Source organism: Xyrauchen texanus, chromosome 20 (assembly GCF_025860055.1).
Source record: "Xyrauchen texanus isolate HMW12.3.18 chromosome 20, RBS_HiC_50CHRs, whole genome shotgun sequence".
Taxonomy (NCBI): Eukaryota; Metazoa; Chordata; class Actinopteri; order Cypriniformes; family Catostomidae; genus Xyrauchen; species Xyrauchen texanus.
Window position 1 is genome coordinate 42186162 of NC_068295.1, and position 144179 is coordinate 42330340.

A 144179-nucleotide genomic window follows, 5' to 3' on the forward strand; every position below is an offset into this window, starting at 1 on the left:
AGGAAATACCTGTAAAATAAAAATAAATCTCTGTAAAACCTTTAGTGACTTCACTTAACTGAAGGTGTTTGATCATAATAATTCAGGAAATAACTGTAAAATAACAGCGTTATTCTGTAAAACTTTTAGTAACTTCACTTAACTGAAGGTGTTTAATCATAATAATTCAGGAAATACCTGTAAAATTAAGTTTTTCTGTGTAAAACCTTTAGTGACTTCACTTAACTGAAGGTGTTTGATCATAATAATTCAGGAAATAACTGTAAAATAACAGTGTTATTCTGTAAAACTTTTAGTGACTTCACTTAACTGAAGCTGTTTAATAATAATAATTCAGGAAATACCTGTAAAATAATGGGCAGCCTCGAGTCGTAGCTGGGCGCTGCTGTGCATACATTCACAGAAAACAATTGTTTCTCATTTTAGAACGCGCCATGTCGTCCGCCAGATGCGTCCGGTGTGCCACCCCCCTTAATAGGGTTGCCAACCATCCTGTATACTACGGAATCGTCCAGTATTTAAAGGAATGTTCTGGATTCAATACAATTTTAAGTCATTCAACAGCATTTGTGGCATAATACTTATTACCACAAATATTCATTTTGACTTGCTTAATTTTTCTGTTGATTTAAAAAGAAGTAAAAATCTGTGTTCCAGTGAGGCACTTACAATGGAAGTGAACGGGGTTAAAATTATTGCCTCAAGACATGAATAATGTGTGTTAACGTGATTTTACTGTCATAAAATCAATTACTAACTGCATCTGAGTAAAATTAAAACATTGACGATTGTCAACAAACCCTAAAAAAAACTATTTACAATTTAAACAGCTCTACAGCTGAAACAATACGTGTGTTTTAACAGAAGAATTAATGTAAGTGTTTTATAAAATTAGAAGCTTCACTTCTGCCTTTTAAACCCTCCAAAAAATGGCCTGGATCCCAAGACACATCAAAGACAATCAGCACATATTTTTCATCATGTTTTCCATTAAAAACAGGAGAATGAAGGCGGGGTTGGGAGGGGTACTTTTGAAATGTATTCCCAAGAATTAATTTCTGTTCATCTGAATTTTAGAATATTGAATATTGAATTTGGTGATCTGAATTTGTTCTTCATCTTGAAAACTTGAAGCTGTATTTTTATAGTGTAAGAATTCAGAACCAAAACTTTGCTGTTTGAAAATACATATTTATAAAATTGTGCCATAAAACATTTTTTTTTTTCAATTTGGTTAAATATGAAATGTACAGGATTGGAGTTTATATAATTCAAATTCAAACCTATTTAAAATACAACGTAATATTAAATTTGGCAAAAATCACACTTATAATTCAAATTCAAAAGTCTATAATTTAAATTTACACAATTCAAATTAAAATTGTTTTGGCATATTTCTGGCTCCATAGTTATGTTTTGTAGTATTAATTGGTTTGTCTTAACTTTAAAACATTCCAACCTAATTGGGAAAATGACTTGAAACAGTATGATAATATATATATATATATATATATATATATATATATATATATATATATATATATATATATATATATATATATATTTAAAGTAATTAAATATAAATTAAATTTGATAAAGTTGACAACTTTATCTAAGCTCATGCTCAATCTCTTGTTGAGCAATGGTTAAGCCCTTTATTTCCATCCTTTAAGGCATCCTGTTAATTGTGTAGCTTTGATTAGATTCAGCTGTATTGTCATTGTACAAAGTATAGAGCATTGAAATAATTATTATGAAAAGTGCAAAAAAGAAGAATGGCAAATTATGTAAGAAAGGCAGTAGCATATAATAGGAGGTGTATATAGGAGGTATGTAGGTCTACCCAACAGACATGTCTGTCGTTTCTCATCTACCACTATTATTTTGTTGTTTTTGCATTATCATGATGTGTGAAATAGGCCTCAGATGGAACAATGTGACCTTATGCTTGCTTATTAGATTCCTCCGTAGGAGGGAATCTATTGTAATTGATGGTTTTATTATTAGATTCCTCCGTAGGAGGGAATCTATTGTAATTGATGGTTTTATTATTATTATTATTATTATTATTATTATTATTATTATTATTAGATTCCTCCGTAGGAGGGAATCTATTGTAATTGATGGTTTTATTATTATTATTATTATTATTATTATTAGATTCCTCCGTAAGGAGGGAATCTATTGTATTTGATGGTTTTATTATTATTATTATTATTATTATTATTAGATTCCTCCGTAGGAGGGAATCTATTGTAATTGATGGTTTTATTATTATTATTAGATTCCTCCGTAGGAGGGAATCTATTGTAATTGATGGTTTTATTATTATTATTAGATTCCTCCGTAGGAGGGAATCTATTGTAATTGATGGTTTTATTATTAGATTCCTCCGTAAGGAGGGAATCTATTGTATTTGACGGTTTTATTATTATTATTATTATTATTATTATTATTAGATTCCTCCGTAGGAGGGAATCTATTGTAATTGATGGTTTTATTAGATTCCTCCGTAGGAGGGAATCTATTGTAATTGATGGTTTTATTATTAGATTCCTCCGTAGGAGGGAATCTATTGTAATTGATGGTTTTATTATTAGATTCCTCCGTAGGAGGGAATCTATTGTAATTGATGGTTTATTATTATTATTATTATTAGATTCCTCCGTAAGGAGGGAATCTATTGTATTTGATGGTTTTATTATTATTATTATTAGATTCCTCCGTAGGAGGGAATCTATTGTAATTGATGGTTTTATTATTATTATTATTATTATTATTATTATTATTATTATTATTATTATTATTATTCTCCTTGAGCCCCAATAGCTCAAAAAGTCACTGGTCAAAAATTTTCTAAATTGGCACATTGATACTCCATGCCAACGGGTACCCCCAAACCAAGAATGGCCCACATTCGCCCATAGGTGGCGCTACAGGCCACGCCCAAAAAAACAAAATTCAAAGTGATACAATTTCCACGCCATTTGTCCAAATCTTCTGAAATTTGGTGTACATGCCTCATTCCTCATGGGGAACAAAAAAGCCTCAAGAACCCATAACTTCCGCCATGATGGATTTTCCCGTACGTTGAAAATTTGCGAAAACCTACAAAACTCTTCTTCTCCTGAACCGTAGCTCCAATTGACTTGAAATTTGGTACACATGTGTAGAATGGACATCCTTGAAAACGTTACTTAGGAAAAATGAATACGATACAAAATGGCTGAAAGGGGCGTGTTTATGTAAATGTCCAAATTTTAACAATATATACGTGTCAATAAATCAAATGTAATTTTGACTGATGGTTTTTCAAACCTAACATGCTTAAAGATGACATCACTCTGAAGTACTGTGCAAAGAATGGCCATGCCAAAATTCCCATTTTCTGGTCAAAAATGTTCTAATTTGGTAAATTAATAGTACAGGCCAACAGGAATCCACAAACCAAGAATGACCGACATACGCCACTAGGGGGCACTACAGGACAAGCCAAAATTCCCATTTTCTGGTCAAAAATGTTCTAATTCGGTACAAGAATAGTACAGGCCAACAGGAATCCACAAACCAAGAATGACCGACATTCGCCACTAGGGGGCACTACAGGACAAGCCAAAATTCCCATTTTCTGGTCAAAAATTTTCTAATTTGGTACTTTGATACTACAGGCCAACAGGAACCCACATACCAAGTGTGGCCCACATTCGCCCTTAGGGGGCGCTACAGGCTACTCCAAAATTTCGTTTTCTGGTCAAAAACGTTCTAATTTGGTACATTGATACTGCAGGTCAACAGGAACCCTCAAACCAAGAATGGCCAACATTCGCCCCTAGGGGGCACTACAGGCCATGCCGAAATTCCCATTTTCTGGTCAAAAATGTTCTAATTTGGTACATTAATAGTACAGGCCAAAAGGAATCCACAAACCAAGAATGACCGACATTCACCACTAGGTGGCGCTAGAGGCCAAGCCGAAATTCCCATTTTCTGGTCAAAAAAGTTATAATTTGGTACATTGATACTACAGGCCAACAGGAACCCACAAACCAAGTATGGCCCACATTCGCCATTAGGGGGCGCTACAGGCCACTCCCAAAATTTCGTTTTCTGGTCAAAAATTTTCTAATATGGTACATTGATACTACTGGCCAACAGGAACCCACAAACAAAGAATGGCCAACATTCGCCCCTAGGGGGCACTAGAGGCCACGCCGAAATTCCCATTTTATGGTCAAAAATGTTCTAATTTGGTACATTGATACTACAGGTCAACAGGAACCCTCAAACCAAGAATGGCCAACATTCACCCCTAGGGGGCGCTACAGGTAATTCCCAAAAGTCCCATTTTCTGGTCAAATATTTTCTAATTATGTACATTGATACTACAGGCCAACAGGAACCCACAAACCAAGAATGACCCACATTTGCCCATAGGAGGCGCTACAGGCCACGCCCCAAAAAATATTTTCAAAGTGATACCATTTCCACGCCATTTAACCAATTCTTTTGAATCTTGGTGTACATGCCTCATTTCTCATTGGGAACAAAAACGCCTCAAGGATCCATAAGGTATGATGGATTTTCCTGTAGACTGAAAATGTTTCGTTTAGGATTCAGACAGAAATACATGTTTTTTGGATTCATCCATTGAGAGGGTTTAACCCCAACCCTCTACTGATCAATTTGAAATGATTTGCCATTTTGAGGAGGAATCCGCATTGCTGCTTGCAGCTATATTTATTATTATTATTATTATTCTTCTCCTTGAGCCCAAATAGCTCAAAAAGTCACTGGTCAAAAGTTTTCTAAATTGGCACATTGATAGTCCATGCCAACGGGTACCCCCAAACCAAGAATGGTCAACATTCGCCCATAGGTGGCGCTACAGGCCACGCCCAAAAAAAATATTTTCAAAGTGATACCATTTCCACGCCATTTGTCCAAATCTCCTGAAACTTGGTGTACATGCCTCATTTCTCATGGGGAACAAAAAAGCCTCAAGAACCCATAACTTCCGCCATGATGGATTTTTCCGTACGTTGAAAATTTGCGAAAACCTACAAAACTCTTCTTCTCCTGAACCGTAGCTCCAATTGACTTGAAATTTGGTACACATGTGTAGAATTGAAGTCTTTGAAAACGTTACTTAGGAAAAATGAATACGATACAAAATGGCTGAAAGGGGCGTGTTTATGTAAATGTCCAAATTTTAACAATATATACGTGTCAATAAATCAAATGTAATTTTGACTGATGGTTTTTCAAACCTAACATGCTTCAAGATGACATCACTCTGAAGTACTGCGCAAAGAATGGCCAACATTCGCCCCTAGGGGGCGCTACAGGCCATGCCGAAATTCCCATTTTCTGGTCTAAAATGTTCTAATTTGGTACAATGGTACTACAGGCCAACAGGAACCCACAAACCAAGAATGGCCGACATTCGCCACTAGGGGGCGCTAAAGGCCACGCCAAAATTCCCGTTTTCTGGTCAAAAATGTTCTAATTTGGTACATTGATACTACAGGCCAACAGGAACCCACAAACCAAGAATGGCCAACATTCACCCCTAGGGGGCGCTACAGGCCATGCCGAAATTCCCATTTTCTGGTCTAAAATGTTCTAATTTGGTACAATGGTACTACAGGCCAACAGGAACCCACAAACCAAGAATGGCCAACATTCGCCATTAGGGGGCGCTACAGGTAATTCCCAAAAGTCCCATTTTCTGGTCAAACATTTTCTAATTTGGTACATTGATTCTACAGGCCAAAAGGAACCCACAAACCAAGAATGGCCCACATTCGCCCCTAGGGGGCGCTACAGGCCACTCCAAAATTCCCATTTTCTGGTCAAATATTTTCTAATTTTGTACATTGATACTACAGGCCAACAGGAACCCACAAACCAAGAATGGCCCACATTCGACCATAGGTGGTGCTACAGGCCACGCCCCAAAAAATATTTTCAAAGTGATACCATTTCCACGCCATTTGTCCAATTCTTCTGAAACTTGGTGTACATGCCTCATTTCTCATTGGGAACAAAAAAGCCTCAAGGATCCATAAGGTCCGGTATGGATTTTCCTGTACATTGAAAATGTTTCGTTTAGGATTCAGACAAAGACATGTTTTTTGAATTCCTTAATTGGGAGGGTTTATCCCCAACCATCTACTGATCAATTTTAAATGATTTGCCATTTTGAGGAGGAATCCGCATTGCTGCTTGCAGCTATATTTATTATTATTATTATTATTATTCTTCTCCTTGAGCCCCAATAGCTCAAAAAGTCACTGGTCAAAAATTTTCTAAATTGGCACATTGATACTCCATGCCAACGGGTACCCCCAAACCAAGAATGGCCCACATTCGCCCATAGGTGGCGCTACAGGCCACGCCCAAAAAAACAAAATTCAAAGTGATACAATTTCCACGCCATTTGTCCAAATCTTCTGAAATTTGGTGTACATGCCTCATTCCTCATGGGGAACAAAAAAGCCTCAAGAACCCATAACTTCCGCCATGATGGATTTTCCCGTACGTTGAAAATTTGCGAAAACCTACAAAACTCTTCTTCTCCTGAACCGTAGCTCCAATTGACTTGAAATTTGGTACACATGTGTAGAATGGACATCCTTGAAAACGTTACTTAGGAAAAATGAATACGATACAAAATGGCTGAAAGGGGCGTGTTTATGTAAATGTCCAAATTTTAACAATATATACGTGTCAATAAATCAAATGTAATTTTGACTGATGGTTTTTCAAACCTAACATGCTTCAAGATGACATCACTCTGAAGTACTGCGCAAAGAATGGCCAACATTCGCCCCTAGGGGGCGCTACAGGCCATGCCGAAATTCCCATTTTCTGGTCTAAAATGTTCTAATTTGGTACAATGGTACTACAGGCCAACAGGAACCCACAAACCAAGAATGGCCGACATTCGCCACTAGGGGGCGCTAAAGGCCATGCCAAAATTCCCGTTTTCTGGTCAAAAATGTTCTAATTTGGTACATTGATACTACAGGCCAACAGGAACCCACAAACCAAGAATGGCCAACATTCACCCCTAGGGGGCGCTACAGGCCATGCCGAAATTCCCATTTTCTGGTCTAAAATGTTCTAATTTTGGTACAATGGTACTACAGGCCAACAGGAACCCACAAACCAAGAATGGCCAACATTCGCCATTAGGGGCGCTACAGGTAATTCCCAAAAGTCCCATTTTCTGGTCAAACATTTTCTAATTTGGTACATTGATTCTACAGGCCAAAAGGAACCCACAAACCAAGAATGGCCCACATTCGCCCCTAGGGGCGCTACAGGCCACTCCAAAATTCCCATTTTCTGGTCAAATATTTTCTAATTTTGTACATTGATACTACAGGCCAACAGGAACCCACAAACCAAGAATGGCCCACATTTGCCCATAGGTGGCGCTACAGGCCACGCCCCAAAAAATATTTTCAAAGTGATACCATTTCCACGCCATTTGTCCAATTCTTCTGAAACTTGGTGTACATGCCTCATTTCTCATTGGGAACAAAAACGCCTCAAGGATCCATAAGGTCCGGTATGGATTTTCCTGTACACTGAAAATGTTTCGTTTAGGATTCAGACAGAAGTACATGTTTTTTGAATTCCTCCATTGGGAGGGTTTATCCCCAACCATCTACTGATCAATTTTAAATGATTTGCCATTTTGAGGAGGAATCCGCATTGCTGCTTGCAGCTATATTTATTATTATTATTATTCTTCTCCTTGAGCCCCAATAGCTCAAAAAGTCACTGGTCAAAAATTTTCTAAATTGGCACATTGATACTCCATGCCAACGGGTACCCCCAAACCAAGAATGGCCCACATTCGCCCATAGGTGGCGCTACAGGCCACGCCCAAAAAAACAAAATTCAAAGTGATACAATTTCCACGCCATTTGTCCAAATCTTCTGAAATTTGGTGTACATGCCTCATTCCTCATGGGGAACAAAAAAGCCTCAAGAACCCATAACTTCCGCCATGATGGATTTTCCCGTACGTTGAAAATTTGCGAAAACCTACAAAACTCTTCTTCTCCTGAACCGTAGCTCCAATTGACTTGAAATTTGGTACACATGTGTAGAATGGACAGTCCTTGAAAACGTTACTTAGGAAAAATGAATACGATACAAAATGGCTGAAAGGGGCGTGTTTATGTAAATGTCCAAATTTTAACAATATATACGTGTCAATAAATCAAATGTAATTTTGACTGATGGTTTTTCAAACCTAACATGCTTCAAGATGACATCACTCTGAAGTACTGCGCAAAGAATGGCCAACATTCAGCCCCTAGGGGGCGCTACAGGCCATGCCGAAATTCCCATTTTCTGGTCTAAAATGTTCTAATTTGGTACAATGGTACTACAGGCCAACAGGAACCCACAAACCAAGAATGGCCGACATTCGCCACTAGGGGGCGCTAAAGGCCACGCCAAAATTCCCGTTTTCTGGTCAAAAATGTTCTAATTTGGTACATTGATACTACAGGCCAACAGGAACCCACAAACCAAGAATGGCCAACATTCGCCCCTAGGGGGCGCTACAGGCCATGCCGAAATTCCCATTTTCTGGTCTAAAATGTTCTAATTTGGTACAATGGTACTACAGGCCAACAGGAACCCACAAACCAAGAATGGCCAACATTCGCCATTAGGGGCGCTACAGGTAATTCCCAAAAGTCCCATTTTCTGGTCAAACATTTTCTAATTTGGTACATTGATTCTACAGGCCAAAAGGAACCCACAAACCAAGAATGGCCCACATTCGCCCCTAGGGGGCGCTACAGGCCACTCCAAAATTCCCATTTTCTGGTCAAATATTTTCTAATTTTGTACATTGATACTACAGGCCAACAGGAACCCACAAACCAAGAATGGCCCACATTCGACCATAGGTGGTGCTACAGGCCACGCCCCAAAAAAATATTTTCAAAGTGATACCATTTCCACGCCATTTGTCCAATTCTTCTGAAACTTGGTGTACATGCCTCATTTCTCATTGGGAACAAAAAAGCCTCAAGGATCCATAAGGTCCGGTATGGATTTTCCTGTACATTGAAAATGTTTCGTTTAGGATTCAGACAAAGACATGTTTTTTGAATTCCTTAATTGGGAGGGTTTATCCCCAACCATCTACTGATCAATTTTAAATGATTTGCCATTTTGAGGAGGAATCCGCATTGCTGCTTGCAGCTATTATTATTATTATTATTATTATTCTTCTCCTTGAGCCCCAATAGCTCAAAAAGTCACTGGTCAAAAATTTTCTAAATTGGCACATTGATACTCCATGCCAACGGGTACCCCCAAACCAAGAATGGCCCACATTCGCCCATAGGTGGCGCTACAGGCCACGCCCAAAAAAACAAAATTCAAAGTGATACAATTTCCACGCCATTTGTCCAAATCTTCTGAAATTTGGTGTACATGCCTCATTCCTCATGGGGAACAAAAAAGCCTCAAGAACCCATAACTTCCGCCATGATGGATTTTCCCGTACGTTGAAAATTTGCGAAAACCTACAAAACTCTTCTTCTCCTGAACCGTAGCTCCAATTGACTTGAAATTTGGTACACATGTGTAGAATGGACATCCTTGAAAACGTTACTTAGGAAAAATGAATACGATACAAAATGGCTGAAAGGGGCGTGTTTATGTAAATGTCCAAATTTTAACAATATATACGTGTCAATAAATCAAATGTAATTTTGACTGATGGTTTTTCAAACCTAACATGCTTAAAGATGACATCACTCTGAAGTACTGTGCAAAGAATGGCCATGCCAAAATTCCCATTTTCTGGTCAAAAATGTTCTAATTTGGTAAATTAATAGTACAGGCCAACAGGAATCCACAAACCAAGAATGACCGACATACGCCACTAGGGGGCACTACAGGACAAGCCAAAATTCCCATTTTCTGGTCAAAAATGTTCTAATTCGGTACAAGAATAGTACAGGCCAACAGGAATCCACAAACCAAGAATGACCGACATTCGCCACTAGGGGGCACTACAGGACAAGCCAAAATTCCCATTTTCTGGTCAAAAATTTTCTAATTTGGTACTTTGATACTACAGGCCAACAGGAACCCACATACCAAGTGTGGCCCACATTCGCCCTTAGGGGGCGCTACAGGCTACTCCAAAATTTCGTTTTCTGGTCAAAAACGTTCTAATTTGGTACATTGATACTGCAGGTCAACAGGAACCCTCAAACCAAGAATGGCCAACATTCGCCCCTAGGGAGCACTACAGGCCATGCCGAAATTCCCATTTTCTGGTCAAAAATGTTCTAATTTGGTACATTAATAGTACAGGCCAAAAGGAATCCACAAACCAAGAATGACCGACATTCACCACTAGGTGGCGCTAGAGGCCAAGCCGAAATTCCCATTTTCTGGTCAAAAAAGTTATAATTTGGTACATTGATACTACAGGCCAACAGGAACCCACAAACCAAGTATGGCCCACATTCGCCATTAGGGGGCGCTACAGGCCACTCCCAAAATTTCGTTTTCTGGTCAAAAATTTTCTAATATGGTACATTGATACTACTGGCCAACAGGAACCCACAAACAAAGAATGGCCAACATTCGCCCCTAGGGGGCACTAGAGGCCACGCCGAAATTCCCATTTTATGGTCAAAAATGTTCTAATTTGGTACATTGATACTACAGGTCAACAGGAACCCTCAAACCAAGAATGGCCAACATTCACCCCTAGGGGGCGCTACAGGTAATTCCCAAAAGTCCCATTTTCTGGTCAAATATTTTCTAATTATGTACATTGATACTACAGGCCAACAGGAACCCACAAACCAAGAATGACCCACATTTGCCCATAGGAGGCGCTACAGGCCACGCCCCCAAAAAATATTTTCAAAGTGATACCATTTCCACGCCATTTAACCAATTCTTTTGAATCTTGGTGTACATGCCTCATTTCTCATTGGGAACAAAAACGCCTCAAGGATCCATAAGGTATGATGGATTTTCCTGTAGACTGAAAATGTTTCGTTTAGGATTCAGACAGAAATACATGTTTTTTGGATTCATCCATTGAGAGGGTTTAACCCCAACCCTCTACTGATCAATTTGAAATGATTTGCCATTTTGAGGAGGAATCCGCATTGCTGCTTTGCAGCTATATTTATTATTATTATTATTATTATTATTATTATTCTCCTTGAGCCCAAATAGCTCAAAAAGTCACTGGTCAAAAGTTTTCTAAATTGGCACATTGATAGTCCATGCCAACGGGTACCCCCAAACCAAGAATGGTCAACATTCGCCCATAGGTGGCGCTACAGGCCACGCCCAAAAAACAAAATTTCAAAGTGATACCATTTCCACGCCATTTGTCCAAATCTCCTGAAACTTGGTGTACATGCCTCATTTCTCATGGGGAACAAAAAAGCCTCAAGAACCCATAACTTCCGCCATGATGGATTTTTCCGTACGTTGAAAATTTGCGAAAACCTACAAAACTCTTCTTCTCCTGAACCGTAGCTCCAATTGACTTGAAATTTGGTACACATGTGTAGAATTGAAGTCTTTGAAAACGTTACTTAGGAAAAATGAATACGATACAAAATGGCTGAAAGGGGCGTGTTTATGTAAATGTCCAAATTTTAACAATATATACGTGTCAATAAATCAAATGTAATTTTGACTGATGGTTTTTCAAACCTAACATGCTTCAAGATGACATCACTCTGAAGTACTGCGCAAAGAATGGCCAACATTCGCCCCTAGGGGGCGCTACAGGCCATGCCGAAATTCCCATTTTCTGGTCTAAAATGTTCTAATTTGGTACAATGGTACTACAGGCCAACAGGAACCCACAAACCAAGAATGGCCGACATTCGCCACTAGGGGGCGCTAAAGGCCACGCCAAAATTCCCGTTTTCTGGTCAAAAATGTTCTAATTTGGTACATTGATACTACAGGCCAACAGGAACCCACAAACCAAGAATGGCCAACATTCACCCCTAGGGGGCGCTACAGGCCATGCCGAAATTCCCATTTTCTGGTCTAAAATGTTCTAATTTGGTACAATGGTACTACAGGCCAACAGGAACCCACAAACCAAGAATGGCCAACATTCGCCATTAGGGGGCGCTACAGGTAATTCCCAAAAGTCCCATTTTCTGGTCAAACATTTTCTAATTTGGTACATTGATTCTACAGGCCAAAAGGAACCCACAAACCAAGAATGGCCCACATTCGCCCCTAGGGGGCGCTACAGGCCACTCCAAAATTCCCATTTTCTGGTCAAATATTTTCTAATTTTGTACATTGATACTACAGGCCAACAGGAACCCACAAACCAAGAATGGCCCACATTCGACCATAGGTGGTGCTACAGGCCACGCCCCAAAAAAATATTTTCAAAGTGATACCATTTCCACGCCATTTGTCCAATTCTTCTGAAACTTGGTGTACATGCCTCATTTCTCATTGGGAACAAAAAAGCCTCAAGGATCCATAAGGTCCGGTATGGATTTTCCTGTACATTGAAAATGTTTCGTTTAGGATTCAGACAAAGACATGTTTTTTTGAATTCCTTAATTGGGAGGGTTTATCCCCAACCATCTACTGATCAATTTTAAATGATTTGCCATTTTGAGGAGGAATCCGCATTGCTGCTTGCAGCTATATTTATTATTATTATTATTATTATTATTCTCCTTGAGCCCAAATAGCTCAAAAAGTCACTGGTCAAAACTTTTCTAAATTGGCACATTGATAGTCCATGCCAATGGGTACCCCCAAACCAAGAATGGTCAACATTCGCCCATAGGTGGCGCTACAGGCCACGCCCAAAAAAAATATTTTCAAAGTGATACCATTTCCATGCCATTTGTCCAAATCTTCTGAAACTTGGTGTACATGCCTCATTTCTCATGGGGAACAAAAAAGCCTCAAGAACCCATAACTTCCGCCATGATGGATTTTCCCGTACGGTGAAAATTTGCGAAAACCTACAAAACTCTTCTTCTCCTGAACCGTAGCTCCAATTGACTTGAAATTTGGTACACATGTGTAGAATTAAAGTCTTTGAAAACGTTACTTAGGAAAAATGAATACGATACAAAATGGCTGAAAGGGGCGTGTTTATGTAAATGTCCAAATTTTAACAATATATACGTGTCAATAAATCAAATGTAATTTTGACTGATGGTTTTTCAAACCTAACATGCTTCAAGATGACATCACTCTGAAGTACTGCGCAAAGAATGGCCAACATTCGCCCCTAGGGGGCGCTACAGGCCATGCCGAAATTCCCATTTTCTGGTCTAAAATGTTCTAATTTGGTACAATGGTACTACAGGCCAACAGGAACCCACAAACCAAGAATGGATGACATTCGCCACTAGGGGGCGCTAAAGGCCACGCCAAAATTCCCGTTTTCTGGTCAAAAATGTTCTAATTTGGTACATTGCTACTACATGCCAACAGGAACCCACAAACCAAGAATGGCCAACATTCGCCCCTAGGGGGCGCTACAGGCCACTCCAAAATTCCCATTTTCTGGTCAAACATTTTCTAATTTTGTACATTGATACTACAGGCCAACAGGAACCCACAAACCAAGAATGGCCCACATTCGACCATAGGTGGCGCTACAGGCCACGCCCCAAAAAAATATTTTCAAAGTGATACCATTTCCACGCCATTTGTCCAATTCTTCTGAAACTTGGTGTACATGCCTCATTTCTCATTGGGAACAAAAAAGCCTCAAGGATCCATAAGGTCCGGTATGGATTTTCCTGTACATTGAAAATGTTTCGTTTAGGATTCAGACAAAGACATGTTTTTTTGAATTCCTTAATTGGGAGGGTTTATCCCCAACCATCTACTGATCAATTTTAAATGATTTGCCATTTTGAGGAGGAATCCGCATTGCTGCTTGCAGCTATATTTATTATTATTTTTGTCTGTCTCTATTGTTTTTCAAAGAGACATAAAACATATAATTCATACAAAAATCACTTGTATACACCTCTTCTATGATGGATTTATTTAATGGTGCACTTTTGTCTTTGTTTCATCTTGGACTTACACTGACACTTAGCGGTTTGGATGCTGCATAATTTAAAATCAACAGTTTTCAACAGTTTCAGATGTCATTGTAGACATAAAATTTTCAGTCAGTCATGATTACTTTAATCAATTAATGAAAGTGTCAAATAACAGGACTGTTACTGAGATTAAGTGAGTAGTGTTCAGCTGGTCATGTGATTCTAACAGGGCAGCCCCCATGTCTGGACCCTCTTCATGTAGAATAAAACAGCTTTTATAAGGTTACTGATATGACTGGTGTCTTCATTTTAATGTGATTGGTCATAATTTCCTACATATATTGCAAAATTATAATTTATGTCTTCAGGAGTTAAACCTTTTAGTTTAACTTTTTTTGAGTGCACCTTTAAAATTTGCCTACTTGGTTTTAATATTTTAATATTTAATTTATTTATTTATTGGTGGATCTTTCTCTGCTGGATCACGGGTAATATAGTTGGTTACCAGAAATTCCACTTTCGAAGAAGATTTTTAGTTGAAATAATACAGAATGATGACATTAACTGAAGCATATTCCATCGATGAACAACCTGAGTTTATGGTAGGTGTGTATTATTGTTGAAAATCAATTCGTCTATGGAAAAATTTTCTATGGGATTTTTACTTCTGGAACCAGAATGTTGGGCTCTGTTCATAAAACAGTAAGCGAGAAATTCCCAGATGACCTACTAATCCCAGCGAGTTTATGAAGTACGGAACGACTGGACACCTTACTATCCCATAATCTCCCAGGAGCTGCATATGTCACAATCAAAACGTTGGATTTAAAAGAACGTTGTTGAACCACGAGCTGGACGCCTATTTTCAACTGTAAGTGATATATAGTATACAAACAGTTGTTCCTTGTGTTGTGGCAATGTGTTTCACTGTACCCTTCTGCACATCGTGGCACCGTTTTGTGGCCCCTATCAGTTTATCGCGGCCCCCTTCATCATATCGTGGCTAGGGCTGAAACAATTAGTCGACATTATCGACAACGTCTACAATCAAAAATTGACCAATTTTTTTTGTCGTCGAATAATCGTCTGATTTCATGCCACTCAACATGAAGTCTTTTGAAAGCTAATGATGACGTGGGAGAGCAGCACTTCAGCTTGCACTTGATTGAGGAGAGGAAGGAAAACAGCTCACAGTCCAGACGCACTCCAAACTTTCCAAACAGATTAATACAACGCAAAACATTTTTTGCCTCACGTTGCGAGTAACGCGAACCCGCGAGTATTCCCCCTTCTCTTCCAGAAAATGACAGGAGGAGGGGCTTCTATGACAACTTATCTTTCTGCCATCAACCATGGCCGATATCACAACGATTGCTGCTTTGTATCTGTTGTGGAAGTCCCAGATACGTTAACGTTGTGTCATACAATTCCGGGTGCCCACACACCGCTACAACCATTTTCTCACCCATTTTTCCTGATATCTTCTGCTACTCTGTCAGTACGTCTGTGACATCCGGACAAGTTCAGTGCTGATAGGCTTTTGCGACAACGCGTAATGAAGATATTTAACTCGTGCGAACACGCAAATGAATACATTTTGCGTTTTCGCTTCGCGCCATTTCTCTTCGTTCGTGCCGCCTGCCGCGAATTCGCGTCTTTGCATTGACTTTGTGTGTAATCGAGCCACTCGAAATGCCCGATGCGCATTGTATGTGAACGCACCATAAGGTGATGTAGATCGCAGAGTATTATATTACAAAAATACTTAAGTAAATGCTGAATCAGTGTCGTCGTGAAATAAAGTGGTGCCGTAACTGTTCCGCTTGAGCAAAACTTGCCTGTCAGAGCATCTGAAATGGAAACACTGCGCCGTTATATACTGTATTTAATGCATCCTTTATTGAAGTTCAAATAATAAAGCGGGCTGTATAAATAAGCACAGACTCCGAAAATGGCATTTGTCTGTACGGTCAGAGCCTCTTATGAGTCGCGTGAAAAACAGCGTGAGTGAGTTTGAAACTTCTCTGTTTTAAAGGCATTTCAATGCCATTAATCCGTGCACGTTATTGAAGCTTGCGCACAGTAGTTAATTGAATTGAATTGTAATCTCAGTCTTTGTTTTTTAAGTCTTTCAGGTATGACTGCCTTTCTGTTGATGTTCATACAAGATAAAAAAAAAAATTATAATAAAAAAAAAAAATTGTCTTCCGGAAAAGGGTAAGTAACCAATGACATTTTAGTTTACAATCAAAAGAGCAAATCCCACCCCACGACTGCCAAAAATAAGTGTTTGAGTGAGCAAATTAAGCAGCAGATGAGATTAGACGGAGCGGGAGACTTTGGGGAATTGTCTTCTGCGTGCTGTCAGGCACGTCCTCGCGTGCGAGATCTTGTACTGAGCTTGCAGGAGATGTCATGCGCGAGAGGGTTTAAACGCGCATGCTAGTATTTCATTTTTCCTTGCGTGGCTTTAATCTATCGCGCGTGCGAGCGTCAATAAAGCGTGCGGATTAATGCCGTTGAAATGCCATCATACTTCTCCCGGCTGATACACTTTCTCGCGCAGAGACGCTCATCACTGGCGCATGCTTGCTGCAGCTAGATTTTGTTAATAGTGATTGCTCGCGACATAGTGAATTATAATATGAGTGTCACGGTGTGTATCTTTATAGTGAAGAAAATCAGAGACATGCAGCTCTATAAAGAAGAAAAAGTTTGTTTTTGTAAGTTAAAGATGGATCGAAATCAAGTGAACAAAAAGGTGAGAGGGTGTAGTATTAGCCCATTATACAATGCAATATATTTTGGTTTGTTTTCTAATATAAATATCTAAAACTCCTTATGTAGCCTACATTTACATTAGTAGCTATACTGGAGAAGAAAAAATTGTTATTGGAGAATTTTAAATAGAATTTTTAATTAATTTTAATATTTAAATATTTAAAGATACATTTACCTGAGAAGCAACATATAAGATATTTAGATGTGCTTTTAGAGAACAGTTCTTGAATATGAGTATATTTTTTCTTTACTTCACTGGCAGAAGTATGAACAAGTGAAAAAAATGCACTTATATTTAAGATACATTCTCTTAAAGCAATTCTAAATATCTTCTATGTTGCTTCTCAAGTAAATGTATCTTGTTTTAAGGATTTTTAGACCTTTTAAAATGAAAACAAGAAAAAACACTTGATAACAAGCGGATTTTTTGCAGTGAAATTTTAAATTAATTAAACCAGAGGCGGCGGCAGCCGATTTTGCCGGGGCTTCAGCCCCGAATGTTTTGAGTGTAGCCCTGAATGTATTTTGAAAAGTTGACTGACAAATATGAAACCGGACAAAAGCCTATGTAAAGCCCCGAAATCATAAATTACCTTATTTCATTGTGCTTTGGCTTTGCACATACTGCATACAGCCTGTAAAAATAGACATAGGCATAATCTAGCCTATAGAATAAGTTCCTTTGCTGTCGGTAGCCTATGGGCGACTCCGTTTCTTCCTCTCTGTTGAATATGCAGCAGGTAGGGGAGGAGCTTGCACAGTTGTTGACATCATCTAACGTTACTTAGTGGCGAGTTAGCAGGAAAGACAGCAAAAATGAAGCAAATGAGGCTTTGGGGATTTCTCCGAAAGAAGTCAGTGGGTAAGAATTCACATTTGTTTTTGTCCTTAAAGTCTAAAGATCATCATCTAGCTGGCTTTCACCCACAGTAAGCTAAACCTCAAGAGGTCCACTACGACTGTCTTTACATGTTGTAGCCTCTAGCCTCGTGTTTAGCGCATCTGCCTCTCTCGCTGGGCTCTGTTGACAATTCAAGAATCATGATAGATCTTAGGGCAATCCCACTGATCTGCTCTTCCCAATACATTTACTTCAGTGGTATTGGTGTACAATTTGACATATGTAGCACTTGATGAATTAGTTGTTTGAAGCTGATTTGCAATAAGTTATATGCTGTATCTGTTCTTTTGCATCACAGATGATTCAGGGAGGAGAGAGGATGAGTTAGTCGAGGATAGTACTAGAGTGGAAGATTTAGGAACTGTAGAAACAGGCCCAGCCAGAGCAAAACTCAAAGAATACCCTCTCACCAGCTTTGGACTACAGAGAAGTGGTTGCTAGTGTGAAAATAAAATTGTCTGGGCTGAGCCTCGGATGTTCTTCAATGCTGGAAACGCCTCTGAATTAAACAATAAAAATCCAAGTAGTTTTCCCCCTTTAATTCAGTGAATGCCATTTAGAGGTATTTAAAAAAATATATTTTGTCCTCTTTATTGTTAGTAAGCATGTTAAATCCAACCTTTGAATGTGCTTCTGGGCACAATCTGAATAATCAGTTAAGAGCTAATGATTAATCGTTGCAATAATCGGCAAATAGTTGAATAATCATTCTAATAATCGTTAGATTAGTCGATTATACAAATAATCGATAGTTGCAGCCCTAATCGTGGCCCACTTTGGCATATACCACCAGGAAAAGTCCCAGTTCTTCCGATGCCTAGTCCACCTCTGTCCCCAAATGAAGTGTGTCTGAAATCTATTCATGCAACTTTCATGCATATTTAAAGAATGTTCTGTTTTACTGGCCGAGAAGTGGGTCCATCATCAAATACAGTACATACTCTGACAGTATGTGATTTTGGATGCTGTGTGTTTGAAGTTTTAAAAAATATGTCACATCACGTTTTTTTATATATTTTTGTGAAATGGCATTTTTGTTCAGGTCATTTGGAGTAACCATGAGAAAACATCTTAATATTCTTCACTCAAAAATGTATCATATTTAAAAAAAAAAATGTTTTTTTTTACCTTGAAATATATATTGGAAAACTTTTTAAACGTTGGTTATGTTGTGTACAATCTTATGTATTCAAGGAAAGTGGAAGGAAATTATGTTAACACTTTACTTGCTGGTTACACCACATGACGTTTTAATGTCATTAACCTTCCTATGCTATTGAAAAATGGTATCTTCCTCTGGGATTCGTGATCATTTTTGACCACAAGGTTTCGATGTGTAACATATTTTCAGTTTTTTCTTCGCTGAAGTAAGAGCAATGAAATTATGTATTTATTTTGGGATTTTATGCTATTTTTATCTTATTTACATATACGTTTCTAAATTTTACCATTTAATTTGCATATACAAACAAGCACAGTTTTGGAAAAAAAAAAATCAGAATCTACAATTCTATAAATTGAAACTTGAAGAAAATTGGAGGCAGATTGCTGCCATATGGTCAACAAAATATAAACATGACTTGAAAACCATGTCATTCCAGTAACAGCCTGTAGAATACTGTGTAGTCTGATTGCTTATTGTAATCTAATTTTATATTTTATCACAAGAAATGCATTTGGATATAGATTTTGATATAATTAAACTATTATTTGTCGAAGTTTAGGAATTTAAAATTTATTTGAAGTGTCAGTTCTTCCAGTTTGTCATTATGCTTGTCATCAAACCTGACCATAGTGTTACAAATTGAAGACACTGGCATTTTTCTACCAATAATTTATTTCAAACATAAAAATGTAATAACTCAAAGTAAATGCCTGGACTCAGCCACAATGGAGGATGGTATGTTATGTTAACTCTATACTCTGCTTGAAAGCTTCACTTTATTTAGTTGACCAGCTACTGGAAGCTTGTTTCTAATACAACCAGGCCAATTTAACTGTTACACTTGTGTAAAATCACCATGCAACAATTTTTTGTTGCTGCTTTATGCAGCACAATAAGCTAGTAGCTAACAGCTAGCGGTTGTGTTATTGTTTTGGTCAGTTTATGTCAAGTTTAAAATGATGTCACGGAAGTAGAGGCGGCGCAACTATGACGATCAGCCTATAATCCCACCCACGTTAATGTGGTAGTAAACTGCAGTGGAAATGCAAGCTCAGAAAAGTAAAGCGAGTAGAGTTGAGTCGAACAAGTAACGTGCAGTGAAAAAGTGCCATAAGGTGGCTGCTGGAAGAGGTATTAGGGAGGGAAGCAAGGGGTGCTCACCCTGTGGTCTGTGTGGGTCCTAATGCCCCAGTATAGTGATGGGGATACTATACTATGAAAAAATAAATAAAAAAGGCACTGCCCGTATGAGACTTTCAACTGAGTTTCTGACTCTCTGTGGTCATTAAAAATCTCAGAGCACTTCTCGTAAAGAGTGTCTTGGCCAAATAACTGTCATTGGTCCTTATCTGTCATGGCCTCCTAATAAACTCCATCCTTGAATTGGCTACATCACTGTACTTTCCTCTCATCAATAGCTGGTACGTGGTGAGTGCACTAGCACACTATTGCCGCTGTTGCATCATCCAGTTGAATGCTGCACACTGGTGGTGGTTGAGGAGATTCCCCATATACTATGTAAAGCGCTTTGAGTGCCTAGAAAAGTGCTATTTAAATGTATGGAATTATTATTATTATTATTATTATTATTATTATTATTATTAATGCCAAAAATGACCAAAAAATTGATGTAGAGCTTGCAAGAAATTCAGAAATGCAGACTAGGAGGCTCGGGTATGTCTTCAGCAGAATTCTTTGAGAACGTGCTGTGTGGCGCTGCAGTCATCAAGTCCAAATAACTTTGACTTACATTGTAGTTTTATAGACATTTTGGTGGGCAGTCCTTCATGTGAAGACAAAGTACTCAGTTGATGACCGTTAACAAAGTATGCAAAGGAAGTAAACTGTTGTAAAAACCCACCCCAGACCTTGGAGTGTCACCAGCCCTTAATCCAATCAGCATAACTATATCACTTAGACCACTTCATTATTATAGACCTAAAGCAAAGCTCACACCTAAAGTATTCTTTACATTTGAATCAAACATTAACCATGGTCATTAATTCAGGGATTGAGATGGAGACATCAAGGGCCATAAAAGGTGACAGCCTCTGTCAATTTTCAATTTAAAGTACTTTATTGGCATGATTGTGTTTAAATACACAATTTTCGAATTTGTCTCCGCTCTTATATAATGGGTGTATTAAGCCCATACTCCAGGTGTCAGGGAAATAGCCAGACTGCAGAACCAGATTGAAGAGTTTTAATAAGGCCTCTTGCTGTACTGCTGGACTGTGCTTCAGCATTTCTGTTCTAATCTGCCAATTCTTCTCTGCTAATCTGATAGTCTAAAGGGTTTTGGTTATTTTTTATTGTAGATTCCAGTTGACTTTTATTTTGCATGCTTTTCTGGTCAGGTGTGAGATTTTCTGGAGAAATTTCTTTGAATACGTTTTTAAAATAGTCTTTCCATAATTCTCCGTTTTGTATGGCTATGTCCGGACTGTGTTTTTTATTCAGACTGTCTCATTAAGAGTGTGGTTTAGGTGTTGTTGCTTTTTGTGGCGTATTGTATTTTTATAATCCCTGAGTGCTTCAAAATAGTTTTGTCTGGTTTCAGATTTGGGTGGCTCTGTGTTTTTGGTTAGAGATCTGGTTAGAGTAGTTTTCTTTTAATTTTACATTCTTTATCAAACCAAATTTCATCCCCGGTTTTAAGTTTAGTTTTCTTGTTTGTACGGAGTAAATTTTCTTTGATTGAGCACCTTTGATAAATGTCATTTATTTGTTGTACTTCGGAATTTACGTTGATCTTGTTAGCCATAAACCGTGTTGTTTGAAGTCTATTGATTAGGTTGGACATTTCTTTGGAGCTAATTGCACTAAGGAATTCGGACTCATATTTTGGGGACCATTTGTATGTTGGGTTTAGTTGGAACAGGTTGCTGGGCTCTTGGTCTGTTCTATGGTGTTGGATTGACTTTAGGAACACATTAATTTGACAGTGATCTGATAAGGTAGACTGTGGTATGACAGTGAATGCACATATGTAGGAGGGGTCCATGTCTGTAATGGCATAGTCGACTCACTAGCCCCAAGAGCTGAGCAGTATGTGAATCGACCTAAAGAGTCCCCTCGGATCCTACCATTAAGCATATACAGACCCAGGCCTCGACAGAGACACAATAACTCCTTAACGTTTTTGTTGACTGTACTGTCCGGATTGTTCCGTGTTGTAGTGGTGGGGGTTAGATGTGCGTTGGCTTTCAGTATGTGGTTATTCCCGAGGGTATCTATAGTGTCCGGTTCTGAACCTGTCCTTGCATTTAGATCCCCACAAAACATCACATTCCCCTGAGTCTGGAATTGGCTGGTTTCCATCTGAAGCTGATCAAAACGATTGTCCTTGTAGTACGGAGACTCTGATAGAGGTATGTTGGCTGCACAGATGTAAAGGTCCTTATCACAGTCTATGATGCCTTTTTTAAGTTTAAGCCAAACATGTGATGAGTTTTTTTTCATGATTGATAGACTGCTTTTTAAAGTCTCTTTGTACCAAATGATGACCCCACCAGAGTCTCTTCCACATTTCACGTTACAGTTTTTAAGTGATGGCAATAATATTTCCTTGTATCCTAAAGGGCAGTGTCCACATCTGATCTGCACCATGTTTCTTGCGGAATAATGATGTCCTGATTATAAATGGTTTTCAGGAACTCAGTTTTTAAAGTCTTGGCCCCTAAGATTGTGGAGTAGAGGCCTTGAATATTCCTGGAGCTTATAGTCACCAATGCCTATTTGACTCAAAATGAGGTAAATAGGAGCTGGCAGAGACCTCCACTTAGCAACTCTGTTGAACAGTATAATGCAGCTGATGCTGTTGCTTCTCTCTACTCTATCCAATCATAGTCATTTTAAATGTATGTACAAACATTGACAAATAGCTAATTGAGTCTATAATAACCCTTATAAAAAGGGCATCAGATAATAAGGAACTCTTCTATTCTTGTAACGTTTCTTGCAAATACACTTCTGCAGCTCTGATGGCAACTACAGTATGACACTCGACAGACTTCTTTAATAAACATCACTAGTGTGAGGCCTCCTCAAATGTCTCATTACAATCTAATATTCTCAGTGGTTATGAATTCCAGTCATTTGAAAGAGGGTTTCTGGATTAGGGATCTTTCTAAGAACACTATTTGACCTTTCCTGAGCTACAAGTGAGCAATAAAGATAATTTGACATGATGGATGGTAGTCATTGCTATATGTGACCTATTATTGCTGTAATCAATAACTGTTCTAGAAGGATTAATAAGGTCATATTCTATTGCCGTTTAAGACAGATATATTCTTCAGGGACTTTCACAGATAGCTTGAATGTAAATGAGCACTCACTCCAGTGAAAAATCTAATTTTCATATGATTTCTCTCAAAGGTTGGAGATGGAGACCTTTAATTACAGAGTTAACACTTATATTGACTCATGGATGGGACCCAGGGGTAAGACCAGCACTCCTTGACTTTTAACAAGCTTTTAATAGTCTTTCCTGCTGCCCTAGCTAAACTTTTTTGATCGAGCACTGCAGATTTAGCTGAAGCAACTTTAAGATTTCAAGATTTATTATAGCAAACACAATATTAATTCCCCATTATGACAAAATCACTTACTAATATAGTAGTAAATATATATTCAATATTATATCTTTGTAAACCCTATAAGCCATTTTGTACAATGCTCCTGTAATGCACAAAATTGATACATTTTATGGCATCCACAAAAAGTCTACAGTCAGGCTTATTAACTATATTATTTGGTGAAAGGATCGGTTATACTAATTATTATTATTATTATAATTTCATCATACTGGCTGTTGTGTGAAATGTGATGATGATTCTTCTCCATCATTTGCAGATATACGGGTTCGAGGATGGCTGCTATTGGACGACTACATTCCTACTCTTACCTTTACTATTATATATCTTCTGATTGTGTGGATTGGACCAAAATACATGAAGAACAGACAGCCGCATTCGTGCAGAGCTCTGCTAGTGCCGTATAACCTCGGCCTGACGCTTCTATCTCTCTACATGTTCTGTGAGGTAGGAATTCCTCAAGACAGTGCTAAAGTTGCATGCAGGGTCTCACTCTTGTGAATGGCTTTAGTACATATATTTAACCCTTAAGTAAATTAAGTCTTTCACCAAAAATTATTACATGCATTGGGTCGTAGTAATCAGGCACATATGTCTATCACAAATGGATCTACATAAAGGACGTAAAAGAATTTCAAAGCATTTTCAAGACTATTAGCCTCTTGGGATGCTATGTCACAAAAACAGTTTATGCTTAAAATGTTCAAGTCCATGGAAACAGAAGTCATTTAAATTGTTACATAAAAGAACAAAATAAGGCCTGAAAACATCGGCATTGCAAACAAGCACCATCTAGAGGATATGTGGTTGAAATATTACAATTAATATAGAAGTCTTTCAAATAGCACATAAAAAAACAAATCATATATCAAATGAAAGCTTAAAAACATCGACGATCACTGCTGCTGTAAACCCCAAATAGCTAAAAACGTTTTATCTGCTCTTACTTTAGGCAGTTTTCTACAAAGTGAGCCATTTTTTACTTGACTGTGAGATTGCTTGTCTGCTTATCTTAGATGTTCAGAACAAATAAATGCGGTCCAGCATTCTCGAAAAATTTAGATTGAGCTTCTAGTCCACTTGGAAGCCAAGTTTTTTTTATATTTGATGAAACAATGGGTGAGGGTGGTACATGGACTGAAAATTAGAATGAATGTTTATAGAGGAGCACATCTGTGAGGGCTAAAATGTGTTAGAGCGCCACCTACATTTCAGATTGGCATATTGTGAAGGAAAGTGATAGAGGAATAATTATTTTTTCAAGGACTTGCTGCCATCAATTGGAATAAAATTGGTGGGAGATAAAGTGAACACAACCAGAATTACATGCTTACAAATGTTTTATTCAGTTCATCATAAGATTGTATACATATATACAATATCATGTATGAATCTTTTTGTTTGGGAGGCTCTCTGAATAATGAGACTGTTTGTGAATGGTGAGCTTTTAAATTTGAGTGTGAAAAATTGCAGGCGCCACAGCAGCCCAGAAATGCTCCAGAGTTGAAGAGGTTAGAAAATAATAGAAAAATTACATTTAATGCTTTATTTTTCATATATCAAAATGATAATGAAACAAATGATAGAACAGGATTCATTACTTCCATATAGAAATTTTATGCGACACAGCTGACTGTCAAATGCATATTGAACATAATACATAAGCTACACATAAATTACACATATGTATTTTCTCAGGCAATTAATAATCTAGATAGAAGTGCAACTTGCAGAATTTCAGCAGTACACCGGAATGGCAAAAAGCAGTAATTTTCACGTGTTATACTTTCTATAATTTACTTCCACATTGCAAATAGCAATGTCAAATGTATATGACTGGTGCCCTGTTGCCCTAACTCTCATCATCAGCAAGCGCTTTGAAAAGCTTATCAGAGACCACATCTGCTCTGTGCTGCCTGCCTCTCTGGATCCACTACAGTTTGCTTACAGAAGCAACCGCTCCACTGATGATGCCGCCATTGCAGTTACAATACACACTGCTCTTTCTAACTTGGAAAAAGGCACACATATGTGAGAATGCAGTTTGTAGACTACAGCTCCGCATTCAACACCATAGTGCCTTCCAAACTTTACATGAAACTCCGGGCTCTGGGCTTAAACAGCTCACTGTGCAGCTGGATCCTGGACTTCCAGTCAGGCAGATGCCAGGTGGTTAGAATGGGCAGCAACATCTCCTCATCACTGACCCTCAACACTGGAGCCCCGCAGGGCTGTGTTCTCAGCCCACTCCTGTATTCCCTATACACACATGACTGTGTGGCAACACATAGCTCCAATACCATCATTAAGTTTGCTGATGAAACAGCCTACAGAGAGGAGGTGCACACTCTGACACGCTGGTGTCAGGAGCACAACCTCTCCCTCAATGTCAGTAAGTCCAAGGAGCTTGTAGTGGACTTCAGGAGAAAAGACAGAGAACACAGCCCCATCACCATTAATGGAGCACAGGTGGATAGAGTCAGCAGCTTCAAGTTCCTCTGTGTCCACATTACTGAGGAACTCACATGGTCCGTCCACACTGAGGCCATTGTGAAGAAGGCTCACCAGCGCCTCTTCTTCTTGAGATGACTGTGGAAGTTTTGAATGAACCACCACATCCTCACACGGTTCTACACCAGAACTTTAGAGAGCATCCTGACTGGCTGCATCACCACCTGGTACGGCAACAGCGCTGCCCTCAAACGTAAAGCCTGCAAAGGGTGGTGCAAACTGCCAGACACATCATCGGAGGTGAGCTTCCGTCCCTCCAGGACATCTATACTAGACGGTGTGTAAAAAACCTCGGAGGATCATCAGACACTCCAACTACCCCAAGCCATGAGCTGCTCTCACTGCTACCATCAGGCAGGCGGGACCCGAACCAGCCGACTTCATGACAGCTTCTTCCCCCAAACAATCAGACTTTTTAACTCTTGATCGCTCATGATCAACATGCCTGATGGGTAATGGGGCGGCTGTGGCTCAGGTGGTAGATTGGGTTGGCCGCTAATCGCAGGGTTGGCTGTTCGATTCCCGGCCCACATGACTCCATATGCCGAAGTGTCCTAGGGCAAGACACTGAACCCCAAGTTGCTCCCAATGGCAGGTTTGCGCCTTGCATGTCAGCTCTGCTGCCACTGGTGTGTGTATGAGTGTGAATGTGTGTGAATGGGTGAATGGTAACCTCTAAGGTTAAAAATAGGCGCTATATAAGTGCAGACCATTTTTACCATTTAACATATATCAGCACTGAACATTATTATTCTCACACTGGACTGTCATAATTATATTTCTCTTAACAACATACTGGCAACTGACTAGGAGTCGACAACCTGAATGTCAATACAACACTATACAAACTGCTCATTTATATATATTATTTTTATTGTATACTGTGTATTCTATATTGTGCGACTTGTATTCTGTACATTGTATATTATTCTTTGTATATTTTGTTTAGTAATTATGCATATATTAGTTTTGTGAATTGTGTTGTGTATATCTGATGTTTATTGTAGATTGTTATGTCTCATCTCTGTCATGACTGCTATATTGCTTTGAACTGCACCCAAAACTTTCACATTGTGTATATGGTTGAGTGACAAAGTGAATTGATTTAGATTTGTTTTATTTTGATCAAGTCAGTCACTGAAACAACAGTACCACCTTGTGGAACAAATATCATGTTTAATGATAATTTACCATCATTGCACAAATTAATTTGTGTGAATATAGTACTTATTTGTCTTGTAATAAACAAAGTCATAGATATCCTGTGATAGGCAACATTCCATTAGCTGTGGATTAGACCTGCAAAATGTTCAGAAGGAATTTTAGACCCTTCATCCAAACAGAACTGCTTCAGCTCAGACATATTCTTAGGATGTTAGAAGGCTCTCTTGAGTTCATTCCACAGTATCTCTATTGGGTCTTAGCTCTAAATAGGATACTCTAAAGGTGGATTTTCTTTTTTGGAAGCAACTCTGTAGTGGATTTACTTCAGTGTTTAGGGATATTGTCCTGCTGCATCACTCAACTTCTTCTGAGCAGCCCCAAATCAAGATGCTCCCTCCACCATTGGGATGATGTTTTCATGTTGGTATATGTTTAAGACATACATAGTACTGCGTGTTCTTCCCAAACATTTAACCTTAATTTCATCAGTCCAAAAAACATTTTACCAGTAGCATTGTGGAGTGTCAAGGTAGTCTTTGGCAAATTTCAAATCATGCAGCAATGTTTTGGTTGAAAAGAAGTGGCTTCCTTTGTGGTGTTCTACCATGGACACCATGGCTGTATATAAGTGAATGAATGAATGTTATGTTTATGTAGCACTTTTCTTACACTCAAAGTACTAAACATACTGAATAGGTGACCCTTCTCACCCACCACCAGTTTAATTTGTAATGTTTTCCATATAATTGACTCATGAACCGATATGTTATCGAGCTTCAATGATTCCTTCAAGTCTTTAGCTGTCACTCTGGGGTTATTTTTGACCTCATTGAGCATTCTGCAGTGTGTCCTTTGAGTGATCTTGGCTGGATGACCACTTCTAGGGAGAGTAGCCACAGTTCTAAATCGTCTCCATATATAGACAGTTTGTCTTACTGTGGACAGATGAATATCTATGCTGTTCTAGATACATTTGTAACCCTTTCAGGCTTTATGCAAAGCAACCATTCTTGATTCGTAGGTCTTCTTGAGATCCCTTTTTTGCGAGGCATGGTCCACATCAGCAGAAGCTTTTTGTTAATAGCAAAGTCAAAATGTTTGAGTGATTTTTAGAAGTCAAAGTAGCTCTAACCCACACCTCCAATTTCGTTTCATTAATTGGATGCCAGGTTTATGACTTTAGAGAGAGGCAGTGGTGCATTGTCTCTCGAACAATAAAATCAGACTACTGACCCTGGGCAGCTCCACCAGGCCAAAGCAATTATGGCTGTACCGAGACAGTCAAACAGTCCTGAATGTCCTTTTTGAAGAGGTAATTTAAAGATTTAAAGAGAGTTCACCCAAAAAGAAAAATTATGTTATAATTTTTGTACCCACAATTTTTTCAGAAATGTTGTTGTGGAGTAACTAACTAAATTTATCAATGCTACTAATTAATTGCATTTTTCAGTAGTGTGACTAGGGCTGTCGATGTATCGCAGTTAATTAATTCATCCATCTATCCATCTTCTAAAGCCACATGTCCTATATAGGGTCGCGGGTAGTGCTGGAGCCTATCCCAGCTGTCACTGGCCGAAGGTAGGGAAGCACCCTGGGCAGGTAGACAGATCATCACAGGGCTAACACACACAGACATACATATTCACATTCTCAATCTACCTACGGGCAATTTAGAATTCAATTCACTTAACCTGCATGTTTTGGACTGTGGGGGAAACTAGAGCACCCAGAGTAAACCCAAGCAAACACGCAACTCCACACAGAAAGGCCCTGGGTGAGCCGGGACTTGAACCGGGGACCTTCTTGCTGTGAGGTGAAAGTGCTAACCACTGATTAATCCTGTCACTGTACCATAATACGAAGATTCTTGAGCAATTCAAGCTTGCAGTACCACCTGTTTTCTCCAGGGGGCAGTAAGAGAAACTTCAGCTGTCTAGGCAACACGCAGCTTATACACAGAACAAACCAACCTTTCAGCAGACAGCGCAACACATTCTTTCATGTTATGAGGACACGTGCTTTCTTAAAGGAGTGCAGGATCTTGATGATCTAAAGCCATGTTTTAAACAAAAATATTAAACTATTGTGACAATTTAAAAGGAATACTTGTATTTTTACTTAAGTACATTAAGTAATTTTTACTCTTTACTCTTTACAATTTCATTGAAACTTAAAGTACTCATATTTTCACTGATAATTTTATTTCATCTTACTGGCCTTTTCACTGTATTTGACAAATGACAGATTGACAAACAACAGTGTCTAATGGTGGTTCCAACCATCTGCAGTGGCGCAATTTCATATATATATACTCAATACTATATTCAATACTCAAACCAACCCATCTGGCACCAAAATTCATGCCACATTCCAAGTCACTGAGATCAAAAATTTTCCCCATTCTGATGGTTGATGTGAACATTAACCGAAGCTCCTGACCCGTATCTGGATGATTTTATGCACTGCACTTCTGTCACACGATTGGCTGATTAGATAATGGCATGGATGATTGTTGGTGCCAGACGGGCTGGTTCGAGTATTTCTGTAACTGCTGATCTCCTGGGATTTTCACGCACAAGAATCTCTAGAATTTACTCAGAATGGTGCTAAAAACAAAAAACATCTAGTGAGCGGCAGTTGTGTCTGGTTGATGAGAGAGATCAACAGAGAATGACCAGACTGGTTTGAACTGACCAAGTCTTTAACTCAGATAACCGCTCTGTACAATTGTGGTGAGAAGAATATCATCTCAGAATGCTGGCACGAGGGGGATCTACACAATATTTGGTAGGTGGTTTTAATGTTGTGGCTGATTGGTGTATATACACTTGCCTAAAGTTGAAGTCAGAAGTTTACATAAATTTTAGCCAAATACATTAAACTCAGTTTTTCATAATTCCTGACATTTAATCGTAGACATTATTCCCTGTCTTAGGTCAGTTAGGATCACTATTTTATTTTAAGAATGTGAAATATCAAAATAATAGTAAAGCTAATTATTTATTTCGGCTTGTATTTCTTTCATCACATTCCCAGTGGGTCAGAAGTTTACATACACTTTGTTAATATTTGGTAGCATTGCCTTTCAATTGTTTAACTTGGGTCAAACATTTTGGGCAGCCTTCCACAAGCTTCTCACAATAAGCTGCTGGAATTTTGATCCATTCCTCCAGACAGAACTGGTGTAACTGAGACCGGTTTGTACATTGCTGCACACACTTTTTCAGTTCTGTCCACAAATTTTCTATCAGATTGAGGTCAGGGCTTTGTGATAGCCACTCCAATACCTTGACTTTGTTGTCCTCAAGGCATCTTGCCACAGCTTTGAAGGTACTGTTTTGTGAAGTGCATCAGTCCCTCCTGCAGCAAAGCATCCCCACAACATGATACTGACACCCCCATGCTGGAATGGTGTTCTTTGGCTTGCAAGATTCACTCTGTTTTAAGATTTCCTCCAAACATAACGATGGTCATTATGGCCGGACAGTTACATTTTTGTTTCATTAGTCCAGAGGAGATTTCTCCAAAAAGTAAGATCTTTGTCCCCATGTACATTTGTAAACTGTAGTCTGTCTTTTTTATGGCATTTTTGGAGCATTGGCTTCTTCTTGCTGAGCAGCCTTTCAGGTTAATTCAATATAAGACACATTTTACTGTGGATATAGATACTTGTCTACCTGTTTTCTCCATCATCTTCACAAGGTTCTTTGCTGTTGTTCTGGGATTGATTTGCACTTTTCACACTAAACTATGTTCATTTCTAGGAGACTGAATGTGTCTCCTACCTGAACGGTATGATGGCTGTGTGGTCCCATGGTGTTTATACTTGCATACTATTGTTTGTTCATCTGAACATGGTACCATCAGGCATTTGGAAATTGCTCCCAAGGATGAACCAGATTTGTGGAGGTCCACAATTTTTTTTCTGAGGTCTTTGCTGATTTCTTTTCATTTTCCCATGATGTCAAGCAAAGAGTCACAGAGTTTGAAGGTTGGCCTTAAAATACATCAACAGGTGCACATCCAATTCAGTACACCTCTTATCAGAAGCTAATTGGTTAATTGTCTAAAGGCTTGTCATCATTTTCTGAAATTTTCCAAGTTTCTTAATGGCACAGTTAACTTAATGTATGTAAACTTCTGAACCACTGGAATTGTGATATATTTTCAATTAAAAGTGAAACAATCTGTCTGTAAACAATTGTTGGAAAAATTACTCATGCACAAAGTAGATGTCTTAAGTGTATGACTTCAACTGTACATATTTAAATCATATCTATACATTTCTACTCCCTATTCAACTTGTTGTTATTAGGCTACTATTAATTATAGTGAATTATAAAACCAGCAATGAGTAAATATGAATTATGATATTTTATTGAATTCATCCATCTGCTCAACAGAAAGGTTTGGAAGCAAACCTCAGAAAACAATTCACAAAACCAACAACATTACTAACTTTCTTCAAAGCTTATTTAGATTTTTTTTTTTATCTTTGTCCATGTCTCAAGGAGTTGAGCGCTCTGACATCGCAATTTGTGAGTGCAACAAATATTGCGTGACTATGGCAACGTTTTTGCAAATTAAAATGATGTGGTTCATTACGAATCTCAGGGCAGTTCCGAAGTGAAATTTCCAATGTGTGGCGCTAAAATTTTTTATTTAGATTTAAATCTACAAAACTGACCTCCTAAACCTAACTGGTAGTGTAAAAAAACAAATGTGTGATGAAAAACACATCATTTTGTGGTGCTTTTATGACACTTTTCGGCTCACGTGTTGTATGTTCTACTCGTACCCCTTTGTATCGCATATGCAACTCTATCAGTTGAGCTACTGCACGTTTTTTTGAACATGCTTGTAAATTTAGGTGATTATGCAATGCAAATGTAAGATGTACCTTACAAGTCATGCGCTATAGTAAAGGTGTTTATATGTCATAAGATCGCATTGTGTGAGGAACAGAGTGGAAAGTATGTGTTTATGAACTGATAATCTGCTGTTTTACTTTATATGAATGTGAATAGAAGTCATTGTTGTTTTACAGCCTTTAGTGTTCATTCTACCAGGAAATTGCAATCTTACGGACAACATGCCACATAAAAATAATTTAGCAAAATTTAGATTTTATGACCAGTTTGTAAATGCCACTGGGGTAGAAATATGAAAGCCGTCAGAGACCGTAAAAAAGGCAACTTAATAAACCAATCGAATTGAACAACATCCTCTCAACACAATCTCCTCTCTGGATTTCATTCTAGCTAGGAAAAAAGTTACTTTTTATACTTCAGTACAGTTTTATGTGAATACTATTTACTTTCACTCAAGTATGTTTTTGACTAGATACTTGGACTTCTAATTGAGTAACATTTTCTCTCAGTATCTCACTTAAGTATAATTTCTGAGTAATTTTACACCCCTAGACACAACCAAAGTGGGACAGTCCAAAAGCAGCCGTTTGACGCAAGTGTACATTGATGTGCCCTCATAATAAATGTCTGATTGACAAATTCTATTTCAAAATTGATTGCTGTGAACTGTAGGCCAATGATTGGCTTAAGTTCAGTAATATGCAAATAAACAAAACACTGGATTCTAACGCCGCTTTTTGTATTGTCTCCTCTGCCACAATAATGTAATGCATTTTAGATTTAAAAAAAAAAATGTACAAATAAAAAATAATAATATATATATATATATATATATATATATATATATATATATATATATATATATATATATATATATATATATATATATATTATTGCATTTATAATGTTAGTGCAAGCAGACAAGTGTGAGAGCGCAAAAATTTCACGGAGCAAACAAAGTCGTCTAACCGAGCACTCAGAGACGAGCGAGCGTGATTTATATATAGCTTCCAAAGACATGCGAGTGCACAAGAATGTGCAGACACCAATGGCACTTTTCCACTGCACGTTACCGTTCGACTCGCCTCAACTCTACTCACTTCACTTTTCAGAGCTTGCATTTCCACTGCAGTTTAGTGCCCCTCAACGTGGGTGGGATTATATGCTGATCATCATAGTTGCGCCGCCTCTACTTCCGTGACATCATCTTAAACATGACACAAACTGACCAAAACAATAGCACAACCGCTAGCTGTTAGCTACTAGCTCATTGTGCTGCATAAAGCAGTTGTTGCATGGTGATTTTACACAAGTGTAACAGTTAAATTGGCCTGTTTGTTTTAGAAACAAGCTTCCAGTAGCTGGTCAACTAAATAAAGTGAAGCTTTCAAGCAGAATACAGAGTTAACATAACAAACATACCATCCTCCATTGTGGCTGAGTTCAGGCACCCCCCCACCCATTGCTCGCAGGTTAAGATAGCGTCCATTTAGTTGAACCACTTCCACTTTTCCTTGATGGTTCTGTAGACACTTAAGTTTTTTAGTTTTCCCTACACTGTTGGTAGGTCCGGTGGTAGCCATGTGGGGCCAACAGCAGAGACACTTCCTGAGATACTTTATCGTTTCGCTCATCGCTAACGAGTGGACCGTCTGCAACTCGTTTGTTGACCATGGCTTGGTTTTGCGCACAGCCATTTCTTTTTTCACAATTTGAAAGGTGCTTGAACAAATGATAATGCTATTGCTGTTACTAAGTATAAAGTCGCAAATCCAGTGACGCTGGTAGTGACGATTCTCCCAGACCAATCAGTGATCTGCAGGATTTTGACGTTACATTTAGTATCGGCTCGGCTCGCTTGGAACCTCGGCCTAGGTGGTACTAAAAAAAGTATCAGGTACCAGGTACTAGGTACTATCCACAGTGGAAAACCCCCAAAAAGCGAGCAGAGTAGAGTTGATTCGAGGTGAAACTGTGCAGTGGAACAGCCCCATAAGTGCGCTCTCCTAGATCTGTTCTTGCTCTTTTCCAAGTGTCTTAGCAACAGTAATTACCAATGTGTGGAAAATAGCAGGGAGATAAAATCCACTTCATGAATTTCGGAGTCGGATTGCACATCTTGCACAACATTTTAAGTATCTGCTATTTTATTTCTGTGTGTTGTGTATCAGTCAGTGTTGGTCTTGTTTGGGTTGTCTAATTTCATGTTTATATCCACATTCCTTATTCACAGATTAGGCCTAATGACTGCCTGCGGTATGTTACGTGTCACAACTGGTTTAGTAGCAAGTCTCCTATTTCAAGGTTTCAGCCAATAATCAAATCTTTAATTATTCAGTGAATAATCTTTGATCCTGGTTGTGAAAAAACTACACATGGGCAAAAGTTGACAGAATGACTAAACGGTTGTATGAAAACCCTTCGCCTAAAAACTCATGTGTAAATGGCAAGACGGCTGAGGTTAATGTGATGAATTAATGAATTAATAACTGTAAAGCGCTTATATGCGGTTACATAAGGCATAAATCCTATCTTGTAAATTATATACGTGATACAATTTTGGGGGGAATAATACATCTTAAAAACGTTCATAATATACAGGATATTAAATATATTTAACATCGGACGCATTTTTTTAAAGCCATGATGGTAAAAACAGCTATTTTTTATTTTTGTGTTGGGGCCAGTGAAAATTTTGGCAGGGCAAGAAAAATCTGAAGAAGTGACCTGACCGGACCTTAGCGGTGTGCCCTGTATATTCTGTATATAATGTGTATCCATCCATCCATCCATCCATCCATGGATGGATGGATGGATGGAATAATGTGTAATTATTAAAAACTATTTAGAATGATTTCCTCATTATACATATATTGAATTATTGTTATTTTAGGGGCTTTCTCAACAAATATTTATATATGCAATTAATTGCGATTAATTTGATTAATTAATCGTCACACCATGTAAATAATTCGATTAAAATGTTTAATCAAGTGACAGCCCTAAGCGTGTTTTTTTACTATAGTGTAGCTTTTCCAGTAATAAGCAAAATTTTCCAACTAATGAAGTATCATCACAAAATGCTACAATTGCCACATTGTATTGTGAATGCCTCAATGGAGCCATTAAATGGGTCATGATATGAAGAATCAAATTTGCCTTGATCTTTTGACATATTAGAAGGTCATTGCACCATAAAAACATCATTTTCAGAATTTTAAATATTTGTTGAAACCAAGCTGTCAAAATGACTCACCATGGTAGACATTTGCATCTGACCGCCTCCACAAGAACACGTCAACAGCTTATTTACTTTATCATGTCCATAGCCCGCCCAGCAGCGGTGAGCAGTGAGATGGCAAATAGAGAGAGCAGTCAGTCAAGAGCAACATCATAAGAGTGGATATTTACTGTCAAGTCTTAAAGGAGAAGCAGCACAAAAACTGCTTCTGACAGAGAATCAGAGTGAGGGTGGAAAATGCTCATGTTTTACAAATATACGACTAATAATATTCACTAATATTATGAGTGAACCTCAAGGAACGTGTTAAAATATAAAAGGCATTTCATAACCCCTTCAAAGGTATACGTTCCATTTATTGTTGTCACCCTAAATGCAACCCTAATTATGATAACTATCATGTGATATTATTTGATTAAATAATAATATACACAATATCAAAAGAACAATAAAATCACTTCGCGCTCATATCACGTGAACCACTCAACTTGGGCCTTTCTGTGTGGAGTTTGCATGTTCTCCCTGTGTTTTCGTGGGTTTGCTCCAGGTGCTACGGTTTCCCCCACAAGTCCAAAAAACATGCAGTTTAAGTGAATTGGAGACTCTAAATCGCCTGTATGTGTGTGAGTGGGAGTCCACCAGTCACTGGGGATTGTGTCTGGAAGGGCATCCGGTGTAAAACTTGTGCCAAATCAAATATATATGCGGACTACCACAAAGCGGACCCTGCAACTACGCGGGACAAACGTTAGGAAAGAGAGAGAGTAAAATAAAGTCTGTGGTAAACATTACTTGACGATACGTGAACGTTTTGTTCTACAACCTAAATCGCACAGTCATTCCTCAAACATGAATTTTGAAGCCGCTGTGTGTTAAAAAGTATGCAATACAATACGGCTTCAAAATTCACTTTTGATGTATGACTGTGCGATTTAGGTTGTAGAACAAAACGTTCACGTATCGTCAAGTAATGTTTATCACAGTAATGTTTACACATAAGTTTTAAAACCCATTATAAAAACCCACAGGAAAATCCACTTTGGATTACAAGTTGATCAGCTCACTTTAAGATTTTCATTGAATAACTTAAATTTCAGTTTGTTTTTCTCACAAAGCTAGCGTATTGACTCAGATGACTTTCAATATCACGCACATTTGAAATGGACTATTTTTATGCTTTAATTTTCATTTTTGTGAGTATCCTTTCAAATGGACACATTTATCATTTTATGGTCTTCCAAAGGATATCATGTAAATTGTAAATTGCTTACATTTTTTATTCATGTCGAACTGCCTCAACTCTAACTGAACGCTTAAAATGACTGCAGCGGTCCTGTGGCCAATCACATGTTTTGCTACTGTATTGTGTGCACAGTGATTCTACACAGCCATAGTTCTCAAGTCTTAATATTAGAGATTTTCAGCTAGTTTTTTTCATAAAGTCGCTTATAAATATGGGCTAAATTTTATTTTTTACTTATTTCCAGAATAGTTATTTTTTGAGGGTTTGCTGGTGTATGTCCACCATAGCAAAACAACACAGTCAAGAATGAAATGAAATTAAATTAAAATGATCTGTACAGTATATTTATGTAGCCTTAGGTGTTGATTCATGTAAATTAACTAGTTCACATAAAAGATTCACTGGTTCTCTTGAGCCCCGTGCAGCCTTAAACGGACATTGCTTTCTTTATTTTAATGTATTTGTAAAGCAGTGGGAATTAAAATCCACTGTGAGATGTGGAACATTTTTTGTGATCTTGAAAAAAATGGCCCAACTCACAATAGCACTCTGGTGAGAGGTGTTTTTTATTTACAGGTGCAATGCGTTACAAAAATCCAGTGAAGTGTGAAGTATGTACAGGTATGTACAGTGTATATTAATATCAATCCAAAGTAACAAAAGAACAAACATTTAAAGGGCACCTATTATGGAATTTTGAAAATTACCTTTCATGTAATGTGTAACAGATTTAAGTGAACAAAAACATCCTGCAAAGTTGGAATGGAAGTTCACCGTAAAAAAAAGTTATTGTCTCTCAAGAGTAGGAGTCGACTCTGAGTCAATGTAATGTTGATGTTTGTTATCAAATGGATTCTTGCATCTGTGCTACAGGATTTTATTATCCATGGTACATTAAGATTTAACAACAACAACAACAACAAATTTGTCCTGCATAAGGTGATTTTAAGTCCAATCAGGCCCTCAACTTAAAATTATTTTTAAACCCCTACTCTATGTAATCTGTCATTATTTTGCGCCCTAGATTAGACAGGATGTGTTCCTGTCTTTCCCAGCCCCTACCCCAATGATTCTCAATAAGTGTGATCTATTCATTGACCTAAGATTGACTGTTTTATATGTGAAATATTTAAATGATTAAAGAGAGATTATTTTGATATAGGGAGGTAAGGGCTAATTGTCACATGGGGAAGTTGTCACAAAGGCTTTATTTCAGAAACAGAATCAGTTTTATTATTAAGCCAACTATGCTTACACATACAAGGAATTTGTCTCGGTGACAGGAGCTTACAGTGCACAACAATATAAAAAACAATCCAAAAACAGCAGCAAGACCTAGATAATAATAAAAAAACAATAATAAATAATTATACACATACGTACATACACACGCAGACACATACATAATGCAATTCTAATACAAATATGTTATATGTTATGTACAGTGCAATTATTTTTTCTTTTTTTCCTTTATGTAATGGCAGAAGAGGATATGATGGATAAATATAAAAAAGGCTAAACGGTGTATTGCATATAATTATTGCTCAATGGGGCAGTTTTAACTGTTCATAAGATGGATAGCCTGAGGGAAAAACTGTTCCTGACGGTTCTGGTGCTCCGAGCTCTGTAGCGTCAGCCAGAAGACAACAGTTCAAAAAGGTAGTGGGCAGGGTGAGTGGGGTCCAGAGTGATTTTTACAGCCTTTTTCTTCACTCTGGAAGTGTATAGTTCTTGAAGGGGGGGGCAGGGGGCAACCAATAATCCTCTCAGCAGACCGAACTGTCCTTTGTAGTCTTCTGATGTCTGATTTCGTAGCTGAACCAAACCAGACAGTTATTGAAGTGCAGAGGACAGACTCAAAGACTGCTGAGTAGAACTGTTTCAGCAGCACCTGTAGCAGGTTGAACTTCCTCAACTGGTGAAGGAAGTACAGCCTCTGATGGGCCATTTTCAGAATATAGTCAATGTGTGTCTCCCAATTCTGTTCCTGTGAGATGGTAGTGCCCAGGAACCTGAATGACTCTACTGCTGCTGTTTAGAATGGTGAGGGGGTCAGTGTTTGTGTGTTCCTCCTAAAGTTCACAATCATCTCCACCATTTTGAGCATGTTCAGCTCCAGATTGTTATGATTGCACCAGACAGCCAGCTGTTCAACCTCCTTTCTGTATAGAGACTCATCGTCATCTCGGATGAGGCCAATGACAGTAGTGTCGTCTGCAAAATTCAGGAGCTTAACAGTGGGGTCCTTGGCAATTTAGTCATTAGTGTAGTTACGTTAAAAAATTGTAATTGCTTTTTTGCAGCCAAGACTTCAATGTGTATGTTGTTATAAAGATATGACTTTCAAAAATAGACCAACCACCTACTCTGAGAAACCTTTACTGGAGTAAAATGTGTCAACTAGCATAGGTCTTGCTTTGGTGTTGCCACCCCTCATAGTCCTCATGCCACTCCCTTGCCACCCCAGAATTCATTTTTTTAAATCCGCTCCTTCTTGCACAAGGCCTTTATTAAAAACAAGACAATGAACAATGACAGATGAGAGGCTCATTGATATTTAACTGTACTGTGCGATCAGAGAACACAATATTATTGAGGACAGTTAAAATGTATTAAAAGTAAAACAAATTAGGCACTTTTGTCCAGTTTCTGTAGAACTCAGCAGTTTAATATGTCCGTGGTACACCTGATCTAGGCCTATGCTAGGCCTATGCAGCTGCTCGTATTGTACAAAGCATTAGTTATCAGGAGAGAATACTGTAGTTCATACCTTTAGAAAAAAGCTGGTGACACACAGCTCAACTATAAGAATGGCCTACTGGCCTGGGTCAGTGTTAACAAGTTTCAGGCCAGGTATTGGAACTGCTACTTGCCCTATCAGGCCAATGCAGCATTTTCACTACATCTTACATTTGATGATCATGTGTTTTAAGCCTTACAAGCTTAAACATTTGTTTTTGTGTGATGTATTGAACACTGTGTTTGTGAATTCTGCCCATTTAATCCATTAAACTCAACCGCATACTTTGATGGCCGCCTTAAAATTTAAACATACAGTGCTCACATACAGTGGACTTATTGTAAAATACTGGTCTAATTTGACATAAAACCCCCCAAATAAATGAATTCTAATAATCCATAAATAATATTGTATACATTTACAATCCTTTTTTTTATAATAATTTTTATCATGTCTTTGAAAGCCTGTGATTCAGGCTCTGTTTGCTCTATGTCCCTACTAAAAGTGTTTGTTCATTCCACCAAATGGCAGCAAGTTCTTGGAATTAATATTTTTTTTCTATCGCTGTACATAAATCAGAATGTTTTTTTTTTGGTCACACATTATACATACATTTTTGCATATATTTCGTGAAATGTATTTGTTTTCACATATCCCAGCTGCAAAGGTTTTCAGGTGTTGTTTTATGTAACATAAATGCAAAAGTGATTGAGTTCAAATGATACCACGTATGACTATTTATGTATCCATGGAATTTTACATTTTAAGCATAAACTAATTGATTCTTTGCTAAGCCCCGCCATTTCTCTGACAAGCGTTTTCCAATGAGAGTCTATGGGAGTAATGTGTGTTTGAGTAGTTTTGTCTATGGGAGTAATGTGTGTTTGTGTTTTTTTAAGCAGAATTTTATTGAGATGATCCAAACATTTTAAAAAACATTGTTGCTGGGTCACTTGAAATGTGACACAAGGTGCGTTGAGAGGATACACGCAGTTAATTTTTTATTAAAGCGATAGTAAATAAATAGTAAAAGCTAAGTTGTCTGGCTGGCAAACAGATGAGGATTTGTTGATATTGCAATGACTATAACCATCCAGAAAATCAAGCATGTTTTGCACTCTTTACCATAATTTTCCAGCAAATGTGTGTCAATTCATGACTTGGTACTTACATTATAGCTGTATAATTTCCAGCAAATGCAAATTAAAACCTTAAAATTAGCTAATACAAATTTCAGTTAATTTTTTTTTCTTTTTTCTTTTTTTCTAACACATTAAATATAAATGTATAATTTTTAGTGGTAAAGTGTGGTACTCAATATACCATTAACTATATTCATATACTGTAGTTTTTACATAACGGTTCAGTACATGTCCAAAAAAACATGGCAATACCATGGTACTTTTTGTTAATGTAAACTGATCCTCTTTGCTTCACAGGCAGTAGAGTTTGACCATTTCCAGGGAAGGATGGTTACAACTTTGTTGGTGAGAGAGCAGTGTTGAAAGAATAATCATGTTGTCTGTTTTACTCTTCTGCATCTACAGCTTGTGATGTCTGTGTATAAAGGTGGATACAACTTCTTCTGCCAAAATACCCACAGTGGAGAAGCCAACAACAGGGTAAAACATCCGTCTATAAAATTCAAAGCTATATTCTTTTATCAAAATCATACAGAGCAAAATTCGCTTTCCTGTGTTGATGTATTTCCAATTGAAACTGGAAGTTCCAGTATTTTAGGTCATTTCTACTATACCATAGATTGTTACCCTCATTCTGCAAAATGTCCAGCAAGATTTACATGAGATATTCATAGCAGTGTTTGGGTAGCGACGCTACTGACTTAACTAAATTTGTATAGTAGCACGACAGTAGTAGTAGTAGTAGTTTAGCTATTTTCAGAATAGTGTAGCTTTTCCATTAATGAGCTAAATTTTTTAACAAGTAGTGCTGTAGCTTTTCAAAACGCTTGATTTGTCACATTGTATTGTGAACCCACGGGACCCAACACAAATCTCGTGGGAGCAGCTGGTTTTAACTTTGCTGCTGGTGGTAGTGGGTGGTCAGAAAATATACAGCGGATCCCGGGATTTCGCTAGCGCTAACAAGGATGGAGTCAACAAATGAAGTTGAAAAATAGATTAAAGCGGGTTTTTTACTATACAAAACCAAAGCAAGCCATGTCTGATATTTTGACAAAATTCTCAGTTGTGACCTATTCACAGATAGGGAAGACAGTGCGTCCTGCATTTTAGCGCCAAAGCCTGTCGATGCTGAAATAGCGGAATATCTCCGCACCTGACTCTCGGACAACCCAGATCCAGACAGTTTGCTTGAATGGTGGAAGTTCAACAGCAACCAAGAGTAGGTTAACCCATGTGACTCTACCCTCCCTAGCAACTGGGCCAATTTGGTTGCTTAGGAGACCTGGCTGGAGTCACTCAGCACACCCTTGGATTCAAACTCACAACTCCAGGGGTGGTAGGTTTTTGTTTTATTTAAGAAAATACCTTAAGGCATCTGTCTATACAGCTAATATTTTTAAGCTGCTGTTATTCGTTTTATTTTATTATATTGTGATATTTGCAAATATGGTGAGGTTTTAGGTAGGTTTTAGCCTAACATTTGTGATGTTTTCTATTAAAAGCTGAGAGATTTTTATTTATTTCCTATTTATACATTTTTTTATTTGGCAATTACTTGGTCATCTGGCATTTTAGAGACCTTAATTTGAGTTTTAATTCAATTATAGGTGTGAGTTACAGTTGTGATGTTTTGTAGCCAATCAAAGATCTAGATTGGACCTCTAGTTCGTTTAAGTGAGTCGGTTCATTCGGACGATTCATGTAAATTAACTAGTTCACATAAACGATTCACTGGTTCTCTTGAGCCCCGTGCAGCCTTAAAGGGACATTGCTTTCTTTACTTTAGTGTATTTGTAAAGCAGTGGGAATTAAAATCCACTGTGAGATGTGGAACATTTTTTGTGGTCTTGAAAAAAATGGCCCAACTCACAATAGCACTCTGGTGAGAGGTGTTTTTTATTTACAGGTGCAATGCGTTACAAAAATCCAGTGAAGTGCGAAGTATGTACAGGTATGTACAGTGTATATTCCTATCAATCCAAAGTAACAAAAGAACAAACATTTAAAGGGCACCTATTATGGAATTTTGAAAATTACCTTTCATGTAATGTGTAACAGATTTAAATGAACAAAAACATCCTGCAAAGTTTTATATATGAAAGTTCACCGTAAAAAAAGTTATTGTCTCTCAAGAGTAGGAGTCGACTCTGAGTCAATGTAATGAATCGTTTTTCCAATGAGTCATTTTCCTTTTCGTTGTGACGTCAAGACGAAAAATTATCAAATTGGTGTCATTGCGCACGCAGACACCAGGGAAAACTTGAAAACATCATGTCGACAGCAAGACGCTGTGTTCTGAAGTGCATATCAAAAGCAACCTTTTTTTCACTGCCCAGGGACGAGCATGTGAAGAATCAGTGGCTAGAGTTTATATTTACAACTATACCACACAAGTATAGCCCGAACCTTGTGCTGTGTTCGCGTCATTTTAATGACGATTGCTTTATGAACATGAATGCTTTCAAGTGTGGATTCATGAGCGGTTGATACTGAAGGAAGGTTCAGTACCAAGTTTATTTGGATCAGCTTCCTCCTCCGAATCACAACCTGTAAGTATTATTAATAATTGTTGCTTTTAAGTGTTTTTTAGCATGCTTAATAAGTATTTGTGTGTGTTGTGTACGTTACGCTCAGCGCAGCTTCTAGGTCTCCAATGTCAATTTTTTTGAAATATGTGAAATGTTTGTCGATGTTATTGGAGTTGTCATAAATAATAGAGCAATAACTTGTAGTAATGCAGTGCTTTACCAATATGTTTATGCGTTGGGATAACGCAAACAATAACTGATTGGGTGTTTACCACCGAACTTTGGGCTATGATCGCTAACATAAATCAACTCTAATTCCTTCTCTGATTTAGATTTTTTTACTACAAAGCGGTGATGGGCGTTCCGTTTCCGACAATCTCTGCACAGAGTATACCAATCACAACTGACTGGGTCATCTGACCAATCACCGCAGATTAGCGTCACGCAAAGGAGGGGTTTGGAAAAATTAGTCGTTGAACGAATCATTTGGGAGTCGGTGAGCAAATCAGGTAAACATAAATGCATATTATAAGACAACAAAAGTGTTTTTTGTCATTGCATGCATGTAAAACTGTTGTTGGGGACTCCCAAAACAATATTAGGAACATTTTAAATGCCATAATAGGTGCCCTTTAAAAAAAATTTTTATATATATATATATATATATAGAAGATTATACACACTATACTTTAAAGAGCCCATATTATGCTAATATACAGTTTCATAATTTTATTTTGGGGGTTACTAGAATAGGTTTACATGCTTTAATGTTCAAAAAACACGTAATTTTTCTCATATAGTACATTACTGCTCTACTCTTTTCATCCTCTGTCTGAAACGCTGTGATTTAGCTCCTGTCTCTTTAAAGCACCCCTTTGCAAAAAGCCCAGTCTGCTCTGATTGGTCAGCTGGCCTAGTCTGTTGTGATTGGTCAACTGCATAGAGTGCGTGTCGGAAATGTAATGTCCCTTACCATAACAGAGTTGCAGCTCCTAAGTCTTCCTGAGCAGTTCTGTAAACACTATTGTAACTAAGCCAACAGTGGTGTCGGTTTTTGCCGTACCAGCATGAGTCTGATAATGAAAGTTTGGAAGAATATGCTGATCTACCCTAACCACATTCACAAGCATGACTTGAGCAGGACGTTTCACAGTGTTAAGTTTTTATTTTGTAGCTTTCTTATAAGTACACTGTTGATTATTGTGAACCTAACAAAGCTTTAAGTAAAAGACACATAGTGCATCTAAGTTAGTCTTCTTTTGCTGGAATAGGTGTAGCCAAACTTTTGTTGCCAGAGCTATGAATGGAGAACAGAGGCTTACTCCTGGTTGGACATTACCGGCAATACTAGTACAGTATAAAATACAGCAAGACATAGATAATAATACAATTTATTACTAAATAAAATAAATATAATTTTAATTAAAAAAGAAAATTGAATAGAAAATAAAGTATATATAGAATACACAATAAGACAAAACACACACACACACACACACACACACATATATATATATAAACTCATATATATATATTGCACTGTATATAACAGATTTGTATATATATATATATATATATATATATATATATATATATATATATATATATATATATATACACACAATAAACTCATTTTCAACTGCTTTTAATTTCAGCAAATTTAACATGTGTAAATACTTGTATGAACATAAGAAGATTCAACAACTAAGACATAAACTGAACAAGTTTCACAGACATGTGACTAACAGAAATGGAATAATGTGTCCCTGAACAAAGGGGGGGTCAAAATCAAAAGTAACAGTCAGTATCTGGTGTGGCCTCCAGCTGCATTAAGTACTGCAGTGCATCTCCTCCTCATGGACTGTACCAGATTTGCCAGTTCTTGCTGTGAGATGTTACCTCACTCTTCCACCAAGGCACTTGCAAGTTCCCAGACATTTCTGGGTTAATGACCCTAGCACTCACCCTCCTATCCAACAGATCCCAGATGTGCTCAATGGGATTGAGATCCGGTCTCTTCACTGGCCATGGCAGAACACTTGAGGAAATCATGCACAGAACGAACAGTATGGCTGGTGGCATTGTCATGCTGGAGGGTCATGTCAAGATGAGCCTGCAGGGAGGGTACCACACGAGGGAGGAGGATGTCTTCCCTGTAATGCACAGCATTGAGATTGCCTGCAAATATAACAAGCTTTGTCCGATGATGCTGTGACACACTGTACCGGACCATGACGGACCCTCCACCTCCAAATCGATCCTGGTCCAGAGTACAGGCCTCAGTGTAACGCTCATTCCTTCAACGATAAACACAAGTCTGACCATAAACCCCTGGTGAGACAAAACCATGACTCATCAGTGAAGAGCATTTTTTGCCAGTCCTGTCTGGTCCAGCGAAGGTGGGTTTGTGCCCATAGGCGACACTGTTGCCGGTGATGTCTGGTAAGGACCTGCCCTCAGTCCAGCCTCTCTCAGCCTATTGCGGACAGTCTGAGCACTGATGGAGGGATTGTGCGTTCCTAGTATAACTCGGGCAGTTGTTGTTGCCATCCTGTACTTGTCTCGCAGGTGTAATATTCGGATGTACAGATCCTGTGCGGGTGTTGTTTCATGTGGTCTGCCACTGAGAGGACAATCAGCTGTCCTTCCTGTCTCCCTGTAGTGCTGTCTTAGGCATCTCACAGTACGGACATTGCAATTTATAATATCATAGCAGGGACCCTTGGAATCTTTTTTTGGTGTTTTTCAGAGTCAGTAGAAAGGTCTCTTTAGTGTCCTCTAAGTTTTTATAACTGTGGCCTTAATTGTCTACCGTCTGTAAGCTGTTAGAGTCTTAACGACCGTTCCACAGGTGCAATTTTTTTGGATTTTTCCAAAATATCTTTAAAATGCAGTGTCCTGAAAAAGGGCTGTATATATTGATATGCATATATGTATATGTGTGTGTGTGTGTGTGTATACAGGTGCTGGTCATATAATTAGAATATCATCAAAAAGTTGATTTATTTCAGTAATTCCATTCAAAAAGTGAAACTTGGATAATGTATACATTCATTCCACACAGACTGATACATTTCAAGTGTTCATTCCTTTTCATTTTGATGATTATAACTGACAACTAATGAAAACCCCCAAAATCAGTATCTCAGAAAATTAGAATATTGTGAAAAGGCACCGGGTGCCACACTCTAATCAGCTAATTAACTCAAAACACCTGCAAATGCCTTTAAATGGTTTCTCAGTCTAGTTCTGTAGGCTACACAGTCATGGGGAAGACTGCTGACTTGACAGCTGTCCAAAAGACGACCATTGACACCTTGCACAAGGAGGGCAAGACACAAATGGTAATTGCTAAAGAGGCTGGCTGTTCACAGAGCTCTGTGTCCAAGCACATTAATAGAGAGGTGAAGGGAAGGAAAAGATGTGGTAGAAAAAAAGTGTACAAGCAATAGGGATAACTGCACCATGGAGACCCATTCAAAACTGTGGGGGAGATTCACAAAGAGTGGACTGCAGCTGGAGTCAATGCTTCAAGAACCACCACGCACAGACGTATGCAAGACATGGGTTTCAGCTGTCGCATTCCTTGTGTCAAGCCACTCTTGAACCAGACACAGCATCAGAAGCATCTCGCCTGGGCTAAAGACAAAAAGACTGGACTGCTGCTGAGTGGTCTAAAGTTATGTTCTCTGATGAAAGCAAATTTTGCATTTCCTTTGGAAATCAAGGTCCCAGAGTGTGGAGGAAGAGAGGAGAGGCACAGAATCCACGTTGCTTGAAGTCCAGTGTAAAGTTTCCACAGTCAATGATGGTTTGGGGTGCCATGTCATCTGCTGGTGTTGGTCCACTGTGTTTTCTGAGGTCCAAGGTCAACGCAGCGTCTACCAGGAAGTTTTAGAGCACTTCCTGCTGCTGACCAACTTTATGGAGATTTCATTTTCCAACAGGACTTGGCACCTGCACACAGTGCCAAAGCTACCAGTACCTGGTTTAAGGACCATGGTATCCCTGTTCTTAATTGGCCGGCAAACTCGCCTTAACCCTTAACCCTATAGAAAATCTATGGGGTATTGTGAAGAGGAAGATGCGATACGCCAGACCCAACAAGGCAGAAGAGCTGAAGGCCACTATCAGAGCTACCTGGGCTCTCATAACACCCGAGCAGTGCCACAGACTAATCGACTCCATGCCACGTCACATTGCTGCAGTAATTCAGGCAAAAGGAGCCCCAACTAAGTATTGAGTGCTGTACACGCTCATACTTTTCAGTTGGCCAACATTTCTAAAAATCCTTTTTTTTGTATTGGTCTTAAGTAATATTCTAATTTTCGGAGATACTGAATTTGGGATTTTCATTAGTTGTCAATTTCAATCATCACAATTAAATGAAATAAACATTTGAAATATGTCAGTCTGTGTGTAATGAATGAATATAATATCCAAGTTTCACTTTTTGAATGGAATTACTGAAATAAATCAACTTTTTGGTGATATACTAATTATATGACCAGCACCTGTGTGTGTGTGTGTGTGTGTGTGTGTGTGTGTGTGTGTGTGTGTGTGTGTGTGTGTGTGTGTATATGTGTGTGCAGTGCAAATGGATAGCCTGAAGGCAACAGTTCAAAAAGGTAGTGGGCAGGGTGAGTGGGGTCCAGAGTGATTATTCCAGCCTTTTTCCTCACTCTGGAAGAGTATAGTTCTTGATGGGAGGGCAGGGGGCATCCAGTAATCCTCTCAGCTGTCCGAATTGTTCTTTGTAGTCTTCTGATATGTGATTTCATAGAGGTACCAAACCAGATAGTTACTGAAGTGCAGAGGACTGACTCAATGACTGCTGAGTAGAAATGTAACAGTGTGGGTCTCCCAATTAAGATCCTGTGTGATGGTAGTGCCCAGGATCCTGAATGACTCCACTGCTGCCACAGTGCTGTTTAGAATGATGAGGGGGGTCAGTGTTGTGGTGTTTCTTCTAAAGTCCACAATCATCGCCACTATTTTGAGTGTGTTCAGTTCCAGGTTGTTTTGACTACACCAGTGACCCAGCCATTCAACCTCCCTTTCTGCCTGTCCATCAGAAAGCTAGTGATCCACTGACCGATAGATGTGGGAATAGAGAGTTGGTGTAATTTAATCTGGAGAATAGCTGGGGGTGTTAAAATCTGAACTGAAGTCCACAAATAGGATCCTTGCATATGTCCCTGGTCTGTCCAGATGTTGCAGGATATGATGCAATCCCATGTTGACTGCATCCTCCACAGACCTATTTGCTCAATAGACAAACTGAAGGGGATCTAGAAAGTGTCAAGTAATATCCTTCAGCTGGGCCAACACCAGTCTCTCAAATGGTCGTGACGATGGGTCTGTTGTCATTAAGTCTTGTGATTTTGGGTTTCTTTGTGACAGGAATGATGATTGAGCTTGTAAAGCAGCATGGGAATTCACAATGCTCCAGTGATCTATTGAAAATCAGTGTGAAGATGGGGGCAGGCTGGTTAGCACAGGATTTAAGACAAGCGGTTGAAACACCATCTGGGCCCTGAGCTTTCCTTGTCTTTTGTTTTCAGAAGACACACCTCACTTCACAGATATTAAGTGCAGGTTGAGTAGCAGGAGGTGTTGGTGTTTGTGTGAAGTTTAGGTCAGAGTGGGTGTGGGGTGTGTGATTGGGCCTTTCAAATCTGCAGTAGAGTTCATTGAAGTCATCAGCCAGTTGTTGGTTCCCTACAGTGTTGGGGACAGGAGTCCTGTAGTTCTTAAGTTGTTTTAGGCCACTCCACACTGAGGCAGGGTCATTAGCTTAAAACGTGTTTTTCAGCTTATCAGAATAGTTTATTTTAGCCTCTCTGCTTCCCTTATTCAGTGTGTTCCTGGCCTGTTTTTCAGCTTATCAGAATAGTTTCTTTTAGCCTCTCTGCTTTCCTTATTCAGTGTGTTCCTGGCCTGATTGTACAAGACCTTATCCCCACCTTTGTAAGCAACCTCTTTGTCCTGACAAAGCTGCCTGAGTTCTGCTGTAAACCATGGTTTGTCATTGTTGTATGTTAAGCAAGTTGTAGTACTTTACAGTCCTTACTACAGGTTTAGCAGGTTTTAGTTTCTGTCTGTAGGTTGGAAGAAGATGAACCAGACAGTGATCAGAGAGTCCCAAATCTGCTCTAGGGACAGAGCGATATGCATCCTTTATTGTTGTGCAGCAATGATCCAGTATGTTCCTTTCTCTGGTTGGGCATGTAATGTGCTGTTTGTATTTGGGAAGTTCATGTGTGAGGTTTACTTTGTTAAAATCCCCAATAATAATAATAATAACAATAACTGAGTCTGGGTATTGTTGTTCAGTGTCTGTGATTTGATCAGCCAGCTGTTGCAGCACGGCACTCATGCATGCATGTGGTGGGATATAAACACAGAAAAACTCCTGCAGTGAGTAGAAAGGCTTACAGTTAAGAGCAGCAGATAAATCGGTAGCAGATAAATCCTCAAATAATCAAGCATACTTAAAGGTTGTGATCCTGAAGCGCCAGATTGTCCCAACAAAGGGAACTGCATTGAAAATCCAGCAATGGTTGTTGTTGTACTGCTGAGGAATAGTGGAAAAAAAATGTAACCACTGATTCTTCAATTCGTTTCCCTTAAGATGTCCAAACAAAAAGGTTCCCTATCGAGAGGTCTCTCCTATTGCGTAAGTAACTTACACTATGGGAAAACTCCGTTTCTCGAGAAATATTGAAGTCTTTATGTAAAACGCATTGCAGCTGCACAGCAGACAGTAATGAGCGAGGCAGCTCGGTCATTGGCTGTGCTGCGGCAACTGCTCGAACCAATGACGGGGCGACTCTGAACGCGCAACCAATGGGCGCACGCCTCGCGTTCGTGCGCTCAGAGCCCGCCGAAATTAGCATAGCCAGGATATGTAATGGGCACCCCGTCATACGAGTTCCTTTAGATTTAATCTCCTTCAGCGAAGCCCTCCTATTCGCTGGATCCTCCGGATTGTTGGAGTCTTTCGCCCGCCGTTGACAAACCTACAGCAGGACTGCTAAGAGGACGCCGGCTCCTTCAGCCGCCTTCGAAGCCTTCTGCTATGCCATCCGGCGCGCATCACTATATCCTTTTTACTAAGCTACTTTGTAAGTGTTCGCCTTTGCGACACTTTTTGTAATTAGTAAAAGAGCAAATTCGAGGCGTTGTTCCAAATGCCTTCGACCTGCGCCTCGTGCAGAGACCTTCTTCCTGACAGGGACCGTCACATTATCTGCACTCGCTGCCTGGGACCTGACCACGCAGAAGCTGCTTTCACTCGAGGCGGATGCCCCGAATGTGACTCCCTGGGCCTCAACGAGCCGCGCGCTCGCTTCGCCGCCTTCGCCGTGAACGAGCCTGCTACCACCGTGCTGCCGTCCCCTCTGTTCGAGCCGCGCAAGAAAAAGCGCCGCTCACGGAGGCTTCACCACCACCCGAGAACTCCCCGCCGCCAGTCCAATTCACGCAGACGGACCAGCACCCCTCCAACAGAGCGATGGGTCTCATCTCGTTCGGCGCACCAGGGGACGACGGTGAAAAGGATGACAGCCTTTCCAATTGCCGCTACATCCGACGACTGGCCGGTCTCGGCCTTCGACCCCGCGCCGTCGACATTAGCTGACACGAGCACGGGCACCAGCACGGTAAGAGAGTTCGCTGAACGCTTCAATGCAGCGAGCAAAACGTGTAAAACATTACCCAGTCCCCTTACAGGCGGCTGGAAATGTCTGTACAGCAGTCAATGGGCCAGTCACAGAACTCGCTCACCTGCAATCAAACGCCGTTTTCACGGCAACACACAGAAATCACAAAAAGAGTCATTTTCTGCCTGTGTCACTAAGGGGTCACGTGTCCACACTAAAGTGCGCACTCCCACATATCAATACTGTCCAAACAGTGCCGAATACTTTCCCAACTCGAGCTGGACGCCCTATAAATGTAGATTGTGTGCCTATTGTCATGTATGCACCACTACACACAAGCACTGTTCCCACAGTTATAAACACTTCCCCAGTAAAAGCGGGAAATACTATAAATGTAGCGCGCGTGCCTGCTGTCCTGCACGCACCCCTACACACAAACACTGTATGCATGGCCAAAAACCCCGCCGCTAGCGGGAGGCTTTATGAAAGTGGCGCGCGTGCCTACCACAGTAGATGTACCCCCACCCATAAGCGCTGCCCCTACAGTTCCAAACAGATCTCTGGTGATGCTCGCGATGCGCGAGCCAAGAAACTCCCCGCTAAGAGCGGGAAGCTTTATGGAAGTGGCGCGCATGCCTATTACAATGTATGCACCCCCACCCGTAAACACTGTCGTTTCAAACATTTCTCCGGCTCTTGCTGCGAGCATTACGGAGATAGCGCGCGTGCCTGTAATCTCACACGCACCCCTGCACTCAACAAATCTGCTCAGCGCGCGCCCGCGCCTCAGAGCTGTAAGCTCAGTGTTAGCACATTTTATGCCTGTGTCACTAAGGGGTCACGTGTCCACACTAAAGTGAGCACTCCCACAGTTACAAACACTGTATGCATGACCAAAAACACCCCGCCGCGAGCGGGAGGCTTTATGTAAGTGGCGCGCGTGCCTACTACAGTATATGCACCCCCACCCATAAGCGCTGCCCAGACGTGCCCAGACAGATGCGACGTGCGAGCCAAGAAACTCCCCACTAAGAGCGGGAAGCTTTATGAAAGTGGCGCGCGTGCCTATTACAATGTATGCACCCCCACCTGTAAACACTGTCTATACAGTTTCAAACATTTCTCCAGCTCACGATGCGAGCATTACGGAGATAGCGTGCGTGCCTGTAAGCTCACACGCACCCCTGCACTCGGCACTCAACACTGCTGCTCAGCGCACACCTGCGCCTCTGGGAGCTGTAAACTCAGTGTTAGCACAAGGCAATTTGCCGGTGGGGCCCATACGTCACTGCGACACGCCCCAGCCAACATTCAGTCCATATCTGTGCGAGCAAAAGCCTGGGAAAAAATCCCCGACATGCCAAAATGGGTTTTGAACATAATAAAACACGGTTACTCCAATTCGCTCGCAGACCACCCCGCTTTTCAGTGGTGGTCGAGACGAAAGTGAGGAAAGATGTGTCACATGTTCTACGCACCGAGGTGCTCAAACCGATAGAGAAGGGCGCTATAGAAACTGTTCCTCCCTCTATGAGCGAGGCGGGTTTTTACAGCCGCTATTTTCTCGTCCCGGAAAAGGACGGTGGCCTCCGCCCCATCCTAGATCTCAGACATCTGAACAAAGCTTTAATGATTCGCTCGTTCAGAATGTTAACAACCAAACATATCCTCGCGCAAGTTCAGCCCGGGATTGGTTTCTATCAATGGATTTGAAAGACGCTTACTTTCACATTCCGATAGCGCCTCATCACAGGCCTTTTCTGAGATTCGCTTTTGAGGGACAGTCATACCAGTACACAGTACTACCATTCGACCTATCATTGGCCCCCGTACATTCCACGAAATGTATGGACGTGGCACTTTTCCCCTGAGACAGCGGGAGTGCGAATACTGAATTACCTCGACGATTGGCTAATCATAGCACAATCAGAGGGTCAGTTAACGACGCACAGATCTTGGATTATCAGCCATCTAGAATGCCTGGGTCTGAGAATCAATTTTGCAAAGAGCGTGCTATCCCCCAGCCAGAATATCTCTTTTCTGGGAATAGTGCTAGACTCAGTGCAGATGACAGCGCGCCTCTCATCAGAGCGCGCGCTCTCTATTCGACGCCTTGCAACATCATTCAGAACGGGCGCACACACCCCCGTCAAACGATTTCAAAGAATGCTCGGTCTCATGGCCTCGGCATCAGCGGTACTCCAGCTAGGATTGTTGCACATGTGTCCTCTCCAACGCTGGCTCAAGAGCCGTGTCCCCATTCACGCGTGGCACTCAGGCCACTTTTTGATCAGAGCGAATCACGGCTGTATAAAAGCCCTGACGCCCTGGAAAGCCGTCAACTGGTATCAAACCGGCATGAGACTGGGCGTAAATACGCGGAGAAAAATGATCACGACAGATGCCTCCAAAATAGGATGGGGGGCCCTTTACGAGGGCAGGCCTGTATCCGGCTTTTGGTCAAACCCGGAAAAGCGCCTACATATAAACTGTCTGGAAATGAAAGCGGTCGCCTTGGCTCTCAGAGCCCTGCTTCCGTACCTGAAAAACGAACACGTCCTGGTCCGAACGGACAACATGACTGTAGTTTCGTATATAAATTGCCAGGGTGGACTCAGGTCGAGTTCCCTGCACTCTATGGCCAGGGAGCTCATCTTATGGTCACAACACCACCTGCGCTCGCTGAACCAGGGAGCAGACATGCTGTCCAGAGACAAGGTTCTCCCAGGAGAATGGTCTCTCCACCCCCTGACGGTCGACCTCTTCGCCTCCAGGGAAAACGCGCAATGCCCCCTTTTCTTCTCAAAGAGCATGGACGCGCTCGGCCAAGTCTGGCCGAGCCGCCTCTTGTATGCTTTTCCCCCGATCACGATGCTACCTCACGTCATCAGTCGGATCAGGGAAGTGAGATGTGCAGTGCTCCTGGTAGCCCCACTCTGGAACAACCAAACGTGGTTTCCAGAACTGATGCAGATGATGCAATCTGCCCCATGGCCGATTCCGTTGAGGCTAGACCTCCTCAGGAAGGCCAACGGGATGATTCTTCATCCCCGCCCCGATCTGTGGGCCCTCCATGCATGGCCCCTCAACGGGTTCCCGAGAACCTCCCCAGTGGAGTTTTGAGAACCATCACTGAGGCGCGAGCACCCTCTGCGAGGCGCTTATATGCCAAAAAGTGGAAAGTGTTCAGTGACTGGTGTGATACCAAGAGCTTGAACCCCAAATCATTCGAGATACCAAGTGTACTCGCCTTTTTGCAAGAGCTGCTGGAGGCGGGCCGCACACCCTCCATGCTCAAAGTCTATGTGGCTGCCATAGCGGCGTCACACAATCCTGATAAAGGACGTTCATTAGGGAAAAACGACCTAATCATTCGTTTCCTAAGAGGCGCTAGGAGGATGAACCCTCCTCACCCCCCCCTCGGTGCCGATCTGGGACCTGGCCACGGTCCTGGACGCACTCAAGAGTGCCCCGTTCGAACCTCTCCGAACCGTGCACCTTAAACGGCTCAAAACTGTGCTCTTGCTGGCGCTCGCCTCAGTCAAGAGATTGGGCGACCTGCACACGCTGTCATCAAGCGCTGCTTGCCTGGAATTTGGACCTAACGACTGCAGAGTTGTCCTTAGGCCAAAGCACGGGTATATTCCTAAAGTGCTCTCCACACCCTTCAGAGCACAGGTGATATCTCTGGCAGCGCTATCGTCCCCAGCAGATGAAAGCGACGCTAATTTACTCTTCCCGGTCAGGGCGCTCAGAGTATATTTGGAACGTTCTGCCCTGTTCAGACAGACGGAACAATTATTCGTATGCTTTGGCGGCCGCACTAAAGGTCTCGCAATCTCAAAGCAAAGAATATCGAGCTGGATAGTGGATGCTATAGCGCTAGCTTATGAAGCCAAGGGCCTTCAATGCCCCTTAGGCGTCAGAGCTCACTCTACGAGGAGCATGGCCTCCTCGTGGGCTTGGTCGAGTGGGATACCCATTGAAGATATTTGTGCGGCGGCGGGCTGGGCCTCGCCTTCGAGATTTATCAGGTTTTATAACCTACAGGTCCCCTCATTGCATTCCAACATTCTATCAGCCTGACTGTAGAATGGACTGGAGTATGTATATGCTGAGCATTATCTCCTCCCTTATAAGGTCCGTCTCTGACCGACTTAGAGGATTTTTTATGCATATCAGTACATAGAAAGATGCAATCCAACATTCTATCAGCCTGACTGTAGAATGGACTGGAGAATGTATATGCTGAGCATTATATCCTCCCTTATAAGGTCCGTCTCTGACTGACTTAAAGGATTTTTTATGCATATCAGTACATAGAAAGCTCAGTACATAAGATACGTGCTTGTGTTTGTACTATGAGCGCCCCACCATGGACCACCTTGGAAGGGCACTCTATACTATCCCATTATGTAGCTCGCCGTTGGCCGGCTCGTGGAATAATCACTTTGCTTTAAGGTTCAGGCATCTGCCTCTGGCTTTATAGAGCGAAGTCAGCACGCACGGCGTTTTACATGGTGTTCCCATAGCGTAAGCTACTTACGCAATAGGAGAGACCTCTCGATAGGGAACGACTCGGTTACTAACGTAACCTCGGTTCCCTGAGAGGAGGGAACGAGTATTGCGTAAGCTGCCGTGCTTGTGCTTGGTCAGTTCGCTTCAGTCGATTGAACCTAAAGGAACTCGTATGACGGGGTGCCCATTATATAGCCTGGCTATGCTAATTTCGGCGGGCTCTGAGCACGCGAACGCGAGGCGCGCGACCAATCAGAGTCGCCCCGTCATTGGTTCGAGCAGTTGCCGCAGCACAGCCAATGACCGAGCTGCCTCGCTCATTACTGTCTGCTGTGCAGCTGCAATGCGTTTTACATAAAGACTTCAATATTTCTCGAGAAACTGAGTTTTCCCATAGCGTAAGCTACTTACGCAATACTCGTTCCCTCCTCTCAGGGAACCGAGGTTACGTCGGTAACCGAGTCATTTTGGTTTCACAACGAAGAACACAGCATCTTTTCAACATGGCGACAACACTAACCCAACTCATCCTTGCCTCGGCTATAACTACCATTGTTTGAGGGCAGGCCAAATTAGCCCTTAGGCAGGCATTATACTAATGGATTACATAGTGACATAGATACTTTTGGAAGAAATGGCTAGACTACAAACCAACCGTTATGTGTGGTTCTTGACCAGTGTTGCCTTGGGAGAGAATAACTCTCTTTTGTATGGACTTTGTGCTTTGTAACTTTGCAGACCTTTTACATGCACAAAGAGCTAGGTTACACACTAAACCATACCCATACCAAACCAACTTTATTTGTTAAGCACTTTACAACAACCAAAGTTGACCAAAGTGCTGTACAGAAAAATATACATAAACATATGTACAATTAATAACCATACAATAAAAACAAAGTAACAAATACAATCAAGTAAATAAAATCGACCTCTTACTAGGTGTCAAAAGCCACAGAGAAAAGATGGGTTTTAAGAAGGGTTTTAAAAACAGATAAAGAAGAGGCCTGCTTTACATGCAAAGGCAGATCATTCCATAGTCTAGGGGCAGACACAGCAAAGGCATGGTCCCCTCTGAGCTTACACTTAGTTTTAGGCACAGTCAGGAGCAGCTGATCATCTGACCTGAGAGCGTGGACGGGTTTATAAGAGTGTAGAAGCTCAGAGAGGTATGGCGGGGCAAGACCATTTAAAGATTTAAAAGCAAATAACAGAATTTTAAAATGGATCCTAAATTGAATAGGCAGCCAATGTAATGAAGCTAAAATAGGGAAATGTGCTCATGTTTACGTGTGCCTGTTAAAAGACGTGCTGCTGCATTTTGTACCATCTGGAGACGGGTGATGGAGGACCCACTAACCCCCACATATAGGGAATTACAATAGTCCAGCCGTGTAGTTACAAAGGCGTGGATTGCAGTTTCAAAATGTTGTCTTGACAGAATTGGCTTTATTTTGGCCAGCTGCCTCAAATGAAAGAAGCTTGATTTGACAACAGCTTTGACGTGACTGTCAAATTTAAGCTCAGGGTCCACTTTAACTCCTAGATTTGTAATGTTAGATTTAATATAGGGTGACAAGGAGCCCAGATCTACAGGCGGGGTCCCAGTGGTGCCTCCAAAAACCATAACTTCTGTTTTTTTATCATTAAAATTTAAAAAGTTCAGAGCCATCCAGGCCTTTATGTCATCGAGACAATTGAGTAGTTGTCCAACAGAGTTATCATTTTTCTTTTTAAGAGGTACATAAATCTGACTGTCATCTGCATAACAGTGGAATGAAATGCCGTACTTTCTAAGTATGGAACCAAGTGGAAGCAAATACAAAGAGAAAAGTAGAGGGCCGAGGACTGAGCCCTGTGGGACCCCACACTAGAGAGGAGCAGTGGAGGATACAAATTCACCTATGCTGACACAAAAAGTTCGATCCGCTAAATATGACCTAAACCACTCCAGTGCCATGCCACTGATGCCCACCCACTGCCTTAAACGTGAAATCAATATCTCATGATCCACTGTGTCAAATGCAGCAGTTAGGTCCAAAAGCACAAGGATAACACAGTCGCCAGAGTCAGTCGCTAAAAAGACATCATTAAAAACTCTTAAAAGAGCGGTTTCGGTGCTGTGCAAGGTTTTAAAGCCGGACTGGAAAACCTCTAGTATATTATGTTCTTCCAAAAAGACCAATAATTGACTGTGCACAATCTTCTCCAGGATTTTTGAAAGGAAGGGCAATTTGGAAATAGGCCTGAAATTAGCAAGAACTGACGGATCCTGAGCAGGTTTTTTAATCAGAGGTTGAACCACTGCATGTTTCAAAATTTCAGGGACCACACCCAAGGTCAGACTACTGTTTATAACTGCAACAACAGATGGTCCTACAGTGGGGAAAACCTCCTTAAATAGTCGAGGGGGAACAGCATCATTTGGAGAACCCGAGGGCTTCAAGTGACCAACTACCTCCTCTAAAAAAGAAAAAGTCACCGGCTCAAAATGATCAAAAACAACCGAGCAAGGGACAGAGATTGAAGGGTCTGAAGCTGAAGGCGCAATTTGAGACCTAATAGAAGTGACCTTATCAATAAAAAAGCAAAGGAAATTTTCACACATAGCAGGGGATGCCTCCATACAAGCATTCTGTGGTGCATTTAAAAGTGAGTCAATGGTGTTAAACAAAACACGAGGCTTGCGACTATTTGCCAGAATAATATCTGTGAAATGTTTTCTTTTGGCATCTTTCACAGTTTCCTGGAAATGACGCCAGCAATCCCTTAACATTTGAAGAGACACCTGCAGTTTGTCCTTCTTCCACTTGCGCTCAGCTCTACGGCACTCACGTCTGGCAGCATGAGTTATGTCATTTAACCAGGGCTCAGATTTAGTTTTTGGCTGCCTGGATTTTAATGGAGCCACAGTGTCTAAAACAGTTTGGCAGGTGGAGTGAAACCATGAGCTAAGCTCTTCTGTGTGCAATACAGACTCAGGGGTGATGGTGTTCTGACTGAAAGCAGCCAAGAACTGAGCAGCAGTGGAAGGGTTAATCATGCGGCAGCGCCTTGCAGCAGCTGAGGTTTAAATGTATGACAGGCAAGAGCAGTCTCAAATAATACCGGCATATGGTCAGAAAACACTGCGTCACATATCTCTAGATTAAGAACAGGCAAACCATGTGATAAAACAAGATCAAGTGTGTGTCCATGTTCTTGTGTGGGTCCAGACACAGATTGCACAAGATTAAAAGAATCAATGAGGTTTAGAAAACCCTTTGTCATTGGCTTATCAGGACAACACACATGAACATTAAAATCCCCAACAATAAGATCACGATCATATTTAGGCATGATTTCAGCCAGAAAATCAGAAAAATCATTTAAAAAGTCCTTATTGTACTTGGGGGGCCGATAGACCACAACACACAACACTGTGTGAGAGCGACCAATCTCAAATAAACTCAGCTCAAAGCTGCTGAAAGCGGATGACAGCAATATCTGTTTACATTTATAATGACTCTTATATACAGTCACTATTCCTCCTCCTCGGCCAGATTTTCGCGGGGAGTTAAGGTAGCAGCAATCATGGTGTAAAAATTTTGTGAAAGCGCTGGACTCACCATCACTCAGCCATGTCTCAGTAACACAGAGGAAATCCAGTCCTCGGGATGTCAAAAAATCCTTTAAGACAAAAGTCTTATTTGCTAGAGATCTAGCATTTACCAGCCCAAACCTAGCAGGAACCGGCGGATCCGCGGCGCTGGATGTTCGTGAAACCCGACACAGAGACCGCAAGTTGCTGTGATTGACTCCGCGCCAGCGGGGACGAGGAGAGCAGGGGCCGCGGGGCTGGAACACCTCTTCCGGGCCGACGACAGGTATCAGCCAGGCGCCGACAGGGTCCAGCGAGCGTCGAGGAATAACGAGGCTAGTCACGACTCCAAACTCAGTCCAAAAAGGCCTAGAACACCATGCAAGACGGGCCTTCAACCTCACCAGCCGGCCACTATGATTTCCCCGTGCCAAAGGTGAGCCAGGAACCTCGCCAGGAGCGGGGGCAAGGTTTCACGTCCACTATCATCCAATTTTACTACATTTTCAGCAGAAAATCGCAAATCCAGTAGTGTTTGGCGATCGTACACCAGCAGGGAATCGACATCCCGAGCAAAAAGCAAGACAAACAGCAAAAACACACACAGCAATGACAGTGACAGACGGCAAGCCACACACAATGGTGCCATCTTTGCATGTTTTTGGAAAGGAAAGGTAAAATCCCAAAAAGAATAATTGGGCCTTTTTAAAAATGGGTTTATTTGTTCACAGCACCATTATTTGCACGCTCATTCCTCAGGCCTACCAAGGGACCTCGAAGTGGTGTTCTGGGCTCCCTTTTATAGCCCAGGACTCCTCACCTTTAGAGTCTACCACTCACCGGTAAATATATAACCATGTACCACAAATACATTCTATATACATATATACAACAAAAAATACATACATGTCACCATTTCAAAGACATTACACATAAAAATTAACAACTAAAGTTAATTCCCTCTTATATAAAAGGTAAGTATCACTATCTCCCCTATAGAACACATACATGGTTTAAATGCCTGTCAGCTTCCAGTGGCACTGTGTTGACACAACACAGTTCTGACGTCATAAATGTCAGCTGCTGGCGAGCGCTCGGGTCAGACACAAATGCAGGACTGAATAGCCAAGAGAGATCTTATACTGGAACGGTTGGAGTGCCAGGTACCATCGGGTCATCTGGGCATTGTGGTTCATGGAGTTGATCCATGTGATTCTCTATGGTCCGTCTTGAGATCAAACTCCTTCAACAGGTAGTACCACAGGCTGTTGAGGGACCACTTCTTTGCGAGACATTCTTTATCCATCGTTAAGTAACGGGTCTAACTGGGCATCAGCTTTTGACTCAGGAACACCACTGGCTTCTCTTTCCCAGCAGTTCCTTGAGCCAGGACAGCTCCAGTTCCTGTTGCTGAAGCATCCATCTGGACCAAGAACCACTGGTTGAAGTCATGACTTTGTAGAACTGGACTGGAGCAGATTCTTTTCTTTAGGTCCTTGAACGCTGCCTTACAGTCCTCAGTCCAGCTACTGCACGGTCACTCCTCAGGCCTAACAAGAGACCTCGAAGTGGTGTTTTGGGCTCCTTTTTATAGCCCATGACTCCTCACCTTTGGAGTCTAATACTCACTGGTAAGTATACACAGTATATATAACCATGTACCAGAAATACATTCTATATCAGAGGTTGTCAATCCAGCCCCTGGGGACCCACAGCAATGCACATTTTGAGAGTCGCCCTAATTTAACTCACCTGATTGAAATAATCAGCTCATTAGTAGAGGCTCTATGACCTGAAACAGGTGTGCCAGATTAGGGAGATATAAAAAATTTGTAGAGCAGTGGGTCCCCAGGAACATAATTGGAAAAACCCTGTTGTATATACATATATACAACAACAAAAGACATAAATGTGACAAAATGTGACTACTTGCCAAATAAATAAGTAAATGGACATGAAATATTGATTTGTGTTGAAATTATGTTATTATGTGAGAAGAAATAAATGGCTGAACAGCTGATTTGCACCTCTGGATTGCATCTGTGTTCTGTTGGTGTTTATTTTGCGAAAATGACTGTCCGGATGCTCGTTATCCAGCTTTTTACAAGACTTGCCAAATAAATAAATAAATGGGCATTAAACATTGCAATACCTGGATGACAAGTCTGATATGTATGTCTCAAGGCTAAAATATACTTCTGTTGTATGTACAGAATGCTTGGCACAAAATTCGTCATCAGCATATTCAGTAGCAACTGTTTGTGTGCGGCCGAGAATTTCTTGATACGCGAACAGTCCTCGTCTGTGTGGTCTTCAGTGCATTCTTCTGTCGTTGACTGTAAAAGAGTATCACAAAGCAGTCGTAGTGTGCATATGCTCAACACGTTCATTTTCGTTCACAGTCAAAATAGTATACTTTGAAAGGCAATCCGATCCGGGACGCAGGGAAATGTATAATACCCGTGCCTTAAATCCTGGATGTGCAGTTGTTACTCAGAAATATCTGACTGTTAGATGGCGCCATTGACCTATCAGAATTAAGTATTCCAGAGACCTGTGTAATACATTTACATATATGCCTATGAGTGCAAGTTTTATTCAATTTAATGAATTTTTCATTTGTTTATCTGCTGAAAGTTTCTTTTGCCAACTTTGAGGAGTAAAATAATTTGCATATAGATGACCTTAAAAGTTTAACAGACATAGACTATAAACAACAAAACTCTAGTCTTTAAGGTCTGAGTAGCTAGCATTGTTACATACTTGGGTCTTTGTATACAGGCTAGTTTATGTCAACCTGTTCCTGGAAACCACTTGGCTGCTACATTCATGAGCTGCTGTCTCATCAGGTTTGACTAGTTTACTAACAGCAGGCCTCCTTAAATGCCTATTTTTATAGATTGGGTCATCAAGGTAATGACTTTGGTACCATTTTACATTTGAATAGTTTATTTTTCCTGGTGAAAGTAGTCTTTGTCATCCCCTCACAGGTGATGAATATCTTCTGGTGGTATTACCTCTCCAAACTCATTTATGGACACTTTCTGGAGTTTATGGACACTTTCTTCTTCATCCTGAGGAAAAACAACCACCAGATCACGTTCCTGCACGTGTACCACCATGCTGAACATCTGGTGGTTTGTCATGAACTGGGTGCCATGTGGCCACTGTAAGTTCCTCACAAGAAACTTGCCTCATTTTGCTGCAAAAAAGAGCCTATGCTGCATTTAATATGCTGAATTATTCAGATACAAAGAGGGTAGAAAAGGATGTCCAGATGGTATTTAAATAACTTTTTGCTTCATGTAGCATGGAATTGTGTTGTATCGGACTCAGATCCATTTACTTCTTAGAATAGATTGTGGTTATTGATCGGGAAAGATTGTGTATGGTGCTGGGCTATTAATAAAACAACATATGTGTTGGATCTATTAAAATCACAGTCAGAATAAAATTTGGATAAACTTGTATAATAGGGATGTTGGTATATCACAACCCAGAAATCAAATTCTTTCAATATTTACTCACCTTCATGTCATTGTGCTTTTCTTTCTTAGGTAAATATCTTGGCTGCTCCTTTTCACATCATTTAAGTAATGGGAGACTGGGGCTGTGAAGCTCCAAAATGACCAAAAACATGTAATTAAGTAGTCCATATAACTTGTGTGATACACAAATGAGCCATAACATTATGACCACTCACAGGTGACGCAAATAACAATGATCATCTCCAAACAAAGCTACATGTCAAGGTCTGGATAGATTAGAGGCCTGGGTAGCAGCAGTGGTGAGTACCTACCGACAGTGATCCTAGGAGGAACAAACCACAAACCGGGTGTTTGGCACCCAAGGCTCAACGATGCATGACAGCAATGAAGGCTATCCTGTCTGGTCTGAACCGACAGAAGGTCGACTGTGACACAAGTCACAGAAAAATTTAATGATTGTTATGGGAGGAATGTGTCACAACACACAGTGCATCGCACCCTGCTATGTATGGGGCTGTTTAGCTGCAGACCGGTCAGAGTGTCCATGATGTCCATCGTGGAAAGCACCTACAATTGGCACACTGGAATCTGAACTGGACCTTGTAGCAGTGGAAGAAGGTCGTCTGGTCTAATAATTCCTGTTTTCTTTTACATCACGTGGACGACTGTGTTCGTGAGCGCCGTTTACCTGGGGAAGTGTTGGTACCAGGATGCACTGTGGGAAGACGACAAGCCGGTGGAGGGAGTGTGATGCTCTGGGCAATGTTCTGCAGGGAAACCGTGGGTCCAGCCATTCATGTGGACATGTGCCACTTACATAAACATCGTTACAGCGAAGGTACACCCCTTCATGGCAATGGTATTCCATGATAGCAGTGGCCTCTTTCAGCAGGATAATGTGCCACTGCACACATTGGGCCTCATTCATGAAAATTTTGTAAATATACGAAACAATTGGGAGTAATTCCCACATAAAATGTAGCTTCCTGAAAACTTTCCACTGGATTCACGAATGCTTCATACTCTCCAAATTTGTTAGCACAACTTGTGAATTCCAGATGTTTGTAAATAGAGTGCACCTGCACAATTATAATAATCCGCGGCCTTGAAACGCCATATTAGAAAGACTTCAGACTCGCTAGTAAATGACAATAGGAAGCATTTAACATGCATAGAAACAGTTAAAAAAAAGTTTTTTTTTTTTTTTTTTTTTTTATGGAGTGCATTGTTTACACACCTGCTCACGATGTGTTTATTTATGGTTTTACCGCTGACCATACGTCAACTGAACGTGATTTACGAAATTATACGAATTATGAAATCGAAACAATAGAGCTTGTATAAAAAAAATCTATATCTATCCTGTCACGTTACAGGGCATTATTTTTCTCTCTCTCTCTCTCTCTCTCTCTCTCGCTCTCTCGAGACAATTAAAAGCAAAACCATGTCGAGAACTTCTGCTGGAATCTGCAGTTATGAAAAAATTATACTTTGAGAAAATAATGCAAGCAGCAAAGAAACGTTTCTTTTTTCTTTTCTTATTATTTATCTTATTTTAAAAGGTTAATTTCACTCATTTAATTATTAATAATTTTTGGCATTACTTATTTAATTTTACTTCCATCAAACTGTCATGGTAGTTTGTCTGAAAGACCACAGCATGTTTAGATGTCTTGCGCACAATTTACACATGGTCAGTAGCAGGTGTAAAGTTTGTTTGTACCAACTAACATTTTTGAATATGAAAACTTTCATAAATCCAAAAATTAACATCAGACCAGCTTTATGAACAATTGACACAAAACTTTGTTGTACTCGTGTTTCATGAATGAGGCCCATTGTTTTGGGAATGGTTTGAGGAACATGATGAACAGTTCAAGGTGTTACCCTGGCCTCCAAATTTTCCAGCTCTCTATCTATTTAAGCATCTGTGGGATAAGTTGGACCAACAAGTCAGATCCATGGAAGATCAACCTCGCAACTTACAGGACTTAAAGGATTTGCTGCTTATGTCTTGGTGACAGATACAACAGGACACCTTCAGGGGTCTTTTAAAATCCATGCCTTGACGGGTCGGTGCTGTTTTGGCGGCACACGGAGGAACAGCAGCATATTAGGCTTGTGATCATAATGTTTTGGCTCATCAGTGTATGCTGTATTCCAAGTTATATGAAGCTTTATGTTAGAAACCGACTGAAATTTAAATTGTTATTCACTGATAATTTGACCCTCCATGGATGCTCTGAAATTGACAACAACATTTCTGTCAACACCATTTGACGGCATTGGTTCTCTTATGTCTTGTGACCTAACATCATTGATGTCAGTGGCACCATATTTGATTGGAGAACTGCAGCGGAGGGAAAGATTTTTGATGTGATGACATGATGGTGAATATCGCTAATGCAGTTACTAATACTGATATTTCTACTTTTCTCATCAGCATATTTTGGTACCATGTTTAACAGCTTCATCCATGTGTTGATGTATTCATATTACGGCCTCTCTGCTGTTCCAGCCTTTAGACCGTATCTGTGGTGGAAAAAATACATCACTCAGGGGCAGCTGGTAAGTGTCATGGATTGAGAGCGATTGAGAGTTATAAAAACAGATTATTTAATAATATAACAAATACGACAAAAACATAGCAAAACTCCCACAAGGGGGGAAACAACATAAACAACACCGTAGGGAAAAACAAATAAACCAGCACACAAAGCGAACTGCACAGCACACACGAGGAGACTAAAATAGTGAAGGAAATCAAACCGGGCACGGAGCGCAATGCTCGTGCGCAGTCGCAAGAGACAGCTATAGATTATTGACGTGAGTGCATGCCATGACAAGACCAATACACTCACGCCAGTACAGGAAAAGACATGGAACATGAGTGTCTGGATCCCGACACCATAACCGAAACTGAACCAGACAGAAGGGTGAGGATCCAGACACCATGCAGACATGAAACAAGACTGACCGAAAACACAAGACAGACATGAGATGATAATGTAACGGTCCTGTCAGACAAGAACCCAGAGTGACCGTGTGACAGGGCCGTGACTTTTTGTGATTCTCATGAAAACTGTCGAGGTTTTATTTGACTCCGAAATCAAAAGAAACACATAAGAAATTATATTTAGCATTTTTAAAATGAAGTCTTTTTATGGCTATCAAGGTGTTACCCACAAATCTCATAACTGGTGCTTTACAATTTTTTTAAATTGTAAAGTATTTATGCATTATAGTAGTACTCCTTTGTTTTTTTGCCTTTCATTTTCAATCATTTTAATAAGAAAATAACATTTTTAAACAACTGAATCTATTTTGGAGTGTGTACTCCGGGTAGGGAAGGAGATATTGCCCAAAGTGAAGGAGTTCATGTACCTCGGGTCTTGTTCACGAGTGAGGGGTCGTGAGTACAAGAGGCCTATTACGATCCGTCTAGGCTAAATCGTAACAAAAAAAAAAGAACATGACTCCCACGCCCAGTCGTCAGACCAAAAGAAAAACCAATGAGCCCAAAATTCAGGAAAAAACGATAAACGTATTTATTAAGATAAAGAAAATAAACAGATGTAAAATGTACGTATTTCCAGAGTAACATAAACCAGTGGGTGTATAGTCTTCAGGAAGACCCAAGGCCCAAAATAACAAACAAAACAGAAACAATATCAAACTAACTTCCCTCAAAGTATCCAAATCAAAATCCATAAAATTACCCTAAGTACACTAACAATACAGAACGAACGTGATGTCAAAGAAAAGGGCAGGTCAACCCTACAAGACACCATCACTGAGAACTAAAACAAAAAAACATAACAATCTAAATCAGGTACAACTAATGATCTGACGGCTGGAGAGGAGACAGGAGAAGTGCGGCCGGACCAGAATCGCAACAGCTCGACTTCAAAGGGCGGAAGCTGGAGTTTTAAACCCACGCCAATTAAAGGGGTGGAGCCATCCCACAGCTGATCCTGCTTAGAGCAAACAGAAATAACAGACAACAAGAAACACACAGAAATAACAAGGAATACATAATTCCGTAACACCCCCTCCACTAAGAATTAACATCATTCCTATACAGAGCGTGACAACGCATCTGCTAACACGTTCTCTTTTCCCTTCTTATAAAAAATTTCAATATTAAACTCTTGTACAATCAATGCCCACCGCATAATGCGTTGATTAGAGTTCCGCATTTTTGCGAGAAAGGTTAGTGGATTATGATCAGTATAAACTTTAACTGGCAAGGAACTAGAACCCACATACACTTCAAAGTGTTGAAGAGACAGTAATAGCGCTAAAGCTTCTTTTTCAACAGTGCTATAATGCAATTGATGTTTTAAAAACTTCTTCGAGAAGTAGCACACGGGATGATCCATGCCGTGATCATCTTCTTGTAGGAGCGCTGCACCAGCTCCGTTAGCACTGGCATCCACTTCAATTTTAAAAGGCAATGAGAAGTTCGGAGCTTTTAACACAGGGGTGCTACATAACAAAATTTTAACTGAATCAAAAGCTGTTTGACAAAAATCAGACCAAACAAAATCTCGAGATTGACTGAGCAAATTCGTAAGAGGCAAAACAATATCTGAAAAATTTCTGCAGAAGCCACGATAATAACCCACCATGCCTAAGAACCGTCTCAGTTCTTTTTTAGTTCTTGGCATAGGGAATTCTAGGATAGCTTGCACTTTAGCAGAAACTGGACAAACTTGTCCCTGACCCACCTGCTTTCCTAGGTAAGTTACAGTAGCTTTACCGAACTCTCATTTTGCGAGATTAACGGTAAGCGAAGCCTCTTGAAAGCGATTGAAGACATTGCGAAGGGTTTTCAAATGATCATCCCAAGTAGAGGAATAAATCACAATGTCATCTAGGTATGCCTAACAATTAGAAACACCAGCTAATACAGAATTCATAAGGCGCTGGAATGTGTCCGGAGCATTTCGGAGGCCGAAAGCCATCACGGTGTATTCTAGTAGGTTGTCAGGGGACCTCGGACAGTGTGCCCAAAAACCAAGTCTGCCGGACTGAAACCCAAAGATTCTTGTGTGGTTTCACGTATAGCAAATAACAATAGTGGTAAGCCTTCGTCCCATTCTTTCGCGGAATCCGCACAATAAGTACGGAGCATACACTTCAAAGTCTGATGAAATCTTTCCAAAACGCCTTGCGACTCTGGATGATAGGCGCTAGCCACATGATGCTTTATGTTCAGTTGAGTCAGAACTTGTTTAAACACCCTGGACATAAAATTAGATCCTTGATCGGTCTGTACGATTTTTGGTAATCCAAAAGTAGAAAAAAATGTAATCAAAGATCGCAAAACAACCTTAGTACTCAGAGAACGTAATGGTACAGCTTCTGGGAAGCGAGTAGCCGGACACATCATCGTGAGTAAATATTTGTGCCCAGTTTTCATTTTCGCCAACGGACCAACGCAATCTAGTATGAGGTGTTCAAACGGTTCCCCCACAACAGGTATAGGACACAGGGGAGCAGGAGGAATCGTCTGGTTTGGCTTTCCAACGAGCTGACAGACATGACAGAATCGACAGTATTTCGTTACATCTGATTTCAAACCAGGCCAGAAAAAATGTCTTAAAATGCGTTTATACATCTTCGTAATGCCCAAATGGCCCGAAAAATTATGGTCATGAGCCAAATTCAAAACGTGAGAACGCGAGTTTACAGGTACCACGATCTAATAAACTGAGTTGCATTCAAATTCACAAACAACTGATGACCACTTACGCATTAATAATCCCTCATCCCAGAAATAAGCAATAGGTCTTTGATCTAAATCATTTTTCTCCACCGCTGACATTCGGCAACGAGAAAGAGAAACATCCTGTTGTTGTTCAGTGATTAATGTTGCTCTGTCAATAAAAAATGACAGGTCAACTTCAGCACTCGAGTGCATGGACAGCGACTTAGAGGGCGGCTTAGAGGGCGTTAACACATGAACATCAGAAGAATTAGATTCATCAACAGGTTCAGTCAGATTTAAGAAACTATCAGAAAGGCCTGCTACATCTCCGAACCTATGAGCTTGCGCTCGCGTAACTGCGCACACAGGAAACACAGAAGGAAATTCAAAAGCCAAATCTTTTGAATTTTGAAGCTCATAAATCGGATCATCAATCACTTCCGGTAGTGGCAAAACTTTTTCTCCGGCAAGATCATTGCCGAGGATCAGATCAATTCCTCTAATAGGCAACTGCGGACGTACAGCAATTTTAATAGGACCAGAAACTAGATCAGACTTGATATGCACATAATGCAAAGGTACTTCAAGTATTCCAAGTTCAATGCCTTGAACTAAGACATTTGAATTGCAGGACGAATCTTTTGAAAATGTTAACACACTATCAAGTATAAATGATTGAGCTGCTCCGGTGTCACGGAGAATCCGAATTGATTTAATTTACAGTAGGTGACACATGAGAATCAACATTAGCAGTAGGCCTATCAGATGACACAGGAACTTTAAAAGTACTCACCGGCAAATGACGCGCGCCTCTGCTTTCCAGATCGTACTGCTTCATCTTCAAAAGCTGTGTGTTATGCTCCTGCCGTTTAACTTCTAAATCAAGTTCCTTAAGTCTAACTGCCAATTTAAGATCCCCTGTGTTCAAACCTACGAATGGATTAGCAACAGCGTTTCCATCAACAGATTCCCTAAAAGTAGCTTCCGCATCCTGTACACCGGCTCCGGCATCTCTTAACTGTGGACTGGATTCATCACATTCCAAAACCCCAATCCCCACTAATTTATCACGCAACGCTTCTCGAATTACCTGCTTTGTCCCAGCTTTTGGAACAGGTATATCATAAAAATCAGCTACCAAAAACAAGTCAGATTTCCGACATTTCTCTAATGCTTGCAAAGTAGGTGAAAGTCTAAAGGCTTCAATGCTAAACTCCATTATATAACTACTTCCAACTCCTTCACACAAGTAAAACTGCCAATCAGAAACAACAATAAATACATTTAGCAAATAGTGTAAGCCTACTCACCAGCAAGATACGAGCGAACAAAAATATGGCCTTACGAACAAAATAAATCAAAAGCAGCGGACGAGCCCCCATTTATTACGATCCGTCTAAGCTAAATCGTAACAAAAAAAAAAGAACATGACTCCCACGCCCAGTTGTCAGACCAAAAGAAAAACCAATGAGCCCAAAATTCAGGAAAAAACGATAAACGTATTTATTAAGATAAAGAAAATAAACAGATGTAAAATGTACGTATTTCCAGAGTAACATAAACCAGTGGGTGTGTAATCTTCAGGAAGACCCAAGACCCAAAATAACAAACAAAACAGATCATAAACAATATCAAACTAACTTCCCTCAAAGTATCCAAATCAAAATCCAGAAAATTACCCTAAGTACACTAACAAAACAGAACGAACGTGATGTCAAAGAAAAGGGCAGGTCAACCCTACAAGACACCATCACTGAGAACTAAAACAAAAAAACATAAGTCTAAATCAGGTACAACTAATTATCTGACAGCTGGAGAGGAGACAGGAGAAGTGCGACCGGACCGGAATCGCAACAGCTCGACTTCAAAGGGCGGAAGCTGGAGTTTTAAACCCACGCCAATTAAAGGGGTGGAGCCATCCCACAGCTGATCCTGCTTAGAGCAAACAGAAATAACAGACAACAAGAAACACACAGAAATAACAAGGAATACATAATTCCGTAACAAGGCCAAAATGGGTTTCCTCAGAAAGGTGGCGGGATTCTCCCTTAGAGATAGGGTGAGGAGCTCAGCCATCTGTGAGTAGCTCGGAGTTGAACCGCTGCTTCTTTGCGTCGAAAGGAGCCAATTGAGGTGGTTTGGGCATCTGGTAAGGATGCCACCTGGGTGCCTCCCTAGTGAGGTGTTTCAGGCACGTCCAGCTGGGAGGAGGCCTCGGGGAAGACCCAGGACTAGGTGGAGAGATTACATCCCACACTGGCCTGGGAACGCCTCGGGGTCCCCCAGTCAGAGCTGGTTAATGTGGCTCGGGATAGGGAATTTTGGGGCCCTCTGCTGGAGCTGCTGCTCCCGTGACCCAACTTCGGATAAGCGGTTGAGGATGGATGGACGGATGGATCTATTTTACTGTTATACAGAAAATGTCAGTGAATCATCATAGAAAACAATGGGAATAGTAGTAGTAAACATTTTGGACAGGTCACATTAATGAGAATCTTTTTTTTATTATTATTGATTGATTTGGGTTAAATATGACCAGGACATTTTCTTGACAGCTTTCATGAGAATCACCCTTTTACTTTAAACTTAAATACAGAAATGTAAAGCTTTCTTTTAAAGCTCTATTCTTTCACAATAATAAAGTGCCTATGATGATCTTAGAGGGGGGACTCAAATCTAAACATTCTTCTTTTAAAGGAAAGATTATAAAAGCTTGAAACATTTCTTGTCTGTTTCATTAAATTTTATTTAATATTGAAGTGTTCATATGTGAAATTTACCAATGTCCAAATTTACAAGTTATGCATAGCCTATAGTGAAGCCAAAACGTAATGTCCACGCATATGTACGCAGGGTCTTGGGAGGTTAAAGCTGGATTTTCAAACATGTTTTTCATTTAAACTGCTCAAATAAGACATATGCAGTAACAGAAAATGATTCTGTAACTGCATAATGTTCTGTAAAGTTGACTTGATGGCTCTTTCCTCTCACAGATCCAGTTTGTTCTAACTATGTTCCAAACATCTTGTGCTGTGGTTTGGCCGTGTGGTTTTCCAATGGGCTGGCTGTATTTCCAGATCATTTATATGATCACTCTCATTTTACTGTTCTCAAACTTCTACTTACAGGTAAATTAATTTGAATTATTTGTGTTCGGAATATCATCCTGCTTGTGATGTCAAACAAATGTTCTCGTTCTTTTCTCCACAGACCTATAAGAGACACGGCAGCTCTCAAAAGGCAGATTACTCTAATGGATCAATAAATGGCCACTCTAATGGGGTGACGGCCAGCGAGAAGGTGAAATACAGGAAACCACACGCAGACTGAAGACAACTTCTCTGTATTCATGTAACATAGCGATTAACAGTAGTAGAGGAGATATGTACAATATATCCACTTACCAAGCTAAAGTCATTTACTCTTTTAAGAGATTCCAACATTTTTGTTGTTATTCATATTGAATCACAAAAATATGGGAACTAGACAACAATTAGGGTTCAAATGACCACATTTCTCAGGCTTCTAGAGCATTCTTCTTCTATTAAATTATAAAGAGGCTAACCATATTAATGTACTAATCTGCACTGGTGTCTTAAATAAGATTGTTGTTTGTAGTCGTAAAGGACAAGAGAATGTATGGGAGGAACTGAACAATACTGGACAGTATGCCACACTTATAGAGCAGTATTATACACATCAGTTACATACTATACAGCATTTCTTTACACTGAGCAGTTTGTCTTAGAGTCATTAGAAGATTCTGAGAAATATATAACAATTTATATTTCTAACTATTTTGGCTTTAATACACTGAGGCTAAAAAACATGGGAGCTAATTATAAAACCTGTTTTAGTCGCTTTTATTGACAATTAATTGCTTCGATTTACAGTAGAGTAAGCAATTTTTTTTCTTGTCCCCCACGTCCCCCTAAATGCTAGAGTACAACACTCTAGCATTATTAATTTTGTATTCATTTCATTAAAGTTTTAATTATGAAGTCAGTGTTAGTTATAGCGGTGTAGTGTGTCAGTGAACGTCACAAAATATATCCAGGTCATTATTTCACACAAAATTAAAAGAAAAAAGAATAAAAAATGTACAGTTTGCATAAATTAAATGAAGGTTTTCTTGGGACTAGAGAGATTTTTTTTTTTTTCAAAGTAACAATATTTTCATAAAATTAACCACATTACCTTCATAAATTCTTATTATCGTCATACATTTAGACCTTTTTTGGTAATTCTCATGTTCTCTATGATGTTCAGTGAAATGTAATTTTTTTTATTTCTTTTGATTTTGAGGTGAGATTTACCCATGTAGCCATGTGTATGCTTTGGAGAATGAATAAAAAAGACAACACTCAAATTACAAATATAGGATTATTTGTTGCATATGATGATGCATAGACTATATTGGAAATATTTCTTGCATGTTTTGTGATGTATGACATCAGTGTTTGGATCAAACCTCGACTAAAGCATCTTTATCTCCACCACCATTTCAGTCACATGTTGGGCTTTTGTCTGCTTTTTAATGACCTACTGTAGTGTCATATAAACATCTATTGCAGCATATATAAAGTCATATATACAGAACTCCAGTGTTAAAGTGAATGATCTAATGTAACAACATCTGTGAGCTCAGTAACCTGTGAATACAGTAGCTTTTGTGCTTATTTCCTGGTGTCAGAATGTTGTAAAGAATCATCACTTTAGTAGGTCACTTTAACTTGTATCTTCTCCCAGACACCGAAAAAGAAAATAAATGCTGATGCTGAAATGACAAAGAATTTTATGAACAATGTTACTTTCCTTTTACTTCCTTAAAGCCACTGTAAGGGGTGCCTGAGAAATTGTGTCACTCAAGAAAACGGTCACCTATGTTGGGGGTAACAGTTGGGTCCCCAATATGAATATTGAGGTATAAAAACTCAGACTCAGTTTGCAGTCAATTAAGAGAGTTTACTGATTGTTCTCTGCAGTTCCAATTTGACATCAGATGTCAATGATCCAGTAGTTCAGTAATACAGAAGAAAAAGAAGAAGCCTACTTTCAAAAACTTTCACAAGCAATTATAGTCATATGCAAATTGATTAGAGGTGTCACAGTACAACACTTACTGAGATTCTGAACATCTTAGCACTTAACAAATATGTCTGTTTCCACCTTCGGCAAACAATCATTAGTCATAACATTGATCAGTTCCCATCATTGTTTTTTACAGAACTTATGACAGATGTCACAGGTTATAGCAATATGTTATGACTACTACTATTTATGAAGAAAGTACCAAGTAGGACAACTCAAATCCTTGAGGTTTTTGACTCTGGCAGTCATGTGTCACAGGGCACCATAAACAATTCAAACACTGAATGATTTAGACACTGCAACATGTAGATGCTATCTCCCTATGAAGGGAGTCTTTCTCCCTAATCTTTGATGGAATGCAGGGCCTCGCCATCTGTGGAAAATTAGGATAGAGCGAGGAGAAAAACATGCACACTTAGTCACTTAATATGACAATATAACCATATCATAACAAAAATTTCTCTCTCGTACAATTACTAATGATTGAATTAAAATAGAATAGCTGATTAATTATGTAATAATTAGGGCTGTTGATTTAACACGTTAATTCAGTGCGATTAATTTTATAAAAATAACACGTTAAAAAGATTTACGCAATTAATCGCGATGTAATAAGGAAGATTCCTGAGAAATGCAAGCTTGTAGTTCCACCTGTTTACTCTAGAGGGCAGTAAGTGAAACTTCAGCTGTATGAGCAACGTGCAGTTTATACAGTGAAGAAAACAACCATCCGGAAGACAACACAGACATGCGTTACGTTCTTGCGTTCAAAACACTTGATGGCGCGCAAATCCGAACTAATGGATATCAAGATGTGTTCTAAGTATTAAACTATATTTAACTTGACACAGTGACTTAAAAATGTATGTTTATGACGCAACGCACCCGGGATGCTACACAAGCATGTCTGACGCAGGTGTACATCGACGGGTCCTTAAACAAGCCCTCATAATAAATCTCCAACTGATTGACAAATTCACTTGTGAATGGACTTATGATCAGTAATATGGTAGTAAACAATACATTGTATTCTAAAGCTGCTTTTTGTATTGTCTTATTAATGATCAATTCTTCTAGCACAAGAATGTAATTCATTTTAATTATCTGAATATATATATATATATATATATATATATATATATATATATATATATATATATATATTTAAAGATAATTATTTCATCATTATATTTTTAATTATTGTTATATGAGGGGCTTTCTCAGTAAATATTTGTATATGCGATTAATTGTGATTAATTAACCCTCTGGGGGGGTTAATTAGCCGGCGCCTCCTGCTGGATATTTTCTTCATTACAGCAGAAACAATTTAAAATACTCCGTCATTTTTGGGTATACAGATAAGTGTAAGACTTCATTAGAGACTATAAAGGTTCTTCTTTTATTTGTGTACACTCAATATTAGGGTTGTGCCGATGGACGATATCATGGCTGACCAACATCACGATGTAGAGCCACCATCGTGATGCCACGCCCCCTTTTGCGAGTCTTGCTAGTGTGACTCACTAATCCTAGTCTCTTCTATAGTTAACCTAAAAACTTTGCAGGGATTGCTCTGTAAATTAAATTGAGAATATAACTAATGCATATATGCTATTTTAAATACTGTAGTATACGCCAGAGACGTGACGTGTTAGTCTGTGAAAATACCGTGTCAGGTAGGCTACACAAATATTGATTGTTAGCTTCTTGTCTTTTTTTTACATGTCTTACACTGTACATTTAGATTAAAAAATTTTATGTTGTAGGCTACAAGAAAATAGCCTTTATTAATTAATTATTAGTAGGCCTAGTTGTAGTGTCTCAGAAAATCTTGCTCATTGTCACATAGCTCTTGTATACACTGAAGCGGCAGTGATAATTAAAATTAATTAAATTAAAAGATAAACCCAGACCAGCGAACGTCAAATAACTTTTGTCTGGTTAATACTTTTAAAGAAAAATTTCCTTGGCCATAAATCCATAATGTCAAATCAAATGAAAGAAACAAGGTGAATATGAATAACACACATTTATTAAAACATAGAAGAACAACAAATAAAACAAGAAAATGGGTACAACACTCAGACCGAAACTCGGCATTAACATTTCACTTATAATTAGCAGCACAATTAACTTCAGCACAGGCTACAAAATAAATTATGTTATTGAAATATTGTAAAGTGGTCATACTTTTTCGATGTTTCTGGCCAGAAATACCAACATATTCACTTAATCTGGTTTTAATAAGCTACGGATTGGAGTAACTACACTACCCGCTGTGCTGAAGACCCGCTCTGATGGAGTACTGGTAGCACATACGCACAGATATTTCCGTGCTAATCTTGCCATGAACGGAAACCTTTTGTCGTTCGTTTTCCACCAAGTCAGCGGGTCCTCTTCCCCATCAATGGCCATTTCCTGCAGGTACATGGTCATTTCTGCCTCGACCTTTTGCTCATCAGTGAGCGTGGCTGTGGCTGCTCTCTTCGCAAGAAGGCTGCCCAAAGACGACTTTTTTTTCTTAGGCGCAATATATTAAAAAGCCCGGATGAGTAGGCTACTAATTAGTTGGGCTAGTAAAATAACGAAATTATAGTTTTTCAGTAGAAAAAAAAATCTATGTAAAGAGATATCTTAAAATAAAAAGTGCTTAAAAGTGCACAACTCTTCTTAAGTGGAAGAAATATTTTTCTCCCTTACGTGCAACCTATTGGAAAGCGCAGATGAGTCAGTTGGGATAGTAAAATAACGAAATTGTAGTTTTTAAGTGGAAAATAGTATTTATGTAAAGAGATTAAAATAAAAAGTGCACAACTCTTCTTAAGTGAAAGCTAAAAAAAAAAATGCTTCACGTGTCGTGCAACCTACTGATAAAGTGCCGACGAGTCATTAGTTGGGTTAGTAAAATAACGAAATTATAATTTGTCATAAAATTTTTGAAAATTATATGAAATTATATTACGCCCCACCCCACCGACGATATCATCGTCCATCGCGATGTTTTACTGTCAACATCGTCAACTGCCAATTTAGGGGACATCGCCCAACCCTACTCAATATACAACAAAACCTTGTGCTTTTGTAAAATAAAGAAAATAAAAAGGGTGAGCTTTCAGCTGTCTCTGTGTTCACGAGCATATTTCAGAAACACGTCACAAAAATGAATCGAATACTTATCACATAAACATGAAACATATGTCTAAAGAAAGCTTAAAATGTCTACTTTTAAATAAAACAATTCAAATTTTAAACAGATATTCTCCTGCAATGTAATCTGTATGAAACAAAGCGATGTACAGTTTTTACCGGTCCATCTCATTATCTCTAATGTGATCACACCCACCAGCAGAGCGCGCCATTCATACGCTAATGTGCTGAGACGATCAACGTAAATGTACACGCCCCCGATGGTAAGGTTTAATGTAAACACAACACAACTCAACTTTGCTGCGTGTTTGTAACGATACACAGGCGATGAAACTCCTGGATATTAAGGAAGAGTTAACATTTTCCTCAGAAGAAGAGCGGGACTCCGATGAACGTTTGTATTTTGAAGAGAGACTTGATCCAGCCGAGGATACCATTTCGTATGAGTAAGTCATTTAGTTTTCTTTAGTTGACATGCTGATTTATATAAACATGTATATATTTTACTAGTGGGACTGTTTCCAGACTTGCCAGACAAGATTCGGAGTATTGAAATATGTCCTAATAAGCAAGTTTTAGTTACATTTAAATGCTGTTTTGGCTAAACAGGTATTTAAATTGTATGCTGTATAATATAAATATGGTATGTAATATGATATAAAAATAATATGAATGTTTAGATTATATTTTATCTAGTGTTTATAATGCCTCATTATCATCAACAAAGCTTATGCTTGCAAATATGTGTTCAAGTTAAATGATTAAAATGCACTTTAAATATGCCCATATTTCAAAATCAGCATCTCTTAATGATGTCTGAAGGATCATGTGACACTGAAGACTGCAGTAATGATGCTGAAAATTCAGCTTTGATCACAAATTGCCTTTTACAATATATTTAAATAGAAAACGGTTCTTTTAAATTGTAAAAAGAGTTCAGAATATCAATGTTGTTTCTGTATTTTGGATCAAATAAATGCAGCCTTGGTGAGAGACTTCTTTTAAATGGTAGTGTAGGTCTAAAATTAAGTCTTTATTTAAATAAAATGTATAGTCAGATTACTTCTTTTAACTTAAAGGGTAACTAAACCCTAAACCAACTTTTTTTAGTTAATGATCTGTAAGAATGGGACTTTATTAGTACTGGTCATTGATTCAAGTAATTTTTTTGACATTTGTGTATAAAGTGTTTTAATTCTACAATATATGGTGTAAAAACGTCTGAGTGCTGCCCTTCTCAGGTTGAACGGTGGCTACTGCAGTTGAATTTTCCTATTGGCTGTTTCGGTACTTTGTGACGTAAGCGGTGACAGCTGACGTAAGCAGGATCCAGCTCACCATGCCCTTGGTACGAGCTACCACGCCCATGGCAGTATATAAACCATCTTGTTTCGTCAAAACCACTGTAGCGAGTCAGGAGTTGGAATTGCGAGTATTGAAAACGATCAGGATAGAGTATTTTAGCATCTATTTAGCATAGCATTTATATAGTTATTTAGATTATTTTGTGTAGCCTAGGTAGTTAATTAGCATATTTGTTAGTGTAGTATTGTTAGAAGCATAGTTAGTTAGTAGCATAGTATAGCGTCAGTTAGGATAGCTTCAAGTTAGCGTAGATTATCTGTATTTAGAACAGTGGTCAGGATGGTACGTAGTTGTAGTGTTGCTGGTTGCAACAGCACTGCTGGACTGTATAGCTTTCCAGCAGACTTGGAAATTAGGCACCAGTGGTTGCATGTCCTTGGGCTGGAAGACCGCGAGTTCCCGCCTAGAGCTGTAGGAGTGTGCAAACTGCATTTTACGCGGGATTGCTTCTCCAACGCAATGGAGGTGGAAAAGTATGGAACGCCAGGCAGTTCAAATATACGCGAATTTTAACACGTAGACAACGCGTAGACAACACGTTGTATGCACGTTGTTAACGTGTTGTCTACGCGTTGTCTACGTGTTAAAATTCGCGTATATTTGAACTGCCTGGCGTTCCATAGTCCATAGTAATGGGCTTCTCCAAAAAGCTCGCGCTGAAAAGCGACGCAGTGCCAAACGCTCCTCCTGCATGGACTCCACCACCGCAGCGGCGTCTTGAGGTGAGTGATCATATATATTTGAATCACAATTTATGGTTAGGCTAAAGTTAATCCTCTGGGGTCGACAAACGCAAGGCAAAATATGAATATGCCTACAGAGCGGCAAAATATGAATATGCCTACAGAGCGCGCGCTATTGACATCAACTTGATAAAATTCATCATATTCATGTACATGTCGTCTTGCGACCGTGTGAGGAATAATAATAACACAATAGTAACACTCCTGGAGAAAATTACCTCAGAAGTTTGTGAGTTAATTAACGTTAACTAAATAGTATTTATAAACATTTTAAAATCTCTAAAATTACTGAATATAAGACCGTAATTGTAAAACCATAACACATTTTTTTTTTTTTAGCCTACTATGACCAGAGACATTGGGTGCCAGACTGAACCAGTCTGGTCCAGATCTGCAGGTATGCAGGCTAACATGAAGCCAATGAGGAGAAGCAAAGGTGATTTTGAATACTATGGAGCTTTTGAATGTTTTTCATCATATAGTTAAGATTATATAATTTTGTTTTTTACTTTCGCTGATTATTGATAAAAAATCTATTATTAATCTGTGCAGCCACCCAGGCCAGAATGCCTAACAGGAGTGTGTCGTGTGACACAGGCACACTGATGGAGCCTTTCACAGACTGTCCCGGGGCAACCTCTACACCAATAAAGAGGAAAAGATGTGAGGTGTCCACTGATGACTCCAGCTACCATCAAGATGGAAGTGAGAGCACCATGAACAGTACAAGGTAATGCATTTAGTCCCGTTAGGTTTTTCAGTTAGGCTATATTTGAATGTTCTAATTTAGCAATTAACGTTACTTGTTTTTAAATACTTTTGATTTGTTGTCATTAAGTTATTTCTGATACATACACATTACATAACCAAATTATGATTATTTATGCTTTTATTTAAATTTGTTTTCTTTTTTTCCTTTTACATAGTCTTTAATGAAGTATTACCCCACAAAGTGACTAAGTACATTGTTTATGAAGATAAACTGCTGGAGCTTTTTAGAAGATGCCCTGTCTGCACCCGGAGTTTGGTTGTTTCACAAACAACCATTGGGACACTTCTCCGTGTCAAACAGCAGTGTGCTTTCTGCGAGTACTCCAGTGATTGGTCGAGCCAGCCAATGGTAAACAATATACCAGCGGGAAACCTACAGCTCTGTGCAGCTGTTCTGTTCACTGGCTCATCGTTTTGCCAGATATCGAAGGTGAGAGATAATAACATAGCGCTGTCATATTTGCACATCACCCCTCAGGATATTATATGAAGATGTATTTTTTCTCTTTTAGTTCTTGGGTGCCTTCAAAATCCAGGGGATCTCTGAGCCATGCTTCCACAAGCATCAGGCTAAGCTCCTTATCCCAACCATAAACTGGCAGTGGAAGATCGAGCAGGATAAAGCTATTGAAAATGCCATTTCTGATGGGGCTGTGACTCTTGGTGGGGACATGAGAGCTGATTCACCTGGTAATAAATAACTCATTAATTATATGTATGTGTATGTATATAGAGTCCAACGAACGGTTCAATACGAATACATGTATCGTTACACCCCTAAGATATATATATATTAGACTGCTGTCAGGCTTTGTTGACGTTGGCTTTGTGCAAATAACACAATTGTAGGACATTCAGCAAAATATGGCAGCTACACCATGATGGACCTCAAAGCCAATAGGGTCATAGACATCCAACTAGTCCAGGTAAACAACTACACAATGAAAATATTTTGTTATGTGAATTACTATATACTGTGCATTGATCTAAGTATTTGTGTTTGCAGAGCAATGAAGTTGTAAACAGCCAAAGAATGGAGAAGGAGGGATTTGAAAGAAGCCTGTCTCTTCTTGAGGAAAGAGGTGTTGTGGTCCAGTCTTTGGTGACTGATCGTCACACAGGGGTACAGAAGTTTATGAGGGAGCAAAAAAAAGGGCATTAGACACTTCTTCGACCCTTGGCATATGGGAAAAGGTTAGTATTTTGAATAGAACGAAAACAGTACCAGTATTTCTAACGGAACATTTTTCAGTTAAAGTGGTAGACAATTATATGGGAAGATTGCACAAAGTGAACCTTTTAAGATGCCACAAAAAGGTTAATATATATCACAACTTATTTTTATCATATAGCCTATACTGAATGTTAGTCCACCACCTTGGTCTATAAAGTGCAGTGGGAAACGCTGATTACAGTAATTGTTTTTATTATTCTTTGTGTTCAGGGCTTGGCAAAAAAATGGATGCCCTTAGTAAGGGTAAGGGACTGCAGGACGTGGGGCTGTGGAGAAAGAGTGTGGTCAATCACCTTTATTGGTCTGCGACCACATCAACATCTGGGGAGGAGGTAGTGGCCAAGTGGAGCTCTGTAGCAAACCATATTCAGAACATCCACTGCCACGAAAACACCCTGTTTCCTTCTTGTCTTCACAAGCCACTGGTTGGTGATCAGACAAGACACTGGCTCAAACCAAGTAAGTACAGATAAGCTGTAACGCTAATGTATTTTATTTTGTAGTTGCGTCACTCTCTAGATTTATATTGAACTATCTTCATTACATCAAGTCAAAGTTAATCCAAATTATAAAACACTGTGATTAACTGTTGTATTAAGAACTTTAAATCTTTTGTTTAGGCACAGCAGCATGTGAAAAATTCACAGCAATTTTGTTGTCACCACGTCTTAAAGACATGCTCAAAATTAGTCCAGAATACCACACCTCTGGAATCGAGTGTTTCTACAGCCTCATTCTGAAGTTCTCAGCCAAAAATGTGGTGTTCTCCTTCAGAGGAATGTTGTGCAGGTAAACAAGCTAATGGATTACACATTTAGTGCTGCTTACTAAATACACTACAATTTTGTAACCTGTAAAAACAAATTTGTAACTTATTATAGTTATCTTAAGTCATGTTAGAGATCGTTTCATTATAATATTGATTCATGTATTTTTCCCTTTCAGACTACAGCTTGCTGCGATGCATTATAATGAAAATGCAGGCAGATCACAGGCATCCACTGCAGCTGGTGATCTGCGATACTCAATAGTTTTCCCAAAATTCAAGCATGGAGAATTTACAGTGAGAGCTCTGAAGAGCAATCCTACCACAGGTAACTTATACTTGTCTGAGTTATCTCAGAAAAAAATATAATATATATTATAATAATTCTCTTTCTGAAGGCTACATTGACAAATTAATGGAGCTGCTGTTCCACCATGTGGTTGAAGACCCTCAGCCGTACCTGGACTTCTCTGGACAAATGGCTGTACCAGAAAAACTGTGTGCTCAGTTTATTCGGCCCGACAAGGAGGAGGCAGTGAGCAGACACAGGTCAAGGTTCTTTAAAAACACATGAGGTTATACCCACTCTGACAGCTTGGACACATCTGTCTGTCATCTACAACATTCCAGAAAAAGCACTCTGAGATTTTACTTTGTTATAGAAGTTACCAGTGTGATTACTGACATGTTCTTTTCATGTATTCTTTAATGTCGGTGTGTGTGTTAGTCTGGTTACAGGTAGGACTGGGCGATAAAATGATAACGATAACGATAATTATCGCAATATAATTTTTACTAGTGATCTAAATGCATGATACTGGATGACCAATGGTTAATTTTAATAAAACTTTAAGTCAGAATATTACATTTTACCAAATAAAATTGAAGTTGTTAATTTTTTTTTTAACCGATGTTACTGTTTTTGTTAATGAACATAAATTTAACTTAGTAAATCTGCATCCTAACTCAAGCTAATACTACTGTCAACTCACTGTGAAATATGCGTTTCGAGACAAAACACGTAATATTATTATTGCAGCCTGCACTGCAAACTGTGCTGAAGATACGTGCCATCACAGTCAGGCAACACAAACCTGTTTCAAGACTTGAAACAATATCCCCCATTAGCACACGCAGAAACTAAGAAATATATTTTTCTATTAAGATATTTATTTTGTTAAGTAAAAATGACAAATGTATTAATGTTCTACCTGAGATTTGTGAAATGTTCTGACAATAAAGAGTAGTTTAAAACCGCAATTAACGCTCTTGTTTCTACAACTTTCACTTAGGGGCAAACATCTGCCTTAAAACTTGAAAGAAATAAAAATCTGACATTTATTGTGATTAATTATCGATATCGACTGATATAAAAAAAATTATTGTGATAATTTTTTGACCATATCGCCCAGCCCTAGTTACAGGTTAAGGAACCACTGGCATTATTGGAGATTGACTGAGTTGTCCGTCTATCTATATATGTGTGGAAAATTACTGTTTATCTATTTCTTAGCCAATGAGAATCATTCAACCTGTAAGCAATGACCAAGCTTAGACCTTGGAGATGGTATAACTGCTGTAATCTTTGTAACTGTAAGGGGGCGGCCTACGAACTCCTGTGTGAGTCTTGAAGCTGACTTCTGCTGATGAAACTGCAAACTATCTTCAGTAAAACTTTTCTTAATTAATTATAATTCTGACTCCGGGTCTTCATTCTTCATATCTGGTTCTGGGTCTTTGACTGTATACCCCTTACAGTACATATTCATTTTGAGTTTTGTAGCTGATTTTCTTTTTTTTTTTTTTTTTTATTTGTGTAGTGTGTAACTCCAGTTAAAAATGCTTCTTTATAATTCATTTTTATTTTATTTTTATATTATTAAAAAAATATTCAATTCAGTGGGGGAAGGAAACCTCTGTATGGTCCTTCTTCAGGAAACTCTTCCCTGATCCGTGTCACAATGCAAGAAGGTATGACCACCCGAACGTGTTGGCCAAGGTACCCCCAACACCACCTAACGACATTACGATACGCAAGGTGTCTATAAGCGCTGAAAGACAGGTAGTGCACATGTATGTTGAAGTGGAGGATACATTGATTTTTAATCAATTATTAGGGCCCAAGCACAAAGTGCGTAGGACCCTATTGTTTTCGTTAGGATTATTATTATTATTATTTTTTTTTTTTTTACGACTATTGGGGCACTTTTGGGGCTCTTAACGTGCTCAAAAACTCTTGAAACTTTGCACACGGGTCAGAACCCGCGGCTGTCAGGGCCGGGCTGAAGCTGGTACCCGGGCGTGGCAGGGGGGGGCTCGACAGCGCCCCCTGGAACAGGGTCCGAAAACTTGGTCTATAACTCAAACACGCTTGCATGTAATAATATGAAACTCGATGCACGTATAGATCTCATCGTTTCATATATCCTTCATACTTTTACTTTTTACCCCAGACCAACAGGAAACTGTCTATTTAGGGTTGTTTGAAAAACGCACGCAATGGAATTTGGAATACTCCTCCCAGAGAATTCCACCAATCGCCACCAAACTCGGTCAGCATGATGTCAAGACATTGAGCATGAAAAATTGCCGGCAGATTTTTGATATCTCTAACGGTTTGGCCGTGGCGAGGAAACGAAATGATGGCGCGAAAAGAGAAACAGGAAGTGTGTTATAACTTCTGCATACATTAATTGATCTCCATGAAACCGCAGCAGCGTGATCGCTGGAAGAAGCCGATCGCATGGATGTGACTATTGTCAGTCAAAGTTATAGCGCCACCAACTGGCAGAAGGAAGTGTGTCACTTTTAAAATGCTTTGAAATCACCCACTTATTTTTACCCGATTTACTTAAAACTTTAGGTGTATAATGTAAACACACGGCAGATGTAGACACGTGAAAGGATTATTGATATCTTCGATACTGTCGCCGCGGCAACGCTTCAAACTCGAATATTCTTTTTTGATGCTTTTGAGACTCTTAGCATACTTGAAATTGCATGAAACTCGACAGACTCATCACATTTATTAGCCAGTACACATGTGCAAAGTTTCAGAAACGGGCGTGGTGCAGGGGCTCAGTAGCGCCACCTTTTGACAAAAGTGGGGGGGTTGCTTTACACTTTGACCCACAGTCACAAAACTCAGGAATTATATTGTTCTCATCGAGCCGGACAACTTTCTAATTTACAGTCATTAGCTCAGACCAACAGAAAGTCAGATATCGTGGTTTGAATGTGGATGTTTTGGAGAATTTTCTCTCCCTCTCTCACTGACCCTACGTCTCTCTGTGTCTGGGGGAGGGTGCTGATTTTGCTGAGGAGTGAAAATGCTTTTATTTTTGTTTTTCAAGGTTTTGGGGCCCTTAACGTGCTCGAAAACTCTTGAAACTTTGCACACGGGTCGGAACCCGCGGCCATCAGGGTCGGACCGAAGATGGTACCCGGGCGTGGCAGGGGGCTCGACAGCGCCCCTGGAATGGGATTCGAACACTTGTCCATATATCAAACATGCTTGCATGTAATGATATGAAACTCGGTACACTTGTAGGTCTCGTCGGGCCGAACAACTTTCGTGCTCTAAGTTTTACGCCAGCCCAACAGGAAGTCGGCTATTATGGGTTGTTTGGAAACACGTGCTCTGGAATTATATATATTCCTCCTAGAGAATGAATCCAATCGCCACCAAACTCGGTCGGCATGAAGTCAAGACATTGAGGATGCTACATTCCGGACGGATTTTTGATATCTCGAACGGTTTGGCCGTGGCGAGGAAATTGATTTATGACTAAAAATGGACACATGAAGTGTGTTATAACTTAGTTAGTTCTATCTACAGTTACAAAACTCGGCGTGTATATTGTTCTCGTCGAGCCGAACAACTTTCTAATTTACAGTCATTAGCTCCGACCAACAGAAAGTCAGATATTGTGGTTTGAATGTGGATTTCTTAAAATTTTTCTCTTTCTGAGTGACCCCTCCTCCTTTCTGTATTTTTTCTCTCAGTGTCTCTCTGTCTGACAGACAGAATGGGCCTGCCAAATTTTTTTTTGTGTGTGTGTGTGTGTGTGGGGAGGGAGGGGGGTTCTCTGTTGGGTTTACATTTGCTTTTTGATTGTTTGATTGTTTTTCAAGGTTTCTGGGACTTTTGGGGCCCTTAACATGCTCGAAAACTCTTGAAACTTTGCACACAGGTCAGAACCCGCGGCCATCAGGGCCGGGCTGAATCTGGTACCCGGGCGTGGCAGGGGCTCGACAGCGACACCTGGAATGGGATTCAAACACTTGTCCATATATCAAACATGCTTGCATGTAATAATATGAAACTCGGAACACTTCTAGATCTCGTCGGGCCGAACAACTTTCTAATTTACAGTCATTAGCTCAGACCAACAGAAAGTCAGATATTTTGGTTTGAATGTGGAACACATTTCAAATTAACTTTGAAGCTCCAAAAGCACATCAAAAGTAACATAAAAGAAGGGAGTGTGTTATAACTTCTGCATACATTAACTGATCTCGATGAAACTTCAGCAGTGTGTTTGTGGGAAGAGGCCGGTCGCATGGATGTGACTACTGTGAGTCAAAGTTATAGCGCCACCAACTGGCAGAAGGAAGTGTGTCACTTTCAAAATGCTTTGAAATCACCCTCTTATGTCTCAAGTGAACAAACAGACCAACAGAAAATCAGATATTTTGGTTTGAATGTGGAACACATTTCAAATGAACTTTGAAGCTCCAAAAAGCACATCAAAAGTAACCTAAAAGAAGGGAGTGTGTTATAACTTCTGCATACATTAACTGATCTCGATGAAACTTCAGCAGTGTGTTTGCGGGAAGAGGCCGGTCGTATGGATGTGACTACTGTGAGTCAAAGTTATAGCGCCACCAACTGGCAGAAGGAAGTGTGTCACTTTCAAAATGCTTTGAAATCACCCTCTTATGTCTCAAGTGAACAAACAGACCAACAGAAAATCAGATATTTTGGTTTGAATGTGGAACACATTGCAAATGAACTTTGAAGCTCCAAAAAGCACATAAAGGCAGCATAAAAGCAAGGAAGTGTGTTATAACTTCTGCATACATTAACTGATCTCGATGAAACTTCAGCAGTGTGTCACATGGATGTGACTATTGTGAGACAAAGTTATAGCGCCACCAACTGGCAGAAGGGAGTGTGTCACTTTCAAAATGCTTTTAAATCACCCTCTTATGTCTCAAGTGAACAAACAGACCAACAGAAAGTCAGATATTTTGGTTTGAATGTGGAACACATTGCAAATGAACTTTGAAGCTCCAAAAAGCACATAAAGGCAGCTTAAAAGCAAGGAAGTGTGTTATAACTTCTGCATACATTAACTGATCTCGATGAAACTTCAGCAGTGCGTAAATTATAATTACATTAATAAACCTGAACAGAGACCTCCGGATAAATACTGGCCTTCTGGATTAACACGTTTAAGTGCTGCAAAAGATATTGACCTATGACATCAAAAATTAATCTACATTTGAATTACCTCATAGATGTGACTATTGTGGTTCACGGTCCTAGGCACTGTCCCTGTCTCAAATGGCACACTTCATATGAATTTTCAGTCTTGTGTACTTATTTCGTGTGTCCATTAACTCCATGAGACCGTAGGGTGTCTCATTTTTCATTTTAGGTATCGGAAGGGTGCTCACGCATACTTTGTGGTTGATATGTGCCCTCCATGCGAACTTTTGCAGAGCCCACGCTGATGCGAGCTCTACAGCACACGTCTTCTCGACGGTCAAAGCGAGGTTACGTTATTGCCCATCGTGCACAGCGACCCTAAAGGCACGGGGGTGGCGGTGCCACCGGCTTGGGCCCGCCATCGCTGCTCGCAGCTATATTTCCATTTTTTTTTTATATACATTTATTTTTTTTATATAAAATGTAACCTTTCTTCCTGGAACTAACCTGTTTGTAACTGTCTCTTCCATCTCACCATATAACTGTACATAAGTGCCATAGACAGCTTGTAACACATATGGGTTTAGTGCTACAGGCTCAAAGCCTGGATGTGCCGTTACACAGCCCACTCCACCAATCTGGTCACACCTGTGTACTACCTACAACATGAGAATTGTTTATTACTACTTTGTTAAGATGATTTATTTAATATTTGGTATGTGGAGGTTGTGTTTTTTCAGGGTTCGTACAAGGTGTGAATGCTTGAACTTGAATTTGACTTGAAATTTATGAAATGGAACTTCAAATATTGAAAGACAATATGTGAAATTAGTGTTTCATTTTATTGATAAAGCAATCTTTTCACACAAAATTATATCTTTATCAGATAGGCTGAAGCTTTAGAACCATTTTGCATGGCTATGAGTATGATATTGTTCATAAATATCCAAGTATATGATACAGCTTTCATTTTTCAGGTCAACAATATTCATGAGGTGGAAATCTGTTTGAATGCGATATCTTTGTCATAGTAACCTTTCAATTGTTAAAGTTTCCACAGTCATTGCAACTGCTACACTTTATTTTGTACCTTTATTTTATTTTGTTTATTTCTGTTTACCTATTTATCTGTATGAACCCTGGTTTTGTGTATAGTACTTATTAACTGGATTTAACACTCTGGTCTTGTCATATTTCATAGCTATACCTTGGGTATCTCCCTACAACAGACATTCTCTACCAGGGAAAGTGAGCTGCAGTGCCCACAGGTGCACCTGTTGAGACAGAATCATTTGTAATTGTAGAGGGACACTTGAAATAAATGGTTTTGATTAATTATTAACACAACATCATACCAAAATTAACCTAAATGCATGGGTTTTAATTTTTTGATAGTTCCGTTAGCATTTGCTATAAGCATTAGCCTAATATAGCCATAATATAGCCATAATGCTAATGTTTTACCATTCAGACACTGGCCCCATTCTCCCTTGCGCGGCTGCTTCGCTAGCATCGTCGGATGCTGATCGCGATGCGGGAGTTAAAACCGCAGTTTGAGCCAGCGGCTCGAATTGATATGGCTCCGGCCCTGTGTCCACAGACAATTCACCCTCCTCCACTTCAGGTGAAGGTGGGGGAGAAAAGTCCTCAACTTCAAAAGACCGCTCCGTGGCATAGCTACTTGCGTCACTCCAGTCACTCTCCATTTTAGAGTCTGACAGCAGCTGTCAATTAATCCGTCACTACGGGTCTCAGGTGCCCGCTCAGCCTCGCCCTCGGTTCGTCCCCTCTATCGCCGCTGGGGTCTGCCCACTTTTCTGGCATTTTTCAAATATTGCTAGAGGGTGGAGTCAGACTCTGAGCAGGGGTTTAGTTACCCTTTAAAACTTGATTTTGATCATTAAGTCTCCTCACATTCATTCTCTATCCCTCATTGATAGGCCCAGGGGAGGCGTCTTTTGTCTCTCAGGTGTGAATTACAATCCATATTCATGATAGTTCACGCCTCCTCGCATATTACCTTTCAACACTAAAAGTGTCTTACAAAAGTTCAATTACTATAATATAGACCACAGAGGGTTAATCGGGACACCATGTAATTAATTTGATTAAAAAATGGAATCGATTGACAGCCCTTGTAATAATTATAACAGATATATATTTTTGTGAATAAATGTGAAACAATATAAATGCTAAATGAATGATCACTGTTATTGCATTCCTGATATAAATCAGACCGTCAGTCACCCCACAGATGACAAACATGTTACTTGCATCTCACTGTAAAAGGAAAATAAAAAATTATAAATATAATGAGTATAAATGAGGATGATAAATGATGAGCTATAACTTGTAAGAGTAAAAGGATGTTCAAATGTTAACCCCTTCACTCCCCCCTTTTGCCTAAATGACAACTCTATTGTGGTCTAGGCAAAATCTCTTAATATCAATTCTAAACACCAATTCTATGGTAAAAGCAAGCAATACTCATGAACATATCTGTAAAACAAAAAAAATGTACACTTGTTATCACCTTCTCAATTCTTCAACAAATAGGTGGAAGACTACATTGGTCTAGACATTTATTTATTTATTAGTCAGTTTCACCTTTTTACTAATTTCTCTTTCCCATTTCTCAAATAATTATATTTAAATTGTTATTAACTGTAAACCAGTCTTTAAAAACAAACAAACAAGACAAGCAATCTTAATCTTTAATCACCACCATTTTTTCACTCACGCCTGAGTCTTACCCATCATTGGGTTATCACATCTTGCCACTGGTTAACGCTTTGTTCCCTCTGACAATCTCTGATAATTTAGTTTCAGTAAACAGATATCCTGTTTTGTTTCGGGGAGTATCATTTGAGAACCGTCACAGACAATGGAACCATCTACAAATGCTTAAATATGGAGAGGTTAAATTCAAAAGCATTATTAAAAATTCATCAATCTATTAAAATTGTCCAAATTAAAAGTACAAAATGCTAAAATTGAACTCATTTACAGATCACTAATTTCCATTCAGGTTGTATTTCTGCTACTTTTGTTCGTCTTTGACAAGGTTAAATAATGTCCAAAACATACTCGTAGTTTGTGGTTTAAAATGTATGTGTTAAGGATGAAAATGAAAACACCCCCACTTGCAAATGGTGTCATCCTCTTCTCTTCTTCTACTTCTCCTCTGTACCTGCACCGCTCAGCACGACCGTCATCCAGCGCGAAACACGCAGAGTGAGAACCCGTTATGTAGTGTTGTGAATCAACTAAGTTACTCCAAAGCTGTGTCTCACACTTCTTTCCTTTTACCTAGAGTTGTTCCGATTCCGAAACCATAAACAGCAGCGCAACAAATAAACTGCGTACTTGTGTAGTGCGTACGTGTGTCTCTGTTGTTAAAGTTTATCGTTAATTTGATACTCATTTTAACAATCGGGAGTCATGTAAACATGACATCACGTGCGTCTTTTCTGGTCAGTCGTCATGGAAACATGAAGCCCTGGCGTTTGGACCAGAGTAAAACAAACATATCACTGTATACCACCAGTATGTGTGAAAACACTCACTGTGGCTTTTTAAATGAATTGTTATTCATTCCTAGATTTGTGGCTGACTATCAAACTAGACAATAAAAGAAAGTTTAATGTTTTTCTTTTGTTGTATTTATTCATTCCTCACACACAGAGGATTTAACCTGAACCAGGCTTAACTCCTGAACTCCTAGCATTACTCTCTCTCTCTCTCTCTCTCTCTCTCTCTCTGTGTGTGTGTGTGTGTGTGTGTGTGTGTGTGTGTGTGTGGCCTGCCAGTGAGCAATGGACATACGACAGTTCTTTAAAAGAAAAAAGACAGATTCAGGTGAGAGACTAGGGACAGTCCATAATGACCTCCGTCTTGTTTTTTTTTTTTTGTTGTTTGTTTTTTGTTCTTCTGAAAAGTGTTAAGCTAAAGTAACTGATAATGCAAACCAGCTATCTATCAAAATACTTATCCAGGCACTTTTCCTGCTTTTATTTATTTTATTTATTTCAGACCCACAATGGAGAATACAGCTTCTCTTGTGAAAGGAATTTGTGATTTAAAAAAGTTTCTAAGCCCAATAATAATAATAATAAAGACATTTAAAATAACACGCCTCTGTGTGCCTTTTGATCATATCCTTAGAATCTGTAAATGGTCTCCATAACTTTTTTGTGACATGACAAACTGACCTCAACTCTCCTGCCTACAATATATTTGTGTATGATTGTCAGTGCCAAGGGAAAGAGATGGAGAAGGGGAAAGGGAGAGCATGCAGGAAAAACCAGGTGAGGAAACAACAACAATAAATTTACATATAGTGAATAGTGGCAAGCAAAACAGTAACTACTCATACTCCTATACTAACTTATAGGCATTAAGTAGCCTATATTAAATTTACTTTTTGTAACATTATTTTACACCACATTTTTTCATAATAAAGGAGGAGGAAAACAACAGGGAGAGTCCATAAGGGATGAGAGGGAATTGACTAGTGAAAGAAATGAAGAGACAGAGGGAGTGCAACATAGAGACCACCAAGCCAAAGCAGCAGAGACAGAAGAGAGCTGTTCAGACTTAGGGGATAAGGACACTGGTCCTAAACAGTTAAAGCTGTCTCAATACCCTCATACTCAGTTTGGCACACAAAAAGAGCCTTTCAAGAACCATTTTTTGTAAATAATTTACAGAAGATGAATTACATTTTGTTGTCCAAGTACCTGTTACTTTGTTCAATGACAATAAAGTTGAATCTAATCTAACCAATCTGATGACTGTTGATACAAAAGGAGGCACATGGAGTTAACGGTCAGGAAAACCAGCTGAGTAAAGAAGGTTTTGTGTTTGTTACAGGGGGCTGTCTGTGTGAACTCTCACAATTAAGCTGGTGCTCTGAAAAGGTCTAAAAAAAAAAAAAAAAAAATCTGGATTTTGGAGTTAGTTGAACCAATGTTAAAATGAAAAACTTATTTTTCAATAGACATATTTTTTGTTTTTGTGTGAAAAGAGGGTGGGTGGTGGCAGTGGGGCTCATTGGGTGCTCAGCACCCCTAAAGCTCTGACCCTAGAATCGCCCCTGGTCTCTAGTTTGTTTTGAACCTACATTAAGTGCTTCAGATCAACTTTGAACTGAATCTCTTGTCTTTAGTATAAACCCTTAACTTCAGATTGCCCTCTGAATATATCAAATCTTTAATCATGATCAGGAAAACTGCCAAGTCACATCATTTTCTATATATAAAAAATAAAGAAATAAAATAAAATACAGAAATAAAACTACTTCTTTTCAAGCAGAGCTTTAAACTCATTCCTATCTTTTAGCCTGCGTCATCTTATTGTTAACATATTACCAATCTTTATTTTTATATATTATTTATTATTAATTTATTATTAAATCTCTTAGTGCTCCTTTCAACATTTCTTGTTCTTTCTCAGAAGGAACTTCCATTCTATCAGAAAAATAACATAAATCACCTTTTTAAACTAACAGAAAAATAGTTCAAAGTTTAAACAGAATAAAATAGTAAAGAGACACAATGGAAATTCAAAAAATCTATTTTCTTGTGTTTTGAAATAACTGATCAGTAAAATACACTTACGCTTTTATTTTTTAAATAAGTGAGGGTACTCAATGGAAAATTTTGGGGGAGTAACTAATCCAATAGGTAACTAACTTTGCCATCAAGTCTGTAATATTTATTTCTTCAAATCAATAAATCAGTGGTTAGATGCTGGATTTAAATTGAGACCTGGTATTGAACCCATGGGTGGCAGTCTGGAAAATCATATACCCAATTGGTTGTATAAATTTGAAATCAACTTATCTAGATACATTTTAATCCACATTAGAAATGGCAAATCAGTAATGATTTCCAGCGGTAATGAGATAATGAGGTAATGACCAATCGAATAATAGCCCACATCATTTTCATTCTTCTTTTTCTCCGGATTTCCTCTTGCAGTATTAGCAGCTTCAATAAAACATCTGGCCCAGCCATCTGCAATGGTGAGAGACTGGTTCCAGAATGGTAGTGAAACAACATACACATAATGATGACAAAAGAAAAGGTCAAACATAGTTAGTATCAAAGACACTCAGAATAGATGTATGAATATGAAGTTATTAACATTCATAGTTGAGAAAGATAAAATGTTCAATTTAATCTTAATGTTTATCCATGGGTTTCACCTGTTACCAATGACCAATTTTTCCTCAGCATTATTAGAAATTCCAAAAGAGAAAAAACTTATATTTTATTAGATATCAGAGAATCTGAGGAAAACTGTTTACAATGTTTGTTTAGTTCTGCTTCTTTATTGGAGGTTGGGACTTTATTTTCCATTTTATCTGGCATGATTGTTCACAGATCAAACCCAAGGAAAAAGCATCACAATATTGGCAAGACTGCCACATATAAAAATCAGGAGAACAGGTATTAAGACGGCAACTTCAGCTAATTGAAAAAGCAGAGAACATAAATGATCCAATTCATTCTTAAATTTCTTTTCCTTTCATTTTAGGTAGACACACACAAATAATAAAACAAAATAAGAATAATCACAGATCCAGCAATATCTGATATCTGCCTTATTTCTCCACAAACAAGTTCAATTTCCCCAGTCTTCTAAATGATCCTTCTTCCAAGGCCGCCACCCTCCTCATCTCTGAGCACCACTTCTGAAATGAGGCCATTCCAGCCGACCTCCATCCCCTTAAATCTGTCTGGTGATCATGACACTGATTAGGACGCAACTCTTTATGTGTCTATTCTCAATATCGATGACTGCCCCATGCCCAAAATACAGAGTCTGGGGCATAATGAGTTCCCAATACATCACACACAAAACACCCCCAAAAACACGAGTTGTGTCTTTATTTACTGATTGGCATCGCCAGCAGGTGAGTGTATTTTTAAGACCAAGCCTATACATTCTAGAGGGGGTCTAATAGAATCTATGTAAAATCTTGAATTGCATTATGTTCACCCTTGTATCTATAGATGCAGACTTGACATTTTTAAGAATCCTAGCCCACACTCCTTCCTCCAATACCAAGTTGAAATATTTCTCCCATAATCTCTTCATAGAAGTTAAAGCTCCATCCCCCAAACTCTGAATTACCAGGGAGTAATACACTGATGCCTCATGACCTTTTTCAAAAGCAGTAATCACCTCTCCCAGAGTACCTGCTGCTTTAGGGGGGGTGGTTATACCAAAAGTAATACAGAGCAGGTGGCGCAGCTGTAAATACCTATAAAACTGAGATCTGGAAAAATTCTCAAAAGATCTCAACACTCCACTCTCAAACAGGTCACCGAGTGTAGTAACCCCCCTCACAATCCACTCTGACCTGCAGGAAGAGGACTCATTAATACATTATTTAGGTTCAGCCATACGCTTGAGGCAACATTTAAATCAATGTCCGAATTAAACACTATGGGCACTTTTGTCCAAACCATATGCATACTTTTTGCCTCAAAACAAAGTTTGTGATGTTGTGATTCATCTCGGAGCTGGTTGATTTGGTTCATGAAGGATTTTATGAAAAGGGAAAATACTTTCGGAACTTAAGTGGGATGAAAAATTGGCCGTTCGCTGTTGCACTCTATTGGTAAAGGACAATTTTTTTATCCTTCTTTGGAATGAATAATAAATGAAATTCTGTAGATTTGTTGTAGAGATGTATGTTTTGTACCTCCTAATAATTATTTAGGTGAAAAAATAAAACAAGAGAATCTTTCATGCCCCGTACCCAATAATCTGATTGAAAAAAAAAATTACATTTCAGGTTTTATATTGATTTTTTTTTAATAAATAACATTAAAATATTAACTGCATTTCCTTTTAAACTTCATGTTAAAACACATTTGATTAAACTCGCAGTTCATTGAAAAAAGAAATCTGAATTGACTTTTTTTCTCTAGGCTTACTGTTAAATTATGTTCACTATGTCCTCAGTTGTATATTGTGTAGTATAATGCTGTACTGTTCTGTGTTGTGCATATGTTTATGTCACAAGAGGGCACCACGTTGACATCGCTTCTGAAGGCAAACGATGAAAGTGTAATGGACTATATTATCAGAGTAGAAACCGCCATCACAGCACTGCGGAACTCGGGTGAAATGTTAAGAGACGGACTGCTAGTGGCTATGGTCTTAAAGGGATTGCCTGAGAGTTTTAAGCTATTTGCAATACATGTGGCTCACACAGACGATAAAATCACATTTGCAGAATTCAAGACTAAGCTCCGTAATTTTGAAGAGACAGAGAAGATAAAAGCAGCTGAGTCGAGCGACAGTGTGATGAAAACTCAAGGGAAAGCCGGACAGCGGCCCGCCAAGACGAACGCACGTGGCTGGACCAAGAATGACACAGAGATGGTGTGTTTCAAGTGTGGCACCAAAGGCCACAGAGCGAAAGGATGTCGACAGAAAACATGGTGTAGTCACTGCAGAAATGACACAAACAAAGACGCCACTTGTAGGCGTAAGGACAAAAAGGATGGTGCGAGTAAAGCCTCAGAAGAAGCAGAGGATTACGTGTTCAAGATGAGAGACGGAGGAACCAGTATCCAGCGGCAGTCGACATGTAGCATCCAGGAGAGGGGTCTGATGGTGGACACGGGGGCTACCTCTCATATCATCACGGACATAACCATGTTCAAGAGCTTCGACTGTGCGTTCAGGCCAGAAACACACAGTGTTGAGCTGGCAGACGGCACCCGATGCAGCGGGATCGCTCAGCGAAGGGGAAATGCTGAGGTTTCCCTCATCGACAGCAGAGGACAGCGACGCAAGGCGGTGCTGAAAGACGCTTTGTTCGTACCGTCGTACCCCCAGAGCATCTTCTCAGTGAAGGCAGCCACCACAAGTGGGGCTACGGTTGTCTTTAAAGAAGATAAAGACTCCCTGATAACCAGAGACGGTACCAGATGTAACATTCATGTATATGGTAGGCTATGATCAGTGTAATGCATGTCACGACATACAAACATGGCACAAGATATTAGTCCACTGTAACTATGACGATGTTCTTAAGTTGCAAAATGTTGTCGAAGGTATGCAAATCAAGGACAAACAGGCCGACCCGAACAAGAGTGTGAGGTATGTATTCAGGGAAAGTTTGCCCAAACCAGAAATAGGGACCCTGATATCAGAGCAAAAGCTTCCTTACAGATGGTACACACAGACCTCGCAGGTCCAATAGCCACAGAGTCGATAGATGGGTACAAATATGTGCAGTCATTTACTGACGATTACTCAAGCGCAGTGTTTGTATATTTTCTAAAGAAGAAAAGTGATACAGTACAGGCTACGGAAAAGTTCCTAGCAGATGTATCCCCTGTGGTGTATCAGATCTGACAACGGAACAGAGTTTACGTGCGGTGATTTCGAAGCACTGTTGAGGAAAAACAAGATTAGGCATGAAACGTCAGCTCCGTATTCGCCACATCAGAACGGAACTGCAGAGAGGGGTTGGCGTACTCTTTTTGAGATGGGTAGATGCATGATAATTGAAAGTGTACTACCAAAGCAGCTATGGAACTACGCAGTACAAACAGCAGCAATGGTACGCAACAGGTGTTTTAACAGGCGTACAGGGCGGACTCCTTATGAGTTGCTAACCGACAAGAAGCCTAATGTATCTAAGATGCACAAGTTTGGGTCTGTGCTACACGTACAAACAGGACAAGGGAAAACTTGATTCCAGATGTGACCAGGGGCGTTTTGTAGGTTATGACAAGAACAGCCCGGCGTATTTGGTGTATCATCCAGATACGAATAAAGTACAGAAACACAGGCTAGTGAAGTTTGTGAGCAAGGCAGCTGTGGAAAAACAGACACAGACAGGTGAGCCAGATCTAAGCAATGACTATGACAGTGTGCGACCCAGGACTAGTGAGATCACAGAGAGTAGGTGTACAGAAAATGCTTCAGAGCAAAGTGTGCGGAGTAGAAGTGTACATAGTGATAGTCCAAGTGCAGTAACGAGGTTTAGTGATCATAATCAAACACAACCGAGTGTGACGTGGTGAACCGGAGATTAAGAGGTATCCGACTAGAGAAAGAAAAACACCGAGCTACTTGTATGACTTCGTAACTGAAGATAGTGATAGTGATGAGGTTCATATCACGGTAGACTACTGCTGCAGAGCGGTGTGTGGCATTCCACAGACTTTTGAGGGAGCAATGGAGTCAGCTAACTCAAAAGAATGGATAAAAGCCATGGATGAGGAAATTCAGTCCTTGAATGAGAACAAAACCTTTACCCCGACAACACTGCCAATAGGCAAGGAAACAGTGGGGGGTAGATGGGTTTATTCTATCAAGACGGAAAGATGGAAAAGACAAATACTAAGCACGATTTGTGGCTAAGGGTTACAGCCAGAGAAAGGGAGTAGACTATGAGGAGACGTTTTCACCCACGGCAGATTTGACAAGTGTAAGGGTGGTGTTACAGAAAGCAGTACAGGAGAATTTACTCCTGCACCAAATGGACGTGAAAACAGCGTATTTGCACGCGCCCATAGACTGTGAGATCTACCTCAATCCACCAGAGGGTTATCAAGAGAGAGAGGGTATAGTTTATAAGCTAGAGAAATCACTCTATGGCCATAAACAATCCGGGCGAAATTGGAATAGAGTTTTGCACGATAGTCTAACTGAGGACGGGTTTACACAAAACCAAGCCGATCACTGTGTTTATGCCAAAGAGTCAAAAGAAGGGAAGGTGATCATAATCATATGAGTCGATGACTTGATCATTGCAGCAAGCAGTAAAGAGAGATTGAAAAAGGTGAAAGAGATGCTTGCAGAAAAGTTTAAAATGAAAGATCTGGGCAAACTCAAGCATTTTCTGGGTATCGATTTCAGTCAGTCAGATGGATGTGTAAAGATGTCACAGGAAAGGTACACTAACAAGATACTACAGCGTTTTAATATGCAAGACTGTAGGACCAGAGAAACACCCTGTGAGCAAAAGTTAGAGTATACTGAGGATGCAGTAAAGATGGAAGATGTCAGGGTGTATAGGGAGGCTGTGGGAAGTCTTATATACCTGGCTACTTGCACCAGACCAGATTTAAGCTTTGTAGTGAGCAGGTTATCACAGTATTTTGCTGAGCCTACAGAGGAGCAGTGGGTCACTGTGAAGCACGTACTTCGGTATCTCAAAGGTACAGAAGAGAAAGGGTTAAGTTTTAGGAGAAACAACAATGAAAAGCTAGGCATACAGGCCTACAGTGATGCCGACTGGGCGGCTGATACCGGTGACAGACGCAGTACCACGGGATACTGTGTGAGCCTTAGTCAGGACAGCTCCCTGGTCTCGTGGAAGACTAGGAAGCAGCCTACTGTTGCGTTGTCAACATGCAAGGCAGAATATATAGCACTGGCTTCAACCATACAGGAGTGTCTATACCTAGAGCAGTTACTGGGAGGTATAGATAACTACAAGTACACACAAACTATAGTACATGAGGACAATCAGGGAACAATCGCTCTCGCCAAAAACCCTATAAACTGACGGAGATGTAAGCATATCGACATAAAGTACCACTTTATCAGGTCTGCTGTGAATGAGGGAAGAGTGACTTTGATGTATTGTTCTACTGATAACATGATTGCTGATGTAATGACCAAACCTGTGAATAAGTTGAAACTGAAGAGATTTGCAGGTGCTCTTTTTGGAGATTGATATGTGTATGACAAAGGTCCACATTCATTCTGTTTTTTTTTTTGTTTTTTTGCTTAAAGTATAGCAACCTGAGTACAAGTGGGGGTGTTAAAGTATGTTCACTATGTCCTCAGTTGTACATTGTGTAGTGTAGTGCTGTACTGTTCTGTGTTGTGCATATGTTTATGCCACAAGAGGGCACTAAAGTGCAAGATATGGAGGACGCGTTTGCATCATTATGTTTGTCCAAGTTGATTTACCGTAGTTAAAAAATATATATTATTCTATGCTGTTCGACCATGAGAATGATGTGTCTGCAGTTGAAAATAAATATGCCAAGAACGGCTAAAGATGACTCATCTCTATCGTCCACTCTTTTCCTCTGAATGCAACGCTAGCTGAACCATAACTCAACACTTACATTGTTCTTTTATTTTCTGTTTTTTTATCTTTGTTACATAAATACATAAAACATTTTAATTATGCCTGTATTTTTTAAAAGACATCCAAATGTCATCCAAATCCTAAAAAGTGATGTTGCAGGAACAATGTTAATATATAATATCTCACACACAAAAAAACAATAATAATTAATTCTGCCATGATTTACTGACCGCAGCACTGCTGCTTCTGCCATCCTGTGCATCTACATGGCGCAAAAGAACAAAGTAGCATGTGACCCACACCTCTAAAATGATTTTAGTTTTTTTACTGAAGAGCATCTGATTATGGAACGGTGGGTTCTTTTTTTCTCCAACACTTACACTTTTGCCTTAAATACAGAAATAAAATGAACTATAACTAATGCTAAAGTACATTACGATTCTTAAGACTGGATGTGAAGTATTTGTCCAAGGAATATGATTTTGTAAGGCAAAGATGGCATTGCTTGCTCAGTTATTTTCACCAGTGTCCATTTAAAAGTTGCATTATTTCTGTATGTGGCCAAATGAGAAACAATGTATGGAGTGTTACCCGGCTGGAAAATTATGCAATCTAAATTGGTAATAAAACAATGGAATCACGTAATCCATAAAAAGTAATTCAGATAACAACTGTAATCTGATTACACTTTTTGTATATATATATATATATATATATATATATATATATATATATATATATTTATCTGATTACATAATTGTATCTGTTACTACCCAACATTTCTACATTAATAAGCAAAGAGAATTTCATTTGTAATAAATGCATTCGGCATCAGTGTTTGTTTACTTGTCTTTTTGATTTCAGGTATTCATAACTTACCATATGAAGAAATTTAGCATATTAAAAGGTTTTTCAGTAACACTTTACATTAAGGATCCATTTGTTAACATGAGTTCAAATGAACTAACTGTAGGAGTCAGGGCTGTGGCAAGTTAATCTGGGCCCCTTTCCTATTAAAAAAATACAGTTTAGAATTTGTTGTGGGGCCCCCTGGACCACTAGAATCATTACATTTCACCCCACTAGCTCCAGCCCTGGAAGGAGCCATATAATTGCCTGCACCTTTCGCCTTAGCCACTAGATGGCGATGCACACTTTGTGGTGGAGGGCAGGTTTCGCAGTCACCTGTTCATGTCGTGATATATTCAGTACTCAGGTAGAATCAGAAAGGTAAGGGTAATCAGGGCCGTTCCTAAGCATCACATAGGGCCCACCTGCTGAGAGGGTGCCAAAGAGGAGGGCACTGCCAATGGCCAATGAATTTCCATGAATATTCCAGTCATTCACGATTACTGAATGATGAGAGCAATTTCTAGCCCAATAAAATACTTCTGATTATTTACATTTATATTCACTGTAGAAATGTGATTTTCATGACATTTCCATGATATTTAGTTTTAGATTTCCATGAATTTTCCAGGTCTTGAAATCTAATCCATGATATTTGCTTTCCCGTGACCCTGAGAACCCTGAATCCTTTTTGTCAGTGTCACATAAGAAATAATATTATTTTACTTCATAATCCCTTTTTAAATTTTATGTGACAGATAAAAAAAATCCCAAATCTCTGAGCATGTTACAGTTGGATAATATCTGTCCTCTTCAAATGCTGGACCTGATTTCATTGTGCATCATGCAGAACTGAATTCTGTCCACGTACTACAGCTTCTGCACTTTTAAGTCAACATGAAATGTTTTCAATTTGCAATGTTTCCTAATCTGGCATATTTCAGGGGGAAACAGGATATTCAATGAGAAGAAATAAGGTATCCTTTGAGAATTGTTTGGATACTGAAAAGAGTGAGTTACATACCAGAATGCACCCAGAACTGGAAAAAGGGCTTGGTGACATCAGCTGAAAAGTAAAGCCATTTCACAGACAGCGAACGTTTTACATTTTTATTAAAAGATTATGAAAAAACATTTCCCCCCTCTTTGGAATAAGGTGCAGTTATGAATTGTGCACAATCAAACTAGGAATGTTTATTAAGAATGCAAATAGGGACAATTTTGATGACAATGTATCAGGCAACATTTGACTTGGGAACTGATTCTTCCATTTTTATTTTTCCAATGCCAGAAACAATAATTTTTGTGACTTTTGGTTCCATTAACGGTTCTCAAATGTGCATTGTTTGTGCGATGCGGATGGGACACCATACTAAAAAACATTGACAGTGTTTCCAGCGTCACTGTAACACCACTAGTAAATGAGAAGCGTGAAACATACAACACAACCAGTGTAGCCCAATTCCCGAACAAGTGAATCAAATGAGCCGGTTCTTTTGAATCTACAGCATGAACCATACAGCCCGATTCCCAAACAAATGACTCTTTTTGAGTCAGCTCTTTTAAATCTACACCGCAAAATATACAGCACTACTTTCTGGGAAAACAAACTTTTATTAATCAGTTCTTTTGTATCTACACTGCAAAACATCCCATGCTAACCCCCAAATAAATGACTCTTATCAGCTAGTGAATCAAAAACTTACTGAAACCGCAAGTCATTCGTTTCGTTATTTATTTAGTTTGACTTGAAATTAACCAATAAATTTTTGTGTTATGTTTAGACTTGTGAGACATAAATCAGAGTCATTTAAGATACACATTTTAAGTTTTGGTGTTTTAAATTTAAATTAACGAATGAATGATCTTAATTAACAGGTCCATGTAAAAACACCTTTTGTAAGAATCTGTTCTGTGAAAATATAAAATGATCTCACTGTTTGGAAACAGACTGCTGAGGGCAGTAAATCAGTAAAAGAATTTCCTCAAAAGTACTAAAACAATTGTTAGTGCAACAGTTAAGGAACAGTTAGTATCTTTGTTTTTAACATGCTATTTCTGAAAACCAAATGCAATGCTTGTAGCTGCAGTTAAGATTGTAGGATTCTAAAAATGTCACAGCACTCTTGTACATTCATAAGAAACAGTGCGGAGCTGGAAGCAGTAAGGAGAGCACACGGACGTGGCAGTGAGGTGAAAACCTTGAGGGTCCAGGTTCTGCATGCATCGCTCGGGTCATCCTACAGTGGGCGCTCGGAAAAGGCAGTGTAGCTCTTCACTCGTGCAAAAAACAGAGGCGTGTACATTTTGTCCACTTCAAATGCGGTTACAATGGTCTCTCCAGTTGATCTGGGTGAGGAGAAGGAAATGAAAGTGAAGTGGAGACCACAGTATGTTCATCACACAAAGCTATTGTATGGCTTTAGAAGACTCGTAATATAGCTCACAAGTTATAATGATAACTTTAATAATTCAGTATAATTCAAACGCATTAAATCTAGTGTGAAATGTAGATGGGTGAGATACCTGTAGGTGATATGGCAGGAATGGTGGATCCACACCAGCTTGTTAAAGCGCTGACGCCCTCCAGAGGACAACTGAAGTCCTACATGGAAGGAGTGATCCACGTCAGGTGCCGGGGTCCGCCTGCAGAACCGGCTCCTCTGGTATTCTGCCACCTTCTGTTCAAAGATCACAATCACATCATTTACTGCAAATGAAAGAGTAAACTACTAAAGCGCCACAGTCAGGGGCACCGTATGGGGGGAAAAGTTAGGACCATTCCTAACTTTTTTAGCTAGCTAGTGAAATAAACTAGCTAGCTAAAAAAAAATAATAATAAGTTAGCTAGCTGCAGGTGTTAGCCTACATTTCATCAACATTTAATCAGTGCAGGGAAACCTTTAGCAAGATATTCATATTAAATCATTGTCCATGCCCCTTTTAGCAGACTTAACAACAGATGAGTCAGCAGCACCCCAGTTTCCCCATAACTGCACCCCTCCCTGTCCCTGTGAAGAAGGTGAGCAACATCGTGTAAATTACTTAGCATCATTCCAGGGAGTCTGTGTGGGGTTCTCTGTCTCTCTTGCTCTTTTTACCATAACAAAAAAAGAAAATGAAATATTTATTAATGACAAATAATTTTCTCACATAATGACCATTATGACATAAATAAAAAAAAACAACCTCCTGTCTGTACTGGATGCAGTTAGAAACAATGAGTAGCTTACCTCAACCTGCATGTAGTACTAGTATTGAACTACAAGAAACAAGACAGTTGCAAGCCTTTGATTAGAGTTACGTAAAGCTTTTGATGGCAAAGTTAGGCCCTAGAGATGTGGTGACAACAGCTGCGCAGAAGGGGCCCGATTCGATTTTTTTGTCATGGGGCCCAAAATTCCTGGCGGCACCCCTGGCCACAGTAGAGGTCTGCATGTGAGTTAGGTTGAAGACCCAACCTGAACGTGAAGTTGAACTTCTTTAGAATGTTGAATCTTTGTGACATCTGTGCTTAATATTTTTTTTTATTATTATTACATTTATTTTTTTATTAATATGGTCTAAAAATGCCGTGGTCCTGTATGAGACTCGACGCAATGGTCAAAGACATCCGTCCAGCATGTGTTTACATTTGAAAAAATGTAAAAACATTGCAGGCGCATGCAAAAACAAGTTCGGTGTAAACAGACCCTATCTCGTACAGTGGCAAGAAAAAGTATGTGAACCTTTTTAAATTAGCTGATTTTCTACATTAATTGGTTGTAAAATGTGATCTCATCTTCATCAAAATCACAAGTATACAGAAACACAATGTCTTTATTGAACACATTCCATTAAACATTAACAGAGCTGTGGAAAAAGTAAGTGAACCCTTGGATTCAATAACAGGTCAATCCTCCTTTGGCAGCAATTTCCAGTAGCTGTGGATTAGACCTGCACAATGATCAGAAGAAATTTAGGAAAATTCTTCCTTACAGAACTGCTTCAGCTCAGCCATACTCTTAGGATGTTGGGTGTCAATGGCTCTCTTGAGTTCATTCCACATCATTTCTATTGGGTTAAGATCTGGGCTTTGACTGGGCCACTCTAAAAGGTGGATTTTCTTCTTCTTCTTTTTTTTAAGCCATTGTGTAGTGGATTTAATTTAATATTTAGGTTCATTGTCCTGCTGCATCACTCAACTTCAACTGAGCTTCAGCTGGCACACAGCAACCCTGACATTATCCAGTAGGATATCTTAATAAACTTGGGAAGTAATGTTTCCCTCGATGATGGCAGATGGCCCCATTGCAAACCCAAACCATGATGCTCCTTCCACCGTACTTCACCGTTGGGTGCCCTTTTTACACCATATGTAAGTGTTCTTCCCAAACAATTTAGACTTAGTTTCATCAGTCCACAAAACATTTTCCCAGTAGCTTTGTAGTGTCTCAATGTTTTTTTGGAAAGCAGTGGCTTCCTTCGTGGTTTCCTGCCATGGACACCGTGCCTGTTTAATGTTCTCCATGTTGTAGACTCATGAACAGAGATGTTAACCAGTTCCAATGATTCCTTCAAACTTTAGCTGTCACTCTGGGGTTATTTTTTTTTTACCTCATTGAGCATTCTGCTGTGTGCCCTTTGAGTCATCTTGGGTGGATGACCACTTATAGGGAGAGTAGCCACAGTACTAAATCATATCCATTTATAGACAATTTGTCTAAATGTGGACAGATGAATATCTAAACTCTTCAAAATAACTTTGTAACCCTTTTCAGCTTTATGCAAAGCAACAATTCTTGATTGTAGGTCTCAGATCTCTTTTTTTGCAAGGCATGGTCCACGTCAACAAATGCTTCTTCTGAATAGCAAACTCAAAATGTTTGAGTGCTTTTTATAAGTCAAAGTAGCTCTAACCCACACCTCCAATCTCGTTTCATTCATTGGATGCCAGGTTTTCCAACTCCTGACTTTAATTAGCTTTTGTTGACGACATTAGCCTAGGGGTTCACATACTTTTTCCAACCTACACTGTGAATGTTTGAATGATGTATTCAATATATACAATAATTTGTGTGTTATTAGTAAAATAGATTGTGTTTGTTCACTATTGTAACAGATTTTAAGACAAATGGAAACATAAATGCAGGTAATTCCAAAGGGTTCACATACTTTTTATTGCCACTGTACGTGTCTGAGTGCAAGTGCGTAAAACAAGCTAAGATCAAATTCAGATTTTTTTTTTTAATGTAAATAAATGTAGACCGTATTATATTGAATGTTTTATTAATTACAAACCTGAACCCAAGTCGAACTTGATACTTGGAAAAACTGACCCAAACCCGGCCCGAAACCCAACAGTTTGTTGGGTCCCGTCTGGGAAGGGTAGCAGACCACTATGCCAAAGTGCCCACTACTTTTATAGTGGTCTTGGTTCCAGAAGTATTTTTTCCCATTCATATTCACCTTAGGGATTTAAAAAAAAAAAATCTTCAAAAAGTTGAAAAGTATATGAAATCCAAACATTAAGACAATGATCCAAGACTGTGTACTTAATTTTGTCCATGAGGGAATAAACCCAAAATCCATGAAGCATTGCAAATTATGTAATCGAATAAAAAATATTTTATTGTAAAACAATTTATTTAAAGTCATTTGTTAAACGTATCAAATGAATATATATATTTTTATGGCTAGGGGTGGGTATAAATATCGATTTCCCGATGCATTGCGATCTTCATTTGAATGATCTCAATATTGATTTTTAAATCCCAAGATCAATCTTTTACTCAATGTGCAACCCACCACAACAATGAGAGGAAATCACTTGCATTTGCAACCAAATTTTGTGCTTTGTGACAAAAAATTTACATAGGTGGCCAGAAGTTTGGAATAATGTACATATTTTGTCCTTATGGAAAGACATTTTTACTTGTATTCACCAAAGTGGCATTCAACTTAATTTAGCATGATTACTCAAGAATAAAGTGTTGGAGTGATATCTGCTGACTAGATTGGATCAAAAATTACTTTTTTCAAATAGTGATGGTGCTGTTTTTTACATCAGTAATGTTCTGATTATACTCTGTGATCAGTTGAATGCCACTTTGGTGAATTAAAGTAACAATTTCCTTTCCGAAACAGCAAAATCTGTACATTATTCCAAACTTTTGGCCACAATATTTGGCAACTGGCTGATAAATGTTAAGATTTCAAGTGATTGTGTAGTATAGTGGAGTATTCAGTGGTGAGATCCTTTGACTGCTTGTTGAGAATTATGATTTAATTTGTTCTGTGAGATCCATACAACCGAATTTGTTCAAAGACGAGATCCACACAACCGAATTTTCATTAAATAATGTATCTTTTAATACTCTTTCTGTTGTTTACAGTTAGATATTAATGCAGCACAGATGAGATACAGTCTCTCTCGTTAAATGCAGTCATCTGCAAACTCTCTTTACAGAAATGCCAGGTTTCTTTAAAGACACAGTACTGTTTTTTTTGCACGTGTTCAACAAATCAATGTAAATACCTGTAAATAGTGTTGTCAAAAATACCAGTACCCCGGTACCAAGTCGGTACTCAAACAAAAAATTCTTTACGATACCAGAATTTCTGAAGGTACCGGGGTACCGAGTGCCGGGTCTACCCGGTACCCACGCAGAGGCGGGAACTTTCGAACGCTCACAACAAGCAAAAGATTGCGGCAAGGAAAGCTGCTGCGGAGCCTTAACTGAATCATGTCGAAAAGAAAAGTGGAAAAATTAGAATTTGGAAATTATTTGCATTTTAGTCTGCTGAAAAGGGAAACATCATAGATCAGCAAAAACCTATTTGTAAACGCTGCTTTCACAATTTTCTGACGAAAGGAGGAAACACATCAAACTTAATAAAGCACATGAAAGACAAGACACCCGGATTTATTCAAGCAAATAAAGCAGGTGAGTTTAAAAGCATATTATCATATGCATTAGGGCTGAAACGTTTAGTCGACATTATCGACATCGTCGAAAATACAAAACTGACGAGAAAAATGTTTATTGTTGAATAGTCATTTGATCTCATTTAACGTAACATGAAATCACAATAAACTGTAAATGACGTGCGAGAGCAGGAGTTCACGCCTGATGGAGGAAGAATTACACAGATCAGTCCAGATGCACTCTAAACTTTCACAGTTTATTTTATGTGGATCCCAAAATATTAGGGAATGATAAAAAAAAAAAAGTACATTCAGAAGCATGTACCGTTGTGGAATAGGCGGAGGCGGAGTTCTTTAACATAACATCTTAAATGCAGTAAAATTGCTTTATTAAAGTTCAAATAATACAGAAGCAGATCATGTTAATAACTATAAACTCAGAAACTTGCATTTCTCTGTGTGGTCGGTGCCTCTTCTATGAGTTGCGCGAATATCCCGATCTAATGGGTACAGATTAAAACTGCACCCGGCTGAGAGAGACTCTGCCTCGGGGACACTCATCCCTAGTGCGCGCACGCTAAATGCAGATAAATTAGAACGCGACTGCTCGCGACTTATTTAATCATAATATCTATATATATATGTCACTCACTATGCATTTCTTATCATGAAGAAAATTGGCAATATGCAGCTTTATTAATAAGAGAGCACTTTGCACATTAGTTTGGAAATAGTTTTTATTCATTCTATTTTATGCTTGTATATTTAGGCTTAAAACTTAAAGTAAAAGTTGCAAAAGTTGAAGCAAATCTTATATAAGTGTTCAAAAATACTTTAAGTATACATTGTTCAGTTTTGTTATAATTAAAACATAATATATATAAATTAAAGTGTTGCTCAATGGCATATTTCTGTTCTTAGTTCTGCTGCTAATGTTTTGTAGACTTTGTTAATAAAAGAGTGTTGTTTAGTAACCTGTTTTTGCTTTGGTACCGAAAATGGTATCGAGTACCGTGAAATTTCACTGGTATTGGTACCGAGTACTGAAATTTTGGTACTGTGACAACACTACCTGTAAATAGTACAAATTATGCAATTAAAAAATAAACATGTAACAAAATATAATATATGCAATATAATATATTTATTGATTGAATACATTGATTTGTTAATTTTTAAAAGCTAAAATGTTACCAAAATAATGAAAAATGAATAAAATATAATTAATAAAATGTATATTTTTAAATTCTACATAGTTAGAAGGTCCCCTGTATAATTAATATCATTAGCTAGGAGAGATTGTATTTCATATGTAAGCAAAAGGGTCATTATTACTGAAATATACACTTATGAATCAATATCGAATCGAAACAGAACAGGAATCGAATCTGAACTTGAATCGAATCAATACCCAGCCCAATTTATGGCATAATATTCAGATATACTGTATAAGAAATACAATATATACAAAAATATATTCATGGGAGTGGACTTTCACTGCTGATCTCTTTTGCCAGGATCTCTCTTTGGGATTATGGGTAAAGTAGTTCTTTATTTGAATTCCGACAAGTAAACATGTTTGTTTTTGTTTTTTTATGAAGGTGAAATTACACTGATCAATGGCTTGAACAAAAGCATATATCATCACTTAACTTCAGAGCTCATGGTGGGATTGTCTCTCTATGGTTTGGTTAGAAATCTATTTTTCTATGGAGAAAATGAATGGGATTTTTACCCTAATGTTGTGCTCTACAAAATACCATTGTTAAATGAAACGGCACAAAGTCTTAACAGGCAAACCAACCTCCTCTTTTCTTTTGGAGACCACAACATAGATTTTGGTTTGATTGTCTGTTTCCTGGGACAGCCGATAATGGCCAAACAAGACGGAATCCATCCTGTGGAAATGAAACAACTCTCATGATTAAACTACACAAATGTGAGGTGGCCTAGACTATCAGCAAAGTCAAGTTCAAAGGTCTGTTATCTAGGCTCATGACAAAGAAATTCAAACATACCTGGAGTTCTTGTTGCGCAACCTTGGAATTGTGACCAAAGGGTCCTCAGGTGTGGTCAACATCATCACCTGACTGTCAGGGAAGAAGCGGAGGTACCTGAAACAATGAAATCAGTGTTAACTTCGACAACACTAAACAAAATACGTTTTGTTCAAACAGGCAGCAAAAATGCATATCAGCATATTTTTATTTAAAGATGTATTGATATTTTAATCGAAAATAAGACAAAATTACTCAAAGACTATTGTTTTTCAATAAAACAAAACCCACATGAAATCCACTGTTCATTCTCAGTCTGAATGGACAGATCTGAATTCATAAAGTTTTGCTTGTCATTCAGGATGCAAAAAGTAAGCATATAGTGAACCATGTGACATTTACTATGTAGTGAATAGTAAATGAGTGCAGTTTTGGACAAATTATATGCTTGAATGTATAAAATTCTACCTGCTTATATTCACTCATAAATTTTGCATTTCATGTTTCTGACTTTTCTGTCTGAACAAACAAATCCGACTGAATCACAAAAGTGTGATCAGTCAGTCCTAAAGAACGAATTTGAAAACCAAATCGGATTTGAGTGAAGTATGAACGAAGCCAGAGACTACGGTACAGTAAAGGCCAAAGTTCACCTGTAGAACTCCACCTGGTGCCAAGCCCTGTAGAAACCATCAAGAGACTCTTCGCCCTGACGGATGTATGATGTTTTACTGATGTAAACACCTGCACAAAACCATGAATGCATCATTCAACACTGTAAATGCATCATATACCTTAGAAGACGCTCATACACTTGTACCTACCATCGAAGCGTACACGTGGCCTCTCTAAGAACATCTCCCTCCAGGATGAAAAAGGCAGCATTTTGGTGCAGCTCCGGCCCCACACTCTCAAACAGGCTGACCGCCAAATCTCTGGGTCCCTGCAAGAAGAGACCTACAACTGTATGGCAAACTAGAACTTTACATTATCTGAAGAAGACAGGGCATGGCTAGGTGGTTGCTAGTATGTAAATTGGTTTAGTCTGGTATTTGGTGAATGTGCGAGAGCTAACCTGGCACAGATATAGAACCCCCTGCACACCAGTGACAGCTGCTCTAAGGCTCGGAGGTCCAGGTCACATGACACCACCCAACGGAAGATATACATGAGCACCTCAAAGGGCAATGCTGTGGGCATGAAGAGAGGGAGTTTGGAATGAGGCCGTAAAATCCAGAGACAGTTGCTGCAGTGTGAGATTTACCTGAGATATGCACATGTGACGTGTCTGTGTCCTGCTCACACAGCTTCATAGTGCTGTCCTCCAGTGTGAGCTGCTGCTGGAAGTATGTCAGTAGATCATCAATCTCACCATTATTTGCATTCTCCTCCAAACTAAAGAGAGTAGGACAATCAAATATTTATCTTATAATGGAACAAAACATGCTTAGTAAAAAATGGGTAAATATAACAAAAAGAAGAATCGTTGAGGAAATAACTAATTAATAAAGAAAGTCAGTTTCCACCCTTTTTGACCAATCAATTTCCATGACTTTTCCAGTCATTTGAGATTTCTGGAAATGATGGTTTAATGAACCATTCAGTGAACCAATGACCAATGAACTTAAAATATCCTACTGAAAAGAATGATTTACTCACAAATGGCTTGTTAGCAAGTTTGAATCTACACAATCTTAAATCAAGAGCAATGTTAAGATGATGAATTAAAAAAAAAAACAGTTTTACTTTAGGCCTAAAAAACACAATTGTAGGAACCCTGGAAAGTACTTTTTTTTTTTTTTTGCATTACGGTGGGGGAAATGCCATTAATATTCACAATGATAATGTTACAGTACTAAAAATTTAGGTTTGGTCCTAAAAATAGGCTTAATTTTCTTTATACAAAAAATTATGAAATGGACCCATTATATAAATATATATTTGAAGTCAGAAGTACACCCATTTTTTTCATCATTCCTGACATTTAATCGTAAGAAACATTCCCTGTCAGGTGTGGTCAGTTAGGATCACTATTTTATTTTAAGAATGTGATATATCAGAATAATAGTACAGATAATTATTTATTTCAGCTTTTATTTCTTTCATCACATTCCCAGTGGATCAGAAGTTTACATACACTTATTAGTATTTGGTAGCATTGCCTTTAAATTGTTTAACTTGGGTCAAATAGGTAGCCTTCCACAAGCTTCTCACAATAAGTTACTGGAATTTTGGTCAATTCCTCCAGACAGAACTGGTGTAACTGAGTCAGGTTTTAGGCCTCCTTGCTCACACACACTTTTTCAGTTCTGCCCACAAATGTTCTATCGGGGCTTTGTGATGGCCACTCCAATACCTTGACTTTGTTGTCCCTAAGCCATTTTGCCTCAACACTAGAGGTATGCTTGGGGTCATTGTCATTTGGAAGACCCATTTGCAACCGAGCTTTAACTTCCTGGCTGATGTCTTGAGATGTTACTTCAATATATCCACATCATTTTCCTTCCCATGATGCCAACTATTTTGTGAAGTGCACCAGTCCCTCCTGCAGCAAAGCACTCCCACAACATGATGCTGCCACCCCCATGCTTCATGGTTGGGATGGTGTTCTTTGGCTTGCAAGATTCACTCTTTTTCCTCCAAACATAACGATGGTCATTATGGCCAAAAAGTTACATTTTTGTTTCATTAGTCCAGAGGACATTTCTTTGTCCCCATGTGTACTTGCAAACTGTAGTCTGGCTTTTTTAAGCCATTTTTGGAGCAGTGGCTTCTTCTTGCTGAGCAGCCTTTCACTTGTCAGATACTGTGATTTCCTAAAGGCTTGACACCATTCCAAGTTTCTTAAAGGCACAGTTAACTTAGTGTACGTAAACGTCTTAACCACAGGAATTGTTATATAGTCAATTAAAAGTGAAACAATCTGTCTTTAAACAATTGTTGGAAAAATGACTCATGTCATGCACAAAGTAGATGTCCTAAACGACTTGCCAAAACTATTGTTTGCTAATATGAAATCAGTGGAGTGGTTAAAAAATGAGTTTTAATGAATTCAACCTAAGTGTATGTAAACTTCTGACTTCAACTGTATGTATGTATGTATGTATGAATGTGTGTGTGTATATATATTATATATATATATATATATATAGGGACCCTTTGAAATTAGCTGGTTTTCTGCATTAATTAGTCATAAAATGTGATATCATCTTCATCAAAACTCAAGTAAACACAACACACAAAATATTATAATCTTTGATGTCTTTATTGAAAACCCATGAAACATTCACAGTTCTGTGAAAAAGTAAGTGAACCCTAGGATTTAATAACTGGTCGATCCTCTTTTGGCAGCAATAACCTCAATAAAATGTTTCCAGTAGCTGTGGATTAGACCTGCACAACGTTTAGAAGGAATTTTGGATCATCCTTTCTTACAGAATTGCTCAGCTTAGCCATATTCAAAGGATGTTTGGTGTGAACGTCTCTCTCCATTCATTCCACAGCATCTCTATTGGGTTAAGGTCTGAACTTCTGACTGAGCCACTACAAAAGGTGAATTTAGTTTTTTTAAAGCCGCTCAACTTCTACTGATCTTCAACTGGAACACAGCCACCCTGAAGCAGAAAAGCAGCCCCAAATCATGAGGCTTCCTCCACAATTACTTCACGGTTGGGATTATATTTTTGTTGGTATGCGATGCCCTTTTTATGCCATACATAGTGCTGCATGTTCTTCCCAGGCAATTCAACCTTAGTTTTATCAGTCCACAAAACATTTTCCCAGTAGTGTTGTGGAGTGTGTCAGGTGGTTTTTGGCAAACTTAATGTGTGCAGCAATGTTTTTGTTGGGAAGCAGCAGCTTCCTTTGTTGTGTCCTGCCATGGACACCGTGCCTGTTTAATGTTTTCCGTGTTGTAGACTCATGAACAGAGATGTCAACCAGTTCCAATGATTCCTTCAAGTCTTTAGCTGTCACTCTAGGGTTCTTTTTTACCTCATTGAGCGTTCTGCTGTGTGCCCTTTGAGTGATCTTGGCTGAATGACCACTTCTAGGGAGAGTAGCCACAGTACTAAATTATCTCCATTTATAGAAAATGTGTGCAACTGTGGACAGATGAATATCTAAACTCTGTGACAACTTCGTAACCCTTTTCAGCTTTATGCAAAGCATTCTTGATAGCAACCGATTTGTCTATGTCAGCAGATGATTCTTGTTAATAGCAAACTCAAAATGTTTGAGTGCCTTTTATAAATCAAAGTAGCTCTAACCCACACCTCAAATCTTGTTTCATTAATTGGATGCCAGGTTTGCCAATGCCTGACTCTAATTAGCTTATTTTTGTCATATTTAGCCTAGGAATTCACTTTTTCCACAGCACTGTGAATGTTTAATCGGATGTGTTCAATAAAGATATGAAAGATTACAATTGTTTGTGTGTTGTTAGCTTAAGCACAATGTGTTTGTCTACACTTGTGACTTTAATGAAGATGAGATCACATTTTATGAGTAATTAATGTAGAAAACTGCTAATTCCAAAGGGTTCTCATACTTTTTCTTGCCACTGTAAGAATATTAAGTTTGGATAATGTGTGGTTCCCTCACATTTTGACAGATGAATTTCCATGCATTAAGTATTACCGTTTATTCAGATTTATTCATGCATTACCAGTTATTTTTCTAGACAAGGATTGTTAAAAAACATTTTGATTCAGACCACCATTTTTATTTTATTTTTTGCTTAAACATGTAACATCACAATGGCAGGATTACTAGGCAAGCAGGTTTTCAACATGAAATATTTTTTTGAGCAGACCATAAATAGGAAAAACTATTTTCAAAGAAATGCTCAGGTCTTTTCCAGGCCTGAAAAACGTACAAAAAAATAACAAAATAAATCCCTGATATTTCCAAGTTTTTGTTGACAGAGGGAAATTTTCAAAACAACATATGACAGTTAAAACAGACACTTCAGACACTTTCTAAAGCATAATTTCCTGTAAAGCTGTTTTGAAACAAAATGTACTGTGAAAAGCACTATACAAATAAAAATGACTTGACTTACTAGCTCCCACCAACACGGTCTGGATCGGGAGTTCTGCTGTAGTTGATTTTAAACTCAATGTCCGGGACCAGCAGCATTGCACTCTTATAGTACTTGATGGCTGCAAATTTAAAATTGTAAATTAATTACTCCAGTCATTTTGTTCTTGTAGTTTACATAACACATGAACAAAACGAAAGCCAAAAAAAAAAAAACCTTTGTAAACGGCTCCATTCTGTTCTTCCTCAACAGCTCTTAAAAACAGCTCTCGGGCCTATGAGAACACACATTCACAATCAAGAAAGGGTTAATTATAACACATCCTAATGTTAACACGACAAGGTCACAACTGCCTAAGTCATCATGACTTAAAATGCAAAAGGAACACTATGAATATTCATGATGACCTCTCACCTTTTCCTCTTTAGCTATTTCCTGTATCCTCTTCAGGTCAGCAGTCTTTGAAAGGCTTCTTCCTCCTGAGCTGGGCAGAAGCTCAGACATCCACTTCGCCCTAAACACACTGAGCTCCATCTGAAACATCAAAAATCAGATCCTCAATCACTTCTAATACCACACTTATTGTTCATAAGAAATCCCCAATGAGTTTTCAGTTGTTCGTGATTACTGAATTACAAATATTTTCTGTCAATCTATTAAAATCACACATTATTTTCCAAAGTTAACATGCTCACACATTCTGTTTAAGAAAACTAAAATGACAATGTGTAATTATTAGATTCGTTAATTTGTGTGGATGATGTGCAAAATGTTCTTTACTCATCTACAGCAGATTCTATATTTCTCAAACTGAGAGAAACGTTCCTCAAACTTTGAACATGACGTTGAACATTCCTCAAACGTTGAGCATGTCTTCATTTTGACAGCTCCAATTTTGTTTTACAAATAAGTTTGGAGAAATAGTGGGGCAGATTTCAAATTGTATTTCAGGTAGAACCCCTTAAGACTTAATTGCTATAACCAATTAGGCAATACCTTATTTACTTTATAATATTGATATAACATGCACAGATGCATTGTGCACAATAAAGCAAATGTGCATTGGATCTATACTGACCAGTGATAATATTGCAAATAAATTGATTTGGATTTCATGTTGACTATAAAAATAATTCACATAGAGATATATAGATATACAGTCAGGTCCATAAATATTGGGACATCGACACAATTCTAATCTTTTTCAAGTCAAGTGGTTTTTATTGTCGTTTCAACCATATACAGTTAGTACAGTACATGTTGCTACATAAAAACAACAAAGGACCAACATAGGACCACATGAGACAACACAACGAAATAAAATACCTATATAAACTACCTATATATACCTATATAAAGTGCACGTGCAAACATGTGCAAAAAGTACAGGACAGTACAACAAATTACTGACAATGAACAGGACAATAGACAGTGCAGCGCCGACCAGTACTCAGTAGTGCAAAAAGATGACAGTTTCTAAAAATGTAAACATAACATACTATGAGATAATGTTCTATGCACATAGCAGTTATTGAGGTAGCAGACAGTTATAAAGTGACAGTTATTAAAGTGCAACTCAGGACACGTGTGTGTCAAACCAGTCTCTGAGTATTGAGAAGTCTGATGGCTTGGGGAAGAAGCTGTTACACAGTCTGGCCGTGAGGGCCCGAATGCTTCGGTACCTCTTGCCAGACGGGAGGAGGGTAAAGAGTTTGTGTGAGGGGTGTGTGGGGTCGTCCACAATGCTGGTTGCTTTGCGGATACAGTGTTTTTTGTAAATGTCTTTGATGGAGGGAAGAGAGACCCCAATGATCTTCTCAGCTGTCCTCACTATCCTCTGCAGGGCTTTGCGGTCCGAAACGGTGCAAGTCCCAAACCAGGCAGTGATGCAGCTGCTCAGGATGCTCTCAATAGTCCCTCTATAGAATGTAGTGAGGATGGGGGTTGGGAGATGTGCTTTCCTCAGCCTTCGAAGAAAGTAGAGACGCTGCTGGGCTTTCTTGGTGATAGAGCTGTTGTTAAGGGACCAGGTGAGGTTCTCCGCCAGGTGAACACCAAGGATTTTGGTGCTCTTGACGATCTCCACAGAGGAGCCGTCGATGTTCAGCGGAGTGTGTTCACCTTGTGCTCTCCTAAAGTCAACAACCATCTCTTTTGTTTTGTCGACATTCAGGGACAGGTTGTTGGCTCTACACCAGTTCGTCAGCCGCTGCACCTCCTCTCTGTATGCTGACTCGTTGTTCTTGCTGATGAGACCCACCACGGTCGTGTCATCGGCGAACTTGATGATGTGATTCGAGCTGTGCATTGCTGCACAGTCGTGAGTCAGCAGAGTGAACAGCAGTGGACTGAGCACACAGCCCTGGGGGCCCCAGTGCTCAGTGTGGTGGTGGTGGAGATGCTGTTCCCGATCCGGACTGACTGAGGTCTCCCAGTCAGGAAGTCCAGGATCCAGTTGCAGAGGGAGGTGTCCAGGCCCAGCAGGTTCAGCTTTCCAATCAGGTGCTGGGGAATGATTGTGTTGAATGCTGAGCTGAAATCTATGAACAGCATTCGAACGTATGAGTCCTTATTGTCTAGGTGGGTGAGGGCCAGATGGAGGGTTGTGGTGATGGCATCGTCCGTTGAACGGTTTGAACGATATGCAAACTGCAGTGGGTCTAGTGAGGGGGCAGCTGGGTCTTAATCTGCCTCATGACGAGCCTCTCGAAGCACTTCATGATGATGGGTGTAAGTGCGACGGGACGGTAGTCGTTGAGGCAGGACACTGAAGACTTCTTTGGCATGGGGATGATGGTGGTGGCCTTGAAGCACGTTGGAACAACGGCGCTGCTCAGAGAGATGTTGAAGATGTCAGTAAGAACATCTGCTAGCTGGTCTGCACATCCTCTGAGCACTCTGCCAGGAATGTTGTCTGGTCCAGCAGCCTTCCGTGGGTTGACTCTACGTAGAGTATTCCTCACATCTGCCGTGGTAAGACAGAGCACCTGGTCGTTGGGAGGAGGGGTGGACTTCCTCGCCATCACGTCGTTCTGCACTTCAAACCGAGCGTAGAAGTCGTTCAGCGCATCTGGAAGGGAGGCATCTTTGTCACAGGCAACTGATGTTGTCCTGTAGTTGGTGATGGCCTGGATGCCCTGCCACATGCGCCGCGTGTCACCGCTGTCCTGGAAGTGACTGTGGATTCTCTGGGCGTGTGCGCGCTTTGCCTCTCTGATTGCCCGTGACAGTTTGGCCCTAGCTGTTCTTAGGGCTGCCTTATCGCCTGCTCTGAAGGCGGAGTCTCGGGACCTCAGCAGCGTGCGCACCTCCGCAGTCATCCACGGCTTCTGGTTGGAGCGTGTGGTGATGGTCTTGGAGAAAGTGACATCATCACTGCACTTGCTGATGTAGCTGGTCACTGATGCTTTGTATTCCTCCAAGTTGGTAGAATCGCCATATTTTGCAGCCTCCCTAATCATGTGCCAGTCAGTACACTCAAAACAGTCCTGAAGAGCAGAGATGGCTCCTGCTGGCCAGGTTTCTGAAGCGGTTTTGTGCGTCTGACGAGCGGTCTGTATGCTGGAATTAACATAACAGAGATGTGGTCTGAGTAGCCGAGGTGGGGGCGGGGCTCCGCCCGGTATGCGCCTGGGATGTTTGTGTAAACAAGATCAAGCGCGTTCGCCCCTCTCGTTGCAAAGTCCACATACTGATGGAATTTAGGGAGCACTGTCTTGAGATTTGCATGGTTGAAATCTCCGGCGACAATAAACAGTCCGTCGGGGTGAGCGTTCTGCAGTTCGCTCATAGCCCCATACAGTTCACAGAGCGTTTCCTTAGCGTTAGCGCTGGGGGGAATGTAAACTCCGGTTATGCAAACAGTGGTGAATTCCCGTGGTAGATAAAAAGGTCTGCATCTAACAGTCACAAGCTCCAACAGCGATGAACAGTAACTAGAGACTAGCATAGAGTTCTTGCACCATTCCGTGTTGATGTAAACACACAAGCCACCACCGCGAGTCTTACCGCAGAGAGCTGTATTTCTGTCGGCACGAAACGAGGCGAGCCCGTCTAGCTGAATGGCGGCATCCGGAACTCTGTCGCTGAGCCACGTCTCCGTGAAAACAAAGACGCAGCAGTCTCTAAACTCAAGCTGCGTAGCCTGCTGGAGTCAGATATAGTCCAGTTTATTGTCCAGGGAGCAAACATTTGAGAGCAGGATAGACGGGAGAGCCGGCCGGCTAGGGTTTGTTTTTAGCCTAGCATGGACCCCCGCCCTCTTTCCGCGCTTCGCTCTCGCACACCGCTTACGACGTCCTCTCCCCGGCCACCGGCATCAGGCGACGCCGAGGGCTGGAGGCCTGGTCTCCGCAGCAAGCCGAGTACGCGTAGCGCCTCCTGCAGGTCATCATGCAGCTTGGTTTTTGCATGAGTCTTATATTTGAGTAGTGTCTGGCGATGGTAGACACGAACACTGGTTGCTCCGATGTCCATGTGTTGCAAAAGTCGAGTTCATTTCAAGTGTGCTATTTGCATTTGGAATCTGTTGCTGTCAACTCTCAATATGAGATCCAAAGAGCTGTCACTATCAGTGAAGCAAGCCATCATTAGGCTGAAAAATCAAAACAAACCCATCAGAGAGATAGCAAAAACATTAGGTGTGGCCAAATCAACTGTTTGGAACATTCTTAAAAAGAAAGAACGCACCGGTGAGCTCAGCAACACCAAAAGACATGGAAGACCACGGAAAACAACTGTGGTGGATGACCGAAGAATTCATTCCCTGGTGAAGAAAACCCCATTCACAACAGTTGGCCAGATCAAGAACACTCTCCAGGAGGTAGGTGTATGTGTGTCAAAGTCAACAATCAAGAGAAGACTTCACCAGAGTGAATACAGAGGGTTCACCACAAGATGTAAACCATTGGTGAGCCTCAAAAACAGGAAGGCCAGATTAGAGTTTGCCAAACAACATCTAAAAAAGCCTTCACAGTTCTGGAACAACATCCTATGGACAGATGAGACAAAGATCAACTTGTACCAGAGTGATGGGAAGAGAAGAGTATGGAGAAGGAAAGGAACTGCTCATGATCCAAAGCATACCACCTCATCAGTGAAGCATGGTGGTGGTAGTGTCATGGCGTGGGCATGTATGGCTGCCAATGGAACTGGTTCTCTTGTATTTATTGATGATGTGACTGCTGACAAAAGCAGCAGGATGAATTCTGAAGTGTTTCGTGCAATATTATCTGCTCATATTCAGCCAAATGCTTCAGAACTCATTGGACGGCGCTTCACAGTACAGATGGACAATGACCCGAAGCATACTGCAAAAGCAACCAAAGACTTTTTTAAGGGAAAGAAGTGGAATGTTATGCAATGGCCAAGTCAGTCACCTGACCTGAATCCGATTGAGCATGCATTTCACTTGCTGAAGACAAAACTGAAGGGATAATGCCCCAAGAACAAGCAGGAACTGAAGACAGTTGCAGTAGAGGCCTGGCAGAACATCACCAGGGATGAAACCCAGCGTCTGTTTATGTCTATGCGTTCCAGACTTCAGGCTGTAATTGACTGCAAAGGATTTGCAACCAAGTATTAAAAAGTGAAAGTTTGATTTATGATTGTTAATCTGTCCCATTACTTTTGGTCCCTTAAAAAGTGGGAGGCACATACACAAACTGTTGTAATTCCTACACCGTTCACCTGATTTGGATGTAAATACCCTCAAATTAAAGCTGAAAGTCTGCAGTTAAAGCACATCTTGTTCGTTTCATTTCAAATCCATCGTGGTGGTGTATAGAGCCAAAAAGATTAGAATTGTGTCGATGTCCCAATATTTATGGACCTGACTGTATATTATAGATTATAAACTAATAGAGATTGTGTGGCGGATTTCCATTCGTATGACAGGTGCCAATCCTATGTCATCTTTTTAGTTGACAAAAACCTGTACAATCATTTTCAGAGGGAATTTCACAAAACACAACATTCAATATCAGCTGTGTACTTCTTACTAATTAAAAAAATATACTTTTTCATATCAATAATTACATTGTAACAAGAGCAAACGTCCACTCGTGATATAAACACTTCATTTAAAACTGAAATTTTATTTCAACATTTTAGATTTGGCATTCTATATTAATTAAGTGATTAAAGAGATGTAATAGCCTTTCTTACAAGTTACAATTACATTATATTACATAATTGAATAATGAACACCAAATTACATTTATCAAAAATGATTAATTCAACTAATTATTACAATTAGTTGAATTAATCATTTTTGATAAATGTAATTTGGTGTTCATTATTTAATTATGTAATATATTCTGGAAGCCATGAACTGCGAGGTGAAAAACAAATCACTAGGTGAATGTTTTTTTGGCGTCTCAGTGCCTTTCTGAGCCTATGTCCTACAGTTTTGCAAATTTGTTTTCCTCAGACTTTTTTTCTCACTTAATATTTGTTGTTTTACTATCTGAAATTGTTTTTTGTTTGTTTTTCTCAAGAGGCAACACATAAGATATTTTTTTCATGCTATCTAAAAATTGCCATGTAAACCTAATAACTGATTTAAAAAAAAAAAATTCCTATTTGTAATTCCATTGCTGATATCAGGAATGATCTTTTTAACTAGAGCAAATTAAGATATCTATAATTAATTTCCTGTGCATGATTAAATGTTGAAAGGGTTAGCGATAGTATTTCAAACCCCAAGACTTTTTCTTTTGTCTTCTTAACAGGTTCACTAACTTGCAGATTAGAATCCTCTGTATTTTCATCTTCCCCTTCTTTAACAGTGCCATCAGTATTTTGGTTGCTTTCAGCCTAGAAATGACACAAAAAGGAAATTCAACTCAAATATGTTTGTGTTAAGTACCCAAAATTACACACACATTACTTTAGATGAAGTGAACCAAATCTTACAAAGACATTTGATTATAAACTATAACAAAGTCCATGTTTGGGTTGGAAAACACGACTGACCAATCAGAAGCCAGCTCAGAGTTAGACACGCCCTGCACCACAGCAGTGAGAAATCATTGTACGGCATTTTCAAACTTCTTACGTAATGCATTTAGATACACCTCACACTGTATAGTGATTTGCAAACATGTAAACTGTCAACAAGCAAACAAAAATAAGCTCAAGTTAGCCATTTAATTCCAACAAAAGGACATTATGCGTCAACGTAATTAAATTCTGCACGGTTATCTGATTACTTAAGAATGTTTTCATGTAAAACACTTATATCATAATTCAGAGGTGTGTGACAGGACTATAACACGTCATAACTGCTAACAAGCTAATGTTAGCGTGTGATTAACATGCTCGCTAATCTTAAAAAATAAATATTTTACTGACCATATCAGCTTATTTGTGGGGCCTCTTTTAATATAGCGTTTAAATACGTGCTTTTACGGATAATTTAGAGATCACGATCAGAGAAACGGACGACACAGCGGGCAAAGTTGCGAAATCGCCACACGGCAGCCATCACGATGAGTGTGCGTCAGTAGAGCTCGCGACAAAACAACATCCGCTCTGAGAGTTCAAAATAAACGTCATGACTTTTACATCCACATAAAACAAAAACTCTTCGCTCTTGCCGCAAAATTAATTTTGTTGTGGCAAATTATTGGGAAGTCTAGCTGGTATTTGCAAAATTCTATTTTCTAATTGTGTGTATATTGAATGAAATAAAATAAAGTATTGCCCTAAAGTTATTTTAAAATAAATATGTTTCATTTTATATTGTGTTTTTTTTTTCTCTGGTTTAAACATCTTGTTTCATGCAACTAGACATTTAATTGAAAAGCATAGCCAGATCTATAGAATAAAAAACATGACAACAACTTTACAGTAATTTTATTTGTTAGATCAGTTTGATAATTTCCCATAATCTTTATAAATAAGAAAATTGATTATTTTCCTATAATTAAGCAGGAACTCAAAAACAAGTCTCAATGATATTAATTAGTTAGGGGGCATGACGACTGAAAAAAAAGGTCAAATAATTACAAATGAAAAGCTACTTAAAATAGTTTTAGATGTCACTCAGAGGGACATGCCAGCCCCTGTTTGCGCAAGGAAACAGAAAAAGGGAGAAAGGGGTCATTAAAATACAGTTTAAATGTTGATTTTACTGGTGACTGCCTGTGTTTTCGCTAATCACACGGATGATTCAAACAGGGTGTTGTGGTCCTTCTTTTTTGTATAGTTTTATTAATTTGACTAATAAAGAATTTCAGAGTTCGTAAAATAAAAGGTCAATAAAGGCTCTTGAACAGAATGCGGTTATTACAACTGAAAAGTCAGCTTCATTTATTTCGTAGAAATCCAGCGCCGCTATTTTCCTTCTCCACATCCCTTCTTCCAGCAAAACGACGGAAATATCATCTTTATCCTACTATAGCGAAAGCCCACCACAATAATTTTAACGATCTCTCGCAACTGTTGCTCGGTAGCCGTCCAATAGCACAGACAAATCTCGTAAATATGAATTACCTAATGCTGACGTTGTATCTTTACCTTGCAACTGCGAAGGCGTGGCTTATGAATATTAAGTACAAATCCTTCGCCATGCTAAGGTTCGTAAATTATTTCGCGGACGGGAAGTGGCTTGTTCAGTGGGTGCGCACCCACCTTTCAAATCACTAGAATTTCATGTAAACCCACTAGACCCTGAATGTTAACTTTATTTCGCTGGAAAAAATATTTATATTTGCAATGATACTAAACGTGTCCTCCACGCTTCTAAAAATAACTGACGCGCAGTGTGACGTAGCCAAACTTGCGTTTTAGTGAATCATCTTTAATGTGGAGATGCTGAGCCTGAGGCACGAGGCCTGAAACCATCTTTTATTTAATTTCTTTAAGTTATCTTCAACGCAATGGAGGAGATTTTACGAAAGCTTCAGAAGGAGGCATCTGGCAACAAACACAAAGCAATTCGGGACGCGTGCAGTGTCGCCTGCGGTAAGATGCACCTGTCCATCTGTTAGGAATGAACGAAATGCGTATACAGTCAGGGACATAGACATGAGTTCAGTATATTGAGCCAAACATTCATAATGTCTTCAAAGAACAACAGCACTATACAGTCAGAGCACGTATTCCCGCCTCTCACGGATGTTTATTTAGTGCAGTTAACATTGTATGCTACATTAAATAGCAGAACAACATTAAGAATGAAATTAGAGATCGTAATGCTTGCATGCAGTAGAGTATGTTTAGTGTAACCTTTTATTTAAGCTGTACATTAGTAAATGGGTTGGTCTCTGTATTTTCAAAATAAACGCTACATTAACAAAAAACTACCAACACATATGTTTATTTTACTTCTTTGGACATGCACTGTTGTAGAACAGTAGGTCTGATACCATATGGTAATATTTCAGCAATATGATATTACCATCTGGACAAGGATGCATTCTTGAATTTTTTTGCTAATAATAAAGGGATGGTAGTTCTCTATACCTAACCTGTTTACTTTCTGGATGATAAAGGCCGTTTATGTATGCATATATACACTGGTGGCCAAAAGTTTGGAATAATGTACAGATTTAGCTGTTTTGGAAGAAAATTTATACTTTTTTCACCAAAGTGGCATTCAACTGATCACAAAGTATAGTCAGCACATTACTGATGTTTAAAAACAGCACCATCACTATTTCAAAAAAGTCCTTTTTGATCAAATCTAGACAGCAGACATCATGCTAGATTGATCATTTGATTCTAGAAAATCAATTGCCATTATATCAAACACTGCTAACAGCAAATGTTTGATATAATGGCAATTGATTTTCTAGAATCAAAAAGTGAAATTAAATGTGCTACATGTAATATTTTTGGCTTTACTAAATCATAAAATTACCATAATATGTCATTAGAGAATTAGGAAACATTTTAAGTTGAAATACTGGCTTCTCCGATAACAATGCTATAGCCAGTATATTCTACTTTGAAGTTTCCATTCCAGGCCAGAATTTATGTTTATGTTTTGGCCTGTGTGATCCCGGCCACTCACCAATAGCATTTCGACACCGCCAGGTTGCCAGATTTGAACAACTTTCCAGGCAAGCAACACTGTGTGCTGCAGCCATGGAAGCCAGCAAACAAACTGGATCAGAGATAACAGATTCAACCTGACCTAAAAAGCCTCGCCATCCATCTAAAAACCACCATGACCAGAGGCGTAGCAAAACAAGGATAAATATTAGAGATGCCTTTAGAATATGACAACAGCATAAAGGCCAGAAATCCTTTAAAACTGATGCTGAGTTGGCTAATTTGCATGTCAACATTCTGGCAACCCGCATGAGCTTAGAGTCTGAAGCGGGGCAGACAACTCTCTAATATTTTGAATCTGGACTGCGGTACCCCTTTCAAACTCTTGTTGTCAATCTTGCATATAGAACCTTTAAATTAATCTTAACATTGTCTTTGTGTTTGTTTTTGAGTTACCACAGTATGCAATAGACTGGTGTGTCGTAAGGTCAAAAATGGCAAAAAAGAAACTGCTTTCTCTAGAAACTTGTCAGTCAATCATTGTTTTGAGGAATGAAGGTGATACAATGCTTGAAATTGCCAAAAGAAATGCAGGTTTCATACAAAAGTGTACACCACAGTCTTCAAAGACAAAGGGCAACTGGCTCTAACAAGGACAGAAAGAGATGTGGAAGACCAGATGTAAAACTAAACAAGAGGATAAGTACATCAGAGTCTCTAGTTTGAGAAATAGACCCCTCACATGTAGACCCCTCACATGTTCATATGACAGCTTCATTGAATTCTACCCGCTCAACACCAGTTTCATGTACAACAGTAAAGAGAAGACTCCGGGGTGCAGGCCTTATGGGAAGGATTGCAAAGAATAAGCCACTTTTGAAACAGAAAAACAAAAAGAAAAGGTTAGCGTGGGCCAAGAAACACAGACATTGGACTTGGAAAAGAGTGTTATGGATCTTAACCCCATTGAGCTTTTGTGAGATCAGCTAGACTGTAAGGTGTGTGAGAAGTGCCCGACAAGACGGTCACATCTATGGAAGTGCTAAAGGAAGTGTGGGGTGAAATGTCTCCTGAGTATCTGGACAAACTGACAGCTAGAATAACAAGGATCTGCAAAGCTGTCATTGCTGCACCTGGAGGATTTTTTGACGAGAAATCTTTGAAGTAGTTTAAGAAGTTCTGAATTTTGTATTTTTTTTTTTCAAATTGATATAGTAATTTTTCACGTTATTAATGTCCTGACTATACATTGTGATCGGTCGAATGCCACTTTGGTGAATAAAAGTACCAATTTCTTTCCATAAGAAAATCTGTACATTATTCCAAATCTTTTGCCGCTAGTGTATACATATAGGTATTATGTAATTTATTTATAGTTACAGATTTACTAGGCTTGTTTTATTGAGATTTATGTTGGCTGTCATGCTGTGTAAACAGATGAGGGGTTCCAAACGGATGTCCTGTGTAACTGCTGTACTGTTTCACAGGATCAATATTGTTCAGATGAAAGTATTTACCAGCCTCACTCTATTGAAATGGGTTTGTTTCAAAGACTGTGAATCATCCAGAATATATCCTATGAAGAATGTAGGCATGAGTTTCTCAAAGTTGTGAACATTGTTTACTGGATGTGAAAGGTGTACTCAGTAATTTTGCTTGTGTCATCTAGGACTTACACTGACACCTAGTGGTAGTATTCAGCTGGTCATGTGATTCTAACATGGCAGCCCCCATGTGTGGACCCTCTCCATGTAGAATAAAATAGCTTTTATATGGTTACTGATATGACTGGTGTATTCATTTCCATGTGACTGCTCATGATGTGTGTGTGTGTGTGTGTGTGTGTGTGTGTGTGTGTGTGTGTGTGTGTGTGTGTGTGTGTGTGTGTGTGTGTGTGTGTGTGTGTGTGTGTGTGTGTGTGTGTGTGTGTGTGTGTTTCAAAATAACAATTTCTTTAGGAAATTTGTTTTTATCTTTTATTTTTTGGGTTTGTGTGGATTTTATCCCCTTTTTCTCACCAATTTGGCATGCCCACTTCCCTGTGCACTCTGATTCCTCTTTGTGGCATAGTAACTCGCCTCGATCTGGGTGGCAGAGGACGAATTTCAGTTACCTCTGCTTCTGAGAGAGTCAGGCTGCACATCTTATCACATGGCTTGCTTGGCACGTTACCGCAGAGACGTAGCACGTGTGGAGTTTCACGCTATTTACCACAGCATCCACGCACAACTCCCCACGCAGTGAGAACCACACATTATAGCGACCACGAGAAAGGTAACCCACATAACTTTACACTCTCTAGCAATCGGGCCAATTGGTTGCTTTGGAAACCTGTCTGGAGTCACTCAGCACACCCTGGATTCAAACTCATGACTGCAGGGGTGCTTTGTTTGCTAAGCTACCCAGGACCAAAGAAAAGCTTTTTAATGAGGAAAAAAACTACTGAGTGCACCTTTAATTTGTTTGTACTTTGAATCTGTTCATTGTATCTCTGTTTTCTAATGTGGCTATTATGTGGTGTATTTTTTTTTTTTTTTTTCTTCTTTGTTGTACAGAAACTCTTGGGGCTCAAAATGGATCAGTTAAAATCAAACCATCTAAACTCAGGCAGGTGTTTTAATTACATTTACAATATGTGTCTATTTGTATTTCACTGGCATACTTTCTCACAATATCTTCATGATCCATAGAGACATAATGTGAAACAAGCACATTCAGTAAGTTTTACAGTTGCAAAAGCATTCCTTATTTATAAACCCACAGTTGGGACACACTCTGTGACAATGCACAAAGTACAGTATTTTTTTCTGTAAGTAATTTTAGCCATTCTAATTCCTCGACTGATACTTAGCCATTGAATTAGCAATGCCACTTTCTTCCAAATTCCCGGATTGTAAAGAAACCAAATGAGCTTTATTGAGGCCGACAACGAGCAGAAGCAGTTGTCAAAACCAACAGCAGTAAAATAGCGCCTTCAACTGACCACTTTTATTATCAACATGGCATAAAAATGCCATTAAGTCTCAATAATTCACTGCAAATACAATACTGTCAACAGACAGAAAGTGCCAGAGACCGTGGCCTGCAGACAAATTTTTGTTTGCTTTTTACATGGTCTAGTGCTGTCACAGAGACTGGTGTGGTAACTCACAGCATTTATTTCATTAATATCTTTCAAAGTGTAAGGTAAATTTTTACATGCCTTTCCATTAAAAAAATTTCACCTACTGCACCTTTTAATCAGTCACGTGTAGCATTTCATGGATAGACCTTTGAAATGGGTTGGCGTAGGATCCACATTTACTTTAAAGGTGTCATGGCATAAGGAATACAATTTTCCATAATCTTTTGACAAATAAGGCCCTGTTTACACCTGGTATTAAGATGCATTTCGGGTGAGCCAATCATGCCGACATGTGGACAGTTCTAAATACAGGTCTAAACCAGTTTGTGATCGGATGACAGAAACCACATATGAATGTGGTCAAAAACGCATGTGTCCAACACAGTTGAGGTGTAAATGCTAATTCATGTATGTGTCCCGGCAAGAGTGAAGCACCGGATCACCCTCGCCCTGTGAATCAACTGCTGTGTTAAAACAAGTGTTTAAACCTTGTCCGTTTACGAGCTTATGCCATCGTAAAATGAAAAAAAGCAGATACACACACAATCATAAGAGCTTCACAGATCTCAACACTGATGACAAGCACGAACACCTGAAGCTCCTTTAATTCAGGTAATACACTAAAATAATGGATAATTCTGCTTGACATGTTGCATTTGTGCTTGGATTAAATTTCAACCACATCTGGGAGAAACCGTGCACCGTTTATTCATGTTTTCTTTGTCTTTTCTGACTTGTTTGTATGCTTTAATAGCATCCAGTAACACACTGACATAGTGATTGATGTATGTTGTCATGAAACAGAGACCGTTCTCTCCAAATCTGAACAGGTGTAAACAGCCATGTGTCTCACCCAACCACATGTGATCGTATCACCCGAAACACATCACCATACCAGGTGGAAACAGGGTTTCAACTCAACTTTCTCCTCACTGACAAGCTGTCAAAATGACTCGTTCTCTACTTCCTCCACATTGTGATGTCACACTGTTAGGGCTGGGTATCGAGTTTGATATATTTTAGGCACTGACCGAATTGCCTCTAAGCAATCGAGTATCGATAAATGTCTTGTCGTTCGGTACCAAATTTCGATACTTAAGGGGTTAATCTCGTCAAAGTCAGTGATAAGCATGTAGCATGCTAGATGTGCCCAAATGTAAAAGTGCCGGTGATCGGCTGTGTTTAGATATCGAGGAAAAACATTAGTTTACGCTGGTTACACCCAGAGACGCGGCTCACATGTGAGGCTGTAGTGTGTATGCGTCCCAACCCCAATAGATGTAAAAGATGTGGAAAAGATCAAAAGGCACCAGGCTCGTTGCCAACAGCGCAATGCAGTATTAGCGACAAGATATTTGCTACCAAGACTGGCAAAACGACAAATCTGATGAAGCGTTTGACAGTGCACGGAATAAACTTAAGAGCAGAAAGTTGCTCCATCTTCGACTGCAAGAAGACCAAGCTGGTGTAGTCATCCTCTCCGCGTCCTCCTGCCACAGAGCTTCCTTCAACATGCCCACTACACGAGTCCTCATCCAAAACTACTGATGAATGCAGAGGCGCTATGACTGGGACTCCGACAGGTAAGGTTAATATTTAGCAAACAAACCAACAAACAAAATCGGCTAACTTGTAGTGGTACATGCTTGTGTACTTGTTAAATTAAAGTTTCTATGCGTGGTGACATAGTCCTATAAACTGGGACCTATGTAAAGTTAGATATTGTTTGGATGTATGGCTATATATTGTTAAATCGATACTAAAAATGCTTTTAAGGTTGACAGTAACTGATAAAGTTTAACTCCCATTGAACTAGTTATCTTATTAAACCTACTTATCCTTACGGTTGGCTGAATTAACAGTTTAGCTTTATTTTATTTATTTAAATTTTTTTTCCCCTCTTCACATTAATGTTATAGCCTCTGACCCTACCGATCTTGGCATGAGGAGACCGGAAGGCTCGGAGTCTTTGAGTCTGTAAAAAAAATGTTTTTTTTTTAGGTAATGTTTGTAATCTTGTTAAAATGGATTTCAGAAAATTGGTATCCAAAAAAAGTATCATTTAGGAACTGGTATCGAAGTCAAAATATCATTATCGATATCAACGTTTTTTAACTATACCCAGCCCTTCACACCATGGTAGACATTTGCATCTGACTGCTTCCACAAGAACACATCAACGGCTTATTTACTTTATCATGTCCATAGCCCACCCAGCAGCGGTGAGCAGTGAGATGGCAAATAGAGAGAGCAGTCAGTCAAGAGCAGCATCATAAGAGTATATATTTACTGTCAAGTCTTAAAGGAGAAGCAGCACAAAAACTGTGCTTCTGACAGAGGATCAGAGTGAGGGTGGAAAATGCTCATGTTTTACAAATATATACGACTAGTAATATTCACTAATATTATGAGTGAACCTCAAGGAACATGTTAAAATATTTTTAAAAAGGCATGTCATGACCCCTTTAAATCATTTAGCAGACACTTTGAAACACAAGTGGTTCATTATACGGAGGTAGCTGCAATTCAAAGTTCCAAAGTATTCATAAGTTGTATATTTTATGCTCTCGGGTGCATTTGTGTAACCGTTTACAGTGTTTTTGTTTTTTTGTTTTCTTTTTGCAGACAGAAGTGTCTGTTTCCTCTGCAACTGGCACTGGAGTCTAAGAACACTAAACTGTCCCAGACTGCCCTCACTGGAATGCAGGTGTGCTCATAAATTTACACTGATTTAAAAATTTTACATTTTACTGACACATATACAGATAACCTAGCAATCCCCTAGAAACCACATGGAAATGAACTAACAACTACTCAAAACATCCCTGCAACTTTCTAGCAATGACCCAGAACACCCCTGCAATCACATAGTAATGTCCTAGCAGCATGCTAGCACAACCACTTAGAAAATCTTATCAACCACTGAGCAATGACCTAGCAACTGCATAGCAATGCCCTGGCAACCACCCTCACCCTATTATTGTGGCTGCAAATTTTTCACAGGCAAGAAACACTTGCAAAAATCTAGTTAATAAATAAATGTTACTGTAAATATAAATTCAGTTGACTTTTATGGTTTAAGTTTTAGAACTTGAGCAAATGAAAACCTGGACTAGTCAATTCTATTCTCAGGCTATTGACCACTTTGAGATGGTATCTTCCTTGTTGTTCTTGTTCTGAATGTTTTTCTGTTGTCCTGTGGCATTGACAGAAGATCCTTTGTGAGGATTGCTTTGTTGCTTTGGAAATGGAGGTTCCAGAAAAGCAGCTTTTGAGTCAGATTCTGGAAGCCATCAGGGTGACGCCCACCCTACATGAAGACCTGCAGGTGGAGGTCATGAAGGTCTGTGTCATGAGTGCATGAGATATGAGTGTATAATATGGCAAGATGACTTAGGTGGGCGTAGATCACTTTTAGTTGTTACATTAATGGATTTTGTGTCTGTGCTTAAGTTAGTCATTGGTGTCAAAAATAATGTGTTGCCTCTAGTAGACCTGATTAATTCAGGTGTAGTGTATTTGAAATGGATTTGCAGAATTACTGGTACATTTGATCCTTAGACTATTGAGCCCCTTAAGACTAATTCACACTGCCCCAACATACACCAACAAACACGTGTGTTCACCCTGTTGGTGTTTGTAGGGGTAGACTGACAATGACAGTTATATAACTTATTCTTTCCAAGAGTTTGTTTGGAGAGCAGCAATCCAACGGTAAAAAAAAATTTTGTCCACAAAATGTGGGGAAAGTTAATATTGTCGCTGTCAGTGGATAAAAATTTCTGATCGTGATTAATTGCGTAATTTTTGTAGTTTGTAGTGCTCAAATTTGACACTATACTACTTGTCAAAATGTATTTATTTCCATCTTGGGAAGAAAAGAAAACATTATGTAGCAATATAATGCTTTATTAACATTTTCCAAACAAAGTCTTCCACATTATATACATGGAAATGTGCTAAAATATCACCAATTCAAGTAACATTAAACATTTCTCAAAGTCTAAGTGGGTGTTTGACTAACTGAAAGAACTAGTTCCCACACAGATTGCATATTCATTGCTATGGGCATTAAATCTCTTAAACTTTCATCATCCACACTATTATTCTTCCGGTGACTTTTCGCTTTCCTACAGCAATCATGAAGCTGCATTCTTGATTCACGTCAAGGCAGCAACACCAGCATTGAGTGCTGCTTTTAACACACCATCCACCTCACAGTGGCTAAAAATTATTCACAAGTCCCATCTGAAAATAGCTGCCAAGTGTTTATTGTTTTGCACAAATCCAATGTTTTGTAGTTCTTTGTGTCATAGGTTCTGCTTTGTGTCACCTACTCCTCTACATTTGAGATCAATGGCCACAACATCTTGAGGATTGCTGAGGTAAGACAAGCTTTATTGATGTTTGACTGACAGCAAATCGAAAATTGCTATCCTGAGGTGAATCTGGCAACTGTATAATTAAAGTCTCTGTCAAATTGCATCTGTTAGTATAGACCGCTACACGATAATGTTCTTTTAATGAGGTCAATGCGGCAGTTTGGTTGCTATTACATCAGTTTGGGGCATGGTGTAGTTTTCCCGGCTTGAATAGCTAATGCGTATGTGCATTCCCGAGTTGATTGACAGGTGATTTGTGCATTTAAAAGGGGATTGGCTGTTTTACCCGTAAGGAGGGGCTTCCTTTCTACATATGTTGACCATTGGGCATTCCAATTTCCCCCATTAATTTTAATAGAAGTTGACCGTCTCTGCTAAATATTGTCTGGCTACAGTTTCAAAGATTAGTTATCCAGGACTGAAAGGAACTAATATGTTAGCTTTCCCAGCACTGATATGAACTATGCTAATTTTTATAAAAGATTTAATTAAATAAAACTATCAAGCAGTGTTGCATACTTTCCTGCCTTTCTGTGTAAATTGTGTTTCTTACTTTGTGTGTCTGACTTCATTATCTTACCCCTAGTTGGCTATAAACGGCTCATAAAAACACATCATCGTGTGTAAATGGGTCTGCTTGTGCCAGACGCGTCCACTTATTCTACCACAGCATGTGTTTTTGAGCAGCTGCAGGGAGCTATCGCCAACGCCATAAATACTGAGCCTGAAGCAGACAGCATCGAAAAACTTTGTCCAGTCATACAGTGGTCCCAAAAAATATTTGGACACTTTGGACTCATGTATGAATGACATTCTATTAGATAACAAAATATTTAAGAAGTCATGTCACAGACGCCAGTGCCGGAAACTCCTGCCCACCCATGTATATAATTACTGTTGCCTGCATCATTCCTGTTGTTCTTCACCTCACACTCGTAGTGGTTAGCATAGTGGTCAACCTCCTTCCTTTAAGCACTGTTTGTGGAGATTTTTGCTGTAAAATTAAAAGTTGGTAGGGTTGTAAATCAAGTCAAAAGATTGCACAGCTAATAGTTTGAGATGAGAAACCCAAAATTCAGTAAATATCTGGGTTAGTCTCACCGCTTATGAAGTTTACTCCTACTGTGCACCTAGCCCCTGCTCAGAATAGGGGCAGTGCGGGTGTGCCTACTCTATCCTCTGGTCCATGCTGTTTTTCATAAAGCAGAAGATTTCCAGAGTTTTAACTGCCCAGGTACACGTGGCTCCATCACTGAGCTCTGTGACCTTCTTGCAGACCTATCAGGCATTGCGTTTATGTGAGCTTCTTGATAAAATATCTGAGAACTATGAGGACATATTCAGCGAAATCCAGGCTACAGCCGACCACATTCTCCAAACAGTGAGCTGTTTGGTGAGCGCTATGGACAGCATGGTCGTGGCACTTCTGGTTAATGCTTTTGATAAAGGTCAGTTTATTTTTCGAATCTTGTAACCCTGAACAAGAAAAATCCTAAAGTTCTGTTTGATACCATATCTAAGATTGTCTCTCCTCCTGCTTCCCAAGTGCCTGTGCACTCAAAGTCTGACTGTAATAGGTTTTTACAGGTTTTTGTAAATAAGGTGCGAGATATTAGAGCTACTATAAACCCATCCCTTGAGTCCATATCCTGTGGTTTAGCTGCCTCATACTCATGGGATACTTTTTCACCTGTCAATGGAGAGGATATTAAGGGCTTATTAAGCAAAGTTAAACCATCTTCAAGTCCGCTTGATGTATTGCCGACTTCGTTGCTGTTAAAAGTGTTTGATTTAGTTGGTCCGTATGTTGTTAGACTGATTAACCTTTCCCTTTTATCTGGTTCTGTGCCTATCAATTTTAAACAAGCAGTTGTCAGCCCCATATTAAAGAAACCTAATTTGGATTCTTTTGAACCGACTAACTACAGGCCTATATCTAAATTGCCCTTTCTATCTAAAATTCTTGAGAAAGTGGTGGCGGGGCAGCTGACTTCATTTCTAGAAGGAAAAAATGTTTATGATGTATTTCAGTCAGGTTTTCGCAAATTCCATTCTACTGAGACTGCTCTTCTAAAGGTATCAAGTGACATTTTGATGGCTGCTGATTCTGGACAATACACTGTGCTAATTGTACTTGACTTATCTTCGGCATTTGATACATTGGATCATGGAGTGTTGATAAATCGTCTACGTGATGAATTGGGTTTTTCTGGGTCTGTTCTAAAATGGTTCACTTCATACTTGAGTGATAGATCATTTTGTGTGTCCGTAAACAACATCTTGTCTGACATGACCCCGCTTTCATATGGAGTTCCTTAGGGTTCGATTTTAGGTCCAATTTTGTTTTTGTTGTATATTAGCCCCCTTAGGACACATTATGAAAATTACGAATTATTTCACTATCACTTTTATGCTGATGATATTCAGCTGTATTGCTCTTTTAATGAGTCAGAATTAGGTAAATTAACCGATTTATTAGAATGCCTGTCATGCATTAAGACCTGGTTATATAATAATTATTTACAATTAAATACAAAAAAGACTGAAACATTGATCATAGCTCCAGAACAAAAATTACCCCAAATTAAACAACACCTCTGTTCCTTGGACTCGTCCTTCCAGATGAGTCTAAGAAACCTGGGTGTTTTATTCGACCAATCTATGTCTCTGGATGGTCATTCTAGACAGTTGGTCAGAAATTGTTTTTTTCACTTGAGAAATATCTCTAAACTGAGATCTATTTTACCTAAAGCTACCATGGAATTGATCATTCACTCTTTTATCTCTTCACGGCTTGATTATTGTAATTCTCTTTTTACCTGTTTTAACAAATGTTCTCTGAACCGTCTTCAATTGGTGCAAAACGCTGCAGCCAGGCTAATTACACGAACTAACAGAACGGCTCACATTACTCCCATCTTATTTAATCTTCACTGGCTTCCAGTAAAATATAGAATTGAGTTTAAAATTTTAGTCTTAACTTTTAGAGCACTACATGGACAGACCCCACAATATATCGCCGACATGCTGACCTCATATTCTTCCGGCCGCTCTCTTCGTTCTTCAGGTCAAAACCTCCTGATGGTCCCCAAAACACGCCTTAAAACTAGGGGAGAGCGCTCATTTTTTGCAGTAGCTCCTAAACTGTGGAATGCCCTGCCCTCATTGTTTGCGCATGGCCGTTTCCGTTGACTCTTTTAAAAAAACAGCTAAAGACAGTACTTTTTAGACAAGCTTTCAGTTGACTGAGCTATGTTGTTTGTATGTTTTATGTTTTATTTTATTTCTGTATGATGTGTCTAAATTGTTATTATTTTGTTAAACTTGCTATGTAAAGCACTTTGTGATTTTATCTGTGATAGGTGCTATATAAATAAATTTTACTTACTTACTTACTTTGCCAGAAGGACATCTTAACATAAGTGCCCTAATTTCCCCATCTGGCCTTTCTGGTGACGTGTTTGAGGCCTTTCATGCTCTTTGAGGACAAGAAGAAAAAAGTCGCTGAAAGATACACCACACACTTTTGTGCATCATTATTGTTTGAATGTCACTGCAGTCTTGGTGCCTCAATCTGTCCTTTCAGGTGGGATCTAAGTGCTTATACTTCTTGCCTTGTATTGGGGGAATTATTCATCAACCGAACTTATTCTTATCCCATTTGTTTTTTGTTTTTTTTCTGGCTTCATGGGGCATGAAAATAGGCCCCATAATACAGTGTGTCAACAGATTGAATGGGAATGTACATTTATGCATATGACTACTGTTTCCAGAAGGAGATAAATGAGGGACAACACATCACAGCCCCACTTCGACATTGCTACAGTCGAGAGCCTATTTAAACGACGGGAATGACACAGGCGTTGGTATTTATTTACCTGCCAGGTGGGCGGAATTACCCGGGAATTGTTTTGTATCGATTGACTTCTAGGTTTTAACAGGCATCTTCAGTGTGAACGTGAGAGCGTGATATACCACAATCAGTGTGTTGTAACTTGTTTCCCTCCTCCTGGAAACATTAGTTACAGATGCAGGCTTTGAAAATGCGTATATGCATAACTTTACATTTAATTATTATCTAGTCTGGCAAATATCGTGTTGTAGCAGTGCCTAAAATGGCACAGTAGCACCCCTCTAACTCCTCACTCTCATCTCAACAGTGTCATTTTGTTGCTATGGTTACAGCCAGGTCTTAGAACCTTTTTCCATGAGCAAGCACAGCAGAGCGAGCACATGTGTTCTGTGTGCTCGGTCCTTCTGTTTGCTTAACGGAAGATTCCATCTTAGATTCTCCATCAGTTAAGGGTTAAACCGGCCCATTGACATGGAAAGCTAATGCTGGAGCAGGGTTATTTAGAAAATTTTAGCTGTCATTTAAAACCAGAATATTTGGTCAAGAAGTTTGAGTGAAGACAACCAATTGCAGTGCTCTTACTCAATGTTATATGCATTTTGTGATCTACAGTTTGAGCCTTTAAACAGGGCTATAGCTAATGGGGGGGAAAGGTGGTAATTTTTCTTGGGGCCCACAGGTCTGGGGGGTGAGGGGAACAACACATTTTTAACTGTATTTTTAAAATGAAAGGGGGCCTGAATTCCTTGCTATGGCCCTACCTTTAGAGTTATTATGTTATCATTGTTATCCTTTATTTATATCAGATCTATAATACATGTAACATTAGTATTGTTTTCTGTTTATTTGTGCAATCACACATAAACCAAACCTCCTTGGTCCTAAATCCATCTGTGACTCTAGTGCTCAAGTCTGTGCATGTCTGTGCGGTCTAAATTAAGAATGTGCTATAAAAACTTTGACACTTTTTTTTTTTTCTTCTGCATATTTTTCAAAGTAATTATTAAGCATTCCGAAATAATTGAATAGCAACAAAATTTCAGATTTCGCAATGCATCGTAATTGTTATGTAAATACTTTGAATCAAATTGTTGTTCGTGCAAATATTTACACCCCATATAGATAATATTCAGGGTTAGGGGTTGTTGTTACACATCCATGTTAATGATTTGGTAAACTTTAGCTATATATGAACAATAATTTTTCTCGGCTGATTGCATCCGTGATTACAGCAACACAAGCTGGGCGTCTTTGACAGATGCGGCATGTTTCTTTTGAAGAATGACAAACAAGCTCTACTCGTGCTTCCAAATGCAGGGATAAGGTATCCTTACCCTTGCTGAGTATGGTACTAAACTAATGATCCATAAACTATACAACAGAAATGACATTTAAAATATTCATGAATGAATCTGTTTACTCACGGTTTTGCGATCAGTTCAATAGTGTTTTTAACTGCCCCATCTTTAAATAACAGTTCCTTTGCAAAGCTTGAATTGCATTATGACTGGTTCACAAGCAATCCATGCTGAAATGAGCTGAAAAAAGCAGATACATAGTCCAACGCATGGTGAAACAAGACACGCGCACACACACATACAGTATCATACTGCACATCAGCGAGAGATACATGACAACAGTCCACGACGTCTGTCTAGTGCATGTTTATATCAGGGTTTTAATAAGTTCTTAATTTTTCTCTTCTGCAAAATGAGGCCTTAAAAAGGTCTTAAATCTGACCAACAAGTCTTTAATTCATAAGGTCTTGGCATTAAATGTTGTATGAGGGATTGTTTTCTCGTTGTGGGTTTGTTTTCTCATTGCGTTTAAGTAGGGTGACCAGATGTCCCGTTTTGAAGAGGTGTGTCCCGACAATTCTCTAAACATTGTAATTATGTCCAGGTTTCTGCTGGTTGGCTCACTGGTTTTTTCTACTTGCATTTGATTTACTAATTTTCATTCTCGCTATTGTCTTTGGTATCGTTTGCAGAGAAGAAAATACTTTTTGAAGCGTTGCAGGTTGATTTGACGATACTTTCTAGTTTTTCTGCAAATCTGCTGAAATGTATCTGGATACCATGGCAATGACGTCATACGACCTCTTTGTCATCCTGTCAGTCGGCACAAGCAGCAATGCACCAATAGCTGAAATAAGCCGATCCATTCCTTTGTGCAGCACGTGAATATGTAAGATAGTATTTTTCTGTAAAATGTTAATTTCCCCACGAGCACGGTGGTATATCAGACAATGTCACATTTAGACAGCTACACTGCACTTTTTACATAGTACAGGCACTTACAGTATCTCACAAAAGTGAGTACACCCCTCACATTTTTGTAAATATTTGATTATATCTTTTCATGTGACAACACTGAAGAAATGACACTTTGCTACAATGTAAAGTAGTGAGTGTACAGCTTGTATAACAGTGTAAATTTGCTGTCCCCTCAAAATAACTCAACACACAGCCATTAATGTCTAAACCGCTGGCAACAAAAGTGAGTACACCCCTAAGTGAAAATGTCCAAATTGGTCCCAATTAGCCATTTTCCCTCCCCGGTGTCATGTGACTCATTAGTGTTACAAGGTCTCCAGTGTGAATGGGGAACAGGTGTATTAAATTTGGTGTCATCGCTCTCACACTCCTCATACTGGTCACTGGAAGTTCAACATGGCACCTCATGGCAAAGAACTCTCTGAGGATCTGAAAAAAAGAATTGTTGCTCTACATAAAGATGGCCTAGGCTATAAGAAGATTGCCAAGACCCTGACACTGAGCTGCAGCACGGTGGCCAAGATCATGCAGCGGTTTAACAGGACAGGTTCCACTCAGAACAGGCCTCGCTATGGTCGACCAAAGAAGTTGATTGCACGTGCTCAGCGTCATATCCAGAGGTTGTCTTTGGGAAATAGACAAATGAGTGCTGCCAGCATTGCTGCAGAGGTTGAAGGGGCGGGGGTCAGCCTGTCAGTGCTCATACCATATGCCGCAGACTGCATCAAATTGGTCTGCATGGCCTAATTGGTCTGCATGAGGCTTCCTTCCAGAAGGAAGCCTCTTCTAAAGATGATGCACAAGAAAGCCCGCAAACAGTTTGCTGAAGACAAGCAGACTAAGGACATGGATTACTGGAGCCATGTCCTGTGGTCTGATGAGACCAAGATAAACTTTTATTTAGTTCAGATGGTGTCAAGCGTGTGTGGCGGCAACCAAGTGAGGGGTACAAAGACAAGTGTGTCTTGCCTACAGTCAAGCTTGGTGGTGGGAGTGTCATGGTCTGGGGCTGCATGAGTGCTGGGGAGCTACAGTTCATTGAGGGATCCATGAATGCCAACATGTACTGTGACATACTGAAGCGGAGCATGATCCCCTCACTTCGGAGACTGGGCCGCAGGGCAGTATTCCAGCATGATAATGACCACAAACACACCTCCAAGATGACCACTGCCTTGCTAAAGAAGCTGAGGGTGAAGGTGATTGACTGGCCAAGCATGTCTCAAGACCTAAACCCTATTGAGCATCTGTGGGGCATCCTAAAATGGAAGGTGGAGGAGCACAAGGTCTCTAACATCCACCAGCTCCATGATGTCATCATAGAGGAGTGGAAGAGGACTCCAGTGGCAACCTGTGAAGCTCTGGTGAACTCCATGCCCAAGAGGGTTAAAGCAGTGCTGGAAAATAATGGTGGCCACACAAAATATTGACACTTTGGGCCCAATTTGGACATTTTCACTTAGAGGTGTACTCACTTTTGTTGCCAGCGGTTTAGACATTAATGGCTGTGTGTTGAATTATTTTGAGGGGACAGCAAATTTACATTGTGTAAGGTATCCAGGTCAGGTTTGGGGAATGTATGACTAATATTAATGATCGTAATCAATGATTAATCATACGGGTTGACCCAGATACAAAACATACAAAAACGCCCCAAAAAGGGCTTATATAGTCCAAGAGTCTGCTTCAAATATATAGATAATTAAACAACGAATTATAATTCATTAGGAATATACATTATATACAGACAGGCTATATTAATTTTAATAAACCCTCAATAGAATTGACCCGTAGGCTACCGCAACCAGTCAGTTCGTCCACCGAACCACTTTGCTAAATACTCTTGATCAATTCTCCAGAAGGTTTATTCTTAGTTATAAGCTTACTCATCAAAGCACCTTAACTTACTTTGATAATATCAGCTCGTAGCTTAAAATCGCACTTTAAAGAGGCTTTGTTTTATGACCAACAACCACAGACAATCAAGCGTATAATTGATTTTAATACAAGGCACTATGATATGTCACTACACTTACAAACAGACATTTAACATAGAATAAACATAAAATAAGCAAAGTAAACAATAAGGAAAATAGATGGATTATTATAAGGATAGCCAACTTATTACAACAATCAACCCTTAAGAGCCAGCAAATGGAATTACACACTTCAACGCGTTTGAATTTCAGGTGAAATAATACTTGCACACTGGATCTTTGTGTTGCTGAGCAAGGCTGCGTGTATTCCGTGTCCTAGTGGCGTTCTTGAGACGGAGGATTTCGGTTCGGTGTTTCCAGAGCGTGGGGTTGAAACTCACTTGAAGAGAGAGTTGAAGGGTTGTTCCGAGAAGTTCGAAGCGTCTTAGAGGGTAGCTGTTGAATAGTTGACGAGTGTTCCGGAGAGTTGCAGAAGATCGGGGGGGAGAAGTGAGAGATGGTTTGAAGTGATCCAGAAGAAGTCCAAGGGGAAGAGGTAAGAGATAAGAGAGTTGAAATGTTCAGCAGAAGAGAGCGAGTCAAAGTTGGAGGTTGACTTTTAAGGCAGGGAGGTCACACCTCCTTTGGGAGAAGTGACCCAATGAGACCCCTCCGTTTTGGGCGCGAGTTGGTTTCTTTGTTCTGCCAAGGCTCTTCATTTGCATACTTATGACCGAAGTCCTGGATGTGGTTTGAATCACTCAAACGATGGTAACACATAGCAGAATACATTTTAATGTGACCATATATATATATATTCAGCTAGGACAAGTCGTAAGGTTTAATTTGATACCAAGAAACGTGTATTTAGTACACTTAAAAGTGGATATACGCTCTTAGGCTATTAAATATACGGCCTCAGAGTTTTACTACACAACTAAACAGTCGTACTAGTTTGATCTAACATCAGAAATACACAAGTACATTAAACACATTTTTTTAAACATATTTCTTTAAAAATAAGCATTTCTGGGTTTTACATGAGAGACACACGCACACACACACACACACACACACACACACAATTTTACGTTCAAAGTCTCACATGGTAAAGCATGCGGTGTGAGGCGAGTCACATGTAAAAGGAGCTTATCAATAACTGGAGTGTCTCTTAGTCAATAGCGCATTGTGCTGTGGAGACTAGTTGGCGCTATTTCAGTGATTAGGGGAGTTTTAACAGTGGGTTCTTTGTTATTTGGAATGATTAGTCCATTGATTCCTCCAGACGCTACAATTGTTATACAAGCTGTACACTCACTACTTTACATTGTAGCAAAGTGTCATTTCTTCAGTGTTGTCACATGAAAAGATATAATCAAATATTTACAAAAATGTGAGGGGGGTACTCACTTTTGTGAGATACTGTATATGTTCAGATGTGGGGGTTGTATTTTGAATTTTTGGTTACAATTTGTTTCATAATTACACATGCGATATGACATCATGTAGGATAGGCTATATGGAATTTATACATTTAAAAAAGCTCAAATGTGGTTAAATCTTGAAAAAAATTAATCTAATATATACATTTTCACAAACTATATAGCCTATATAGTTCAGTGCAGAAGTTTGCATAAGTCTTTTGTTTTTATAAGTTTCCACACCCCTTACAGAATGTATGCAAATAGCCTAGCTAAAGCTACATAACACAAAATTTACTCTTATCTGCACACAAAATTTTGCACCCCTTGGATCTGCTTATGTTGCCTTCTTGAGCATCAATAATTGTTTGCACCTTTTGTAATAGTTGTGTATTAGTCCCTCAATTGTCAAAATCTGGACCTCATATATAGCCACAGTTGGGAAGAACTCAAATGCGCAGAAGATGCGGAGAAACCAAATTATTTTATTGTAGTTGGGTTTTTTCTTAAGAAAAGTGGACATCTTCACTGCTCAGGACAAAGCAGAGACTCATAAACTATTACACAAACACACCTATTAGAAACTAAGGGGATATAAACTTCTTAATCTGTGTAAACCCCCCACCCCACACACACATTGATTCCTTAAATCTTCTTAGTTGGTCTTAAAGTCTTAAAATTAATTCATAAAACCTGCAGAAACCCTGTTATATACAAAATAATTCAAAATAGTCCAGAATACCCTTTTGGTATACATGAATAGTTAGTAGATCTGTCTGTCCTGCTCTCTCTTTGTTTAAAAACTGAGCGCCATCGGGCAGGGCCAAGATGATTTAAAGTAGGCTTTATATTGCTGCTGTAGATGAAGTTCCCTGTGGGGACCCGGGGTAGAATAGGTCCCTAGCACCCCCTTGCTGATCGTAAGAGGCGACAAATGGGGCAACTTGTACGCCGTGAGTTGCGACTCGTGTCAGTGGAGGAAGAGATCCTGGTGCTTGAGGATTGTGGCCTGCTGCGGCCGCCATATATCCAACACATCACTTTGGCTCCTACTTCATTCAGACGAGGGGTTGGAATGGCCCATTCCAATCAATCGGCTTGTCAGGATTTGCCCTGGACTTGGTTCAGAATTACAACCAACTGTTTAGTTTTCACCTATTCCAGAAGGCACTGGCGTAGGGTCAATTGAGTAGTATAAATCTTGTATTTATATGCTCAAGTATATCATATCTGTATCCTTGGTGTACATCCGGTGGAATCCCGCGGCACTGTACATCCCCTTGTAGGACTCCGAGGTGGGTGAGGAGCAGAGATGATGAATCTATTCTTTCTAAACATGGCAAATAAACAAAACACCAAAAAACGGATACTGGATCAAGACTTGGAAGTCGAACTAACCACTAACATTTTTTCTTCAAAAGAAGGAAATTGGCAAAGATTTATTTTACTTGAGTCTCTATCAATTGACAGCCCTCTCACTAAACTGTCTCCTTTTGCTATTCAGAAAGGAATCACAGGAATAGCAGGAACAGTCAAGGATATTAAAAAGCTGCGATCGGGACAAATTTTGGTGGAGTGCGCTCGGAAAGCAAACTCTGAGAACTTATTACGAGCAACAAATCTGGCTGGAGTCACTATGAGAGCATTCTGTCACCCTTCTCTGAATAACAGCAAAGGAGTGATCCGCACCAGAGAATTGCAAGACATGGATGAAGCTGACATAACCTCAGAACTGAATCATCTAGGTGTGATTGATGTCAAAAGAATAAGTATCAAAAAAGATGGACAAGTAATTCCAACAGGAACATACATTCTGACCTTTAACAGACCTCTCCCGCCAGAGAGAATTCAAATAGGATACCTAAGTGTCACTGTAGATATCTACATACCAAACCCGTTGAGATGTTTTAAATGTCAGAAATTTGGTCATGGTTCTGCTGGATGCAAAAATAAGGCTGTTTGCCACAATTGTGGTAAGGATGACCATGAAACAAACTGTACTAATTCCGCTAAATGTAAAAACTGTCTTGGTGGCCATGCAGCCTCATCAAAGAAATGCCCTGCTTGGATTAAAGAGAAGGAAATACAAAAATTAAACACACAAAGAAGGTGAGCTATCCTGAAGCCCGAAAACTTGTTGAAGGTCTCCTGCCTTCACGCTGAATAGATCCTACTCTGCTGTGGTCAAACCAAATATACGAGAAATTAGTACTCAGACGGAACTGACTTGGATTTCTACAGACAAACCTCAAGTTATTAGTAATATTAAGAATTCATCTTCACAAAAAGCAAGAATGTATGTATCCAAACCAACCCGACTCAAGATACCCAGTTGGAACAAAGAGAACCCAGAGAGAAAAGGAAACCTCAAAATACAGTAACTCGACTACCAAACCAAGATAAAAACAGAACTTCAAAACATGACAACCCAAAAGATGTCGAAATGTCAGAACCTACGACTAGTCGAAGTCGTAGTCTTTCCCCTAAGTGTAAGAATAAAGGATTTGTACCTATCCTTCCCACTTGAAGATGAGTAATCTTTTAATCCAGTGGAATTGTCGGGGTCTAAAAGCTAATTTTGCAGAGCTGCAACGTTTAACTTCTGTTTTGAACCTCCTTGCCTATTGTATTCAAGAGACTCACTTATCTCCAAATGATCCCCTGACTGTTAAAAATTTTAGACTGTTTAATGTCTATGGACCAAATGCACAAAGACCTTCTGGTGGATCAGCTGTCTTGGTTAAAAAGGATATTATTCACAGTCACATTGTACTGGATACCCAAATACAGGCAGTAGCAGTACGTATCACCTTTCATAGAGTCATTACATTATGCTCTATCTACATACCTCCCAGCGAAGTTATTACACTGAAAGAATTGGACAAACTCAGTAGCACAATTGCCGACTCCATTTATACTTATGGGTGATTTTAATAGCCATAATCCTTTATGGGGAGAAGATCGATGTGATGCTAAAGGAAAGAGAATGGAGGATTTTATACATAAAAATTACTTGTGTTTACTAAATGATGGAACCAAAACCTACCTTCATCCAGGTCATGGCACATATTCTGCAAATGATTTGACTATATGCAGTGCTGAAATCTTTTTAGATTGTACATGGCGGGTCTGGGACGATTTATGTGGGAGTGACCACTTTCCACTTATTACCTCATTCCCTCAATCGGATGTCCAACAAAGACCTTCAAGATGGCAACTTAAAAAAGCAAATTGGCCTTCTTTTGAAATTATGTGTTATGAAAAATTTATTTCAGCAACTCAAGACAATCAGAACTCTATAGAAACTTTTACTGAACAGTTAATTGATATTGCAAATGAAACAATTCCAAAGACATCCTCTAAATTGCACTGTAAAGGTAACCCCTGGTTTAACGAGCAGTGTAAAAAAGCTATTGGGGCACGGAAAAAGGCGGAAAGACTTTTTAATAAACAGCCTTCAATGGCTAATTTTATATCTTTTAAAATTTGTAGAGCTCAAGCTCGCAGAATTTTAAATGAAGCAAAAAAGCAAAGCTGGAGACAATTTGTATCAAGTTTAACATGCTATATTCCCATGAAGAGGATCTGGAACATGATTCGCAAAATGAAGAACATTGGAAATGGATTTAATATCCCACATATTAAAAAACTAGATATTCTCCAGACAAAGGAAATGGATATAGCAAACACATTAGCAGAATCTTTTGAAAAGAATTCGTCAATAGAAAACTGCCTCCCTGAGTTCCAGTTAATTCGAATACAGCAGGAAAGGGAAAAATTGAACTTCTGTTCTGATAACAAAAGTATATAATCAACCTTTCAAGATGGATGAATTAATACACTCTTTAAAATGTTCCCATGACACTG

At 39.4% G+C, this 144179-nt stretch overlaps 2 protein-coding genes and 1 pseudogene across 2 annotated transcripts in view; 2 read left to right on the forward strand and 1 right to left on the reverse strand.

Annotated features, from left to right (window-relative positions):
* The first annotated feature begins 23300 nt into the window (after positions 1–23300).
* On the forward strand, positions 23301–71247 carry LOC127660476 (elongation of very long chain fatty acids protein 5-like; annotated as a pseudogene).
* Positions 71248–99249: 28002 nt separating this feature from the next.
* On the reverse strand, positions 99250–120849 carry LOC127660470 (F-box only protein 9). The gene is made up of 13 exons (XM_052150731.1): positions 120695–120849; positions 120083–120157; positions 113756–113875; positions 113558–113615; positions 113363–113462; positions 109565–109695; positions 109376–109490; positions 109125–109243; positions 108954–109044; positions 108322–108417; positions 108108–108201; positions 101923–102077; positions 99250–101745 (listed from the first exon to the last, which is right to left on the reverse strand). The coding sequence occupies exons 1-13, from the start codon at positions 120695–120697 to the stop codon at positions 101637–101639; spliced, it is 1266 nt and encodes a 421-aa protein (XP_052006691.1). The 5' UTR covers positions 120698–120849; the 3' UTR covers positions 99250–101636.
* Positions 120850–121795: 946 nt separating this feature from the next.
* Positions 121796–144179, forward strand: part of LOC127660479 (brefeldin A-inhibited guanine nucleotide-exchange protein 3-like) — a 126888-nt gene continuing 104504 nt past the window's right edge. The window contains exons 1-5 of the mRNA XM_052150749.1: positions 121796–122308; positions 125896–125951; positions 129094–129171; positions 129676–129807; positions 130781–130849. Coding sequence (XP_052006709.1) covers positions 122224–122308; positions 125896–125951; positions 129094–129171; positions 129676–129807; positions 130781–130849 — 420 coding nt within the window. The 5' untranslated portion in view covers positions 121796–122223. The remainder of the gene's footprint in view (positions 122309–125895; positions 125952–129093; positions 129172–129675; positions 129808–130780; positions 130850–144179) is intronic.

Coding starts and splice junctions, on each gene's coding strand:
- LOC127660470 (XM_052150731.1), bottom strand. Junction 108,202..108,321: donor TTGCGCAACAAGAACTCCAG/GTATGTTTGAAT, acceptor TCATTTCCACAG/GATGGATTCCGTCTTGTTTG. Junction 102,078..108,107: donor TCTCCAAAAGAAAAGAGGAG/GTTGGTTTGCCT, acceptor ATCTTTGAACAG/AAGGTGGCAGAATACCAGAG.